Here is a 143640-nt window from a genome sequence, read left to right as displayed (position 1 = left end):
TGCAAAACTGATAATGTGTTACTCAAGAAAGGAGGGAGACTGAAAGCAAGAATCTACGGCCAGTTGGCTTAACATTTATCCCTGGGAAAATGCTCGAGTCCATGATTAAGGAAGAAATAGTAGGACATTCTGAAAAGCTAAACACAATCAAACAAAGCCAACGTGCTCAAAAAAAAAAGAATTGCAGATGCTCTACAGCTGGAGAAACTCAGCAGGTCCCACTGCATCTGTGGAGAAAGAAAACAGAGTTAACATTTTGAGAACAGTGACCCTCCTTCATAACCAGCAGAGTCATAAAAGGTCTAGAGTTCTTTGAAGATATATCATAAAGGAGATAAACAGGGACCCAGTAAATGTGGTGCATTTGGATTTCAGAAGGGATTTGATAAGGTGCCACATAAAAGATTATTGCACAAGAGTGGACCTCATGGTATTATGGGTAATGTATTAGCATACAATAAGAATTGTACACGGCGAGTACTCATGTGACTCAGCCAACATTGTCTATCGCATACGCAGCAGTCAAGGATGTCCTGAAGCATGGTACATTGGTGAGACCGAGCAGATGCTGTGACAATGCATGAATGGACACTGCACAACAATCACCAGACAGGAAATGTGCCCTCCCCATCAGAGAAGACTTCAGTGGTCCGGGACATTCGGCCTCGGACCTTCGGGTGACCATCCTTCAGGACAAGCAACAACGCAGAGTGGCTGAGCAGAAGCTGATAGCTAAGTTCGGTACCCATGGGTTTGGCCTCAACTGGGACCTTGGGTTCATCTTACACTACAGGTGACCCCACTGCACAATACACTCTCTCTCTCAAACACACGCACGCACACACACACTCCAACAAATGCAGACCCTCCCTCATACACAAGCTCTCTCTCATATACACACACATACACCCCCTGCACACACACCCTTTCACACATACCCCATCACACTCACACACACCCACTATCACGTGCACTCACACACTAACATGCACATTCAATCTGTTGCTCCTACATGCACACACATATAAGCTCATGGGGTGAATTTGTTTTTGCATTTTGCTCAAAAACTGCATGAATCCATGTAAAACTCTAATACTATCCATTCTGGCATAGAATTGGGACACAGACTTCACACCTATTACAGTCATAGAGTCATTGAGATGTGCAGCATGGAAACAGACCCTTCGGTCCAACCTGTCCATGCTGACCAGATATCCCAAACCAATCTAGTCCCACTTGCCAGCACCCGGCCCATATCCCTCCAAACCCTTCCTATTCATATACCCATCCAAATGCCTCTTAAACGTTGCAATTGAACCAGCCTCCACCACATCCTCTGGCAGCTCATTCCATACACGTACCACCCTCTGCGTGAAAAAGTTGCCCCTTAGGTCTCTTTTATATCTTTCCCCTCTCACCCTAAACTTATGCCCTCTAGTTCTGGACTCCCCCACCCCAGGGAAGTGACTTTGTCTATTTATCCTATCCATGCCCCTCATAATTTTGTAAACCTCTATAAGGTAATCCCTCAGCCACTGTCGTTCCAGGGAAAACAGCCCCAGCCTGTTCAGCCTCTCCCTGTAGCTCAGATCCTCCAACCCTGGCAACATCCTTGTAAATCTTTTCTGAATCCTTTCAAGTTTCACAACATCTTTCTGATAGGAAGGAGACCAGAATTGCACACAATATCCCAACAGTGGCCTAACCAATGTCCTGTACAGCTGCAACATGACCTCCCAACTCCCGTACTCAATACTCTGACCAATAAAGGAAAGCATACCAAACGCCGCCTTCACTATCCTATCTACCTGTGACTCCACTTTCAAGGAGCTATGAACCTGCACTCCAGGGTGTCTCTGTTCAGCAACACTCCCTAGGACCTTACCATTAAGTGTATAAGTCCTGCTAAGATTTGCTTTCCCAAAATGCAGCACCTCGCATTTATCTGAATTAAACCCTATCTGAGACGAACATAACCACCTTTGACATCAGGGAACATTTGGTGAAATGTGACAAAAAGGAGCACTAGCAATTTAAACTCAATGGGAATCAGGGAACACTCAACACTGGCTGAAGTCAAACCTAGTGTCGAGGAAGATTGTTGTGGTTGTTGAAGGCTAATCGTCTCAGCCTCAGTGAGTTACCTGGAGGAGTGCCTCAGGGCTGTGTCCTTGGGCCACCAATCTTTGTAAGACTTGGAAGATCAAGAGAAGTGGGCGCACGGAAGCATTATCACCTACATATTCCCTTCCAAGCTGCACAACATCATCCCCGATATTGCTGTTCCTTCACTGTCACTGTGTGAAACTCTGGGAACTCCCTTCCTTACAGCACTGCTAGTGTTCTTAGACCCCAAGGACAGCAGCAGTTGAAAAGGGCAGATCATCACTACCTTCTTTTGCACAATTGGGGGTGGGCAATAAATGCTGTCCTAGCCAATGGTGCTAACATCCCATGAATTAAATTTAAAAAACCACTAGTTCCCCTTTATTTACATTGCCTGTTACTTCCTCAAGGAACTCTATTAATTATTAGGCAAGATTTTCTTTACACAAAAACACACTGACGACACCGGAATGAACACTGAAAAAATGGTTGCAGAAAATGTGAACAGATTCGGTGTAACCCAGAACTTTGTGGGAAGCTCAAGAAGTGATTGCTGGGCCCCCTGCTGATATATTTGTATCATTGATAGCCATGAATGAGGTGCCAGAAGACTAGAGTTTGGTTAATGTGGTGCCATTATTTAGGAAAAGTGGTGAGGAAAAACCAGGGAACTATAAGTCGGTGAGCACTACGTCAGTGGTGGGTAAATTATTGGAGAGGATTTCTGAGAGATAGGATTCACATGCATTTGGAAAAGCAAAGACTGAATATGGGATAGTCTCAAGGCTTTGTGCGTGGGAAATCATGTCTCACTAACTTGGTTCAGTTTTTTGAAGAAATGGCAAAGAAGATTGATTAAGGCAGAATGGTGGACATTGTCTATATTGACTTCAGCAAGGCATTTGACAAGGTTCTACCTGGGTAGACTGGTTAGCAGGGTTAGATCATATGGAATCCAGGGGGAGCTAGCCAATTGGATACAAAATTGGCTCAATGGTAGGATACAGAGGGTGGTGGTAGAGGTGTGTTTTCTAGACTGGAGGCTGTGACCATCAGTGTACTGCAAGGATTGGTGATGGGTCCACTGAGTTTTACCATTTATATAAAGGATTTGGATGTGAATATAGTCGGTTATGATTTGTAAGTTTGCAGATAACAACAAAATTGGTGATGTTGTGGATAGTGAAGAGGTTATTTTTAAAATGTGACCTTGGTCAGATGGGCAAATGGACTGAGGTAATTAATGGTAGGGCCTTGGGTAGTGTGGTAGAACAGAAGAACCTATAACTCAAATCTTCCATACCCGGCAACGTCCTGGTAGAGTGTCACAAAGATCAAATCTAGGGCTCCAATTAATGTTAATCTATGTTAATGACCTGAGGGGTCGGGGGGGGCATGGTAACTCAGTGGTTAGCACTGATGCCTCACAGCACCAGGGACCCGGGTTCGATTCCTGCCTCAGGCGAGTTTGGTCTGGGTGGGTTACTCTTTGGAGGGTCGGTGTGGACTTGTTGGGCCGAAGGGCCTGTTTCCACACTGTAGGGAATCTAATCTTACTCAAACATACAAGATTCTGATGGACCTTGGCAGGGTAGATGTTGAGAAGATGCATCCTCCCTCACCCTTACTCCTTTCCCTCCTTCCATTCACGCCCTCTATCCACACTCATTCCCATTCCTCACTCACTCTATCCTCAGACCCACCATCCCTACTTCCTCCATCTTTATTCCCTCCATCCTCACTCTCTCTCTCCATTGTCACATCCTCCATCCTCAGTTTTTCCCTCACCTTACTCCATCCTCATTCCCTCACACAATCACTCTCATCCTTCTCTCCATCCTCACTTCCTCCCTCACACACCCATTCCCATCTCTCATGATCTCCGCTCTCACAACCTCCCTCTCATTTCCTCCATATTCTCTCTCTCTGCTCTTCATACTTTCCCTCATGCTTTCTCTAACCTTACTCCCTCCCTCATTCCCTCCTCTTCCTTATATCATCCCTCACACTCACTTCATCCTCACTCTCTTCCCAGTATCCCTCCCATTTCCTCCATTCCACTTCCTCCATCCCCACTCCCATTCCTCACTCCCTCTATCCTTATTCTTCCTCTTACATTTCCTCCTCCTTCACACTCCTTTCTCACTCCATCCATTCTCACTCCCTCACACTCACTCCCTCTTTCATCCCCACTCGTCTACCCTCCTCCATCTGTTCTGCGATCCATTCCTCTTTGGTCCCTCCTCCACCTCTTCCTCCTCCTTTTGTCTCTTCTCTGTCTAGCTCCTTCCCTCCTCTTCCCTGCCTTTATCCCCATCCATCCCTCCTTCAATGATCACCCCCTGCACCCTCACTCCCTCTAATCCATTCTCAGTCACTCCTTCCTCACTCACTCCATTCTAGATCCTTGCACCCTCTTGCCATCATCTTCCTTCATCACCACTCACTCCTTGTCCTCATTTCCTTGACCCCTCGGATGCTGCCTGACCTGCTGTGCTTTTCCAGCACCACACTTTTCAACTCTGGTCTCCAGCATCTGCAGTCCTCACTTTCTCCTCATTTCCTTGACCCCTCCATCTTGGCTTTCACCCCTCCTCTCCCTAGAGAACAGCACGTGGTGTAGGGGGCAACAGATGAGCGTGGATAAAGGGCTTGTTAAAAGTTTGGGCAAAGATTTGTAGCTCGGGTGCTCGTTGTTGTGGTTCTGTTCGCCGAGCTGGGAATTTGTCTTGCAAACGTTTCGTCCCCTGTCATCCACAGACTCTATCAACAAACACATCCACCTGGACCCAATATACCGGCCAGTACAGTGGACAGCTCGAACTGACAATCGGAAGCGGCAGAGACAGGCCACTATAAATGCCGGAGAAAACAGCACAGAAGCGCTTCACAGGAGGCTCCCAAGCACTGAGGATATCACCAAGACAGGGGACGAAACGTTTGTAAGACAAATTCCCAGCTCGGCGAACAGAACCACAACAAAGGCTTGTTAGCCTACAGGAAACAGAGAGGAGGTATAAATGGCGAGCTATAAGCAGAGTGCCACAGGGATTAGTGCTGGGTCCTGCATATTACAATCTATATTATGATGAATGGTATGTAATAATGTTTTAAGCTAGAGACCTGATGGGTGTCGGTTACTTCTAGAAAGTATTGCCTTTTTCTTAAAGAGAATGAAGGTCAGAGAGTCCTTCTGGAACAGTGATTAAATCAGAAGGCAGCTGAGTACAGATTCCTATGTTGTAATATTTACACTGATCACTTTACCACAGCTAGAGTAAACATTCGAGGCCATTCGCATTGTTTTCAGTTCATGGGGATCGAGAACTGAGAAACATTTTAGTCCAGCTCACTTGAAACAATAGTGTTAGCTGAACGCAATGTGTGTTGTCTCCACAGAATGGCCTTATTCAAACACCAGGACACCTCTGCTTGGTCGGGGTTTAGTCCTAGGACAGACTTCTGATTGGTTGTTCAGCCAAGGTCAGTTGCATATGTGTGTTCAGGAGGGCAAAGTTAAAAGTCACACAACACCAGATTACAGTCCAGCAGTTTTATTTGGAAGAACTAGCTTTCGGAGCGCTGCTCCTTCATCAGACGAAGGAGCAGTGCCCCAAAAACTGGTACTTCCAAATAAACCTATTGGACTATAACCTGGTGTTGTGTGACTTTTAACTTTGCCCACCCCAGTCCAACACTGGCTCCTACACATCACGTTCGGGAGGACTCACCATAGTAACAGTTTCTTGATTGGATCCTGGGTGAGTGGTTACAGGTTTGTGTTTGGACTGTAATCTGGTGTTGTGTGATTTTTAACTTTGCCCTCCTGAACACACATATGCAACTGACCTTGGCTGAACAACCAATCAGAAGTCTGTCCTAGGACTAAACCCCGACCGAGCAGAGGTGTCCTGGTGTTTGAATAAGGCCATTCTGTGGAGACAACACACATTGCGTTCAGCTAACACTATTGTTTCAAGTGAGCTGGACTAAAATGTGCCACCCTCTGCCACCCTCCTGCGAGTGGAGAAGGTAAAAGAAAATTCCAAGCTGATAGCTACTCACCCTTTCTCTCTGAAAATTCCCTTCCTGAAAGAGGAACTGGAGCACTACCTTCAGAGACACTGCAAAGGGACAATGGTGAATGAATGATTGAAATCACCATGACTACAACTTCATGTCATCCTCAAAGAGTCGGAAGGAATTGGAAGGGAACTGAAGGAACACACCTAATTGATGTCCACAGGTCCAGACTGGTGCCAGAACCGTGCATCAGAGATTTATTTTCACTTCCCAACCATAGTATTTGTGAGTGGTTTTATTTCTTTGTGTGTATTTTTGTAAGTGTATAGTTTTTTTTTAAAAGTGTTGGAGTTTAAGTTATAGAGTTATATTTTAGCAATTTATATCTGGTGTTGGTTAAAATTGCTTGCGAGGAACAATTAGTGATTTTCTTACAGAGTCATAGAGATGTACAGCATAGAAACAGACCCTTCGGTCCAACCTGCCCACGCCAACCAGATATCCCAACCCAATCTAGTCCCACCTGCCAGCACCTGGCCCATATTCCTCCAAACCCTTCCTATTCATATGCCCATCTAAATGCTTTTTACATGTTGCAATTGTACCAGCCTAATGATAAAAAGCTTGTATGCATGTTCTTCTGGATTAAACAGTCAGGTAGGATGGGGAAATTGGGGCTTTCCTCAGGTTTTCACATTTGTGACAACTCCAGGAAAACTGGGGTTTGATTTCCAGTGCCCTGCCCCAAGGAGGTGGGGACACAAGTCATTCAGAAGGCAAGTGGTACGTTAGCCTTTATCAGGAGATATTAGCCTTTATCTTGCTTCAATTGCACAGAACATTGGCAGAGACTGCATCTGGAGTATTGTGTACAGTCTTGGTCCCCTTGAATGGAGAGAAACCACAGAAAGCTGCAACACAGTGGGACCTTGGGGGAGTTGTACATGAATCACAGAAAGCTAGCAGACAGGGGCAGCAGGGAATCAGGAAGGGTCATGGAATGTAGGCCCTTATTTCACGGGGGTTGGAGTATGAATGAATGAGTGCAGTGAAATGTCCATCAGAGTAGGGAAGTCTGACTGCAACTGGAAAATAGAATATCCTTTTATTGTCACATGTACTCCAGTACAGAAGTACAGGAGCACAGTGAAACATTTTTACAATGGCTGCCTCTAATGGTACCGGGGTACAAATCTTGGATACTAAAGAGGAATAAATTGAAAAGTAGTTGCATTCCAATTCTACAAAATGAATTTAGAACTAAGACAGTTATAGTTAATGGACTGTGAGAGTAAGGTGTGAAGTTTTGCTCCACTTATTGAAGAAACTATATGATTTCACCAGAGGCGATTCAGCAAAGGATGAGGGATGGAGGGATTGTCTTATGAGCAAAGGTTAAACAGGTTGGGACTCTACTCCCTGGGGTTGAGGAGAATGAGAGGGGATCTCACTGAAACATATCCGATTCTCAAGGAGCTTGACAGGGTCAATGCTGAGAGGGTGTTTCTCCTCATGGGAGAGTCAAGGGCCAGAGGGCACTGCTTCCGAATAAAGAGACACCAACTGAAGACTGAGATGAGGAGGGAATTGCTTCTCTCAGAGAATTGAGAGTCTTCGGAACTCATTGCCACAGAGAGCTGTAGGGGGCAGAGTCATTGTGGACATTTCAGGCTGAGATCAAGAGTGTCTTGATAAGTTGGGGGAAGGGCAGGAAAATGGATGTGAGGAATGTAGGATCCTGTTGAATGGTGGAGCAGGCTTGAGGGGCTGAATGGCCTACTCCTGTTCCCAGTTCTCACAGTCATGCCTAAGGAAGGACATACTTACCACAGAGGGAACATGATGGAGGTTCACCGGACTATTTCCTGGGGTAATGAGACTGTCCCATGAGGAGATTTTGAGAAGGTTGGGCCTATATTCCCTGGAGTTCAGAAGGAGAGGCAACCTCACAGAACCTTACAGAATACTTTGAGGGGTGGACGGAGTAAATGCAGGAAGGATGTTTGACCTGGCTCTGTGGTCTACAACCAAGAGACACAGTCTCAGAATCAGGGCCAAGCCGGTATGGCACAGAGGTGAGGAAGAACCTCTTTGGTAAGAGGGTTCAGTTCTCTGCCTCTGAGAACTATGGAAGCTGATGGTATTAAATTCAAGGGAGACTGTGATAGATTTCTCATTACTAACAACATCAGGGAATGTTGGATTAGCATGGAAACCTGACATTGAAGCAGATGATACGATTGTAAAACCATACAGTAAAGGAACAGAATTAGACCATTCAGCCCATTGAGTCTGCTCCAGCATTCAATTGTAGCTAATATGTTTCCCAACTCCATTCTCCTGCCTCTTCCCTGTAACCCTTGATCCCTTTACTAATCAACAGCCTATCTATCTCTGTCTTAAATACAATGACTTGGCCTCCATAGCCCTCCATAGTCTGAAGAAATTCCTCCCCATTTCAGTTCTGAAGAGCTATCCCTTCACACTGAGGCTGTACCCTTCGGTCCTAGTCTCTCTTACTCGTAGAAACATCCCTACGTCCACTCGGTATCCAGGCCTCTCAGTATTTGGTAATTTCAATCAGATTCCTCCCCCCATCCTAAACTCCATCAAGGACAGACCCAGAGCCCTCAACCCCTCCTCATGTGACAAACCCTTCACCTCCCCCCCCCCCCCCCCCCCCCCCCCCCCCCCCCCCCCCCCCCGCCACCGGGATCATTCTGGTAAACTCCTCTGGACCCCCTCCAAGGCCAGCACATTAGAGATGGGGCCCAATCAGACCTGATCTGGAACAGGGTCGGAAGTCACACGACACCAGGTTAGGGTCCAACAGATGTATTTGAACTCTCAAGCTTTTGGAGCGCTGATGAAGGGGCAGCACTTAAAAAGCTTATGATTTCAAATAAACCAGTTGGACTGTAACCTGGTGTCGTGTGTCCACCCAAGTCCAACACCAGCAACTCCCATTTTGATCTGGAACAGCAGAGCAGGCTAGAGGGCCCAAAGGGTCTAGTCTTATTCTGAGGCATTAACTCCTGTAAACTAGTTGTGTAAACCACCATCGATACAAATACAACGTTATTGATAAATGCTAATTGCTTGAGTTACTTCCCATTTCATCGATAGTGAGTTAAGGAAAGTGTTATCAAGGAGCCTGGCCAAGGAATTCGGTTGCCATGGCGCTGACAGAACGGAAAGGGGGATTTCCAAACATGAGGATAGTTGAGGTGTGGTCAGACTGGGAGATGGCGTAAGGTCAGCAAGCCGAGGGACTGGGACGGTGGGAGTTAAACACATACAGCGTCGCACTGAACAAAGACTGACTGGAGTGTGGAACACCCGGAAGGTTCCAATTCTAGATTGTTCTATTGGCCAAAAAAAAAAGCACATTCTGGAACGGTGTATTTTCTTTTAGAAAGAGAATTTGGAAATCAGCCTCTCAGGAAACGGCACAAACTGACCAGGACAGGAAGGGAGAGAGCCTGATTGCAAACTCTCGAACCACACCGTCACCAGATACCTTCCTGAATGGCCGTATGATTACACTGGACCTGCCTGACCCACGAAGAAGCATCAAGGATGAACTGAGGCCTCTGGCCTTTCCTGATGGTCGTTGCTCCCTCCCAGCCTCCCAAGGCACACATGGTCAAGTCTGGGTCACTGGTTATGGATGAAGCCAAGGTGGATGAGGTGAGTGAGTGCAGGGAGAGGGGCTACCTGCTCACCAGGAAGATCGGCTCCGGTTCATTCTCCCGAGTGTATCTGGCAGTCCCAACTCAGGATAAGATCTGCTGCAATTTCCGATTGGCTGTTGGTCTCCACAACAAGAAAGAGAAGAGGGTAAGTATTTTTATATAGTTACAGTGATGTCCACCACAGAAACAGACCCTTCGGTCCAACTCGTCCATGCCACTGAGATATCCCAACCCAATCTAGGGCTATTTGCCAACACTTGGCCAATATCTTTAGAAATTCTTTTATTGGATGGAAGGTGGGGGAGAGCTGCCTTCTTGAACCGCTGTAGTCCATGTGATGTAGGTAGACCCACAATGCCCTAAGGGAGGGAATTCCAGGACTTTGACCCAGCGACAGTGAAGTAACGGCGATATATTTCCAAGTCAGGATGGTGAATGGCCTGGAAGGATGGGCAGAGGATGGTGTTCCCATGTCTCTGCTGGGCTTGTCCTTTGAGATGGAAGTGGTCATGGGGTTGGAAGCTGCTGTTGAAGGAGATGAATATTTGAGGTGGTTGTTGGCTGGTCTGAGAGAGAACACTCCCAGCGTTAGCCCAAACCTGACAATGTTAGTAAAGAGCATGTGGCAGTGTTATGGGGCCGAGTCATCACCAGCTGCTCCATCCAGTTTCAACCCTTCAAGATATTTTACTCTTTACTGAAACTCTTGCTAAGCCATTTCAGGAGGCATTTAAGAGACATTCCCATTGCTGCAGGGTTTGGAGTCCCTTGTAGGCCTGACCAGGTAAAGGTGCCGCACTGTCGGAGGGTCAGTGCTGAGGGAGTGCCGCACTGTCGGAGGGTCAGTGCTGAGAGGGTCAATGCTGAGGGAACACTGCACTGTCAGGGGTCAGAGCTGAGGGAGTGCCGCAATGTCGGACAGTCTGTGCTGAGGGAGAACTGCATTGAAAGAGGGTCAGTGCTGAGGGAGTGCCGCACTGTCGGAGGGTCACTGTTGAGGGAGTGCCGCACTTTCAGAGGATCAGTGCTGAGAGGGTCAGTGCTGAGGGAGTGCCACACTGTCAGAGGGTCAGTGCTGAGGGAGCACTGCACTGTTGGAGGGTCAGTGCTGAGGGGGCGCCGCATTGTCGGAGGGTCAGTGCTGAGGGAGTGCCTCACTGGCAGAGGGCCACTGAGGGAGTGCCTCACTGGCAGAGGGTCAGTGCTGAGGGAGCGCCGCACTGTCGGAGGGTCAGTCCTGAGGGAGCGCCGCACTGTAGGAGGGTCAGTGCTGAGGGAGCGCCGCACTGTCGGAGGGTCAGTGCTGAGGGAGCGCTGCACTGTCGAAGGGTCAGTGCTGAGGGAGTGCCGCACTGTCGGAGGGTCAGTGCTGAGGCAGTGCCGCACTGTCAGGGGATCAGTGATGAGGGAGTGCCGCACTGTCAGAGGGTCAGTGCGGAGGTAGTGCTACACTGTCAGAAGGTCAATGCTGAGGGAGTGTCGCACTGTTGGAGGGTCAGTGCTGAGGGAGCGCCGCACTGTCGGAGGGTCAGTGCTGAGAGAGTGCCGCAATTTCAGAGGGTCAATGCTGAGGAGCACCACACTGTTGGAAGGTCAGTGCTGAGGGAGTGCCTCACTGGCAGAGGGCCACTGAGGGAGTGCCGCACTGTCAGAGGGTCAGTGCTGAGGGAGCGCCACTGTCGGAGGGTCAGTGCTGAGGGAGCATCGCACTGTCAGAGAATCAGTGCTGGGGGACCACCGCAGTGTTGGAGGGTCAGTGCGGAGGAAGTGCTGCACTGTCGGAGGATCAGTACTGAGGGACTACCTCACTGTTGGAGGGTCAGTGCTGAGTGAGTGCCGTACTGTCGAAGGGTCAGTGATGAGGGAGTACTGCACTGTGGGAGGGTCAGTGCTGAGGGAGTGGCACAATGTCAGAGGGTCAGTGCTGAGGGAGCACCACAGTATTGGAGGGTCAGTGATGAGGGAGTACCGCACATATGAAGGGTCAGTGCTGAGGGAGTGCTGCACTGTCAGAGGGTTAGTGCTGAGGGAGCACCACACTATCGGAGGGTCAATGCTGAGGGAGTGCCGCACTGTCAGAGGGTTAGAGCTGAGGGAGTGCCACACTGTAGGAGGGTCAGTGCTGATTGAGTGCTGCACTGTCGAAGGGTCAGTGCTGAGGGAGCGCCGCACTGTCAGAAGGTCAGTGCTGAGGGAGTGCCGCACTGTCGGAGGGTCAGTGCTGAGGGAGCGTCACACGGTCAGAGGGTCAGTGCTGAGGGATCTCTGCACTGTCGGAGGATCAGCGCTGAGGGAGTACCACACTGTTGGAGGGTCAGCGCTTAGGGAGTGCCGCACTGTCGAGGGTCAATGCTGAGGGAGAACTGTACTGTCGGAGGATCAGTGCTGAGAGAGCACTGCATTGTCGGAGGGTCAGTGCTGAGGAAATGTTGCACTATCGGAGGGTCAGTGCTGAGGGAGTGCCGCCTGTCAGAGGGTCACTGCTGAGGGAGTGCCGCACTGTCAGAGGGTCACTGCTGAGGGAGTGCCGCACTGTCGGAGGGTCAGTGCTGAGGGAGTGCCGCCTGTCAGAGGGTCACTGCTGAGGGAGTGCCGCAATGTCAGAGGGTCACTGGTGAGGGAGTGCTGCACTGTCAGAGGATCATTGCTGAGGGAGTGCCACAATGTCAGAGGGTCAATGCTGAGGGAGTGCCGCACTGTCGGAGGATCAGTGCTGAGAGAGCACTGCATTGTCGGAGGGTCAGTGCTGAGGGAGTGCCGCACTGTCGGAGGATCAGTGCTGAGAGAGCACTGCATTGTCGGAGGGTCAGTGCTGAGGAAATGTTGCACTATCGGAGGGTCAGTGCTGAGGGAGTGCCGCCTGTCAGAGGGTCACTGCTGAGGGAGTGCCGCACTGTCAGAGGGTCACTGCTGAGGGAGTGCCGCACTGTCGGAGGGTCAGTGCTGAGGGAGTGCCGCCTGTCAGAGGGTCACTGCTGAGGGAGTGCCGCACTGTCAGAGGATCATTGCTGAGGGAGTGCCACAATGTCAGAGGGTCAGTGCTGAGGGAGCACCACAGTGTTGGAGGGTCAGTGATGAGGGAGTGCCACACATTTGAAGGGTCAGTGCTGAGGGAGCACCGCACTGTCAGAGGGTCAGTGCTGAGGGAGTGCCGCACTGTCAGAGGGTGAGTGCTGAGGGAGTGCCGCACTGTCGGAGGGTCAGTGCTGAGAGAGTGCCTCACTGTTGGAGGGTCAGTGCTGAGAGAGTGCCTCACTGTTGGAGGGTCAGTGCTGAGAGAGTGCCTCACTGTTGGAGAGTCAGTGCTGAGGGAGTGCTGCACTGTCAGAGGGTCAGTGCTGAGGCAGTGCCTCACTGTCGGAGGGTCAGTGCTGAGAGAGTGCCTCACTGTTGGAGAGTCAGTGCTGAGGGAGTGCTGCACTGTCAGAGGGTCACTGCTGAGGGAGTGCCACAATGTCAGAGGGTCAGTGCTGAGGGAGCACCACAGTGTTGGAGGGTCAGTGATGAGGGAGTGCCGCACTGTCAGAGGGTCAGTGATGAGGGAGCACCGCACCATCAGAGGGTCAGTGCTGAGAGAGTGCCTCACTGTCGGAGAGTCAGTGCTGAGTTAGCACTGCACTGTTGGAGGGCCAGTGCTGAGGGGGCGCAGCATTGTCGGAGGGTCAGTGCTGAGGGAGTGGGCACTGTCGGAGGGTCAGTGCTGAGGGAGTGCCGCACTGTCGGAGGGTCAGTGCTGAGGGAGTGCCGCACTGTCGGAGGGTCAGTGCTGAGGGAGTGCCACAATGTCAGAGGGTCAATGCTGAGGAGCACCACAGTGTTGGAGGGTCAGTGCTGTGTGAGTGCCGCACTGTTGAAGGGTCAGTGATGAGGGAGCACCGCAACGTCAGACGGTCAATGCTGAAGGAGTGCTGCACTGTCGGAGGATCAATGCTGAGGGAGCACCGCACTGTCAGAGGGTCAGTGCTGAGGGAGTGCTGCACTGTCGGAGGATCAGTGCTGAGGGAGCACCGCACTGTCAGAGGGTCAGTGCTGAGGGAGTGCTGCACTGTCGGACGGTCAGTGCTGAGGGAGTGCCACAATGTCAGAGGGTCAGTGCTGAGGGAGTGCCACAGTGTTGGAGGGTCAGTGCTGTGTGAGTGCCGCACTGTTGAAGGGTCAGTGATGAGGCAGCACCGCAACGTCAGAGGGTCAGTGCTGAGGGAGTGCTGCACTGTTGGACAGTCAGTGCTGAGGGAGTGCCACAATGTCAGAGGGTCAGTGCTGAGGGAGCACTGCACTGTCAGAGGGTCAGTGCTGAGGGAGTGCCACAATGTCAGAGGGTCAGTGCTGAGGGAGCACCACAGTGTTGGAGGGTCAGTGATGAGGGAGTGCCACACATTTGAGGGGTCAGTGCTGAGGGAGTGCCGCACTGTGAGAGGGTCAGTGCTGAGGGAGTGCCGCACTGTGAGAGGGTGAGTGCTGAGGGAGTGCCGCACTGTCAGAGGGTCAGTGCTGAGGGAGAACTGCACCGTCAGAGAGTCAGTGCTGTGGAGTGTCGCATTGTCAGAGGGTCAGTGCTGAGGGAGTGCTGCACTGTCGGAGGGTCAGTGCTGAGGGAGTGCCGCACTGTCGGAGGGTGAGTGCTGAGGGAGTGCCGCACTGTCAGAGGGTCAGTGCTGAGGGAGTGACGCACTGTCAGAGGGTCAGTGCTGAGGGAGTGCCGCACTGTCAGAGGGTCAGTGCTGAGGCAGTGCCGCACTGTCGGAGGGTCAGTGCTGAGGGAATGCCTCACTGTCGGAAGGTCAGTGCTGAGAGAGTGCCTCACTGTCGGAGTGTCAGTGCTGAGGGAGCACTGCACTGTCGGAGGGTCAGTGCTGAGGGAGTGCCGCACTGTCGGAGGGTCAGTGCTGAGGGAGTGCCGCACTGTCGGAGGGTGAGTGCTGAGGGAGTGCCGCACTGTCAGAGGGTCAGTGCTGAGGGAGTGATGCACTGTCAGAGGGTCAGTGCTGAGGGTGTGCCGCACTGTCAGAGGGTCAGTGCTGAGGCAGTGCCGCAATGTCGGAGGGTCAGTGCTGAGGGAGTGCCTCACTGTCGGAAGGTCAGTGCTGAGAGAGTGCCTCACTGTCGGAAGGTCAGTGCTGAGAGAGTGCCTCACTGTCGGAGTGTCAGTGCTGAGGGAGCACTGCACTTTCGGAGGGTCAGTGCTGAGGGAGTGCCACACTGTCAGAGGGTCAGTGCTGAGGGAGCGCCACTGTCGGAGGGTCAGTGCTGAGGGAGCATCGCACTGTCAGAGAATCAGTGCTGGGGGACCACCGCAGTGTTGGAGGGTCAGTGCGGAGGAAGTGCTGCACTGTCGGAGGATCAGTACTGAGGGACTACCTCACTGTTGGAGGGTCAGTGCTGAGTGAGTGCCGTACTGTCGAAGGGTCAGTGATGAGGGAGTACTGCACTGTGGGAGGGTCAGTGCTGAGGGAGTGGCACAATGTCAGAGGGTCAGTGCTGAGGGAGCACCACAGTATTGGAGGGTCAGTGATGAGGGAGTACCGCACATATGAAGGGTCAGTGCTGAGGGAGTGCTGCACTGTCAGAGGGTTAGTGCTGAGGGAGCACCACACTATCGGAGGGTCAATGCTGAGGGAGTGCCGCACTGTCAGAGGGTTAGAGCTGAGGGAGTGCCACACTGTAGGAGGGTCAGTGCTGATTGAGTGCTGCACTGTCGAAGGGTCAGTGCTGAGGGAGCGCCGCACTGTCAGAAGGTCAGTGCTGAGGGAGTGCCGCACTGTCGGAGGGTCAGTGCTGAGGGAGCGTCACACGGTCAGAGGGTCAGTGCTGAGGGATCTCTGCACTGTCGGAGGATCAGCGCTGAGGGAGTACCACACTGTTGGAGGGTCAGCGCTTAGGGAGTGCCGCACTGTCGAGGGTCAATGCTGAGGGAGAACTGTACTGTCGGAGGATCAGTGCTGAGAGAGCACTGCATTGTCGGAGGGTCAGTGCTGAGGAAATGTTGCACTATCGGAGGGTCAGTGCTGAGGGAGTGCCGCCTGTCAGAGGGTCACTGCTGAGGGAGTGCCGCACTGTCAGAGGGTCACTGCTGAGGGAGTGCCGCACTGTCGGAGGGTCAGTGCTGAGGGAGTGCCGCCTGTCAGAGGGTCACTGCTGAGGGAGTGCCGCAATGTCAGAGGGTCACTGGTGAGGGAGTGCTGCACTGTCAGAGGATCATTGCTGAGGGAGTGCCACAATGTCAGAGGGTCAATGCTGAGGGAGTGCCGCACTGTCGGAGGATCAGTGCTGAGAGAGCACTGCATTGTCGGAGGGTCAGTGCTGAGGGAGTGCCGCACTGTCGGAGGATCAGTGCTGAGAGAGCACTGCATTGTCGGAGGGTCAGTGCTGAGGAAATGTTGCACTATCGGAGGGTCAGTGCTGAGGGAGTGCCGCCTGTCAGAGGGTCACTGCTGAGGGAGTGCCGCACTGTCAGAGGGTCACTGCTGAGGGAGTGCCGCACTGTTGGAGAGTCAGTGCTGAGGGAGTGCCGCCTGTCAGAGGGTCACTGCTGAGGGAGTGCCGCACTGTCAGAGGGTCAGTGCTGAGGCAGTGCCTCACTGTCGGAGGGTCAGTGCTGAGAGAGTGCCTCACTGTTGGAGAGTCAGTGCTGAGGGAGTGCTGCACTGTCAGAGGGTCACTGCTGAGGGAGTGCTGCACTGTCAGAGGATCATTGCTGAGGGAGTGCCACAATGTCAGAGGGTCAGTGCTGAGGGAGCACCACAGTGTTGGAGGGTCAGTGATGAGGGAGTGCCGCACTGTCAGAGGGTCAGTGATGAGGGAGCACCGCACCATCAGAGGGTCAGTGCTGAGAGAGTGCCTCACTGTCGGAGAGTCAGTGCTGAGTTAGCACTGCACTGTTGGAGGGCCAGTGCTGAGGGGGCGCAGCATTGTCGGAGGGTCAGTGCTGAGGGAGTGGGCACTGTCGGAGGGTCAGTGCTGAGGGAGTGCCGCACTGTCGGAGGGTCAGTGCTGAGGGAGTGCCGCACTGTCGGAGGGTCAGTGCTGAGGGAGTGCCACAATGTCAGAGGGTCAATGCTGAGGAGCACCACAGTGTTGGAGGGTCAGTGCTGTGTGAGTGCCGCACTGTTGAAGGGTCAGTGATGAGGGAGCACCGCAACGTCAGACGGTCAATGCTGAAGGAGTGCTGCACTGTCGGAGGATCAATGCTGAGGGAGCACCGCACTGTCAGAGGGTCAGTGCTGAGGGAGTGCTGCACTGTCGGAGGATCAGTGCTGAGGGAGCACCGCACTGTCAGAGGGTCAGTGCTGAGGGAGTGCTGCACTGTCGGACGGTCAGTGCTGAGGGAGTGCCACAATGTCAGAGGGTCAGTGCTGAGGGAGTGCCACAGTGTTGGAGGGTCAGTGCTGTGTGAGTGCCGCACTGTTGAAGGGTCAGTGATGAGGCAGCACCGCAACGTCAGAGGGTCAGTGCTGAGGGAGTGCTGCACTGTTGGACAGTCAGTGCTGAGGGAGTGCCACAATGTCAGAGGGTCAGTGCTGAGGGAGCACTGCACTGTCAGAGGGTCAGTGCTGAGGGAGTGCCACAATGTCAGAGGGTCAGTGCTGAGGGAGCACCACAGTGTTGGAGGGTCAGTGATGAGGGAGTGCCACACATTTGAGGGGTCAGTGCTGAGGGAGTGCCGCACTGTGAGAGGGTCAGTGCTGAGGGAGTGCCGCACTGTGAGAGGGTGAGTGCTGAGGGAGTGCCGCACTGTCAGAGGGTCAGTGCTGAGGGAGAACTGCACCGTCAGAGAGTCAGTGCTGTGGAGTGTCGCATTGTCAGAGGGTCAGTGCTGAGGGAGTGCTGCACTGTCGGAGGGTCAGTGCTGAGGGAGTGCCGCACTGTCGGAGGGTGAGTGCTGAGGGAGTGCCGCACTGTCAGAGGGTCAGTGCTGAGGGAGTGACGCACTGTCAGAGGGTCAGTGCTGAGGGAGTGCCGCACTGTCAGAGGGTCAGTGCTGAGGCAGTGCCGCACTGTCGGAGGGTCAGTGCTGAGGGAATGCCTCACTGTCGGAAGGTCAGTGCTGAGAGAGTGCCTCACTGTCGGAGTGTCAGTGCTGAGGGAGCACTGCACTGTCGGAGGGTCAGTGCTGAGGGAGTGCCGCACTGTCGGAGGGTCAGTGCTGAGGGAGTGCCGCACTGTCGGAGGGTGAGTGCTGAGGGAGTGCCGCACTGTCAGAGGGTCAGTGCTGAGGGAGTGATGCACTGTCAGAGGGTCAGTGCTGAGGGTGTGCCGCACTGTCAGAGGGTCAGTGCTGAGGCAGTGCCGCAATGTCGGAGGGTCAGTGCTGAGGGAGTGCCTCACTGTCGGAAGGTCAGTGCTGAGAGAGTGCCTCACTGTCGGAAGGTCAGTGCTGAGAGAGTGCCTCACTGTCGGAGTGTCAGTGCTGAGGGAGCACTGCACTGTCGGAGGGTCAGTGCTGAGGGGAGTGCCACACTGGCAGAGGGTGAGTGCTGAGGGAGCGCCGCACTGTCGGAGGGTCAGTGCTGAGGGAGCATCGCACTGTCAGAGAATCAGTGCTGAAGGAGCACTACAGTGTTGGAGGGTCAGTGATGAGGGAGCACCGCAACGTCAGAGGGTCAGTGCTGAGGGAGTGCTGCACTGTCGGAGGGTCAGTGCTGAGGGAGTGGGCACTGTCGGAGGGTCAGTGCTGTGTGAGTGCCGCACTGTTGAAGGATCAGTGATGAGGGAGTGCCGCACCATCAGAGGGTGAGTGCTGAGGGAGTGCCGCACTGTCAGACGGTCAGTGCTGAGGGAGTGCCGCACCATCAGAGGGTGAGTGCTGAGGGAGTGCCGCACTGTCAGACGGTCAGTGCTGAGGGAGTGCTGCACCGTCGGAGGGTCAGTGCTGAGGGAGTGCCACACTGTCAGAGGGTCAGTGCTAAGGGAGTGCCGCACTGTCAGACGGTCAGAGCTGAGGGAGTGCTGCACTGTCAGAGGGTCAGTGCTGAGGGAGTACCACAATGTCAGAGGGTCAGTGCTGAGGGAGTACCACAATGTCAGAGGGTCAGTGCTGAGGGAGCACCACAGTGTTGGAGAGTCAGTACTGGGGGAGTGCCCCACTGTTGAAGGGTCAGTGATGAGGGAGCACCGCAACGTCAGAGGGTCAGTGCTGAGGGAGTGCCGCACTGTCAGAGGGTCACTGCTGAGGGAGCACCACAGTGTTGGAGGGTCAGTGATGAGGGAGTGCCACACATTTGAAGGGTCAGTGCTGAGGAAATGTTGCACTATCGGAGGGTCAGTTCTGAGGGAGTGCCGCACTGTCAGAGGGTCACTGCTGAGGGAGTGCCACAATGTCAGAGGGTCAGTGCTGAGGGAGCGCTGCAATGTCAGAAGGTCACTGCTGAGGGAGTGCCACAATGTCAGAGGGTCAGTGCTGAGGGAGCACCACAGTGTTGGAGGGTCAGTGCTGAGGGAGCACCGCACTGTCAGAGGGTCAGTGCTGAGGGAGTGCCACAATGTCAGAGGGTCAATGCTGAGGAGCACCACAGTGTTGGAGGGTCAGTGCTGTGTGAGTGCCACACTGTTGAAGGGTCAGTGATGAGGCAGCACCGCAACGTAAGAGGGTCAGTGCTGAGGGAGTGCCGCACTCTGAGAGGGTCAGTGCTGAGGGAGAACTGCACCGTCAGAGAGTCAGTGATGAGGGAGTTCCGCACTGTCAGAGGGTCAGTACTCAGGGACCACTGCACTGTCAGAGGGTCAGCGCCGAGAGTGTGCAGCACTGTCGGAGGGTCAGTGCTGAGGGAGCGCCGCACTGTCAGAGGGTCAGCGCTGAGGGAGTGCTGCACTGTCGGAGGGTCAGTGCTGAGGCAGTGCCGCACTGTTGGAGGGTCAGCGCTGAGGGAACGCTGCAATGTCGGAGGGTCAGTGCTGAGGGAGTGCCGCACTGTTGTAGAGTCAGTGCTGAGGGAGCGCTACTGTCGGAGGGTCAGTGCTGAGGGAGTGCCGCACTGTCAGAGGGTCAGTGCTGAGGGAGTGGGTGATGTGGGAGGGTCAGTGAAGAGGGAGTGCCGCATTGTCGGAGGGTCAGTGCTGAGGGAGTGGGTGATGTGGGAGGGTCAGTGAAGAGGGAGTGCCGCATTGTCGGAGGGTCAGTGCTGAGGGAGTGGGTGATGTGGGAGGGTCAGTGAAGAGGGAGTGCCGCATTGTCGGAGGGTCAGTGCTGAGAGAGTGGCGCAGTGCAGGGAGTCAACACCTCTAGAACGGGTGTTCTGATCATTCCCACATTGTTGTCTGTGAGATCGTTTTTATTCCTTCACGGGATTCAGGCATCACTGGCTCGGCAGTATTTATTGCTCATCACTACAATTCAGAGCCAACCACATTGCTGTGGGTCTGCAGTCATGTGCAGGCCAGACCAGGCAGTTTCCTTCCCTCAAGGGCATTTACCAAACAAGATGGGTTTTCCAAAAATCAACAATGGATTCAGGGTCAGTGTTGTACTCTCAATTTCAGATTTGTATTGAATTCAAATTCCACCATCTGCAGTGGCAGGGTTTGAACCTGGGTCTCTGGATTAATAGTTTGGTGATAATATCAGTATACCATTGTCTCCCCTGTAGTGTACGCATAGCCTGTGCTGTGCACTTGCTGAGCGGCTGCTTTCCTGTATTCGAACAGGCTAGAATTGATCTTCTCTGGATGTATGTCATTCTGGGCTTGACCTGGGAGCAGAACCAGACCATTTAACCCCTTGTGCCTTCTCAAGGCCGGTCTATTTACTTATTGAATTTCACATCCTTCAATAATCCAATAACCCTTGACTCCCCGCGTACCGAGAATCCATCCACTCAAACTACTGTGGACTGCTGGAAAACTGAAATAAAAACAGAAAATGCTGGAGAAACTCAGCAGGCCTGGCAATATCTGTGGCGAAAGAAACAGCGGTAACATTTCAGGTGCCAAGACTTATTCCATGTCTGTTGTAAACATAGCAGAAGAATGTTATTTAATTGGAGAGGGTGAAAAAAAGGATTTTCCAGCCTGTTGCTGGGACCGGAGGGTTTAGTTTATAAGGAGAGGCTGGATAGGCTGGGACTTTTTTCCCTTGGAGCACAGTAGACTGAGAGATTATAGAGGTTTATAAAATCATGAGGGAGATGGATTGGGTAAATAGACAAGGTCTTTTCCCTGGGGTGAGGGAGTCCAAAACAAGAGAGTATAGGTTTAAGGTGAGAGAGGAAAGATTCAAAAGGGATGGAAGGGGCAACTTTTTCACACAGAGGGTGGTGCGTGTTTGGAAGTGGTCGAGGCGAGTATAATGGCAGCATTTCAAAGATGTTTGGACAAGTGCCCAGATAGAGAAAGGTTTACAGGGATGTGAGCCTAGAGCAGGCAAACGGGACGAGTTTAGTTTGGGAAACTTGGTCAGCACAGACGGGTTGGGCCGAAGGGTCTCAATGACCCCCACCCCTACAGCCTGCTGCAGCACTGACTCCCAAAGTCACACAACCCAACGAGCAAAAAAATAAAAATCGCTCTTTGTCTTTTTCCCTGAAAGGGTGACCCCCTCGTTCTGGACTGACCCACCAGAGGGAACAATTTTCCCACGTCCACCTTGTCAAGTCCATTCTGGATTGTGTACTCTTCAATCGGGTCAAACTTCACTCTTCTACGTTCCCAGTGGGAACAAACCCAGGCTGTACAACACTCCCTCTTCAGGAAACTCCCCCCCACCCCACCTTCCAGGTTTCACTCTCCGATTCCCCTCCCATGTGTTAAAACCGCACACAGTGTTGAAGACACGGTCACACCAGTGTCCTGTCTCACTGAGGCACATGTCTGTCCAATTTCTCTTGTAGTAAAGGACAGGATGCCTTCAGAGTCCAAGAGTGTGGGGCTGGAAAAGCACAGCCGGTCAGGCAGCATCCGAGGAGCAGGAGAGTCGACGTTTTGGGCGTAACACTTCATCAGGACATCAGCCTTGGTGGAAGTTTGGAAAGATTTTAGACGGTGGAGGAAGCTTTAACCGTGTTCTGCCCTGTCTCTGCAGGTCGCCATTAAGGTCATCCCAATCCGTCAGCGGTCACAGCAGCAACAGCAGTCCCAACGGTGTCTGTCCCGGGAAATCAACGCTCTGCTGAGCACCTACAAACACCCGAACGTGGTATGAACACGAGGCGTTTCCTGTCTAAGGCTCAGGCCTGTATGAACCCGGCCGCAGGCCAGGCCCAGAGCTGGGGGGTGGGGTCTCGCGTGCCCTGTCTGCCCCTGCAACAGACCCTCCCACAGCCTGGCCAGCAGCGGTCCCAGGGGACGGGAAAGGTGACGTGGGCAATGCAGATTCTCCCTTGTCCTTTCTTTGGCACAGCCGGGGTCTCTGAGCTCGAGGTGGGAGGGGGTGACTCTGACTGTGAGGACCACCCTGGTCGAGCAGACATAGGGGGCTGGGTAAGGAACCTCCTCTCTCCCCGCGACTATCCCACCACCCCCACAGTGTTTAGGGGCTGTGTGAGGCCCCCCACAGTTAACCAGCTCACGGACAGTTAGTTCCTGTGTGACTGTTCCCCTCCCCCGAGCACAGATCCATGCTCTCAGTTTGTTGCATTGGGGAGGTCAGACATGGGGAAAATGAATAAAAGAGACAAACTCTCTCTCCCTTTTTCGTTTTGCCCCTCCTCCTCTCCTCTCTCTCTCCCTCTTCCATTTCTACCTCCCTATCTTTTCCACCATCTATCCCTCCTTCCCTCTCATCTTTCTGCCTCTTCCTCTTTCTCCATCTCTCTCTCATACCCACACACACCTCTCACTGTCCCCTTTTCCTCTCTCTCTGTCGTCCACACCCTCTTTCCTTTCCATCTCTCTGCCCTCCTCCTCCTCTCCCTCTCTCCCCGTTTCATCCCCTATTCCCCCTTCGTCTCCCAATTTCTCTTCCCTATCCCTATCTCTCTATGTCTCAGTCCCTCTCTCACTCTCTTTCTCTCCCCTTCCCCACTTCCCTGCCTCTCTCCCCACTGTGATCTCACACCAACCTCTCCCCCAACCATGGGCGGCACGGTGGCACAGTGGTTAGCACTGCTGCCTCACAGTGCCAAAGACCCGGGTTCAATTCCTGCCTCAGGCGACTATATGTCTGTGTGGAGTTTGCACGTTCTCCCCGTATCTGTGTGGGTTTCCTCCGGGTGCTCCGGTTTCCTCCCACAGTCCAAAGATGTGCAGGTCAGGTGAATTGGCCATGCTAAATTGCCCGTAGTGTTAGGTGCAGGGTAAATGTAGGGGAATGGGTCTGGGTGGGTGTGCTTCGGTGGGTTGGTGTGGACTTGTTGGGCCGAAGGGCCTGTTTCCACACTGTAAGTAATCTAATCTAATCTCCAAACACCTTGCCCCCGCCTCTCACTCCTTCCCCCACCTCCTATGCTCCACCTGATGCCCCCTTCCCCCATGCTCCCCCCACTCTAATTCTCACTCCACTCTCCCACACCATCCTCCTCCTGTTCCCTCACCTTAACTCCCCTCCCAATCCCCCGTCACCCTCTCTCCTTGTCCCTCCACCCCCCCCAGATCCAGCTGTATGAGACCTTCTGCTCTGTGAGCCGCCTCTACCTGGTGTTGGAGTTGGCCGTGAAGGGTGACCTGCTGGAGTATATTAACCGCCTGTCGGACCGGAGACTCGCTCTGGGACTACAGGAGGGGGAGGCCGCGCGCCTCTTCACCGAGCTGGTGGGAGCAGTCTCACACTGTCACAGCAAGAACATCGTGCACAGGTACCGGGGGGGGGGGTGGGGGGGAGAGGGCAGAATTACCACCCGGCTGAGAGTACCCCCATTACAACCCAGCCCATTACATCACCATGACACCCGACACCCAAACACCTCACCACATCACCACACACACTCTCCCATACTCCCCATACACATACACACCCACCACACACCCACACACACCAGCCCTACAGACTCACACACACATCGCCCCTACACACACCCCACCACACCCCCCACAGACCAACACACACAGACCCACACACACCCCCACATCCCCACACACCTCACCCACATTCCCACACCCCACCACACCCCACACACACACATCCCCACACTCATCCCACCAGACCCACACGGCCCCCTACACACACACTCCCCGCACATACATCGCCCCCACTTACACTCCCCCCACATCCACACACACATCATCTCTCCACCCACACACATCCCCCCACACACACCCACACATCCACACCCCCCACAGACCAACACACCCCCCACAGACCCACACCCCCCACATACACCCACCCACACACCCCACCACACATACCCCCTACACACCCACCCACATTTCCCCACCACACACACACACCCACCACACCCACACCCCCCCCAGACCCATACACACATCCCCCCCACATCGCCGCTACACTCACCCCACCACACCCCCCACAAACCCACACACCCCCCACACATCCACACACTCATCCTCCCTACACACACCCACCACAGACCCACACTTCCCACACACTCATCCCACCACACCCCCCCACAGACCCACACCCCCCCACAAATACACATTCCCCACACATCCACACTCATCCAAACACACATTGCCCCTACACACACCCCACCACACCCCCCACAAACCCACACACCCCCCACACATCCACACACTCATCCCCCCTACACACCCCCCCCCACAGACCCACACACACATCCCCCTACACACAGCCCACCACACCCACGCACTCACACCCCCCACACATACCCACACACACACCCACCCACACACCCTCCCACCCTCCCACAGCCCGTACCCACCCACACACAGGCCTCACACACCCCTCCCACACCCGCCACCTACACAACCCCCCACATACCCACACAGAGCCCTCACACACACTCAACCATACACCCCCCCACACACCCCCATCCACACACTGCCCCACACACCTATTCACATACCCCAACGCACACCCCCGCCTTCCTATCACAAACCTACCCAAAGTGTTTGATGGGGACACAGTGGAGGAGGCTTTCCTCTGTATCTTGTCTCCTCAGTTACTCACAGGATGAGGGTGACACTGGCTAGGCCAGCATTACCCATCCCTAATTACCCAGAGTCAGCCTCATTACTGTGGGTCTGGAGTCACATGGAGGCCAGACCCAGGTAAGGATGGCAGTTTCTTTCCCGAAAGGGCATTACTGAACCAGATGGGGTTTTCCATCAATCGACAATGGGTTCATCATTAGACTGTTAATTCCAGACTTTTATTGAATTCAAATTCTGCCATGGCGGGATTCAAACCCAAGGCCCCAGAACATTACCTGGGTTCGGTCCAGCATTAATAGCACTGTTACTTTCTCAGATATCTAACTCCGTGCTGTACTTTCGGCAGGAACGTTTAATGGGGACAGTGTAGAGGGGAGCTTTACTCTATACCTAACCCCGAGCTGTACCTGCCCCAGGAGAACATTCCTGTTAGACAGGATTCTGAGATGAAATCTCACTGCCAAAGTTGCAGTGATAGCGTTACTAAATTTGTTTATAAGCATGTATCATTGGGAAGACTTAGCTGTCTAATATATGCTGAAAACTCTTTCACAGAGATTTGAAATGTGAAAATATTTTACTTGACGAAAGAGGATCCCTGAAGTTGACAGGTGAGAGAAGGCGAATTGAAGATTAGATTTGATATTGATCATAAACTGTTTGACAATGATCCTGACTCCTGTAGGTACCTCGAACCTGTTAGCACCTCATATACTGTCGTCATATTAATCTAGCAGGGAACGATAGTTATAGCTCTACATTGCAACATATGGCTTAAGGTTGGCATTTTGCATAAGGGACAGTGGAATGTAATATTTGCTTGAAAAAGTTCCAATCGCAGGCAATGCTGGAAAAGCTCAGCAGGTCTGGCAGCATCTGCGGAGAGAAGTCAGAGTTAACATTTTGGTTAGCGAGTTTTGAGAAGATGAACACTACATTGGACAAACAGGCAGAAAACTAACCACCAGGTTACATGAACATCAACTACCCACATAACGACATGACCCTCTCTCACTAGTATCCTGACATAGAGATAAGGAAGGACACCACTTTGATTGGGACAACACATTCATCCTAGGAAAAGCCAAACAGAGACACACACGAGAATTCCTAGGAGCATGGCATTCCAACCAGAACTCTTATCAACAAACACATTGACCTTGACCCCACTTACCACCTGCTAAGAAAAAGAACAGGAAATGACATCACCTCAGGAAATGACATCACTAACCCAAAGAAACCCAAACATATAAATAGAAAGCAGGAAATATCAGCAGTGCTTCGTGCGGAGGCTCACTGAAGATGTTACCTATTATGGTGATGAAACGTCTGAAAATGAACCTTCCTCCAACAAACCTACATCCAGATGCACTAACGTTTTGAATTGGTCAGCTTTCCTCTGAGGAAGGGTCACTGAACCTGAAACGTTAACTCTGATTTCTCTCCACAGACGCTGCCAGACCTGCTGAGCTTTTCCAGCAATTTCTGATTTTTGTTTCGGATTTAGCAGCCCCTGCAGTTCTTTGGGTTTCCATTTCTACAAATATGGTTGAGATGCCCCAACTTTTCAACAGAATAAAGCAGCCCCATTAGCAACTCCCACACCTGTCCCAAACTCTCACAGGGGTTGTACACTTGTGAATCAAACAGTCAGATTTCTACACTCTCTGAAGCCATTAGGTCAAAGAAAATAAGAATTCGGAACAGAACAGGGCCCACAAAGCCAGCTTTAATCCCATTAGATCTTTGGCTGATTTGGTGGTGGTTTCACCTCCATTTTCTGGCCAACACACCATAACACTTGACTCCCCTTGTCGATTGAAAATCTATGGAACAGCCTTGAATCAATTTTAAGGAAGCTGTTTGAGGAAGTGAACTCCAGACACTAAAAAATCCACAAAAAAAGAAATTTCTTCATATCTCCATCATTTGTTTTATTTCTAAAAGCTGGTCTTTAGTTCTAGATTCGTCCAAGAGGGGAAACATACCTTTTATCCATTTACAAGACATGGGCTTCTCAGGCAAGCCAGCATTTATTGCCCGTCCCTAGTTGCCCCCTGAGAGGGTGGGGGTGAGCTGCCCTCCTGAACCGCTGCAGTCTATGTGCTGTGGGTTGACCCACAATGCTGACGGAATTCCAGGACTCTGACCTAGAGACAGTGATAGGATCGTTGATATATTTCCAAGTCAGGATGGTGACTGGCCTGGGGGGGGGGGGGGGATATTCCAGGGGGTGGTATTTCCATGTATCTGCTGCCCTTGTCCTTTTGGATGGAAATGGTTGTGGGCTTGGGAGGTGGTGTTGAAGGATCTTTGGTGAATTTCTGCTGCTACTGAGTGTCAGTGATGGACAAATGTATGTTTGTGGATGTGGTGCCATTCAAGAGGGCTGCTCTGTCCTGGACGGTGTCACACTTCTTGAGTGTTGTTGGAGCTACACCCATCCAGGCAAGTGGGGAGTATTCCGTCACACTCCTGACTTGTGCCTTGTAGATGGTGGACAGGCTTTGGGGAGTCAGGAGGTGAGTTACTGCAGGATTCCTCACTTCTGAGATGCTCTTATAGCCACTATATTTAGGTAAAAACAATGACTGCAGATGCTGGAAACCAGATTCTGGATTAGTGGTGCTGGAAGAGCACAGCAGTTCAGGCAGCATCCAAGTAGCTTCGAAATCGACGTTTCGGGCAAAAGCCCTTCATCAGGAATAAAGACAGTGAGCTGGCGTTTAGCCTCAGCGGTGTAAAGGTCGGTGCGCGCCAGCTCGCAGACACCTATCAGCGTTTCGAAAAGACCACTCCCTCCGTGACTCCCTCGTCAGGTCCACACCCCCCACCAACCCAACCTCCACTCCTGGCACCTTCCCCTGCAACTGCAAGAAATGCAAAACTTGCGCCCACACCTCCCCCCTCACTTCCCCCCTTAGGTCCCAAGGGATACTTCCATATCTGCCACAAATTCACCTGCACCTCCACACACATCACCTATTGCATCCGCTGCACCTGATGTAGCCTCCTCTATATTGGGGAGACAGGCCGCCTACTTGCGGAACGTTTCAGAGAACACCTCTGGGACACCCGGACCAACCAACCCAACCACCCCGTAGCCCAACACTTCAACTCCCCCTCCCACTCCACCAAGGACATGCAGGTCCTTGGACTCCTCCATCGCCAGACCATGGCAACACGACGGTTGGAGGAAGAGCGCCTCATCTTCCGCCTGGGAACCCTCCAACCACAAGGGATGAACTCAGATTTCTCCAGTTTCCTCATTTCCCCTCCCCCCCCCACCTTGTCTCAGTCAAATCCCTGAACTCAGCACCGCATTCCTAACCTGCAATCTTCTTCCTGACCTCTCCGCCCCCACCCCCACTCCGGCCTATCACCCTCACCTTGACCTCCCTCCACCTATCGCATTCCCAATGCCCCTCCCCCAAGTCCCTCCTCCCTACCTTTTATCTTAGCCTGCTTGGCACACCCTCCTCATTCCTGAAGAAGGGCTGATGCCCGAAACGTCGATTCTCCTGCTCCTTGGATGCTGCCTGACCTGCTGCACTTTTCCAGCAACACATTTTCAGCTGTGACTTCAATCACAAAACCATAAAATGTCAGGATTGAAGTAGACCATTCAGCTCTTCGGGCGTGTTCCGTCATTGAATGAGATCGTGATCTGATAATCCTTAATTCCACTTTCTTGCCTTTCCCCCATAATCCTTGACTCCCCTGAATGGTTGAAGATCTATCTCAGGCCTGAATATACTCAATGACCCAGCTTTGACAGTCCTGTGCGGTAAAGAATTCCACAGATTCACCACCCTCTCAGAGAAGACATTCCTCCTCATCTCTGCCTTCAATGTGCAATTATTCTATGCTGAGATGATGCCTCTGGTGCTCAACTCTCCCACAACCTTTCCACATCTCCCCTATCAAGGTCCTTATAAATCTTGTATGTTACTGTAAGATCTCCTCTCAGTACAAGTCCAACCTACTCAACCTGTCCTCATAAGACAGACCCTTCTCTGGGCTGGCTCCAATGTCAGTTTGTCTTGGTTTATCCTCTTATACCCATTGATTCCAGTTTTGCTCAGGCTCTTTGATGCCACATTCGGTCAAATGTAGTCTTGATGTCAAGGGCTGTCCCTCTCCCCTCCCCTCTGGAGCACAAGTCTTCAGTACTATTGCTGGAATGTTGTCAGGGTCCATAGCCTTTGTAGTATCCAGTGTCTCCTACCATTTCTTGATATCATATGGACTCAATGGGACTCACCACCTAAACATAGTGGCTATAAGAGCATCTCAGAAGTGAGGAATCCTGCAGTAACTCACCTCCTGACTCCCCAAAGCCTGTCCACCATCTACAAGGCACAAGTCAGGAGTGTGACGGAATACTCCCCACTTGCCTGGATGGGTGTAGCTCCAACAACACTCAAGAAGTGTGACACCGTCCAGGACAGAGTAGCCCTCTTGAATGGCACCACATCCACAAACATACATTTGTCCATCACTGACGCTAATTCACCAAAGATCCTTCAACACCACCTCCCAAGCCCACAACCATTTCCATCTAAAGGGAAAAGGGCAGCAGATACATGGAAATACCACCCCCTGGAATTTCCCCCCCAGGCCAGTCAAATATATCAACGATCCTATCACTGTCTCTAGGTCAGAGTCCTGGAATTCCGTCAGCACATGGACTGCAGCGGTTCAGGAGGGCAGCTCACCCCCACCTTCTCAGAGGGCAACTAGGGACGGGCAATAAATGCTGGCACACCCAGCACAAAGGGCTATGACGGTGGTTGAATTGAATTGAATTGTCCCGTGTACCAAGGCACAGTGAAAAGCTTTGTTTTGCTAGCAATACAGGCAGATCGCAGAGTTAAGTAGCATAGATAGTAAATAATAGGTAAACAGTGGCAAAAAAAATAGGTACAGGCAAATGTTAAGAGTTTGTGAGTCCATTCAGTATTCGAACAACAGTAGGGTAGAAGCTGTTACGAAACCAGCTGGTGTGTGTGTCAGGCTTCTGTATCTTCTCCCCGATGGTAGAGGTTGTAGAGAAATATTGCCAGGGTAGGATGGATCTTTGAGAATGCTGGCGGCCTTTCCTTGACAGCGGGCCTGGTAGGTGGACTCTATAGATGGGAGGTTGGCCTTTGTGAGTGTCCGGGCCAAGTTCACCACTCTCTGTAACTGTCTCCGATCTCGAATGGTACAGTTGCCATACGAGGTAGTGATACACCCAGACAGTTGTTGGAGGTCATTGATGCCAATATCCCATAAATAGAGTACACAACCGTTCACCTGTTTGAAGTGAACACCGTTTCTGTTGCTGTTCTGTTGCTCAGCCAATGATGTCAGCTAAAGGCAAAGTACAGTCGTTGGGCTAAATGGCTTGCTTCAGCTCCCACGTCACATGGTCTTGTTCAAACCTTTGAGATACCTTTCCCTTCCAGAGTAACCTGAGGTAGTCTGGTCACTCTTCAGAAACATAGAGTGACCACCTTAGGGGTTTAATGAGTCAGCACAATGTACAGGCGTATGATCTGCTCAGGGTATTAATCACAGGATTGCCTTGTTGCAGCACCAGGATTACACTCTAAACAAGTAGCTCAGGCCCATTTGCAAGTTTACTGATAGGGTAATCATACAGTATGGGAACTGTAGGAATCCCACTGTGTCCATTGCCCTGTGAAGGCAGGGTTCTGGTGGACAGTAAGGAAGAGCCCAGAGAATCATAGAGATGTACAGCACAGAAACAATCCCTTTGGTCCAACCCGTCCATGCTGACCAGATATCCCAACCCAATCTAGTTCCATTTGCCAGCACTTGGCCCATATCTCTCTAAACCCTTCCTATTCACATACTCATCCAGATGCCTTTTAAATGCTGTAATTGTACCAACCTCCATCACTTCTCTGGCAGCTCATTCCATACATGTACCATCCTCTGTGTGAAAAAATTGCCTCTTAGGTCCTTTTAATATTTTTCCCCTCTCACCCTAAACCTACGCCCTCTAGTTCTGGACTCCCCTAGTCCAGGGAAGAGACTTTGTCTATTTATCCTATCCATGTCCCTCATAATTTTGTAAACCTCTATAAGGTCACCCCTCAGCCTCTGACGCTCCAGGGAAAACAGCCCCAGCCTGTTCAGCCTCTCCCTATAGCTCAAATCCTCCAACCCTGGCAACATCCTTGTAAATCCCTTCTGAGCCTTTTCAAGTTTCACAACGTCCTTCCGATAGGATGGAATAGAATTGCACGTAATATTCCAACAGTCTTGTACAGCTGCAACATGACCTCTCAACTCCTGTACTCAATATTCTGACCAATAAAGGAAAGCATACCAAACGCCGCCTTCACTATCCTATCCACCTGCGACTCCATTTTCAAGGAACTATGAACCTGCACTGCAAGGTCTCTTTGATCAGCAACACTCCCTAGGACCTTACCATTAAATGTATGAGTCCAGCTCTGATTTGCTTTCCCAAAATGCAGTACCTCGCATTTATCTAAATTAAACTCCATCTGCCACTCTTCAACCCATCGGCCCATCTGATCAAGATTCCATTGTAATCTGAAGTAACCTTTTTCACTGTCCACTACACCTCCAATTTTGGTGTCATCTGCAAACTTACTAACTGTACCTCTTATGCTCGCATCCAAATCATTTGTATAAATGACGAAAAGTAGTGGACTCAGCAACGATCCTTATAGCACTCCACTGGTCACAGGCCTCCAGTCTGAAAAACAACCCTCCACCACCACCCTCTGTCTTCTATCTTTGAGCCAGTTCTGTATCCAAAAGGCTAGTTCTCCCTGTATTCCGTGAGATCTAAGCTTGCTAACCAGTCTCCCATGGGGAACCTTGTCAAACACCTTACTGAAGTCCATATAGAGAATGTCCACCGCTCTGCTCACATCAGTCCTCTTTGTTACTTCTTCAAAAGAGAGAGCTAGGACCCTGAGGAGAGGAATATGATTCGATTCCATTTGCCAACCAATCAGCACTCTCTTTTCATGCTGTAGAAAAAATGGTATTTTTATTCTTGCGAATTGTCCTGACGAATGCAACATGAAAAGCTTTGTTTGCTTTAGAGAGGAGGGATTTCAGGATTGTCTTAAAGAAGGAGGGAGATGTGGCTGGGATTAGTGAGGGAATTCCAGAGTGTGGAGCCCAGGGGCTGAAATGCACAGCCAACACTGATGGAGTGATTAAAATGGAGGAGTGATTAAAATGGAGGAGTGATTAAAATGGAGGATGCTCAAGAGGCCAGAATGCAGGAACACAGAGATCTCTCACAGTGTCAAATTTGGAACATTGCAGACAATTCTGGTCACCTCACCAGAGAAAGAATGTAATTAAAAGTTGCAAATGAGATTTACAAGGATGTTACTGAGACTGGAGGTGGGAACAAGTGGGACTTTTTTTGACCTGGAATGAAGGAGGCTGTGGGGTGACCTTATAGAAGTTTATAAAATAATGAAGGGCATGGATGAGGTAAATAGCAAGGGCTTTTTCCCAGGGTGATGGAATCCAAAGCTAGAGGGCATAGGTTTAGTGTGAGAAGATAGAAATTTAAAAGAGACTTGAAGAGCAACTTTTTCACACAGAGGGCGGCGCATGTATGGAATGAACTGCCAAAGGAAATGGTAGAGGCTGGTACAGTGACAGCATATAAAAGATGTTTGGATGTACATGGATATGAAAGGTTTAAAGGGATGTCGTGGCAATTGGGACTAGTTCTGTTCAGAAAGCTTGGTCAGCCTGGACTGGTTGGGCTGAAGGGTTTTTCTGTGCTGTGTGACTCCATGCTGCCAACAGAGATAAGGAAGGAATTTCACAGAATCACGGTGCAGTAGGCTATTTGGCCCATTGTGTTCATACCAGCCATCAAATGAGCAATGCATCTAATGCCATTCTCTTGTTTTCTCCTGCTGACCCTGCTGTTTCTTTTCTGAATGGTTCTGTTGAACTTTCATCACAAACACCAATGCATTTCGTCATTTTTAAGGGATGCCTGTTTACTTTTCTTTACACTGAATGACAAGACCATCTTAACACAGAAATAGCTCACTGACAGGTCCTTAATGGAGAATAAGTTGAAAACTGTTCCATTTGCAGACTGGGATTTCTTTTGGTCAGTAAGGACAGGGATGCAGGGAATGGGATGTGGGAAGTTTTGCTGGAAACATTTTGTGCTGCAGTTCCGTTTGGGTGAGAATGTAAGGTGTGTTAACAGGGCTAGCCTCAGTAAAGGCAATGTTTAGTCATAGAGATGTACAGCACAGAAACAGACCCTTCGGTCCAACCTGTCCATGCCGACCAGATGTCCCAACCCAATCTAGTCCCACCTGCCAGCACCTGGCCTGCATCCCTCTAAACCCTTCCTAATCATATACCCATCCAAATGCCTCTTAAATGTTGTACCAGCCTCCATTTCCTCTGGCAGCTTATTCCATATACGCACCTCCGGTCCCTTTTGTATCTTCCTCTCTCACCCTGAACCTATGCATTCTAGTTCTGGACTCCCCTAACCCAGGGAAAGGGACTCTACCAAGGGCTGCAGTGTTACAATGAAATCGCCAATCGAGAGTCATATTCAAGGTGATTCACAGCCCTGAATCCGGTCAGCATAAACCTGTTTTCCTCTGGGACTGTGTATGTGTTTTCCATTACTTGGATCCCTCTAACAGCTGATCCCATCTCCCCCATCCCTGGTTGTGCTTCTGTCCTTAACCATAGAACAGTTGTTGTTCCTCAGATTTTGGCTTGGCTACCAGATGCAGGAAGAACGGTTTGATGAGCACCTTCTGCGGCTCCATGCCGTACACAGCCCCGGAGATTCTCCAAGGCCAGAAATATAAGGGCGAACACGCTGACATCTGGAGCATGTAAGAGTGAGAAATAATCCCGACTTCACTCTTCCTTAATCCCGATCATCCCAGCATCCTCTCTCTGTTGGTTTGGTCTCATCTGTGGGAGGTGGGTGGGACACTTGTTGAACTGAGTGGCCATTTCAGAGGACATTGCTATTGGTCTGGAGTCACATGTTGACCAGACCAAGAAAGCACGGTGGATTTTCGTCTCTACAAGACATGAGGTGATCAGCTGAGGTTTTCCAGCAATAGAAACACTGATTGTGAAACTGAGTTTCGCTTTCAATTTCAGATTTATTAATTAAATTAAACTTCACTAACTGGTGACATCTGAACCTATCACATTATTGGCTCCCATAATGCTCTAGTCCTCCCACAATGCTCTAGCCTATGCCTCTGAATTATTTGCCCAGAGACTCCACCAGAGTCACCAATTACACAAAGTGTTGAGATGCTGGCTCAGATTGGTCTCCTTACCTGGGAATTCCCCTGCCTTATGGCTGAAAACTCTCCAGACCCACCCTTAAGTGTTTGTTGCGTTTTCTGGTTCTGTTTCTATATTTTTCTCTCTTTTATCCCCCTGCCCTCCCCAGGGGTGTCATTCTTTATGCTATGGTGACTGGAAAACTTCCATTTACTGAATTTCAGCCGAGTAAACTGCTAGAGGAGATTAAATGTGGCATCCTCTACAATGAACGCTTGTCAACAGGTAACAAACCCCCTGCTTAAATCTCTTGATTATTTCTAAATGGACTGGTTAGTCCCTAGTGGCGTTGTCCAAAGGAGATTACAGGTGAATGCTCCCTCTCCACTACCATAACTTTGGGCAGAAACACTGTTCACAGGCTCCAGGAAAATTTCCAGCCAAAACAGGGTTAGCGAGCCGGGAATATTTGAACCAGGTCAATTGACGTGATCGATTCCCCATTTGTAGATTCCCTCCTTGCTATCTCCGACATGAATAACTTTCCTTGGCATTTGAATGGGATTTGCCTATGTCAACTTGTCATGGTGTTATTATCACCTCCTAACAGTGGGGGCACTGCATTGCTTGTACTGGCAGGAAACTGTAATTTCAGAGTAACGTCTTAAAATGTATTCATTTATGGAATCCTGCTGTAGCTGGCTAGGTCAGCATTGATTGCCCCAGTGAAGGCAGTGGGATGATCTCAGTTGACCAGGGTAACTGGGGATCTTTAAAGTTTGGATTATAGTGGTGTCCTCTGAAACCCCCTCTTTGGCCACTCTACCACTCACAAAATGAAGGTAGAAGCCTCACAACATCAGGTTATAGTCCAACAGGTTTATTTGAAATCACAAGCTTTTAGAGCACCTCCGTTTGGTCAGGGGCTTGTGAAAGCTTGTGATTTCAAATAAACCTTTTGCACTGTAACCTGACATCGTGTTGCTTCAGACTTTGTCCAGAGTTGAAAAATGTGGTGCTGGAAAAACACAGCAGGCCAGGCAGCATCCGAGGAGCTGGAGAATCAACGTTTCGGGCATAAGCCCTTCTTCAGGAATCATCGACATTTCAGGCATAAGCCCTTTTTCAGGAATTCTTCAGACTTTGTCCACCCCAGTCCAACATCATCATATGAAGGGATCAAACTGGACACGGTGTCCTGGATACAGACCAAGTAATGATCTGGTCAACGTACTGTATTCCAATTTGTACTGGTTGTTTCTGTCAACACATCCTAGTTAGCTGCTTCATGTCACTGATTGAAAGGGAGTAATGTGCTGCCGAGTAATGTTAACACCACCAATCATGAGTTATTGTTCCTTAGTGTTTACAATGTGTTTCATTTTTGAATTGCCCATTGCAGCCTGCCAGGATCTGATCAGTAAGATGTTACAGTGGAAACCAGCAAACCGCCCCACGCTCAGTGAGGTCCTCACCCATCCATGGATGATATCTGCTGCATCTATCCTCTTCCAGAAGGTCCGGATCTTCATGGCAGGTTCCTCAGAGAAGAAGCAACATAAAGAAGCGACAGGCACAGGTTTGCATGTTTGCTCTCCACCCTTGATGTTGGAACTGCAATTGGCTGCCCTCTTGCGCTCCAATGAACAGCCGTAAGGGAGCGTGCTTTCCCATCCTCAGATTCGTGTGACACAGACCACATTCATCCAAACAGGGCAGTTTGGAGGTCAATGTGGCAGATGGCACTTCCTACAGTGCCACACCCACCCGGGGCTGGAGTGGCAGGCTTCATCATGGGTGTACACTGTGATAGATACCAAGATTACGACGGTGCTGATACAGTAAGAACCGAGAGGCTGCACTGCTGCGGACATCAGCTGGCTTAGTGCTAGAAAGTCACCTGCTCCAACTTTTCTCCTGGGAGGCAGCCCGGCCCAGTACAGAATGATTCCCACATCACCTTCCCTGGTATGGAAACGCTCGGCACGTCTCAGACTCCCTCCTGCCAAATTACAGCAAAGTTCACTGTGTGGGATCGACTGTTTTGTTAACATGTGGTACACAACACTTACGAGTATCAAGAACCACAGTGTTACCATGGCGCTCTGTGACAGAGGCCATTACATGTTTTTAGTCACGGGTTTGGGGATGTGGGCGAGGCCAGCATTTACTGCCCTGTCCCTAGTTGCCCCTTGAGAAGGTGGGGGTGAGCTGCCTTCTTGAACTGCTGCAGTCCATGTGCTGTGGGTTGACCCACAATGCCCTGAGGGAGGGAATTCCAGAATCCTAATCCAGTGACAGTGAAGGGAAGGAGATATATTTCCAAGTCAGGATAATGAGTGGCTTGGAGGGGAATTTGAAAGTGGTGGCATTCCCATGTATCTGACTTTCGGTTCAACCAGTCCATGCCAAACATTATCCCAAACTAAACTAGTCCCACCTACCTGCTCCTGGCCTGTATCCCTCCAAACCTTTCCTATTCATGCACTTATCCAAATGTCTTTTAAACATTGCAATTGTATCCACATCCACCACTTCCTCTGCAAGTTCATTCCACATGCGAGCCACTGTCTATGTAAAACATTTGCCTCTCATGCCTGTTAAATCTCTCTCCGCTTACCTGAAAAATGTGTCCCCTAGTCTTGAAAGCCCCCATGCCAGGGAGAATTAACTCTAACTATACCCCTCACCTTCCAGACGGAAGTGGTTGTGGGTTTGGAAGGTGCTGTCTGAGGATCTTTGGCGAATTTCTGCAGTGCATCTTGTAGATAGTACACACTGTTCTGCTGAGCGCCAGAGGTGGAGGGAGTGGATGTTTTAAGCTGACAGGTAGAAGGGTTCTAATTTGCTCGTGTTCTGAAAGGTATTTCTCTGTCTGCAGGAGGAGACAACCCTGTGAAGAGAAATCCAAAGGGGAGGAAAGTTCTCATCATCTGCAACTCGGGTGTGAACAAACTGAAGCTCAAAACGGAGGCAGCCAAGAGACAGGCCGATCCTGGCTGCAGCTCACCTCAGGGACGGCCAGACAAGCTCGCCGTCCCCCCGACCGCCAACGCCGACAGAACGGTCCGACTTTTCACCCACATGCCGAAACCGCCGGCTACCGCCAAACCCACGTGCAGTTTTAAGAGGCCCGTCTCTGCGTCACCGCAGAACTCGGAGCTGGCAAGGAAACTGCGAGGCCTACAGGACACGGGTCCCTGTGTGCGTCTCTCCAGGTCCAGCCAGCGCCTTACCTCAACGGCAGAGTCCCTGTCGCGACAGCTGAAAGGATGCTAGGCCGGGAGGGAACTTCCCTGGGCAGCACGCTCTTCCTCTTTTAGATTTAATTTGAATGGATCGACTGGCATTTACTGATTCTTGTATGGAAAGACGTTGATCAATAAATAGCAAAAAATGGCAGCCTGTCCGGTGCCAATTCGAGGGTTCATTTCCAGGTTTAGTGGTCCAAGAGCATGCATCAACCATCTCCAAGCTTAATACATCTCTGTCTCTAACCAGGAACAGATGTACATTATCCAACATGTCTGCAATGGTTGGAATGTGCAGTTATAGGCTGTGTGCACAGAAAACTGTGAATATTGGCAAGATTGCAAATTAATTATCAGTGTTTAAGCATAAACTGTAACCACAACCCCTTACAGGGGATCAGAAAGTTTAAATATAGAAAAGAACGTCAACCAGTTATTTTGATTTTCACAGGATGTGGGCATTGCTGGCAGGATTTTGCCCACCCCTGGTTGCCCCTGAGAAGGTGATGGTGAGCTGCCTTCTGGAAATGTTGCAGACCGCTTGGTGTGGATACACACACTTTAGGTGCTGTTAGGGACAGAGGTCCAGAATTGTGACTCAGCGACACTGAAGGGCCAGAAAAATATGTCAAAGGCAGGATGGTGGGTGGCCAGGAGGGGGACTGTGTCAGGGCCAATACTCGCATGTATCTGCTGCCCTCGTCCTTCTAGATTGCAGAGATCATGTGAAAAGCGTTATTGATGAACCCTCGGTGAATATTTGCAGTGGTCCTTGTAGATGGTCGACACTGCTGTGACTGAGTGCCAGTGGTGGGGGGGGGTGGGGGGGGGGGGGGGGGGGGGGGGGCGGGGGAGTGGGTGTGCTGCTAATTAGCAGGCCACCTTGCCCTGGATGGCGTCAAGCTTCTTGAGTGTTGTTGGAGCTGCACCCATCCAGGCAAGTGGGGTGTATTCCATCACACTGCTGACCATTGGCACTGTAGATAGTGGATAGGCTCTGGACAGTCAGAGTCAATGGATTCCTAGCCTCTGACCTGCTCTTGTAGCCACTGTTTATTTGGCTGGTCCTGTTCAGTTTCTAGTTCAGGATGTTGATTTTGGGGGGAATTCAGTGATGGTAATGTACAGGCAGAAGCTAATATCACTGGTTCAGTTATCTCTTGTTGGAGACTGTCATTTTAATGTTGAGTCATGAGGGCTGTATTAGATTAGAATACTTAGATTAGATTACTTAGTGTGGAAACAGGCCCTTCGGCCCAAAAAGTCCACACTGACCCTCCGAAGAGCAACCCACCCAGCCCCATTCCCCTACATTTACCCCTTTCACCTAACACTACGGGCAATTTAGCATGGCCAATTCACCTAACCTGCACATTTTTGGACTGTGGGAGGAAATCAGAGTACCCGGAGGAAACCCACGCAGACACGGGGAGAACGTGCAAACTCCACACAGTCGCCTGAGGCGGGAATTGAACCCGGGTCTCTGGCGCTGTGAGGCAGCAGTGCTAACCTCTGTGAAAACACATATACAAAACACAAAGTCAGCAGCAAGTATTTTTGAATCAGCTTTAGATATCAAATTGAAACCAGATCTTCCGTTTTATTTGGGGGTTTGGGGAGGGAGAGTTAATCACTGGAGCAGAGAACCAGTTTGTGCGGGTTTCACAGTCAGAAGGCATCCAGGCCTCTTCACGCATCAGAACCTTCATTCAAATGAAGGTGACAGCTGCCATCAGAGATTTACAGCACTTAAAAGTCTCTTCAGCCCATTGTGTCTGGCATCAAACGTTCACCCACTTTAGGCCCATTTTCCAGCACTAGGTTTATAGCCTTGTGTGCAATGGAATTTCAAGTGGTCACCTGAATACCTCCTAAGTGCCGTCAGGTTTCCTGTCTCTATCACTGTTTCAGGCAGTGAGTTCGAGATACCCACAACCCTCAGCGAGAAACATGTCCCTCAAATCCCCTGGAAACCTCCTGCACCTTCCCTTAAAACTGTATCCCCTGGTTATTCAGCCCGTACTAAATGGAAGAAGCTTCAGCTTATTTACCCCGTTGATGACGTCAGCGTTTTGTTCACTTCAACCAGGTTCACCCCCCAGCCTTGTCTGCTCTAAGGAAAACAATCCAAGTCTATTTAGTCTTTCTCCATAGTTGAATTATTCCAGTGCATGCAATATTCTGCTGAACCTCTTCTGCACCCTCTCTAGTGCAATCACATTCTCCCTCTAGTGTGGCGACCAGAACAGCACAGTGGGTGACTAATATTACATACAGCTCCATCATAACCTCCTTACTCTGAATCACCAGTGAAATGTTTCCTCGCTCCATAGCTGTTGAGGGATATATTTCAATTGAAAAGTTATTCCTTTGATAGGAACAGTACAAAATGCTTTTTGGCAGCATTTTCCAATTCATACTCTACTTGCCCAGCAGCGTGCAGCAGGATGGTGGGGGGTTGGAATATCTCTCCTGCACATATCAATGATCACTGGCTCTGACTCCCTGCCCCTGCTGATCCCATCCAAACAGAAACGAGATGGTTAGCTGTGTCACAGAATACAGGACTGCAGGGAAATTCACCCATCCCCTTGAATGTACAGCTAAACGGGTGAGTGAACTGAGATCTTAATCATAACTCAAGCGTTAGGAAGGTACGAGGATAGGGACCCCGGCCCCTAAGACCAAGATGAGGAGAATCAAATTTACCCAAAAGGCTGTGAATCTTGGAGGCCTATGTTAGTGAACAGGTCAGAGGCTGGGAATCCTGTGGCGAGTAACTCACCTCCTGACTCCCCAAAGCCTGTCCACCAGCTACAAGGCACAAGTCAGGAGTGTGATGGAATACTCCCCATTTGCCTGGATGGGTGCAGCCCCGATAACACTCAAGAAGCTTGACACCATCCAGGACAAAGCAGCCCGCTTGCTTGGCACTACATCCACAAACATCCACTCCCTCCCACCACTGACGCTCAGTAGTAGCAGTGTGTACTATCTATAAAACACACTGCAGCAATTCACCAAAGATCCTTCAAGATAATCTTCCAATGCACTACCACTTTGATCTAGAAGGACAAGGGAACACCATCCGTGCAAATTTCCATCCAAGCCACTCACCGTCCATACATGGAAATATATCACCATTCCTTCAGTGTCACTGGGTCAGAATCCTGGAATTCCTTCCCTCAGGCATTGTGGGTCAACCCCACAGTACATGGACTGAAGCTGTTCAAGAAGACAGCTCACCCCCCACCTTCTCCAGGGGCAACTAGGGATGGACAATAAATGCTGGCCCAGCCAGCAATGCCCACATTCTGTGAACTGAGATAGACTTAATTCTGGATACTAAGATAATCTGGCAAAGCAGAGTTGAGATTGATCAGCCCAAGATGGGCAGCACAGTGGCTCGACGGTTAGCACTGCTACCTCACAGCGCCAGGGGCCCGGGTTCGATTCCAGCCTCAGGCGACTGTGTAGAGGTTGCATAGTCTCCCTGTGTCAGTACAGGGTTTGGTGGATTGGCCATGCTAAATTGCCCATAGTGTGCAGGCTAGGTGGATTAGCCATGGGTCAGAGTAGCGGGGTGGATCTGGGTGGATATTCTTTGGAGGGTTGGTGTGGGCTGATTGGCCTATTTCCACACTGTAGGGATTCTATGTGTTGAATGTGAGGGTGGGTGGAAGGGTGGCTGCTGTATAACATACTCCGAGATTCTCTGTACTCCTGCACCTAGCTCAACAATATCCTGTAGTAAAGGAAGGTTTGGCCGACTGCTTTGGGAACGATTGCTGTGATGGCCAAAGGAATTTTTTTTTTTTTATTGATGGTTATCGACTGTGCAGGTTTGAACTTCAGTGAAAGCACAGAGACAGGCAGGCCATTAGACAGAAGAGAAACAAGCTCCCACTGCCAAGATGTTGTTCCCAACTTCAGCACTTGCTGCTTTTTGTGGCCAACTGGATCAGTTTGAATGGTCAGCATCAGGATGTGAGAAACACAGTGGATAATTCATGCATAGCAAGATCCCAGCAACATCAATGACCAAATCATGATCTCTTGTGGCGTTGATTGATGGGATATCTTTTAGACAGGACACTGATGAGAACTCCCCTGCTAAGGGGTCTCTCAGGTCAACCTGCAAAGGGGATAGATGGGGCCATATGGAGAAGGGGGTGGGACAGAGACTGGCAACGGATGGTGTTGCAGTTGGGCAGCACTCCAGATGACTCTCAGGATCCCAGAGATGTACTCCAGGGACTCTTGGCAGGGAGCAGGGCTAATGTGGTTGCAGAGAGAGGTGAGGATTTCAGCTACTTTATCCGAGGGGGCTTCAGATACCCCAGACACAACCAGATGGATTGTTCTCTGAACAAGTTCGGGAACGAGTCTCCAAATCCTCCTGCCTCCTCTCCTTTTCTCTTCAAAATCTCCATGCACACAGATACACACGTGTGGTCTCCCTGAATGAGGGACCAGCCATAGTTAGGAGGACCAGACATGGATCAGATGGGGCATTGCCCATAGGAGAGAGCTGGGTTGTGACTCTTTGCCAAATCACCACAGGCCGATGGTGGGGAGGTCGAAGAGGAGGGGGCTGCTCTGATTGCAGACTTTACCAGACGGGACCGGGTCTCTTGGCCAAACCGCTGTTGCTAACGGAGCCATCGCAAGGACAGAATCACACCGAGCTCCACGCCTGCAGCTCCTCTAACACTGCACAATCAGTCTAGGACATCACATCACCTTCCCAGTCCCTCTGGGCTATCCCCTCGTCCTCTGTGCCCGTGTTCTCTCCCGTCCTCGCTGCTCTTCAGTAACTCTTCCTTTTCCTTTGCAATTCGCTGCTGCTCTTCCTCATGCTGCAGCTTTAGCTTCCCTTCAATCTCCTCAGGAATCTCCACCTCCAGCAGATTCTCCATTCCAGGCTCAGGTTCATCTGAGATCAGCACCTGAGTAAAGGGAACAGCACCGCTGGGTATTAATCATCTGGGGCAATTCCAAATATTTGCCCTTTGATCATTTATTGCCCAATCTGAAATAGCTGTGAGATGGTGAGTGAGCTGCCCCCTTGAACTGCTACAGCCCACTGGGTGTCAGGACAGTGTTGTTACAGAGAGGGCTCCGAGACTGAGGCAGCCACCAGAAAGAAATGTCTATCTATTTCCACGTCAACATTTGCAGAGAGGGATTTGTGTTTCCTGGTGCATGAATTGCACTATGCAAGTAGTTATGAACTTGTTGCAAGGGGAATTCAATGCAAGGGTATACTTTAGTTATACAGGCAGGAGACTGGGAGAACACAGCAAGCCAGGCAGCATCAGGAGGTGGAGAACGCAATGTTTTGGCTGTAACCCTTCTTCAGGACTGGGGGTGGGTGTAAGGGGAGCCATGCCCCAAGTGACTCAGAGATTAGCACTGCTGCATCACAGCCCCAAGGACCTGTGTTCAATTCCAGCCTCGGGCGACTGTGTGTACAGTTTGCACATTCTCCCCGTGTCTGCGTGGGTTTCCTCCCAATGCAAAGATGTGCAGTCTAGGTGAATCAACCATGCTAAATTGACTGTCGTGTTCAGGGATGTGTAGGTTAGGTGCATTACTCAACATTAGGTGCAATGTAGAGTAATAGGGTTGGGGAACAGGCCTGGGTGGGTTACTCTCTGGAGGGTCAGTGTGGACTTGTTGGGCCCAAGGGCCTGTTTCCACACTGTAGGGATTCTACGGATTTCTAAAAACATTGACTTCTCCACCTCCTGATGCTGCCTGGCTTGTTGTGTTCTTCTAGCCTCCTGCTTATCTACCATGGATTCCAGCATCTGCAGTCTTTTTGTCTCTAATTTAGTTATAAAGTAATTTAGTTATAAAGGACATGACTGAGATCACATCTGAAATACTTAAGGAGGGATGTAACTGCATTCGAAGCAATTCAGTGAACGTTCACCAGACAGATACCTGGAATGAGAGCATTGTCTTGTCGGGAAATGTTAGACAGCCCAGGCGTGCATCCACTGGAGGTTAAAGGAGTCAGAGGGCGACTTGATTGAACATAATATCCTGAATTGACTTAACAGGGTAGATGTGGAGACACTGTTTCCTCTTGTGAGAGAATCAAGAACTAGGAGTTGCTTTTTAAAAGGTAAGGGGTTGCCTGGTCAGGTCCAAGCCCCCAAAACCCACTCTCCCGTCCTAGCACCTTCCCCTGCCACCGCAGGAATTGCAAAACCTGCATCCACACCTTCCCCCTCACCTCCATCCAAGGCCCTAAAGGAGCCTTCCACATCCATCAAAGTTTCACCTGCACATCCACACACGTTGTATTCGTTGCTCCCAATGTGGTCTCCTCTATATTGGGCAGAGCGCTTTAGGGAACATCTCCAGGACACCCGCACCAATCAACCCCACCGCCCTGTGGTCCAACATTTCAACTCCCCGTCCCACTCTGCCGAGAACATGCAGGTCCTGGGCATCCTCCATCGTCACTCCCTCACCACCCGACGCCTGGAGGAAGAATGTATCATCTTCCGCCTCGAGAGCTTTCAACCCCAGCGCTTCAATGTGGACTTCACCAGTTTCCTCATTTCCCTTCCCCCCCACCTTACCCCAGCTCCAACCTTCCAGCTCAGCACCATCCTCATGACCTGTCCCACCTGTCAATCTCCCTTCCCACCTATCCGCTCCACCCTCCTCTTCGACCTATCACCTTTACCCCCCACCTCCATCCACCTACTGCACTCTCAACCACCTTCCCCCCAGCCCCCTCCCCCTCCCATTTATCTCCCCACTCCCGAGGCTCCTAGCCTCATTCCTGATGAAGAGTTTTTGCCCAAAATGTCGATTTTCCTGCTCCTCGGTTGCTGCCTGACCTGCTGTGCTTTTCCAGCATCACTCTAATCTTGATTGCTGTCTGTCTAGTCTGGGGACTAGCTCTCCCAATTTCAGCACAAGTGCCAAGGCGTTATTAAGGATGATTTGGCAGGGTTCAAGAGACCTGACACTGCTGTTAGATTGGCTGCCTAGGCCGATGCAGTGTGGTCTGTCCAGTTTTCGGTTTGGCCTTTGCAGTGGGTCAATACAGCTGATGGTGTGCTGAACCACTTCAGAGGGCAGTAAAGAGTTAACCACATTGCTGTGGGTCAAATTACCCACATTTAGGCCAGACCAAATAACGGGGCAAACTTTTCCCCGTAAAGGGCCATGAGTGAACCAACTGACTTTTTATACCAACAGTTACAAGGCCATTGTAAGACTAATTTCTTGTCCGTGGGGGGATCTGGATTACTGGTCCAGTGATGTACTTCTCCAGCAACAGTCTCCCCAAAGAACACCTACCTCGGCTGCACCTTCCCACGGTATCTCCATACCCCCCGTAGTGCCCAAATATCTATTAACCTCAGTCTTGAACATGCTCAACCACTGAGAAGGCAGAATCTTCCAGGTCGTAGAGGTGTACAGCATAGAAACAAAACCCTTCAATCCAACCGTCTCTAGGTCAGAGAATTCCAAAGATCCATCACCTCGCGAGTGAAGAAATTCCTCATTTCCTTCGTGCCTCTTATTCCGAGGCTGTATTCCCTGGCTCTGGACCTGCTATAAAGGGAATCATCCTTCCTGCATCGACCCTATCACAGGGTCTGGAAGAAACCTTTTTATGTTCAAACGAGATCAGCTCTCATTCTTTGGGAGTACAAGCCCAGTCTCCTTGGTCTCTCTCTGCTGGCCTCCCTCTTTGGTAAATATCTCCTTCCTAAGGCAAAGGGGTCAAAACATCTTTATAGCATCCACCGTTTTGAACCGCTTTGGTATTTTCCATGTTTCTGAAGGCTGCAGCCGCCTTACGCCGAGTGAAGTCACACAAACAGGAATGAGCAAAGTGATCAGACTTACTCTGAGTGAGGCAGCTGAGTGTTTCCCAGAGCATCAAGAAAAACTCACACGCTCCTGTTCAAAATGAAGAGGAGACATGTACCAAGAGGCTCCTGAGTCCCAGGTGAGAGAGATACGTACAAAGCCTTGGGTGAAGCACCAAATGGCAAACTCTGGTTCCAGTCAACACCACCAGGTCAGGAGAGAGAGGGAGTGAGAAAGGGGAAAAGGGGAGGGAGGGAAGGGGGGGAATGGACTGAAGAATAGCAGGAATGGACGAGTGTCTGCATGGGCAGAAGGGAGTGGAAAGAGAAGTGTGGGGTGGGGGGGGGTGGGGGGGGACACAAACATTCTGTGAAGTGCTGTCAAAGACCTACCTCAATCAGCTTCTCACATGCAGCAGCAACATCGGGCTCAGTCTCCCACTTGTGGTACTCTCGCAGGATAATGTAGGTCTTCTTTTCCCTCACCACCTTACGCCCACTTCTTGTTGCCATCAGCTACAAGTGAAAGTGAGATTTAACCAGAGATACTGTTCCAAGACCACAGTTTTTATTGATCATGTGGAAGAATAAACTTGATCATTGAAATTGTACAGTCGAGGGGAGTCAATTATTACTCTTTATGAGCAAAGCATCAAACATACCCAGGACACTACAGTACAATACTGAGTAAAGCTTTCTCTACAAGTTTAAACTGGAAGTACAGCTCCCTGTACACTGCCCCCATCAAACACTCCCAAGACAGGTACAGCGTAGGGTTCAATACAGAGTGAAGGTTCCACAACAGTGTCCTCATCAAACACTCCCAGGGCAGAGACAGCACTGGGTAGATACAGAGTAAAGCTCCATCTACACTGTCTCCATCAAACACTCTCAGTACAGAGACAGCACACGGTTAGATACAAAGTAAAACTCCCTCTACACCGTTCCCCATCAAACACTCCCAGTACAGGTACAGCACGGGGTTAGATACAGAGTAAAGCTCTTTCTACACTGTGGTAAAAACAATGACTGCAGATGCTGGATACCAGATTCTGGATTAGTGGTGCTGGAAAAGCACAGCAGTTCAGGCAGCATCAGAGGAGCAGGAAAATCGACGTTTCGGGCAAAAGCCCTTCCCCATCAAACACTCCCAAGTACAGGGACAACACGCGGTTAGATACAGAGTAAAGTTCCCTCTACACCATCCCCATCAAACACTCCCAGGGTAGGGATGGCATGGGGTAGATGGAAACAAAAAAAACAGAAATTGCAAAAACCAGAAAACTCAGCAGCACCTGTGGAGAGAAAGCAGAGTGAACATTTTGGGTCCAGTGATCCTACAAGGGGATGTGATCCCTGTCATGTTTGTCTTGTCTATCTCCACACCCATATGAAACACCAAATCCCTGCCCTAAGCTTTGAAAACACTAAGAGACAGCACACTCAGGAGTCTCTGAATTGGTTACCACCTTAATGGTGATGGTGACAAAATTGAACGACATGGGTTCAAATCCCATCTTGGTAACTGGTGGGATTGGTTTTAATTCATTCACGGAGGGAGGGTTTGGCTGGCTGGGCCAGCATTTATTGTCCATCCCTAATTGTCCAGAGGGCAATTAAAGTCAGCCACATTGCTGTGGGTCTGGAGTCACATGCAGGCCAGACCAAGTTTGGATGGCAGTTCCCTTCCCTAAAGGACATGAGTGAACCAAATGGGGTTTTCTGAAGTAGACAATGGATTCATAGTCATTGTTTGACTCTTAATTCCAGATTTTTAAAATTAAATTCAAATTCCACATCTGCCATGGCAGGATTTGAACCCAGGTCCCCAGGACATTACCTGGGTCTCTGGATTAACAGTCCAGCAACGATACCACTAGGCCATGGTTTCCACTGATCACAACATTTGAATTCAATTCATTAATCTGGAATATAAAGATAATCCCAGCAACAGATGACCACAAAACAATCCTCGAATGCTGCTTTTAAAATCTCTCCCATCTGCTATTCTGAAGTATTTCTTAACCTACTGTTCAGAGATACGAGGAGAAAGTGAAGACTGCAAATGCTGGAGATCAGAGTCAAAAGCACAGCCGGTCAGGCAGCATCTGAAGAGCAGGAACTCGTCATCAGGAATTTGGGGAATGGGGCTGAGAGATAAATGGGGGGGGGGGGGGGGGGTGGGGAAGGCAGCTGGGAATATGATAGGTAAAGATTAGGGCTGATGGTGATAGGTCAGAGTGGAGGGTGGAGTGGATAGGTAGGAAGGAAGATGGACAGGTAGGGCCGTTCAAGAGGGTGGTGCCAAGTTGCAGGGATGGATTTGGGATAAGGTGGGGGGAGGGGACTTGAGAACACTGGTGAAGTCAACATTGATCCTGTGAAGTTGAAGGGTCCCAATGCGGAAGATGAGGCGTTCTTCCTCCAGTCATCAGGTGGCTAGGATTTGGCGGTGGAGGAGGCCCAGGACTTGCGTGTCCTTGGTGGAGTGGGAGAGGGAGTTAAAGTGTTTGGCCGCAGGGCAGTGGGGTTGTTTGGTGTCTGTGTCCCAGAGATGTTCTCTGAAACGTTCTGCAAGTTGGAGTCCTGGCTCCCCAATGTAGAGGAGACCACGTCGAGAGGTATGGACACAGTAGATGAGGTCAGAGATACTGTTACACACCTCTGGAGCAGGTAGGACTTGTTGGACCTCCTGGATCAGAGGCAGGGCCACTGCCACTGCACCACAACCGCCCTCTGCTGCCACCCTTACCCTGAAGGAGTTTCCACAGCAATGTGATTGACTCAATAACAGATGGGAAACCAAATGCCCACATCCCATGGAAAGAACCATGTTTTTTCGACATTCACTTGTGTGTGAAACATTTGGGAACGTCCTGAGAGCGTTATGACCATGACATGCACACAGGCCTTTCCTTCAGTACCAGGAGGACGTGAGGCCTGCAGATGCTGGAGATCAGAGTCCAGAGTGTGGCGCTGGAAAAACACAGCAGGTCAGGCAGTATCAGAGGAGCAGGAGAATCGACGTTTCGGGCATAAGACCTTCATCAGGAAGAGGTGTGTGAGCCAGGGGCGGGGGGTGGCTGAACCTGAAACGTTGATTCTCTGCTCCTCGGATGCTGCTTTCCTTCGGTACCCCCTGCCCAGTGGGTACCTACCAGGTTGATGGCCTCCAGCAGCATTTTACGGATGTCTGGGTCCTTCTCACGTCGCTTGTCCTCGGGGAGATACTGGAGATCTACAGGAAGGCCTGCATCAGAAGACAAGAGACAGACACTAAGTATTCAGCAGCAAGATGTGAGCTATCATTGACCAACTAACGATGCAATCCACTCCGGAAAACACTTCAAATGATGTTAGTTAACCACAGTCACCATGTCTCCCCTCTCACAATCCCGCATGTACAGCCTCACCTCTCAATATGACCCCACCCCATACTCAACCACCATGTATCTAAAACAGAGATAGCCTGCCTTCCCCGATCAGCCTCCACACACAGAAACTCTCCATACTCCATCATTTAAACCTTTACACTGCTCCGCGCAAACCCCCTCCACCCCAGGGCTGGAGGAGTACAAAATCTCTCAGAGCTCTGTGGCACAAGTGGCAGTGTCCCTAACCCTGAGCCTGATTGCTGGGTTCAGGTCCTGAGCTGTGTAATAACAGGATAATGGGAAAACATCTGGAGCATCACAGAGAAGAAATGTCCATGTGCCCCAGTGATGTGTCAGACTTACCTGAATCTAGGAGGAAAATAAAATCTGTCCAACTTGGGAATGCTCTTTGGACAGCTCCAGGGAACCTCTGCTCCCCACAGAATGGAGATTCCAAAATCTACAGTGCTGAAGCCACAGATCCCTGTGCCTTTCCCACATTCCCTGTCCATCCTTACCCACTGATCCCTGTGCCTTTCCCACATTCCCTGTCCATCCTTACCCCCTGATCCCTGTGCCTTTCCCACACTCCCTGACCATCCTTACCCCCTGATCCCTGTGCCGTTCCCACATTCCTTGTCCTTCCTTTCCCACATTTCCTGATCCTTCTCACCTTCCATTTCATCCTCGCTCAGTTCCTCAGGGCCAGCCAATGGCAGCAGCAGGTAAGGGAGGATGTCAACTTCATTGCTCAGCAACCATTGATGATGTGCTGTGGAGATGAGATGAAGACAGACAGGTCGAGTGAGAGCAGCCAGAATGGGCCCAATGGACTCCCTCGGCACTATAACAATCCTGTGACTCTTCCCCAGTGACAGCAATATAGCTTCTTACAGGACACCAAACATCTAGGTCCCACCACCACCAGGAAATTCAGATCAGCGCCCACCCACCATCACCCCACCTACAATGGGAGGAGGCAAATCTCTCAAACATGGAAGACAGCATTGTCAACATCACAGGACTCCCTCCATGCTGCACACTCACTGACCTGCACCTCCTGCACAGAGCTCAGGTTTGGAAGAATGTCAGATCAGAAAGAGGCAACTGAGCCAGCTCAGTCACAGCTCTGGTTGAAGTATGCAGTCTCCACAACTCTCTTTTAACAGCGAACGGACTGGTGCAGAGCCAACAACCTGTCTCTGAAGGTGGACAAAACAAAAGAGATGGTTGTCGACTTCAGGAGGGCATGAGTGACCACTCTCCGCTGGACATCAACAGCTCCCCCGTGGAGATTGTGAAGAGCACCCCAAATTTCTTGGCATACACCTGGCAGAGAATCTCACCTGGTCCCTCAACACCAGCTCCCTAACCAAGAAAGCCCAGCAGTGTCTCTACTTTCTGCACAGGCCGAGGAAAGACCCCCCCCCCCCCCCCCCCCCCCCCACCCCATTCTACTGGGGGTTCATTGAGAGTACCCTGAGCTGCTGCATCAGGAATTCCTGGTTCGGGAATTGCACCGTCTTGGATCGTCAGACCCTACAGCGGATAGTGAGGACAGCTGAGAGGATCATCGGGGTCTCTCTCTCCCCCCCATTATAGACATTTACACCACATGCTGCTTCCGAAAGGCTAACAGCATTGTGGAAGACCCCCCCACTCAAACTCTTCTCCCTCCTGCCATCTGGCAGAAGACACTGGAGCATTCGGTCTCTCACGGCCAGACTGTGCAACAGTTTCTTCCCCCAAGCCATCAGGCTCCTTAACTCTGTATGATCAGACTCTCTTCCATCTGAAATTCTTTGTACGACTTCGAATTGCTGCTAGAACAATGTCCATTAATTATCATTGTTTTATTACACTGTAATGTGCGTGCTTTGCACTTCTTATTCACTTTCTGTCGCCCTTTGTATGGTCGATGATTTGGAGGAGCCGGTGTTGGACTGGGGTGGACAGAGATAAAAATCACACAACACCAGGTTATAGTCTGACAGGTTTATTTGGAAGCACTAGCTTTCGGAGCACAACCCCTTTGTCATGTGATCCTTCAACCACCTGATTAAGGAGTGGCGCTCTGAAAGCTAGTGCTTCCAAATAAACCTGTCGGGCTATAACCTGCTGTTGTGTGATTTTTAATTTTGTATGATTGTGTAGTTTGGTGCTGTCCATTTAGCATCTTGGTCCTGGAGGAACGCTGTCTCGTTTTTTTACTGTATCAGTTGTATATGGTCGAAATGACAAATAAAAGTTACTCTAATCTACTCTTCTCCCTGCCCTACACACGTCCCCCCAGATCCAGTCAGCTCCAATCAGTGGGTGAGCCACTCACAGTGATCGAAGCAGCAATTGCGGAGTGTGCCCACGACCCCTCCTCGGCGAACACTCGAGGCCTCGTACTGGGTGTAAGGGAGAAGTCGCTGAACAACACACCTGTAGGACAGGGAACAAATCACACAGATTGACTATCATCAATAACAGCTCACTCCACACTTGTCTTCATTGCTCAAGCCACTGAGTGTAGAAGTTGGGACGTCATGTTACAGTTGTACAGGACATTAATGACGCCACTTCTGGACTACTGTGTCCACTTCTGGGCACTTTAAATTATAGAGGATGCCAAAACATTTTACCAGGATGTTGCCCGAAATAGAGGGCTTAAGTTATATGGAGAGGTTAGATAAGTGGGACTTTTTTCACTGGAACATAAGAGACTGAGGGGTGACTTTATAGAGGTCTGTAAAATCATGATGGGCATAGATAAGGTGAATAGCAAAGGTCTTTTCCCTCGGGTTGGTGAGTTCAAAACTAGCGGGCATAATTTTAAGGTGAGCGGAGAAAGATTTAAAGGAGACCTGAGGGGCGATGTTTTCCCACAGAACGGGGTTCACACATGGAATGAACTGCCAGAGGAAATAGTAGATGCAGGTACAGTCACAACATTTGAAAGACACTTGGCAGGTATATGAATAGGAAAAGTTTAGAGGGATATGGCTGAAATACAAGCAAATGGGACTAGTTCAGTTTGGGAAATTTTGTCGGCGTGGACGAGTTGGACCGAAGGGTCTGTTTCTGTGCTGTATGACTCTTCAAGTCCATGCGTTTGACAAAAGGAGAGCCAGCAGATGTGATCTATTTGGATTTCCAGAAGGCCACTGACAAGGTTACAGGAGGCTGCGAAATAAGATCAGAGCCCATGGTGTTAGGGACAAGGTACTGGCATGGATCGATGATTGTCTGCCTGGTAGAAGGCAGAGAGTGGGGACAAAGGGGTCTTTTTCAGGATGGCAGCCAGTGACAAGATGAGTAAGACAGGGGTCAGAGTTGGGACCATAATCATAAACATTATTCATTAACAATCGGATGAAGGAACAGAGGGCAATGTTGTGAAGTTTACAGACGACACAAAGATACCTGGAGGGACAGGTAAGGTTGAGGAGGTGGGAAGCTGCAGAAGGATTTGGACATGCGAGCAGAGTAGAAAAGATAGTGTATAATATTGGAAAAGGTGAGGGTGGTAGGAACAACAGCTGTAGACTATTTTCTAAAGAGAGAAAGACTCTGGAAATCTGAAACACAAACGGACTTGAGTATCCTAGGTCATAATTCACTTAAGGTTAACCTGCAGTTTAATTGGTAGTTAGGAAGGTAAATACAATATTAACATTCATTTCAAGAGGGCTGGAATACAAGAGCAAAAATATACTGCTGAGGCTGTACAAAGCTCTGGTCAGACTGCATTTGGAATATTGTGAGCAGCTATTCCTTCAGCCTGAGGGTGGGGAATCTGTGGAACTCATTGCCACAGAGGGCTGTGTATTTAAGACATAGATAGATTCTTGATGAGGGAATCAAGGTGACAGGGAGAAGGCAGGAGAATGGGGTTGAGAAACCTGCCAGTCATGATCAAATGGTGGACGACATCTGATGGACCTAGTGGCCTAACCCTGTTCTTATGTTAAAGAGTGTGCATCCGAGGAGCAGGAGAATCGACGTTTCAGGCATAAACCCTTTATCAAGAATGAAGAGCTTCCTGATGAATAGCTTATGCTCAAAACATCAAATCAAACACTCCACAGATGCTGCCGGACCGGCTGTGCTTTTCCAGCATCCCACTCTTCGACTCTGATCTCCAGCATCTGCAGTCCTCACTTTCTCCTGAGACAGAGTTTGAACTTTGAACCCTGCAGTACATCAGGAAACCACTGCAGTAAATCTCCTCTGCACCCTCTCAGAGGCTTGACCTCCTCAAGCATGGAGCCCAGACGTGGGATATACAGCACTCCAGTTGAGAACTCAGAGTCATAGAGATGTACACTCGGAAACAGACCCTTCGGTCCAATCCGTCCATGCCGACCACAAATCCCAACCCAATCTAGTCCCACCTGCCAGCGCCCGGCCCATATCCCTCCAAACCTTTCCTATTCATATACCCACCCAAATGCCTTTTAAATGTTTATCCTATCCGTGCCCCTCATAATTTTGCAAATCTCTATAAGATCACCCCTCAGCCTCTGACACTCCAGGGAAAACAGCCCCATCCTGTTCAGCCTCTCCCTACAGCTCAAATCCTCCAACCCTGGTAACATCCTTGTAAAGCTTTTATGAACCCTTTCAAGTTTCACGACATCTTTCCGATAGGAAGGAGACCAGAATTGCACGCAATATTCCAACAGTGGCCTAACCAATGTCCTGTACCGTGCAATATGACCTCCCAACTCCTGTACTCAATACTCTGACCAATAAAGGAAAGCATACCAAACGCCTTCTTCACTCTCCTATCTACCTGCGACTCCACTTTCAAGGAGCTATGAACCTGCACTCCAAGGTCTCTTTGTTCAGCAACACTCACTAGGACCTTACCATTAAGTGTATAAGTCCTGCTAAGATTTGCTTTCCCAAAATGCAGCACCTCGCATTTATCTGAATTAAACTCCATCTGCCACTTCTCAGCCCATTTGCCCATCTGGTCCAGATCCTGTTGTAATCTGAGGTAACCCTCTTTGCTGTCCACTACACCTCCAATTTTGGTGTCATCTACAAACTTACTAACTGTACCTCTTATACTCGCATCCAAATCATTTATGTAAATGACAAAAAGTAGAGTACCCACCACTGATCCTTGTGACACTCCACTGGTCACAGGCCTCCAGTCTGAAAAACAACCCTCCACCACCACCCTCTGTCTTCTACCTTTGAGCCGGTTCTGTATCCAAATGGCTCGTTCTCCCTGCATTCCATGAGATCTAACCTTGCTAATCAGTCTCCCATGGGGAACCTTGTTCAACGCCTTATTGAAGTCCATATACATTACATCTACTGCTCTGCCCTCATTAATCCTCTTTGTTACTTCTTCAAAAAACACGATCCAAGTTTTTTTAGATTACTTACAGTGTGGAAACAGGCCATTCGGCCCAACAAGTCCACACCGACCTGCCGAAGTGCAACCCACCCAGACCCATTCCCCTAAATTTACCCCTTCACCTAACACTACGGGCAATTTAGCATGGCCAATTCATCTAACCTGCACGTTTTTGGACTGTGGGAGGAAACCGGAGCACCTGGAGGAAACCCACGCAGACATGGGGAGAATGTGCAAACTCCACACAGTAAGTTGTCTGAGGCGGGAATTGAACCCGGGTCTCTGGTGCTGTGAGGCAGCAGTGCTAACCACTGTGCCTCCCACAAAATCCCACAATGACCGAGATCATCATCTAGGTCCAGGAATGTTGATAGAGAGAAACCCAGGAGACTGGGGAGAAAACATCCTTGATTAGATTAGATTCCAGAGTGTGGAAACAGGCCCTTCAGCCCAACCAGTCTACACTGACCCTCTGAAGAGTAACCCACCCAGACCCATTTACCTCTCACTAATGCAGCTAACACTATGGGCAAATTAGCATGGCCAATTCACTTAACCTGCACATCTTTGGACTGTGGGAGGAAACCGGAGAGAACTCCACACAGACGGTCGCCCGAGGCTGGAATCGAACCTGGGACCCTGGTGCTGTGAGGCAGCAGTGTTAACCACTGAGCCATCGTGCCGCCCCATCCTATGATATGAGACATGATTTCCCACGCACAAAGCCATGTTGATTATCCCTAATCAGTCCTTGTCTTTCCAAATACATGTACATCCTGTCCCTCAGGATTCCCTCCAACAACTTGCCCGCTACCAAAGTCAGGCTCACTGGTCTATAGTTCCCTGGCTTGTCCTTACCACCCCTCTTAAACAGTGGCACTACGTTAGCCAACCTACAGTCTTCCAGCACTTCACCTGTGACTATCGATGATACAAATATCTCAGCAAGTGGTCCAGCAATCACTTCCCTAGCTTCCCACAGAGTTCTCAGGTACACCTGATCAGGTCCTGGGGATTTATCCACTTTTATGCGTTTCAAGACATCTAGCAGTTCCTTCACTGTGACAGGGAAATTTTCAAAATGTCACCATCAATTTCCCCATATTCTATATCTTTCATGTCCTTTTCTACAGTAAACACTGATGCAAAATACTCATTTAGTATCTCCCCCATCTCCTGCACCTCCACACAAAGGCCTCCTTGCTGATCTCTGAGGGGCCCTATTCTCTCCCTAGTTACCCTTTTGTCCTTAATATATTTGTAAAAACCCTTTGGATTCTCCTTAACTCTATTTGCCAAAGCTATCTCATGTCCCCTTTTTGCCCTCCTGATTTCCCTCTTAGGTATACCCCTACTGCCTTTATACTCTTCTCAGGATTGACTTGATTTATTCTGTCAATATCTGACATATGCTTCCTTCTTTTTCTTAACCAAACTCTCAATTCCTTTAATCATCCAGCATTTCCTCCACCTACTGAACAATGTTTTAAAAGAACTAGCATTATTTATTGCTTTTTCTACATTATGCCTCCAAGAATCCTATTTGCATTCTTAACAGTCTTATCAACTTGTCCTGTCAGCGTCAGATTTACTTATGATCGAGAGTGTGGTGCTAGAACAGCACAACAGGTCAGGCAGCATCCGATGAGCAGGAAAAATTGACGTTTCAGGCAAAAGCCCTTCATCAGCCTTCCTGATGAAGGGCTTTTGCCTGAATTGTCGGTTTTCCTGCTCCTCGGATGCTGCCTGACCTGCTGTGCTTTTCCAGCACCACACTCTCGACTCTAATCTCCAGCATCTGTAGTCCTCACTTCCGCCTATCAGATTTACTTATGTGAGCCCCAGTCTCCTGGGCCCTGTTTACAATGATACTGTTTTGTTCACAAATGTTATTAGTCAGAACTAATTTGCAGTTATAAAGAATGAGCCAGACCTGTCTTTATCCAGTATGAACTGCCTGGCTTCTGGCAATTGGGTTAAGTTGGACAGCAATGGCCCCAGGTAGTTGAGTTCCACATTTTCGTTGTAACTGTCTGTGCAGAAGATGTCCACAATTTTCGCCAAGCCGGGGCCCTCATTCTGAATGGCATGGAACACATCAGCACAAGTGCGCTTCTCCCGGGTGAGGTTGGACAAGATGGAGCAGATCTGGTCAGAGAAGTCATACCCAGGGTCGAAGAGGTTGGGCAGGAGCGTGGAAACGAGGCGGACATCCTGGATTAGGGTTTGGTGTATCGTCTTATCAGCGGACAGGTTGACCAGGGCAAAGTAGCAGTCCTTTGCCACAGCCCGAGAGGGGTCCTTGGTGAGCATCAGCAAAGCCTGCAGGATGCCCACGCTTCGTCCTAGTAAGCTGCGGCCGTCGTTACTCCCAGTCAATCCCAGCACACACTCAGTGGCCTGGCCTTTAACATCCAGCCGGGTGTCAAGTGTCAGAAAGCCCAGCAGCTCCTGCATTTGTTCTTCATTCAGCATGGCGACTGTGTCCAACCACTCAGACCCTGGCAGAGAAACACATAGAACAATAAATCAGACATTGAAAAGGCCAGAGGGCTGAACAGCGAGAGAGCATTTCTAAAGCAACCTCAGGTCGTCCTTTTAACAGACAATGACGAGCTTTTCGAAATGCAGTGATTTGAAGTACCACAGTCAATTTACAAAATCCCACAATGACCGAGATCATCATCTAGGTCCAGGAATGTTGATAGAGGGCAACCCAGGACACTGGGGAGAACACATCCTTGATTAGATTAGATTCCCTACAGTGTTGAAACAGGCCCTTCGGCCCAACCAGTCCACACTGACCCTCTGAAGAGTAACCCACCCAGACCCATTTCCCTCTGACTAATGCACCTAACACTATGGGCAATTTAGCATGGCCAATTCACCTAGCCTGCACATCTTTGGACTGTGAGAGGAAACGCATGCAGACATGGGGGGGGGGGGGATGTGCAAACTCCATACAGACAGTCACCCGAGGCTGGAATTGAACTTGGGGCCCTGGTACTAACCACTGAGCCACCGTGCCACCCCATCCTGCTGTGAAAGAGGGGCCCTGGCTCCTTCACATCTACATTCCACCCCCCTTTTCCCTCTCCCTAGCTCACATCCCCATCTGATTCTCATATTACCTCTGAACCCCCCCCCACAAACCCTCATCTCACTCCATCTCCCCCATTGACCCCACCATCCCCTCCCCCACCTTGTACCCTCATTATCTCCTCCTCCATTGCCCTTTAACCGCGTTCCCCCACTATCGTTTACCCCCTACCACCAGTATCTCCGCACTTCCCCCTTTCACCTCTCACCCCCAAACCCCACCATCCCCTCCCCCACTCCCCCCATTACCCCGTAAGGCCACGCTGTCCCCTCCCCCTCCCCCTCACACAGGAACGCACCTCCGAGCACCAACAGGAAGTCACGCCCCACTCCTGGCGATTGACGGTGCCACTGGCCAATGGGAAACCAAGAGGCCGCCGGTCTGCGCATGCTCGAGACTGAGCCCTGCACTGCCCGGATGTCATCGTAGAGGCTTATGGGAGTTGTAGTTCAGACCGTTGAGGGAATGCCGCACTGTCGGAGGGTCAGTGCTGAGGGAGTGCCGCACTGTCGGAGGGTCAGTGCTGAGGGAGTGGGCACTGTCGGAGGGTCAGTGCTGAGGGAGTGCCGCACTGTCGGAGGGTCAGTGCTGAGGGAGTGCCGCACTGTCGGAGGGTCAGTGCTGAGGGAGTGGGCACTGTCTGAGGGTCAATGCTGAGGGAGTGGGCACTGTCTGAGGGTCAGTGCTGAGGGAGTGGGCACTGTCTGAGGGTCAGTGCTGAGGGAGTGCCGCACTGTCTGAGGGTCAGTGCTGAGGGAGTGCCGCACTGTCGGAGGGTCAGTGCTGAGGGAGTGGGCACTGTCTGAGGGTCAGTGCTGAGGGAGTGCCGCACTGTCGGAGGGTCAGTGCTGAGGGAGTGCCGCACTGTCGGAGGGTCAGTGCTGCGGGAGCGCCGCACTGTCGGAGGGTCAGTGCTGAGGGAGCGCCGCACTGTCGGAGGGTCAGTGCTGAGGGAGTGGGCACTGTTGGAGGGTCAGTGCTGAGGGAGTGCCGCACTGTCGGAGGGTCAGTGCTGAGGGAGTGCCGCACTGTCGGAGGGTCAGTGCTGAGCACTGTCTGAGGGTCAATGCTGAGGGAGTGGGCACTGTCTGAGGGTCAGTGCTGAGGGAGTGGGCACTGTCTGAGGGTCAGTGCTGAGGGAGTGCCGCACTGTCTGAGGGTCAGTGCTGAGGGAGTGCCGCACTGTCGGAGGGTCAGTGCTGAGGGAGTGGGCACTGTCTGAGGGTCAGTGCTGAGGGAGTGCCGCACTGTCGGAGGGTCAGTGCTGAGGGAGTGCCGCACTGTCGGAGGGTCAGTGCTGCGGGAGCGCCGCACTGTCGGAGGGTCAGTGCTGAGGGAGCGCCGCACTGTCGGAGGGTCAGTGCTGAGGGAGCGCCGCACTGTCGGAGGGTCAGTGTTGAGGGAGTGCAGCACCGTTGGAGTGCTGTACTGCCAATGATGCCAGCCTTTTTAATAATGTGGAGGAGAAAGTGAGGACTGCAGATGCTGGTGATCAGAGTCGAGGGTCTGATGCTCTGCTTTTCCAGTTTTGACTGTTTAATAAGATGTTACATTAAGTGCCTCTTTACCTTTTGTCATATATGAAAGGAACTTTATTTAAAGCAAGCAAGTTGCAACTACTTTTGCGCACAATAAGGAAGCTTGGTGTGAGGTTGGAGTCCTAATGTGTAACCGGAAAGTGTGGCTGGGTGTTGGGCCTCCCCACTGTGGGAATTGAGGCTGTGGCAGACAGACAGGCAGACTACCTGAAGCTGTCCTGAAATGGAGAAGATCCCCTTCACATCAGGGAGACATTCCTCACTGGTTCACTCCACAGTAAAGTAGCTCTAAGTTACATTTTTCTATTAATGCCAATAGATTTGATGGCAGTGAATAAAGGATTCCTGTTCTCTAAGCTTTGTGGGAATTATTTCTGTGCTTGAATCTTCAGTTAAACTTAGGCCAATATTAAAGTTCTGGCCATTGCTTGTCCTTATCCATGGGAGCTGCCTGTGTGCCAATTGGCTGCTGTGACCCCTCTGTGACTGTACAACCTACAAAATAACTTTGATGGCTGTAAAGCTGATTTATTTTGTTTCTAAAAGGTGCGATGCAAATGCAAATCTGTTTCTTCAGTCATTGTCTGAACTTGTATATGCATAATCACCGTGGCAAAATATTAACATTTCAAACTGTGATCCCTCTCTGTCCTGTGAAAGCCCAACCTATATGTACCCTCTGGTCTAGGAGTGAAGCTTGAGTTTTCAGCAGTATACTATTTAAACTGAGTGCATAACTTTGAGGTACAGAGGGATCTGGGTGTCCTGGTACATGAATCACAGAAAGTTAGTCTGTAAGTACAAGTCATTAGAAAGACTAATGTAGCATTGCTGTTTATTGCAAGGGGAATGGAATAAGAATGTAAGGATGTTTTATTACAGCTGTACAGAGCGCCACTGAGACCACATAGGTTATAATCAGGTTTGATCTCGATATCTGAGATCAGTTTTGGTCACCTTTTGGAATATTGTGTGCAATTCTGGTTTCCCTTCTATAGGAATTATGTTGTTCAACTTGAGAGGGTGCACAAAATGTTGCTGGGCCTGTATGGTTTGAATTATAAGAAGAGCTGAATAGCCCTGGGGGTTTTTTTTTCCCCTGGAACATCAAAGGCTGAGGAGTGACCTTATAAATGTTTATAAAATCATGAGGGGCATGGATATGGATCTTTTTCACAGGGTAGGGGAGTCCAAAACTAGAGAGAATAAGTTTAAGGTGAGAGGGGAAAGATTTAAGAAGGACCTGAGGGCGAACGTTTTCATGCTGTATGGGATATGTATATGGAATGAGCTGCCAGAGGAAGTGGTGGAGGTTGGTACAATTACAATATTTAAAAGGCATCTGGATGGGTATATGAATAGGAAGGGTTTGGAGGGATATGAGTCAAGTGCTGGCAAATGGGACTGGATTAATTTAGGCTACCTAGTTATAGACAATAGACAATAGGTGCAGGAGTAGGCCATTCTGCCCTTTGAGCCAGCACCAGTATTCATTATGATCATGGCTGATCATCCTCAATCAGTATCCTGTTCCTGCCTTATCCCCATAACCCTTGATTCCCCTATCCTTAAGAGCTCTATCCAACTCTTTCTTAAATGAATCCAGAGACTGGGCCTCTACTGCCCTCTGGGGCAGAGTATTCCATACAGCCACCACTCTCTGAGTGAAGAAGTTTCTCCTCAACTCTGTTCTAAGTGGCCTACCCCTTATTTTTAAACTGTGTCCTCTGGTTCGGGACTCCCCCATCAGCGGAAACTTACTTCCTGCCTCCAGAGTGTCCAATCCTTTAATAATCTTATATGTCTCAATCAGATCCCCTCTCATCCTTCTAAACGCAAGGGTATACAAGCCCAGTCGCTCCAATCTTTCAGCGTAAGATAGTTCCCCCCCATTCCGGGGATTGACCTCGTGAACCTATGCTGCACTCCCTCAATAGCCAGAATGTCTTTCCTCAAATTTGGAGACCAAAACTGCGCACAATATTCCAGGTGCGGTCTCACCAGGGCTCTGTACAGCTGCAGAAGGACCTCATTGTTTCTATACTCAATAGTTGGCATGGACGAGTTGGACTGAGGGGTTTGTTTCCGTACTGTCTAACTATGTGCCTCATAATTTAAGAAAAGATATAGTTGTTTTAGAAGCAGTTCAATCAGAAGATGTAGGAGTGACAGTATCCCATTCAGCACATCAAATCAGCTCTACCATTTAATGAAATCATTGTTAAAGATCACACAACACCAGATTATAGTCCAACAGCTTTATTTGGAAGCACAAGCTTTCAGATCGTAGCTCCTTCATCAGGTAGCTAGCTAACTGACGAAGGAGCAGAGCTGTGAAAGCTAGTGTTTCCAAATAAACCTGTTGGTCTATAACCTGGTGTTGTGTGATTTTTAACTCTGGCACCTCCACAAAACGAGATCATGGCGAGGGCTTGTGGAAAGAAATGCTGCACTTAAAACCATGTCACTGAAATGTATCGTGTGGCATTTACCCGCCTGTCAAAAAGTGTGGCGCTGGAAAAGCACAGCAGGTCAGGCAGCATCCGAGGAGCAGGAGTTCCTGATGAATGGCTTACGCCTGAAATGTCAACTGTCCTGCTCCTTGGATAGTGCCTGACCTGAAAAGACTGGTGTACGTACTGAAGCTGGGGTGGGGAAGAGGGAGGAGGGAACAATAATTGGAGATGGAGCCCAAAGCGAGAGAGAGAACAACAGTAGGACAGACAAAGGAATGGCTAAATGATGAAGGGCTTATGCCCAGAACGCTGACTGTCCTGCTCTTCAGATGCTACCTGACCTGCTGTGCTTTACCAACACCACACTTTTTGACACTGATCTCCAGCATCTGCACGCCTCACTTTCTCCAAAGGAATGGATAAAGGTCAGCCTGGGAGAATCAATAGCTGCTGATGCGGACTGTTAGTGGCTGACGGTGGTTTGTGAGCAGTCCGTTTGATAACAAGATCTGGTGTGTGGGGTTAATGTAAGGACAGGGGAGAAGGTGCTCAGTCCCTAAAAGTATCGAATTCGATATGGAGTCCGGAGACTGCAGGGACCCCAAGTAGAAAATAAGATGCAGCTCTTCCAGCTGGTGCTCCGCTGGATCATCCACATAAACACAGTGGCTACAAGAGCAGATCAGAGATTCGAATCCTGCAGTGAGCAACTTATCTCCTGACTCCCCAATGCTTGTCCACCATCTACAAGGCGCAACACTCAAGAAGCTTGACACCACCCAGGACAAAGCAGCCGCTTGATTGGCACCACATCCACAAACATCCACTCCCCCCATCAATAGCACTCAGTAGCTGCAGTGTGTACTATCTACAAGGTGCACTGCAGAAATTCAAAGATGCTTCAATAGCACCTTCCAAACCCACAATCACTTTATGATCTTATGTGTAGCTGTGCCATTATGGGTAACAGAGTTGAAACCTGACATACATGATGGCAAGTGTGCTAACTCTACATAAACGCCAGATCAACTTACAGTGAAAGGAGGAAGTAAAACTAGAGTGTGACTAGGCAAATATCTGATGCTAAAGGTAATTTAACCACTGTGGTTGCAAAAAGGAATAAATTAAGACTGATAAGAGGAACCATGGACACAGATGTCATCTATTTACATGACTCTTAGACAAATGAACTCAGAGGTATGAGTAGGCGAAAGTGAGGACTGCAGATGCTGGAGATCAGAGTCAAGATTAGTGTGGGGCTGGAAAAGCACAGTAGGTCAGGCAGCATCCGAGGAGCAGGAAAATCGATGTTTCAGGCAAAAACCCTAATCAGGAATGAGGTCGTATTTTTGATTAAGAGCTTTTGCCCAAAACAGATTAGACTTTAAATTAAGGGGGGGTAGATATAGGACTGATGTTAGGGGTAGGTTCTTCACTCAGCGAGTCGTAAGTTCATGGAATGCCCTGCCGGTAGCAGTAGTGGACTCTCCCTCTTTATGGGTATTTAAGAGGGCATTGGGTAGGTATATGGAGGATAGTGGGTTAGTGTAGGTTAGGTGGGCTTTGATCGGCGCAACATCGAGGGCCGAAGGGCCTGTACTGCGCTGTATTCTTCTATGTTCTAGATTAGATTCCCTACAGTGTGGAAATAGGTTCTTCGGCCCAACCAGTCCACACCGACCCTCCAAAGAGTAAACCCACCCAGACCCATTTCCCCTCTGACTAATGCATCTAACACTATGGGCAATTTAGCATGGCCAATTCACCTGACCTGTACATCTTTGGACTGTGGGGGGAAACCCATACAGACACAGGGAGAATGTGCAAACTCCACACACAGTCGCCCTTGGCTGGAATCGAGCCTGGGACCCAGGTGCTGTGAGGTAGCAATGCTAACCACTGAGCGACTGTGCCGCCCACCTTAATTTTCCTGCTCCTCAGATGCTGGCTGACCTGCTGTGCTTTTCCAGCACCACTCTAATCTCGACTCAGAGCTATGATGTCTTGTGCAAGGGGATGTCACTGAAGAATCTGAAAGACTGGGAGAACACAAAAAAAGACACATCAAAGACGTCGACAATGACAGCTCGAGACCGGTTATGGCAAAGAGGAGACCCTGAGTGTGGAATTCAGAGAAGACTATGTCTTGTCAGAGTGAATCTGGCCAGTTCACTGTACGTGAGTATTTTGTAGATTCTAGTCAAACAGTTAGACCATTGTGTCCTTACTGAGATGCAAAGAGTTACTAATGAAGAGGAAATTGTATTAGATTCTATTTTGGCTCTCTGTCCTCTATCTGTCATGGAATTTGAGATCCTAGTAGAAAAGGGTTCATCCACCTCCATTGTGAAGGACAAGGGCAGCAGATACAGGGGAACTCCACCCCCTGCAAGGTCCTCTCCAGAACACTCACCATCCTGACTTGGAAATCTATCACTGTTCCCTCACTGTCGTTGGGTCAAAATCTCGGAATTCCCTCCCTCAGGGCATTGAGGGTCAACCTACATCACATGGACTGCAGCAGTTCAAGAAGGCAGCTCACCCCCACCTTCTCAAGGGGGCAACTAGGCACAGGCAATAAATGCTGGCACAGCCAGCGATGCCCACCTCCCAGGATTGAATAAACCAAAAGAACATTTTCACTCAATGGATGGCAGGTTGATGGAGTTCACTGTCTACTTTGGTGTTTGGGGCTGAAACCCTCAACCTGTTTAAAATAAACCTGGATCCAAACCTGCAATGTTATGGAGCAGCCAAAAGTTGGACTGGACCGGGTGACCAGTTTATTCACCAGCACAGACTTGATGGGCTGAATGGCTCTCTCTGTTTCATCTCTTGATTGTAGTCATGATTGACCCGTCAGCTCTGTTCCGCTCGCCAAGTCCTGATGAAAGGATATTGACTCAAATTGTTGCACGGCTTCTTCCCAATCCCTGAATGACTCTTGTATTGGCAAGTCATTGGGTGAATATAGGCAGAATAAATAGATTGGCAGAACGGAGATTTACAACGGTGAGAGAGAAAAACATCTGATTCTCTAACAATGTTTTCAATTTCAAGTGGGAATCTTGCGAGTGAGCAGCAATGCAACATTTAAGAGGCATTTGGATGGGTATATGAATAGGAAGGGTTTGGAGGGATATGGGCCAAGTGCTGGCAGGTGGGACTAGATTGGGTTGGGATATCTGGTTGGCATGGATGGGTTGGACCAAAGAGTCTGTTTCCATGCTGTACATCTCTATGACTCTATGACTTTAAGAGGCCTATTTGCAACCATTTGCATATCCCGCCTCATTGATAAGCAACTTTCTGTTCTCCCATCCACTGGATCAAAATGACACTTCCCAACATGAATGTCAGAGCAACTCCAGCTCACTGCCTGCTCCTTCCGGCCTCCAGCTTGAACCATAGTTCCCTAGATCTCAGGGAATGTTCCACAGGCAGCGAACCCGTATGACCCCCTTCCATGGACATTGGCACTGCCCCAGTGGTACACCTCTGACTTCCTCAAAATATGATTCTGCACTCACTGCTACACTTTGGAGTGTACTGATGTCTCATTGGAATGCCAGTACCAGGGATAGGCATTGGATTGGACCTGGGTGCATCATGTTTGCTTTGGTAGTGCTCACTCACTTTGCACATAGCACTACTGCCTGGCCTTGACTTGACAATTTTCACTTTTCTCTCCCTCAGCTAGAGTGTAAAGGCTACTTCTGTCTTGCCCTGATGTTTAACACAGAAGCAAAGCCAGCCAGCTTGTCATGGTCATCGGCAGCCATCAGTCAAAGTGAATGTGTTGCTGTACGTTAATTTCCCACCTGCACCACGTGCCAGCAGCTTCTCCAGCAAACACACTGCATGTACAGCAAGCAAGCAGCCATGTCTCAGTCCACAGGAAGTAGGCCTCTGTCAAATCCAGGGCGATAGCCTTTAATCAGGGCATCCCTGCACGGTGAGTCTGGGACGGTATTCACGTTGAGTCTAGAGGCTTGCAGACAGTCAGTTGGCTGCTTGGGGCAATCAGGGTCAAGGAGTTTGTATCACTTCAGTCTGGGAGTGGGCCGTGGCCAGGCCAACCATTCTTGGGATTTGTAGTAAGTCAGCCTGGGAGCTGCACACTAGTCATAGAGTCATAGAGGTGTGCTGCACAGAAACAGACCTTTTGGTCCAACTCATCCATTCCGATCAGATATCCGAAATTAACCTAGTCCCATTTGCCAGCACGGGCCATATCCCTCTAAACCCTTCCTATTCATATACCCATCCAGATGCCTTTTAAATGCACTAAATGTACCAGCCTCCACCACTTCCTCTGGCAGCTCTTTCCACACAAGCACCACCCTCTGTGTGGAAAAGTTGTCCCTAGGGTCTCTTTTAAATCTTTCCCCCCTCACCTTATGCCCTCTAGTTCTGGACTCTCCCACACCTCCCCCCCTCAACTCCAGGGAAAAGACCTTGCCTATTTACCCTCTACATGCCCCTCATGATTTTATAAAACTCTCCCCTCAGCTTCCGCTCCAGAGAAAACCACTTAGAGGTCTGGTCAGTTGTCAGATTAGACAGATTTTGGAAATACTTTTCCTGACAGCTTTCTCTGGAGACCTTCTCGCAGAGCGCTTTAGGGAACATCTCTGGGACACCCACACCAACCAACCACACCGCCCCATGGCCGAACATTTCAACTTCCCCTCCCACTCTGCCGACAACATGCAGGTCCTGGGCCGCCTCCACCGCCGCTCCCTCACCACCAGACGCCTGGAGGAAGAACGCCTCATCTTCCACCTCGGAACACTTCAACCCCAGCATCAATGTGGACTTCAACAGTTTCTTCTTCCCCTCCCCCCACCTTAACCCAGTTCCAACATTCCAGCTCACCTCTGCCCTCATGACCTGTCCTACCTGCCAATCTACCTTCCCACCTATCCACTCCACCCCCCTTTCTGACCTATCACCTTTATCCCCACCTCCATCCACCTATTGTAGCATGGGTGGCATGGTGGCACAGTGGTTAGCGCTGCTGCCTCACAGCGCCAGAGACCTGGGTTCAATTCCCGCCTCAGGTGACTGACTGTGTGGAGTTTGCATGTTCTCCCCATGTCTGCATGGGTTTCCTCCGGGTGCTCTGGTTTCCTCCCACAGTCCAAAGATGTGCAGGTCAGGTGAATTGGCCATGCCAAATTGCCCGTAGTGGTAGGTTAGGGGTATGGGTGGGTTGTGCTTTGGCGGGTCGGTGTGGACTTGTTGGGCCGAAGGGCCTGTTTCTACACTGTAAGTAATCTAATCTAATCTGTACTCTTGGCTACATTCTCCCCAGCCCCAACCCCACCTTCCCATTTATCTCTCCACCCTGGAGGCTCCCTACCTTCATTCCTGATGAAGGGCCTCTGCCCAAAACATTGGTTTTCCTGCTCCTCGGATGCTGCCTGACCTGCTGTGCTTTTCCAGCACCACTCTAATCTAGACTCTGATCTCCAGCATCTGCAATCCTCACTTTTGCCTAATTAATCCCATAATGCCTGTAATACACAAACAAGGTATTGTGGCCAGGAAAGAATTTAAACTAGTTGCCAAGAATAGCAATTACCTTCCAAGGTCCTACTATCTCCATGTGATGCAGGAGCTGCTCAGATCACACCTAATACACTGTGTAGCTCCAATGATGGCTAGGCTGTGTACCATCAATCTTGTAAATCTAGCTACAATAATATTCGCTCACACAGCTGATGATGAAAAGTGAACATATATCTACAACTGTGAAAACACATTTCCAGTGAAGTTTCACCCATGCCCCCGTTATGGATTATGTTTGGTGTAAGTTACTTTGGGACAATGTCCCTTTAAGAGGTGAGTCATCAGGCAGTGCTCACTGACTTGTTCTGAGCTTTACAGAGTCTACGGCTTCGGAATAAAACCTCCCGCTTTGAGGGTTGCAACAAAAGAGTTTTTCTGTTCTTTAGTTCTTACAGGAGCTTAGCAACCACCCAGTACAGAACATGATTTGGAGACGCTGGTGTTGGACTGGGGTGCACCAGTCACACAACACCAGGTTATAGACCAACAGGTTCAGCAGTCCAGGACATTCAACCTCGGACCTTTGGGTGACCGTTCTCCAAGGCGGACTTCGGGGCAGGCAGGAACGAAAAGTGGCTGAGCAGAGGCTGATAGCCAAGTTCAGTACCCACGGGGATGGCCTCAACTGGGACCTTGGGTCCACGTTACACTACATTGCACTATACACACACAGAGACGGACACACACACACAGACTCTCCCTCGTACACTAACTCACACACCCTCTCACAGACTTAAACCCCTCTACACACACACACACACACAAGTTTGTGGGGTGAATTTGTACTTGTCGACTTACATTTTACTTTGCTCAAAAACTACATGAATCCACGTAAGATCCTGTAAATCTGTTTTTCGGATTAGAATCATTCTAACCATTGTGGCACAGACAGCCTCACAGGGAGTAAACATCTTCAATACCTTATCTGGGCCGACATGATACCAATTGTTAAAGTGCACTTGAGAATGTAACCTTTTTAAAAAAAGTTTTTCATTTACATATGAAAGAACTGCCACCTCACAGTGGCAGGGACCCAGGCTTAATTACACCTTTAGGTGACTGTCCATGTGGAGTTTGCACATTACCCTTGCATCTACATAGAACATAGAACATTACAGCAGTACAGGCCCTTCGGCCCTCGATGTGGCGCCACCCTGTCGTACTAATCCCACTTACACTATTCCATGTACATTCATATGCCTGTTCAATGATGACTTAAATGCACTTAAACTTGGCGAATCTACTACTGTTGCAGGCAAAGCATTCCATACCCTTACTACTCTCTGAGTAAAGAAACTGCCTCTGACATCTGTCTTATACCTATCTCCCCTCACTTTAAAGTTGTGTCCCCTCGTGTTTGCCGTTCCCATACTTGGAAAAAGGCTCTCCCTGTCCACCCTATCTAACCCTCTGATTATCTTATATGTCTCTATTAAGTCACCTCTCAACCTTCTTCTCTCTAATGAGAACAGCCTCAAGGCCCTCAGCCTTTCCTTGTAAGACCTTCCCTCCACACCCTCGTAAATCTCCTCTGCACCCTTTCCAAAGCTTCCACATCCTTCTTATAATGCGGTGACCAGAACTGTACACAATACTCCAAGTGTGGCCGTACCAGAGTTTTGTACAGCTGCAGCATAACCTCATGGTTCCAGAACTCAATCCGTCTATTAATAAAGGCCAAAACACTGTATGCCTTCTTAACAACCCTGTCAATCTGGGTGGCAACTTTCAGGGATCTGTGTACATGGACACCGAGATCTCTCTGCTCATCTGCACTCCCAAGAGTCTTACCATTAGCCCAGTACTTTGCATTCCGATTACTCCGTCCAAAGTGTATCACTCACACTTGTCCACATTAAACTCCATTTGCCACCTCTCAGTCCAGCTCTGCAGCTTATCTATGTCTCTCTGCAACCTACTACATCCTTTATCACTATCCACAACTCCACCGACCTTAGTGTCATCCGCAAATTTACTAACCCACCCTTCTAAGCCCTCATCCAGGTCATTTATAAAAATGACAAATAGCAGTGGACCCAACACCGACCCTTGCGGTACGCTGATAGTAACTGGACATCAAGATGAACATGTTCCATCAACTATAACCCTCGGTTTTCTTTCAGCAAGCCAATTACTGATCCAAACTGCTATGTCTCCCACAATCCCATTCCTCCGCATTTTGTGATCAATGCCAAAGGCTCGGCAATCTCTTCCCTTGCTTCCCAGAGGATCCTAGGATAGATCCCATCTGGCCCAGGGACTTGTCTATTTTCACACACTGCAGTATTTCTAATACCTCTTCCTTGTGAACCTCAATCTCTTCGAGTCTGGATGCAAGTATCTCTGTATCTTCCTTGCCAACATTTTCATTTTGTATAGTGAACACTGTCAAAAAATATTTATTTAGTGTATCTCCTCTGACTCCACACACAATTTCCCACTATTGGCCCTAATTTAACTCTCGTCATTCTTTTATTCCTGACATACCTATGGAGAGCCTTAGGGTTAACCCTGATCCTATCCGCCAACAACTTCCCATGTCTCCTCCTGGCTCTTCTGAGCTCTCCTTTTAGGTCTTTCTTGACTTCCTTGTAACCCTCAAGCACCCTAACTGAGTTTTCACATTTTGTCCTAACATAAGCCTTCTTCTTCTTCTTCTTCTTGACCAGAGATTCCACTTCCTTAGTAAACCACGGCTCACGCATTCTACATCTTCCTCCCTGCCTGACAGGTACATACTTATCTAGGACACACAGGAACTTTTCCTTGAATAAGCTCCACATTTCTAATGTGCTCATCCCCTGCAGTTTCCTTCCCCATTCTACGCTTCCTAAATCTTTCCTAATTGCATCGTAATTTCCCTACCCCCAGCTATAACTCTTGCTCGGTGGAGTACACCTATCCCTTTCCATCACTAAAGTAAACCTGACAGAATTGTGCTCGCTTGTCTCCAAAGTGCTGACCTACTTCCAAATCTTACACCTGGCCAGGCTCGTTACCCAGTACTAAATCTAAAGTGGCTTTGCCCCTTGTAGGCCTGTCTACACACTGTGTCAGGAAGCCCTCCTGCACACACTGGACAAAAACTGACCCATCTATAGTACTCGTACTGTAGTGATCCCAGTCAATATTTGGATAGTTGAAGCCCCCCACGACAACTACCCTGCCTCTCTTACTCCTATCGAGAATCATCTTTGCTATCCTTTCCTCTACATCTCTGGGACTATTCGGAGGCCTATAGAAAACTCCCAGCATGGTGACTTCTCCTTTCCTGTTTCTAACCTCAGCCCATACTACCTCAGGTAACGAGTCCCCAAACATCCTTTCTACAACAGTAATATTGTCCCTGATCAACAATGCCACACCTCCCCCTCTTTGACCATCTTCTCTGTTCTTACTGAAACATCTGAATCCCAGAACCTGCAACAGCCATTCCTGTCCCTGCTCTATCCATGTCTCCATAATGGCCACAACATCGAAGTCCCAGGTACCAACCCATGCTGCCAGTTCACCCACTTTATTTCGGATGCTCGTGTTGAAGTACACACACTTCATACCAGGTTCTCGCTTGCCAGTGTCAGATACCCGATTTGGGAACTCCCTACTCTCATCCTCTTCTGTACCTGTCCTACAATTTTGGTTCCCATCCCCCTGCTGTATTAGTTTAAATCCACCTTAATAGCTTTAGCGAATTTCCCCCCCAGGATATTGATACCCCTCTGGTTTGGATGAAGACCATCCTGCTTGTAGAGGTCCCACCTACCCCAGAAAGAGCTCCAATTATCCAAAAGCCCGAAACCCTCCCTCCTACACCATCCCTGTAGCCATGTGTTCAACTCCTCTCTCTCCCTATTCCTTGCCTCACTAGCACGTGGCACGGGCAGCAAACCTGAGACAACAACTCTGTTTGTCCCAGCTCTAAGCTTCCATCCTAGCTCCCTGAATTTCTGCCTCAAGTCCCCATCTCTCTTCCTACCTATGTCGTTGGTGCCAACGTGGACCATGACTTGGGGCTGCTCCCCCTCCCCCTTAAGGATCTCAAAAACACGATCAGAGACATCACGGACCCTGGCACCCGGGGGGGCAACACACCAACCGTGAGTGTCTCTCGTCCCCACAGAACCTCCTATCTGTCCCTCTAACTATTGAGTCCCCAATGACTACTGCTCTGCTCCTCTTCCCCCTTCCCTTCTGAGCAGCAGGTGTCCCACTGCTTTCCCCAGGTAAGTCATTCCCCCAACAGTATCCAAACCAGTATATTTATTGTTGAGGGGAATGGCCACAGGGGATCCCTGCACTGCCTGCTGGTTCGCTTTCTGTCCCCGAACTGTCACCCATCTGTCTTCTTCTTTTATTGGGGGAGTGACTACCTCTCTGTAAGTCCTGTCAATAACTCCCTCTGCCTCCCGAATGATCCGAAGTTCATCCAACTCCAGCTCCAGTTCCCTGACGCTGTGACTGTGTGGATTTCCTCCCACAGTCCAAAGACATGTGCACATTAGGTGGATCAGCCATGCTAGATTATCCATTGTGTCCAGGGGAGTGCAGGCAAGGTGGGCTAGCTATGGGAAATGCAGGGTTACAGGGATGGGGGTGGGTCTAGGTGGATCGCTTTACAGATCTCACAGTGGGAGTCTTGGATGACGAGAACAGAGGACCTTCTTGTCAAAAGGAAGAAGGCAGCTTACATAAGGTGGAGGAAGCAAGGATCTAGCACAGCTTTAAAGGATTACAGGCTTGCTCGAAAGGAGCTCAGAAATGGACTGTGGAGAGGCCAGGAGGGGGGCATGAGAAAGGTTTGGCAGGAAGGATTAGGGAGAATCCAAGGACATTTTACTCATATGTAAGGAATAAGAGAATGAGCAAGGAGAAGGTAGGGCCGATCAGGGATAGCGAAGGGAACTTGTGCGTGGAGTCTGAGCAGATAGAGGAAGCCCGAAGTGAGTTTTTTCTTCAGTTTTCACGAAGGAAAGGGACCTTGTTGTGAATGAGAACTTTGAGGAGCTGGGATACAGGCTTGAACAGATTAAGATTGATGAAGCTAATGAGCTGGTATTTTTGGCAAACATTAAGATTGAAAAGTCCCTAGGGGCCAGACCAGATTTATCCCAGGCTGCTCCAGGAAGCGAGAAAGGAGGTTGCTAAGCTGCTGGCGAAGATCTTTCCTTCCTCACTCTCCACGAGAGTCGTACCGGAGGATTAGAAGGAGGTGAATGTTGTTCTTGTTTTCAAGGAAATAGGGAAATCCCTGGCAATTACAGACCAGTCAGTCTTACCTCTGTGGTCAGCAGGGTTTTGAAAGAATTCTGAGGGATAGGATTTATGACCATTTGGAAAAGCATAGTGTGATTAAAGGCAGTCAGCATGGCTTTGTGTGGCAAAAGTGAAGACTGCAGATGCTGGAAATCAGAGTCAAGATTAGAGTGGTGCTGGAACAGCATGGCAGGTCAGACAGCATCCGAGGAGCAGGAAAATCAACATTTTGGGCAAGAGGCCTTCATCAGGAATGGAGCAGGGAGTCTCTGTGGTGGAGAGATAAATGGGAGGGGGGTAGGGCTGGGCAGAAGGTAGCATAGAGTACAATAAGTGGATGGGGGTGGGGATGAAGGTGATAGATCAGAGAGGAGGATGGAGTGTATAGGTGGGAAGGGAGATAGGCAGGTGGGACAGGTCATGAGGACAGTGCTGAGCTGGAAGGTTGGAACTGAGGTAAGGTGGGGGGAGGGGAAATGAGGAAACTGGTGAAGTCCACATTGATGCCCTGGGGTTGAAGTGTTCTGAGGCGGAAGATGAGGCGTTCTTCCTCCAGGCGTCAGGTGGTGAGGGAGTGGCGGTGGAGGAGGCCCAGGACCTCCATGACCTTGGCAGAGTGGGAGGGGAAGTTGAAATGTTGGGCCACTGGGTGGTGTGGTTGGTTGGTGCGGGTGTCCTGGAGATGTTCCCTATAGTGCTGTGCGAGAAGACGTCTGGTCTCCCCAATGTAGAGGAGACCGCATCAGGAGCAACGGATACAATAACTGACATTGGTGGATGTGAAGGTGGGGCAGGTCATGCCTAAATAATCTTATTGAGTTCTTTGAGGAGGTGACTAGACAGATCGATGAAGGTCCAGCAGTGGATGTGGTGTATATGGTCTTCAGCAAGGCATTTGATAAGGTTCCTCATGGTAGGCTCATTCATAAAGTCAGGAAGTATGGGATACAGGGAGATTTAGCTATCTGGATTCAGAATTGGCTGGCTGACAGAAGGCAGAGAGTGGTTGTAAATGGAAAGTATTCTGCCTGGAGGTCAGTGTTGAGTGGGTTCCCCGCAGGGCTCTGTTCTTGGGCCTCTGCTCTTCGTAGTTTTTATAAATGACTTGGATGAGGAGGTTGAGGCCGCAGATGACACAAAGGTTGGAGGTGTCATTCATAGTATCAAAAGCTATTGCAGACCGCAGCGCAACATAGACAGGATGCAGAGCTGGGCTGAGAAATCGCAGATAGGATTCAACCTGGATAAATGCGAAGTGATGCATTTTGGAAGGTCGAACTTGAATTCAAAGTTTGTGAGAAGATTTGTAGCTCGGGTGCTCGTTGTTGTGGTTCTGTTCGCCGAGCTGGGAATTTGTGTTGCAGACGTTTCGTCCCCTGTCTAGGTGACATCCTCGGTGCTTGGGAGCCTCCTGTGAAGTGTTTCTGTGATCTTTCCTCCGGCATTTGTAGTGGTTTGAATCTGCCGCTTCCGGTTGTCAGTTCCAGCTGTCCGCTGCAGTGGCTGGTATATTGGGTCCAGGTCGATGTGCTTATTGATTGAATCAGTTTATGAGTGATCCACAGTTTCAATCAATAAGCACATCGACCTGGATCCAATATACCGACCACTGCAGCGGACAGCTGGAACTGACAACCGGAAGCGGCAGATTCAAACCACTGCAAATGCCGGAGGAAAGATCACAGAAACACTTCACAGGAGGCTCCCAAATACTGAGGATGTCACCTAGACAGGGGACGAAACATTTGCAACACAAATTCCTAGCTCAGTGAACAGTTGAACCTGAATGCTGAATATAGGATTAAGGACAAGATTCTCAGCAGTGTGGAGGAACAGAGGATCTTAGTGTTCAAGTACATAGATCTCTCAAGTTGATAGGGTTGTTAAGAAAGCGTATGGTGCTTTGGCTTTCATTAACGGGGGGGATCGTGTTTAAGAACTGTGAGGTTTTGCTACAGCTCTACAAAACCCTGGTGAGACCCTTGGACTATTGCGTCTAGTTCTGGTCGCCCTACTAAAGGAAAAATACAGAGGCTTTGGAGAGGGTGCAAGGAAGGTTTACCAGGATGCTGCCTGGACTGGAGGACTTGCTTTATGAAGAAAGGTTGAATAAGCTCGGACTTTTCTCTCTGGAGAGAAGGAGGAAGAGAGGAGACCTGATCGAGGTATACAAGGTAATGAGAGGAATAAATAGAGTTAATAGCCAGAGACTTTTCCCCAGGACAGGATTGACTGGTACGAGGAGTCATAGTTTGAAGGTATTAGGAGAAAGGTCAAAGATAGGTTCTTTATGCAGAGAGTTGTGAATGCATGGAATGCGTTGCTAGCGGTGATGGTGGAAACAGAGTCTTTAGGGACATTTAAGTGACTGCTGGACATGCACATGGACAGCAGTGAATTGAGGGGTGCGTAGGTTAGGTTATTTTATTTTACATTAGGATTAATCCTCGGCACAACATCGTGGGCCAAAGGGCCTGTTCTGTTCTGTTCTGTACTTTTCTATGTTCTATGATTCATGCACAAAGACACCCAGATCCCTCTGCACTGACACACTTTAAATCTGCTTCCCATTAAATACTAAGTTTCTCTTGTATAATTCCAGCCAAAATAGACAACCTCGCACTTATCCAGATTAAACTCCATCTGCCAGATTCCGGCCCATTCTCCTGGCCTATCAATATCCATCTGTAAGCTCTATCTTCTCATCACATCCTGCTTTCCCACCTAGTTTAGTATCATCCATGCACTTTGCTCCGTTACACTCTGTGCCTTTCTTGCAGATTATTTAAAGACATTGTAAATAGTTGGGGTCTGAGAACTGAACCCTACGGCACCTCACTAGTTACAGCTCACTGTCCAGAGAAGGACCCATTTATCCCGATCCTGTGTTTTAGTCAGTCAGCCAATCCTCTATTCAAGCTAATACTCTACCCTTAACCCCCACTCCCCAGGGCGAATCTTCTGGATCAGCCTTTTATGCAGCACCTTGTCAAATGTCTTCTGGAAGCTGAGATATACTACATCCACTGGATCCCCATTATCCACCTTGCTGGTTACATCCTCAAAGAACTCCAGGTTTGTCAAGCACAACCTACCCTTCATGAAACAGTGCTGACATTAGCGAATTTCCAAGCATTCAGTTATGATTGACTCCAGCAACTTCCTCACTATGGAGGTCAAACTAACTGGCCTATAGTTTCCCACTGTTTGCCTATTTGCTTTTTTGAATAAGGATATCACATTGGCCTGTTTCTGATCCACTGGTACCTTTCCAGAATCCTGGGAATTTTGGAATATCATAACTATTGCATCCACTCTCTCTGCTGCCACCTACTTTAGTTCCCTCGGGTGCAGACCATCTGCCTTTAATCCCGTCAGTTTACTGAATACCTCCTCCCTACTTATACTAATTTCACCAAGTTCTTCTGTAGTAACGGTAGTTATGGAGTCATAGAGTCATAGCATGGAAACAGACCCTTCGGTCCAATTACTCCATAACAACCATGTTCCCAAACAAAACTGGTCCCACTTGCCTGCACTTGGCCCATATCCCTCCAAACCTTTCTTATTCATATACTTATCCAAGTGCCCTTTAAATGTTCTAACTGTGTCTGCATCTATCACTTTCTGTAGCAGTTCATTCCAGAGACTAACCACTCTCTTTGTGAAAAAGTTGCCCCTCATGTTCTTATTATTCTCTCATTTTAAAAATATGCCCCCTAGTTTTGAACACGCCCAACCTAGCGAAGAGATTCCTGCTATTCACCGTATCCAAGCTCCTCGTGAGTTTGTAAACCTCTGTAACGTCACCCCTCAACCTCCTACACTCCAGTAAAAAAAAAAGTTCCAGCCTATCCGGCTTATTTTTACAACCCCTACCCTCCATTCTGGGCAACGTCCTGGTAAATCTTTTCTGAACCGTTTCCAGTTTAACAATATCCTTCCTAAGATAGGACAGCTAGAACTGCACACAGTACCTCAGTTTTTGGGAAGAAATTACTATTCAGTGTGTAAACAGAGACAAAGTATTAGCTCAGTGCCTCTGTCATTTCTGAGTTTGATGTGGAGATGCCTGTGTTAGGGCAGCGCTCTGAAAGCTAGTGCTTCCAAATAAACCTGTTGGACTATAACCTAGTGTGTGATTTTTGACTGTTTCTGAGTTTCCCATTATTACCGCACCATGTTTGTCCACTAGAGGGTTAACATTTACTTTCAACATTCCTTTTCTTTTTATATTCTTACAGAAGCTTTTGTAATCAGTGTTTCTATTTTCTGCTAGTTTCCTTTCATAGTTCATCTTAGCTTTCAATTTTGTTTTCAGTATATTCAAGTGTTGCAGGAGATGTTGGCACACTGTTTAGTTGAATGAAATCACATGATCAAGGAGGAAATATTGACAAGAAAGTAGGAAACTGAGACTGTTAAAGGGAGGAAAGCAGAATGGAATGGATCCAGAAATAATCCTAATTCCTGACTGGTTCAGGGATACGCCCGACATCCAGCAGACTCTGAGGTTGCTAATCTGGCTGTTCGTGGCAGCTGCCAACCCACTCATGGGAGCAGACAGATTGTCGATGTCTGACCCAACAGGCTATAAACAGCAGTGCTGGACACCTCCAAAGCTCAAGTCAGTTAGGTAAAAAACAATGACTGCAGATGCTGGAAACCAGATTCTGGAGTAGATTGGTGCTGGAAAAGCACAGCAGTTCCTACCGGCCTATCTTTTTTCCACCTATCCACTCCACCCTCCTCTCTGACCTTTATCCCCACCCCCACTCACCCATTGTACTCTATGCTACTTTCTCCCCACCCCCACCCTCCTCTCATTTATCTCTCCACCCTGCAGGCTCTCTGCTTCTATTCCTGATGAAGGGCTTTTGCCCGAAACGTCAATTTTCCTGCTCCTCGGATACTGCCTGAACTGCTGTGCTTTTCCAGCACCACTCTACTCGAGTCAGTTAGTCCAGTCCTCCCACACACCTGCCTGCTACGTTAGTATGAAATTGTCAGTAGCCGATACATAGAACATTGCAGCGCAGTACAGGCCCTTCGGCCCTCAATGTTGTGCTGACCTGTGAAACCGATCTGAAGCCCATCTAACCAAACTATTCCATTATCATCCATATGTTTATCCAGTGACCATATAAATGCCCTTAAAGTAGGCGATTCTACTACAGTTGCAGGCAGGGCATTCCACGCCCCCACTACTCTCTGAGTAAAGAAACTGCCTCTGATGTCTGTCCTATATCTGTCACCCCTCAATTTAAAGCTCTGTCCCCTCGTGCTAGCCATCACCATCCAAGGAAAAAGGCTCTCACTATCCACCTTATCTCCTGCCTGGGGCAAAGCAGGTGCCTGGTCTCCTGCTGTCCTCCAAATGCCCATAGACTGTGGCATTGCTTCTACAATGGAGATGTGGCAGTGACGTGCTGAATAGAGTGGCCCTGACTCTAATCCCACAAATGATCCTGCTGAGCGGGGGGTAGAGGGGGGGTTCTGTATCTGAGCAGGTAGAGAGAGCTTTACTGATGGGTCTTCTTAAACATCTGTGGCTTCTTCCTCCCTCAGGTGACATGTGGGTCTTGTGATGGTGGATTTCTGTAGATTTCACTGGTGCCTGGAAATAGTGTCACAAACAAGGGGTGGAATATCAGGGAGACCATTAAGCAATAATTCTTACTGGGTTGCTGGGACAACCAGAGCCAAGATCCTCCCCTTGAAGGGGGTGAGCAGCCAAATGTCCGACAACACTCCCTCCCCCCCAAACCATCGTGGTACATTCACCCCTATGGTGGGCTGTTTTCTCCCAGATTGAGGTGAATGAGTGAGATGAAAGTGAAGAGAAATGGTTGTTAATGCTGGTGCAGTTGGAGGAGAGGTGCAGAATCCTGGGTATGTGGTGTTAATGGTCTGGGTGGGTTGGGGAATGGTGAGAGCGAGTGAGGGAAGATGTTGCATGCAGTAGTCAGCACTAGCCTTGGTGTGTGTTGGAGGAGTTTAAAACCTCACATCCACAGATGATAAGCATTCATGAGGGTGAACAGAAAGTTCAAGAAGTGAGAAGAGCAGCAGAGATGGCTGATGAATACACCTTGGTGCCTAAGGCAAAGCTTAGCTTCTGGCAAGAATTTCATCCTGTAGGGGATAGAAATTGGGAGAATGGGAGATCCTACAAAATTAGAGCACACTGGTAATAGATCACCACAGGTGAAAAAGGAAGCCCAAGAGAGTGAAAAGGAGGTGAAAGGCCTCAGGTGTTTCCACTGTGGTAAGATGGGACACGAAAAGTCACAGCGCTGGTCATCGAACAAAGGCATTGTGGGAAAAGATGTAAAGGAGGCTAAGCCAGTGGCCTTAGTGAAAGTAGTAAAGGAAACCCCAAGAAAAGTGAAGGAGCTTGAGGAGAGTGCACAACCTAGGCAGGGGCTGGGTATTGGCTGATCTCTATAAAGACTTCGCCTCTGTGGGTAAAGTTTATTCAGGAAGAACAGGGGGAGAAAGGAAAGAAGTTATAATTTTGAGAGACGCAGGATCTGATCAGTCTCTAATAGTAAGAGATGAATGGTATTTGCACTTTTTCTGACATGTTACCCAAGAGAGTGGTAATTTGCGGAATAGATGGACAGAAATTTAGTGTTCAACTCCAACCAAGATGAGGTTGGAGTGCCGACTCAAGGCTGGGGAAGTAACAGTGGGAGTGATTGACAGAGTGTCAGTTCCAGGAATACAATTTGTTCTTGGGAACTATTTGACAGGATCCATGGTGGGAGTGACACCCGTTGTTGTGGAGAAGACAGAGGAAGACCAGGGAACTGAGGAGTTAAAAGAAAAATACCCTGGAATTTTTCCAGACTGTGTAGTAACAAGATCTCACTATCATAAGTCACAGCACAAAGCAAAAACTAAAGAGAAAAATGAAAGAGTTGAGGTTCAATTAGTGGGTACCCTGTTTGATGTAATGGTGCAGGAAAAATCTGAACAGGCAGAAGTGTTCAGTTATGAAAGGCTAATGGACTTACAGCAAAAGATATAGATGCATATTCAGAAAAGGAATCAGAATGTATTTTTGAGGGTTATTTTCTTAACGATAGAATCCTAAGACCTCAGGATGCAGGTACATAATTCCTTGAAGTGGTGTCACAGGTAGATAGGGTGGTGATAAAGCGCTTGCGTTTATTGGTCAGAGCACTGAGTACAGAGGTTTGGATGTCATGTTACATTGTGAGGCCACATGAGAGTACTGGGTACAATTCTGGTCACCATGCTATAGGATGGATGTTATTAAATTGGAAAGGGTGCAAAGAAGATTTCTGAGGATGTTACCAAGACTGGAAGGTTTGTGTTTTAAGGAGAGGCTGGATAGGGTGCGACATTTTCTCCCAGCGCATAAGAAGCTGCGGGGCTGACCTTATAGGGGTTTATAAAATCATGAAGGGCATGGATAGGGTGAATAGACAAGGTCCTTTCCCCAGGGTAGGGGAGTCCAAAACTAGAGGGCATAGGTTTAAGGTGAGAGGGGAAAGATTTAGGGCGGCACGGTGGCACAGTGGTTAGCACTGCTGCCTCACAGCGCCAGAGACCTGGGTTCAATTCCTGCCTCAGGCGACTGACTGTGTGGAGTTTGCATGTTCTCCCCGTGTCTGCGTGGGTTTCCTCCGGGTGCTCCGGTTTCCTCCCACAGTCTAAAGATGTGCAGGTCAGGTGAATTGGCCATGCTAAATTGCCCGTAGTGTTAGGTAAGGGGTAGATGTAGGGGTATGGGTGGGTTACGCTTCGGCGGGTCGGTGTGGACTTGTTGGGTCGAAGGGCCTGTTTCCACACTGTAAGTAATCTAATCTAATCTAATCTAAAAGGTACATAAGGAGCAAAGTTTTCACACAGAGGGTGGTATGTATATGGACTGAGTTGCCAGCAGAGGTGGTGGAGGCTGGTTCCAACATTTAAAAGCCATTTGGACATGTACATGGATAGGAAAGGTTTAGAGAGATATGGACCAAATGCAGGCAAATGGGGTTAGTTCAGTTTAAGAAACCTGGTCGGCATGGACAAGTTGGGCTGAAGGGCCTGTTTCTGTGCTGTAAGACTCCATGTGTAAACTGACATACAGATAAGAAAATTAGGGAAGTAAACATGTGGCTAAAGGAGTGGTGTGGGAAAGAGGGGTTCTATTTCATGGAGCATTGGCATCGGTATTGGAACAGGAGGGATCTGTACCATTGGGACGGTCTCCATCTGAACCGATCTGAAACCAATGTTCTCGTGAAAAGGATGGTCTCTCAGACTTTAACCTAGTGAAGTGAGGGGAGGTGAAGGGGAAAACGACAGGAAGTATAATGGTAAATAGAAAAAAAAGCAGCAGGTTAACGTGTGCACAAAAGTTTAACTACATCGAATACTATGAAAGATGTTAAAAGGAAGGAAAACTGAGGAGATATTATTAATGAGGAGGTATAAAATGAGGTATAAAAACTAGCAGATAAGACTTTATCTGAATGCTTGTAGCTAACCTTCTGAATAAGCCTATCAAGGGGAATCTTATCGAATGCCTTACTAAAATCCATGGACTCTACATCCACTGCTCTATGTTCATCAATGTGTTTTCTCACATCAAATAACTCAATACAGTTTGTGAGGAATTACCTGTCCCTCACAAAGCCATGCTGATTCTCTCTAATCAAACTATGGTTTTCCAAATAATCAGAAATCCTGTGTCTCAGAATTATCTCCAGTACTTTACCCACCACAGACGTGAGACTGACTGGTCTGTAATTCCTAGGATTATCCCTATTCCCTTTCTTGAACAAGGGAATAACATTTGCTACCGTCCAATCATCTGGTACTGCTCCAATGGAGAGTGAGGACGCAAAGATCATCGCCAAAGGTTTAGCAATCTCTTCCCTCACATTTAAATGGTCATTGGGTAGACATATGGATGGTAATGGAATAGTGCAGGTTAGATGAGCTTCAGATTGATTTCACAGGACAGCGCAACATCGAGGGCCGAAGGGCCTGTACTGCGCTGTAATGTTCTATGTTCTATGACCTCCCCTACTTCCTCTGACTCCAGATGCAAGTTCCCTCTACTATCCCTGATTGGCCCTAATCTCACTCTGATCATCCTCTTGCTCCTCACATAAGTGTAGAATGCCTTGGGGTTTTCCTTAATCTACCCCATAAAGCTTTTTCATGCCCCCTTCTATCTTTCCTAAGACCATTCTTAAGTACCTTCCTGGCTACCTTGTAACCCTCTAGAGCCCTGTGTGATTCTTACCTCATCAACCTTAAGTAAGCTTCCTTCCTCCACTTGACTAGATGTTCCACATCCCTTGTCATCCAAGGTTCCTTCACCCTACCATCCCTTCCTTGCCTCAGTGGGGCAAACCCGTCCAGCTCTCGTAGTAGGGCTCCCTAAACAAACTCCACATTTCTATTGTGCATTTCCATGAGAACATCTGATCCCAATTTAGCCGTCCCAGTTCCAGCCTAATAGCATTGTAATTCCCCCTCCCCCATACCGTCGCTCCTATCCCTCTCCATGACTGTAGTAAAGCTCAGGGAGTTGCGATCACTATCACTGAAATGCTCTCTCACCGAGAGATCTGACACCTGACCTGGTTCGTTGCCAAGCACCAAATCCAATATGGCCTCCTCCCTAGTCAGCCTATCTACATACTGAGTCAGGAATCCTTCCTGGACACACCTGACAATAACTGCTCAATCCAAACTATTTGGACAAAGGAGGTTCCAACCAATATTAGGGAAGTTAAACTCACCCATGACAACAAAGCTGTTACTTCCGCACCTTTCCAAAATCTGCCTCACAATCTGCTCCTCTGTGTCTCTGTTGCTATTGGGGAGGCCTGTAGAAAATGCCCAATAAAGTGCCTGTTCCTTTCCTGTCTCTGACTTCCACCCAGACTGACTCTGTAGAGAAACCCTCCTCACCGATCTCCCTTTCTGCAGCTGTGATTACTATCCCTGATTAGCAATGCCATTCCCCCACCTCTTTTACCCCCCCTTGCCCCCCCCCCCTTTTCCTTTTGAAACATCTAAACTCTAGAACATCCAACATCCATTCCTGCCCCTGTGATACCCAAGTCTATGTAGCGGCCAAAACATCATAGTTCGAAATACTGATCCATGCTCTGAGTTCGTCACCTTTATTTCTGATACTCCTTGCATTAAAATAGACACATTTCAACCCATCACACTGACTACACGTTTGCCCTATCAAGTGCCTATCCCACCTCACAGACTCCCTGCATGCTGTACCTGACTGTTCACTATTACCTACTCCACCATCTCATCCGTAGCTCCGGTTCCAAACTCCCTGTCAATCTAATTTCAACCCTTCCGAAGAGCTCTAGAAAATCTCCTGTCCAAGTTATTTGTGCCTCTCCAGTTCAGATGCAACCCATCCTTCTTGTACAGGTCCCACCTTCCCCAGAAGGTATCCCAATGATCCACATAGCTGAGACCCTCCCTCATACACCAGCCCTGCAGCCACATGGTCATCTGCACTCGCTCTCTATTCCTAGCCTCGCTAGCCCATGGCATTAGTAAAGATTACTCCTCCTGCCTTTCCAACCTAACTCCCTATACTCTCTTCTCAGGTCCTCTTCCCCTTCCCTTCCTATGTGATTGGTACCGATGTGTACCAGGACTTCTAGCTGCTCTCCCTCACCCTTAAGAATCGTGTAGACTCGATCCAAGTCATCCCTGACCCTGGCGCCCGGGAGGCAACATACCATCTGGGAGTCTCGCTCGTGACCACAAAATCTCCTGTCTATCCCTGTCACCATTCAATCTCTTGTCAATGTTGCTCTCCTATTCTCCCCCCTTCCCTTCTGAACCACAGCCAGGCTCAGTGCCAGATACGAAGGCCACTCTGGCTTTCACCTGCTAGGTCATCCTCTGGAACAGTATCCCAAACGGTATACTTATTATTGAGTGGAATGGCCACAGGAGATTCCTGTACTGACAGCCTATTCCCTTTCCCTCTCCTGACGGTCACCCAGCTACCTTTACCCTGTAACTTAGGTGTAAATACCTCACTATAACCCCTCTCTATCACTCCCTCAGCCTCTTGAATGATCCAATAGTTCATCCAGCTCCAGCTCCCTGACGCGGTCTGTGGGGAGCTGGAGTCGGGTGTAGTTCTTGTCGGGAAAGTCAGGAGGGACACCAGTGGTGACCCTTTCTCCCAAATCCTCTGCAAGAAGGGCATGCAACTGCCCTCGCCTTCACCTTCTCTGCTCTAAATTACCAACAGAGAATGAATAAATGAAAAGACAGCTTTACCTTACCAAAGAGGTAGATGAGAGTAAACCAGGTTAAAAATCACACAACACCAGGTTATAGTCCAACAGGTTTAATTGGAAGCACACTAGCCTTCGGAGCTTCTGAAAGCTAGTGCTTCCAATTAAACCTGTTGGACTATAACCTGGTGTTGTGTGATTTTTAACTCTGTACACCCCAGTCCAACACCGGCATCTCCAAATCGAGAGTAAACCAGCTGATGTGGTGTGTATGGATTTCAGCAAGGCATTTGATAAGGTTCCCCACAGTATGCTATTGTACAAAATGCGGAGGAATGGAATTGTGGGAGATATAACAGTTGGATCAGCAATTGGCTTGCTGAAAGTCGACAGGATGGTGGTTGATGGGAAATGTTCATCCTGGAGTCCAGTTACCAGTGGTGTACCGCAAGGGTCGGTGTTGGGTCCACTGCTGTTCGTCATTTTTATAAACAACCTGGATGTGGGTGTAGAAGGGTGGGTTAGTAAACTTGCAGACGACATTAAGGTCAGTGGAGTTGTGGATAGTGACGAAGGATGTTGTAGGTTACAGAGAGACATAGGCAAGCTGTAGAGCTGGGCTGAGAGGTGGCAAATGGAGTTTAATGCATAAAAGTGTAGATGAGCAGAGAGATCTCGGTGTCCAGGTACACGATCCCTGAAAGTTGCCACCCAGGTTGACAGGGTTGTTAAGAAAGCATACAGTGTTTGCTTACTGGGATCGAGTTCCAGAACCATGAGGTTATGCTGCAGCTGTACAAAACCCTGGTGCGGCCGCACTTGGAGTATTGAGTACAGTTCTGGTCATTGCATTATAAGAAGGATGTGGAAGCTTTGGAAAGGGTGCAGAGGAGATCTACTAGGATGTTGCCTGGTATGGAGGGAAGGTCTTACGAGGAAAGGCTGAGGGACTTGAGGCTGTTTTCGTTAGAGAGAAGAAGGTTGAGAGGTGACTTAATAGCGACATACAAGATAATCAGAGGGTTAGATTGGGTGGACAGGGAGAGCCTTTTTCCAAGTATGGTGATGGCGAGCACGAGGGGGCATAGCTTTAAATTGAGGGGTGATAGATATAGGACAGATGTCAGAGGTAGTTTCTTTACTCAAAGAGTAGTAAGGGTATGGAATGCTTTGCCTGAACGGTAGTAGCTTTGCCAACTTTAAGTACATTTAAGTCATCATTGGACAAGTATATGGATGTACATGGAATAGTGCAGGTTAGATGGGCTTCAGATTGGTATGACAGGCCGGCGCAACATCGAGGGCCGAAGGGCCTGTAAGCGCTGTAATGTTCTATGTTCTAAACATCAACACAGGGTTTTTTGTTTTGGGTTGGAGGAGGAGGACAGGTGAGAGATGCTACACATGTAGTGTCTCGGGCTTAGCCACTGCCCAAATATGTTAGTTCACATGCCCAGCAATCACCGTGTCCACATCTACTCCTGTTGAGCCTGCGCTCCGACCATTCACGAGGTAAGTCCTTAAGGGGGACATTTCTCTTCCCAGCAGCCTCTTGGTCCTTGCTCTCACCACTCCCACTGCTGCTGCAAATGGAGACCGCTGATTCACGATGAGGCGGGAATAATTAATTATCTCATCATTAGGAATTGTCTTGGAAGGAGCAATCACAGTATGGTTGAATATAGAATACAGTTGGAAAGCTTGAAGATAAAATCCAATGTCAGGCTCTTGTGCTTAAAGGAGACGACAATAGGATGTGAGGGAGGAATTGGATAAACTAGACTGGAAGCAAAGACTTTATGGTGGGATAGTTGATGAACAGTGGAGGACTTTCAAAGCAATATTTCAAAATGCTCAGCAAAAATATATACCAGTGAAAAGGAAGGACTATAAGAAAAGGGGTAATCTGCCATGGGTGTCGAAGGAAATAGGGGAGGTTATTAAATTGAAAGACAAGGCACACAAAGTGGCAAAGACCAGCTGGAAACTAGAAGATTGGGAAAACTTTAAGGGTCAACAGAGAGCCACAAAAAAAGCTATAAGGAAAAGTTAAATAGATTGAGAGTAAAAGCAAAGTACTGCAGATGCCGGAATCTGAAACCAAAAGAGAAAATGCTGGAAATTCTCAGCACGTCTGGCAGCATCTGTAAGGCGAGAAAAGAGCTGATGTTTCGAGTCTAACTGACCCTTTGTCAAAGATTGAGAGTAAACTAGCTCACAATATAAAGACAGATAGGGAAAGTTTCTCCAAATATATAAAATGAAAAAGAGTGGCTAAGATAAAGATTGGTCCTTTAGAGGATGAAAAGGGGGAATTAATAATGGGAAATGAGGAAAGAGCTAAGGTGTTGAACAGGTATTTTGTTGGTCTTCACAGTGGAGGACACAAATAACACGCCAGTGATTGATGACCAGGGGACTGAGGTAGGTGAGGACTTAAAAAGGATCATTATCACAGAAGAGGTAGTGTTGGGCAAGCTAATGGAGCTAAGGATAGACAAGTCTCCTGGCCCAGATGGAATGCAGGTAAAAACAATAACTGCAGATGCTGGAAACCAGATTCTGGATTAGTGGTGCTGGAAGAGCACAGCGGTTCAGGCAGCATCCGAGGAGCAGTAAAATCGACGTTTCGGGCAAAAGCCCTTCATCAGGAATACAGGCCTGATGGAATGCATCCCAGGGCACTAAAAGAGATGGCAGGAGAAATAGCAAGTGCACTTGTGGTAATTTTCCAAACTTTGCTGGATTCTGGGGCAGTTCCAGCAGATTGGAAATGAAAAAACGTGACACCACTGTTTAAAAAAGGAGGTAGACAGAAGTGGGGAATTATAGGCCAGTTAGCTTAATTTCTGTAGTGGGGACAATCCTTGAATCTAACATCAAGGAAGAAATAGCAAAACATCGAGATAGAAATTCTCCCGTTGGGCAAATGCATCTTGGGTTCATGAAAGTCAGGCCATATTTAACTAGTTTGCTGGAATTCTACAAAAACAATACGAACACAGTGGACAATGGGGACCCAGTAGATGTGTGTCTGCATTTTCAAAAGGAATTTACTGAGGTACCCCACAAAAGGCTGCTGCAGAAGATAAAACTGCATGGCGTTATGGGTAATGTATTAGCATGGATAGTGGATTAGAGTCATAGAGTCATTGAGATGTACAGCATGGAAACAGACCCTTCGGTCCAACCCGTCCATGCCGACCAGATATCCCAACCCAATCTAGTCCCACCTACCAGCACCTGGCCCATATCCCTCCAAACCCTTCCTATTCATATACCCATCCAAATGCCTCTTAAATGTTGCAACTGTACCAGCCTCCACCACTTCCTCTGGCAGCTCATTCCATACCCATACCACTCTCTGTGTGAAAACGTTGCCCCTTAGGTCTCTTGTATATCTTTCCCCTCTCACCCTAAACCTATACCCTCTAGTTCTGGACTCCCCGACGCCAGGGAAAAGATTTTGTCTATTTCCCCTATTCATGCTCCTCATAATTTTGTAAAAGTTCAGCCTCTGACGCTCCAGGGAAAACAGCCCCAGCCTGTTCAACCTCTCACTGTATCTCAAACCCTCCAACCCTGGCAACATCCTTGTAAGTCTTTTCTGAACCCTTTCAAGTTTCACAACATCTTTCCGATAGGAAGGAGACCTTAATTGCATGCAATATTCCAACAGTGGCCTAACCAATGTCCTGTTCAGCCGCATCATGACCTCTCAACTCCTGTACTCAATACTCTGACCAATAAAGGAAAGCATACCAAACGCATTCTTCACTATCCTATCTACCTGCCACTCCACTTTCAAGGAGCTATGAACCTGCACTCCAAGATCTCTTTGTTCAGCAACACACCCTAGATCCTTACCATTAAGTGTATAAGTCCTGCTAAGATTTGCTTTCCCAAAATGCAGCACCTCGCATTTATCTGAATTAAACTCCATCTGCCACTTCTCAGCCCATTTGCCCATCTGGTCCAGATCCTGTTGTAATCTGAGGTAACCCTCTTTGCTGTCCACTACACCTCTAATTTTGGTGTCATCCGCAAACTTACTAAGTGTACCTCTCATGCTCGCATCCAAATCATTTATGTAAATGACAAAAAGTAGTGGACCCAGCACTGATCCTTGTGGCACTCCACTGGTCACAGGCCTCCAGTCTGAAAAACAATCCTCCACCACCACCCTCTGTCTCCCACCTTTGAGCCAGTTCTGTATCCAAATGGCTAGTTCTCCCTGTATTCCATGAGATCTAACCTTGCTAATCAGTCTCCCATGGGGAACCTTGTCGAACACCTTACTGAAGTCCATATAGATCACATCTACTGCTCTGTCCCCATCAATATTCTTTGTTATTTCTTCAAAAAACCACATCAAGTTTGTGAGACATGATTCCCATGCACAAAGCCATGTTGACTATCCCTAATCAGTCCTTGCCTTTCCAAATACATGTACATCCTGTTCCTCAGGATTCCCTCCAACAACTTGCCCACCACGGAGGTCACGCTCACCGGTCTATAGTTCCCTGGCTTGTCCTCACCACCCTTCTTAAACAGTGGCACCACGTTTGCCAACCTCCAGTCTTCTGGCACCTCACCTGAGACTATCGATGATACAAATATCTCAGCAAGAGGCCCAGCAATCACTTCTCTAGCTTCCCACAGAGTTCTCAGGTACACCTGATCAGGTCCTGGGGATTTATCCACCTTTAGCCATTTCAAGACATCCAGCACTTCCTCCTCTGTAATCTGGATATTTTGCAAGATGTCACCATCTATTTCCCTACAGTCTATATCTTCCATATCCTTTTCCACAGTAAATACCGATGCAAAATATTCATTTAGTATCTCCCCCCATTTTCTGTGGCTCCACACAAAGGCTGCCTTGCTGATCTTTGAGGAGCCCTATTCTCGCCCTGGTGGCCCTTTTGTCCTCATATATTTGTAAAAACCCTTTGGATTCTCCTTAACTCTATTAGCCAAAGCTATCTCATGTCCCCTTTTTGCCCTCCTGATTTCCCTCTTAAGTATACTCCTACTGCCTTTATACTCTTCTAAGGATTCACTCGATCTATCCTGTCTATACCTGGATTGGTTAACTAACTGAAAACAAAGTTTAGGAGTATGTAGTAATTCAGAAAGAATTGTTGTATAGGTTGAGAACACTTTTCTAAGTGCGCTAAACAGACAATTTGGCCAGAAACAATACTAATTTTTGGTTTTGTTTTAAACTGCGTATATTCGAACTTTTAGAATATAAATGTAATTTCTGTTTAGTGCTGAAATGAAATTTTACATTGAACAGTTTTATTCTATCATTTTATTGGAAATACATGATTTGGATTATTGCTGAGAATTTTATGTTTCAGGCCACCGTTGTATAGATTTGTTCCGTAGTGGACCCCATTGTGGGTGGCACAGTGGCACAATGGTTACCACTGCTGCCTCATAGGGCCAGGGAGCTGGGTTCAATTCCAGCCTCGGGCAATTGCCTGTGTGGAGCTCGCACATGCTCCCTGTGCCTGTGCGGGGTTTCCCCCGGGTGCTGTGATTTCCATCCACAGTCCAAAGACGTGCAGGTTAGTGTGGATTGGCCATGCTCAAGTTGCCCTTAGCATCACAGAGATGTGTGGATTAGTCATGGGAAATGCAGGGATAGAGTAGGGGTATGAGTTTGGGTGGGATGCTCCTCAGAGAGTTGGTGTGGGTTTGTTAGGCCGTATGCTTGGTTTCCACACTGTAGGGATTTGAGGCTCTCTGTTGGCCATTGAAATGTACTGTTTTGCTTGCTGTAAGCAGAACTTGTCACGTCTGATCGTTGCTCAGCTTCCCAAAACGACTCGTGTCCTGGGCCACACCAAACTTTAGGGGGCCGAGGAGCCTTCTCTTTTGACAAAGGTTGAAATGGAAGCTTGGCTGCAGCTGAGTGGTTTTCACAGAGCAGCCCAGTCAGGTAGACAACAGTCCACACAGCGTTTGAAGGAGAAAAGTTAATCTTAATTCTCCTGAATGCTGAAATGATCACCTTTATATAAAACAAAATCCTGTTAGCTTTTATATTCTTGCTTATTTAAAGGCATCATAAATTGTTGAAAATCAATGTTTATTAAAATGCCTTGATTTTACTCAACTTTTGTACTAATTTGACTGATGGGCAAGTTGACGATTAACACTCTGACACAACAGATTAAGTGTTAGAAAGAAGATATTCCAAGGAATGGTAATCACAGGCAGATCGCCACTTTTGCTCTAATTTTTTTTTTAGATTAGATTACTTACAGCGTGGAAACAGGCCCTTCGGCCCAACAAGTCCACACCGCCCCGCCGAAGCGTAACCCAACCATACCCCTACATCTACATCTACATCTACATCTACCCCTTACCTAACACTACGGGCAATTTAGCATGGCCAATTCACCTGACCTGCACATCTTTGGACTGTGGGAGGAAACCGGAGCACCCGGAGGAAACCCACGCAGACACGGGGAGAATGTGCAAACTCCACACAGTCAGTCGCCTGAGGCGGGAATTGAACCCGGGTCTCCGGCGCTGCGAGGCAGCAGTGCTAACCACTGTGCCACCGTGCTAATTTTGCTCTAAAAAAAATCCACCACATTTCTAGCTGTTGATTCCAATGCAATGTCCTACAGAAATGCTGAGAATAGTTGAAATGAACACAGTTCACCTGGATTGCAGGACAACTGGGGAAAGTCAAACCACACCCCGTTATGTTGTGGGATTTAAATATCAAGAAACATCGCTGGACACTTTGATAGCTGCTGGGGAATGGTAAGTGTGGGGTTAGGGCATAAGTCGATTGAGAGGATAGGGTGCCAGTAGGTGGGCATAGGTGGGCCTCGCAGTGGGTTCCAGGGAGTCCAGGCTGGTGACAGGGTAAGAAATTGTGTTGTTTGGTAGGGTCTGGCTGGTGAATGTAGTTGCCTCAAAGGTATACTGCGAAGTGGGGAAGGCCAGTTTAATTACCCAGGAGTGAGATGCAGTTTTTAAATTTCTAACTCTTAAATTGTAGCTCCTAATTGTACTGAAGCCCCCACCAACCCCCACCGCTGCCCCCCACCTCCGAATTCTCTGTTTTGAGTCTATTTTTCAGAGGAATCCAAGCAAGGGGGAACTGCCACTGAAATCTTCAAAGTTAAAAATCACACAACACCAGATTATAGCCCAACAGGTTTATTTGGAAGCACTAGCTTTTGGAGCACTCCTCCTTCATCAGCTGGTTGTAGGAGTAGTGCACCGAAAGCTAGTGCTTCCAAATAAACGTGTTGGACTATAACCTGGTGTTGTGTGATTTTTAACTTTGTCCACCCCAGTCCAACACCAGCATCTCCAAATCATGACTGAAATCTTCAGCCTTCCAGTCCATTCCCACAGAGTTTGCTGTATCTGGGATTCCACTGGATGATGCAAAAAGGACTGGTTAGATATTCCAATATCCAATGCCTAGGTGTCAGTAGAGAAAAAATACCACTCATGGCTGTATGTAAATTACATTATTTATATTTATGAAGGGCAAAACTACTTTTATTTGCCAAGCGATTCAGGTAGCCCACAGTATCAAACGTATTAAAAACTGAATGTGTTGTTTCAAAAAAACTTGCTAATCTTTCCTGTATTCTACTCTTTTAACATGACTCAGGGAGTTATTCACTTGTGCAGCAAGGATGAACATTATACCAGTCAGAAGCTGATATTTTCTGGCTAATCTTTACTCTTTCTTGTACTTTGTATGGTTTGCTAGCACAATTTGAAGGGAGGGAACCCGACAAATCAGAGAATTAGACTTGGAGACAGTAAGGACTGCAGATGCTGGAAGTCAGAGTCAATGGATGGGTTAGGTTCATTGAGAGTACGCTGAGCTGCTGCATCACTCCCTGGTTCAGGAATTGCGCTGTCTCGCATCGTAAGACGCTACAGCGGATAGTGAGGACAGCTGAGAGGATCATCGGGGTCTCTCTCCCCTCTATTACAGACATTTACACCACATGCTGCATCCGAAAGGCTAAGAGCATTGTGGAAGAGCCCCCACCCCTCACTCAAACTCTTCTCCCTCCTGCCATCTGGCAGAAGATACCAAAGCATTCGGTCTCTCACGGCCAGACTGTGCAACAGTTTCTTCCCCCAAGCCATCAGGCTCCTTAACTCTGTACGATCAGACTCTCTTCCATCTGAAATTCTTTGTACGACTTCGAATTGCTGCTAGAACAATGTTTTATTCATTATCATTCTTTTGTTACACTGTAATTTGTACACCAATGTGCCTATTGCCTTGACATATCAGGAATGACTGGGCCATCTTGTGTGTTTTTCACTTCTTACGCAGTCCAGTTGTGTGGTTTTGTGCTGTCCATGTAGCACCTTGGTCCTGGAGGAATACTGTCGCATTTTCACTCTATCAGTTGTTTATGCTAGAAATGACAAATAAAGCTACTTAGCGAGTTTTGAGAAGGTTTGAGAAACTACTCTTGACTCGTGGATGTGGAGCTGGGGAATACAGCGGGTCGGGCAGTGTCCAGGGTTTGGAAGGTCAATGTTTCAGGCTGAATTTTTCATTAGATTTCCTACAGTGTGGAAACAGGCCCTTCGGCCCAAGATGTCCACACCGACCTTCCAAAGAGTAACCTCAGACCCATTTCCCTCTGAGTAATGCACCTAACTGTAGGGGCAATTTAACATGGCCAATTCACTTGGCCTGCTACATCTTTGGACTATGGGAGGAAGGGCTGATGCCCGAAACGTCGATTCTCCTGTTCCTTGGATGCTGCCTGACCTGCTGCGCTTTTCCAGCAACACATTTTCAGCTCTGATCTCCAGCATCTGCAGTCCTCACTTTCTCCACTATGGGAGGAAACCAGAGCACCAAGAGGAAACCCATGCAGACACGGGGAGAATGTGCAAACTGCACACAGACAGTCGCCTGAGGCTGGAATCAAACCTTGGACCCTGTTCTGTGAGGCAGCAGCGCTAACCACTGAGCCACCGTACCGCCCATGATGTAGGGTTCCAGGCTGAAGTGTTGAGTTTCCTACTTCTCAGATGCTCCCTAACCTGTTTTGCTTTTCCAGTTCCACATCTATTGACAGAATTAATCTTGACAGGGAAGTAGTTATTTCTAGTAATTATTTGGGTATGACTGAGCTCTTCAGTAGCAGAATACTGAAGAGTCTTGTGTTGCTGGCAATGCCATGATGAACTGATGATTGGTCTCTCCCTATTGCAGCCTTTCATTTGGACTTTGAAGATGCCATTAATCCAACTGTGCAATCCTATTTAATATTCTTTTCTTAATCAACACCACCAAAATCTATACCTTTTGTTAATGCTCTTATTGCCTGCTTACCAATAGGATTTAGTGCAGAAAGGCTGTAGTTTTCACAATTTTTTCTGAAGCATTTTTAATGACATTATTATAAAGGCAAGTGTTCATATTTTTAGTATTGGAGATGTAATACCTCGAGTCAATGAAGTTTTAATCACATTTATCAGCATTTTCTGGCAGAGTCATTTGGCACCAAGAAATAAAAGTGCCAAATTGACCAAGGCAATCTGAGTTGTTGCAAGGTGGAAGTTTTTGTTAAAGCATTGCATTTGGTGTGATTTTTTGCAGCAGAAATTACAGCCTAATTGGGGTGGCATGGTGGCTCAGTGGTTAGCACTGCTGCTTCACAGCACCAGGGTCCCAGGTTTGATTCCAGCCTCAGGTGACTGTCTGTGTGGGATTTGTACATTCTCCCTGTGTCTGTGTGGGTTTCCTCCAGATGCTCCGGTTTCCTCCCACAGTCCAAAGATGTGCAGGTTAGGTGAATTGGCCATGCTAAATTGCCCGTAGTGGTAGGTGAAGGGGTAAATGTAGGGAAATGGGTCTGGGTGGGTTGCTCTTCGGAGGGTCAGTGTGGACTTGTTGGGCCGAAGGGCCTGTTTCCGTACTGTGGGGAATCTAATCTAAATTGCCCATAGTGTTAGGTGCATTGGGAAGTGGGTCTGGTTGGTTACTCTTTGGAGGGTCAGTGTGAACTTGTTGGGCCGAAGGGCCTGTTTCCGCACTGTAGGGAATCTAATCTAATCTAAATTGCCTATAGTGTTAGGTGCATTAGTCAGAGGGAAATTAGTCTGGGTGGGTTACTCTTCGGAGGATCGGTGTGGAATTGTTGGGCCAAAGGGTCTGTTTCCACACTGCAGGGAATTTAATCTAAAATCATTTCGTGTGAGCCCATGCATTGTCATTGGACTGTGCATATGACTAGTTATAACCAGAATCTTAAGCTATACATCAAAGTTAATGACTTGTGCTTTTTTGTGCTGGTTCAGTATTCTGATTCCTGTTTTAAAACTCAGCAGCAAGTGAACCTTATAAGTAGCAAGCATACTCATGCCTTAAAATCTTTTCCAACTCCACCTGTATTTTACCATCATTCATTGAATAAATATTTCTTTAGTGTCGTATTTAATTACACTGCTCACTGTTCTGCCTACTAGGTATTTTATTTAACTAATTAGGTAATGGGCAACGTTTTTAGAGCTGGATTCAGGTTTTTGTAGCACAACATGGTTGAAAAGTTTGTGGATGACACCAAATTTGGTGGTATAGGAGACAGTGAAGAATACAAAGGGATCTTGGTCAAATGGGTCACTGAGGTAAACAATGGCAGGTGGAGTTCAATCTGGATAAATGTGAGGTATTACACTTGGGTACAACAAACAAGGGTAGGGCTTATACAATTAATGGCAGGGTCTTGGGTAGCGTTGTAGTTCAGAGGGACCTAGAGGTGCAGATACATAAGTTTGCATCACATATACACAGGGTAGTTAAAAAGGCATTTAGCACACTTGCCTTCAATGCTCAGTCCTTTGAGTATAGACGTTGGGACGTCATGTTGAGGTTGTACAGGACATTGGTGAGGCCTCTTCTGGAATACTGTGTCCAGTTCTGGTCGCCCAGTTATAGGAAGGCTTTTATCAAGCTGGAGAGGGTTCGGAAGAGATTTACCTTGATGTTGCTGGGTATGAAAGATAAAGAAAGGTTGGGTAGGCTGGAACCTTTTTACCCTGGAGCATAGGAGGTTGAGAGGTGATCCGATAGAAGTTTATAAAATAATGAGGGATATAGATAGAGTTAATAGTAGTTGTTGTTTCCCTAGTAGGGAGGATTTGAAGACTGGGGGGGGGGGGTGGGGGGGCACATCTTAAAGTGATAGGAGAGAGATTTAAAAAGGACAGCAGGCAATTTTTTTTCCACAGTGGGTGATTCACGTGTGGAATGAACTTCCTGAGAAAGTGACGGATGCAGTTACAATTACAATGTTTAAAAGACATTTGGATGGGTACATGAATAGGAAAGGTTTGGATGGATATGAGCCAGGAGCAGGCAGGTGGAACTGGTTTAGTTTGAGATAATCGGCATGCACTGGTTGAACCGAAGGGTCTGTTTCTGTGCTGTATGACTCTGAGCGGTAGAGCAAACTGTGCAAAGGACTCTGAGAGATAAAGATAGTTTAAATGGTGGTCGCAGGTCTGGCAGTTGGAGTACAGTGTTTTAGATTACATTACAGTGTGGAAACAGGCCCTTCAGCCCAACAAGTCCACACCAACCCGCCAAAGCGTAACCCACCCATACCCCTTACCTAACACTATGGGCAATTTAGCATGGCCAATTCACCTGACCTGCACATCTTTGGACTGTGGGAGGAAACCCACACAGACACGGGGAGAACGTGCAAACTCCACACAGTCAGTCGCCTGTGGCAGGAATTGAACCTGGGTCTCTGGCGGTGTGAGGCAGCAGTGCTAACCACTGTGCCACTGTGCCACCCAGTGTTGACAAGTATGAAGTTATCCATTTTGGTAGGAATAACAGAAAAAAGGACTATTACTTGAATGGTAAAAAGGTGTAGCATGCTGCTATGCAGAGGGATCTGGGTGTCCTTGTGCACGAATCACAGAGGGTTGGTCTGCAGGTACAACAAGTAATTCGGAAGGCAAATGGAATTTTGTCCTTCATTGCTAAAGGGATTGGGTTTAAAAGCAGGGTGGTTATGTTGCAGCTGTGCGGGGTGCTGGTGAGACCACACCTAGAGTATTGCATGCAGTTTTGGTCTCCTTACTTGAGAAAGGATGGACTGGCACTGGAGGGGGTGAAGAGGAGGTTCACGAGGTTGATTCTGGAGTTGAGGGGGTTGGTTTATGAGGAGTGTCGGACTTTGGCTCAATCTACCAACTTTCTTCTATGTGTGAGCCCAGTCCTGCGTGTTCTTTAAATGAAGCAATAGGAGAAGATATTCGGTCTCACACTTTTAGTTTATTTTAGCAGTAAGTGGATAAAGCATACAGAGCTCTGGGTCTAGACCTTTCTGTCCCTGACAAACTATATAGTGTGTCAGTTCAGAAAGTACCACACCTTTCAGTCCCTGACCCCGGCTTTTTATATAATAAAAAACGTCATGCAGTCACTGAGGTGGGATTATCTTCTGATTGGCTGTTGATCTGACTCCATTCTCCGTCTCCTTGCGTTCCCGGATGTCCGACCCCACGTGACCTTGTCTTGCCCGCGAAACGGAGCACCACGTGACCTCCTTCTGCGCACGCGCATAACGGAGCATCCCCAAAGGCTTCCGAATGCCGAGTATATTTACACTCGCAGCCAGCCATATATTTATAAGTAAGCCATATATTTACAGGAGGGATTATATTTATTGGAATTCAGAAGAATGAGGGAGAATCTTAAAGGAGCATATGAAATTATGAAGGGAATAGATTAATTAGAAGTAGAGGGAGGTTTTCACTGTCAGCTGAAACTAGGACAAGAGGGCATAGCCTCAAAGTTAGGGGGAACAGATTTCGGACTGAATTGAGAAGGAACTTCTTCACCCAGAGGATTGTGAATCTACGGGATTCCCTGCCCAATGAAGGAGTTGAGGTTTCTCAGTAAGTGCTTTCAAGGCTAAGATAGATAATTTTTTGAACAGTAAAGGAATTAAGAGTTATAGTGAGAGGGCAGGTGAGTAGAGCTGAGGCCATAGAATGATCTTATTGAATGGCGGAACAGGCTTGCAAGGTCAGATTAGCATACTCCTGCTCCTAATTCTTATTTTCAATGCTTATTGGGATTATTCCTGCTAATGGGGATCTTTCCTTCCTAGTCAATAACTGGGACTATTCCAGCATCCATTCAGTTTCTGTTTCCCATTCTGTTGTCAATGTTACAGTCTTGATCATGTGATTTTTAGTAAACAGTGTTGCATCATTTCCTGCATCACATTCTGCTCACACTGGGTCATAGTGCCCGTCAGCTCTCTGTTTGCCAGACTCAGTTCAGCCCTATGCTAACTCGACCTTTTTGCAGCAGCATTCAGGCTGATGAAAGAAGTGAAACTATCACTGTATTCTAACAGATGAAAGGCTTAACAGACAATCAATTTTTCAATGTATAATTTCAGTTACACCACACTGTAAATTTTTGCTATAAATTCTGTGTGTTAGGATTGAGCCCTCCACTACCACCTGATGAAGGAGCGTCGCTCCGAAAGCTAGGGTGCTTCCAATTAAACCTGTTGGACTATAACCTGGTGTTGTGTGATTTTTAACTTTGTACACCCCAGTCCAACACTGACATCTCCAAATCATATTTCATTAGAGTTGTGTAAATATATAATCAGAGAGCATAGGAGGTTTATGGTACCTATGCCAGCTCTTTATATGTAGTCTCCAATTAATGCTGCTTCCCAAGTGTACCCCTTCAAATGTCACCCTTTCCAGAAGCAAATGACTGCAAATGCAGGACTCTGTACTGAAAACAAAAAATGCTGGAAATCACAGCGGCTCAGATAACATCCCTGAAGAGAGAGCAAGCTAATGTTTCGAATCTGGATGACTCTTCATCAGTGCTGAAATGTTAGCTAGCTCTCTCTCCATGGATGCTGCCATTTCCAACACTGCGGTTTCCAACATTTTTTGTTCTTCCTTTCCAGTATCTCTCCAAATTCCTTTGGACAATCGTTATTGGATATTTCCAGGGCTTAAAAATTGCAGTGCTGGGGAAGCATTGAATAGGTTAGGGCTGCTTTCCTTAGAATGGAATAGGCCAAGGGCTGACTTATTTGAAGTTAATGAAAATGGGAAGTTTCCCTTGGTTCATTCCCAAGGTTTAAGGTGACTGGGAGAAGGATTAGAGGGGACAGGAGGAAAGTCATTTTTCCAGAGGCTGGCGCGTGTCTGGAAATTGCTGCCCAGTTTTGGTGGCTGGGGCAGAAACCTTCAACTCTTTGAAAAAGAGCCAGGATCCACACCTGAAGCCCAGTAACCTGCTAGTCTGCAGCCGTGATGGGCTGAGCGGCCTCTTCATGTGCTGTATGTCATCCTTCCTGTGCTTATAGATGTGTTTCTCTCTGTGTTTTCAGATGACCACAAGTTGCAATGGAAACAAAATAACCTCCCAGTCCGATTATTTTGCGAATTGTCTCAAAAGCCTGCATGTGCTGTTTTAAATTACTTACAGTGTGGAAACAGGCCCTTCGGCCCAACAAGTCCACATTGACCCACCCCCCTATACCTAACATTATGGGCAATTTAGCATGGCCAATTCACCTAACGTGCACATTTTTGGATTGTGGGAGGAAACCCATGCAGACACGGGGAGAGCGTACAAACTCCACACAGACAGTTGCCTGAGGCAGGAATTGAACCTAGGTCTCTGGCGTTGCGAGGCAGCAGGGCTAACCACCGAGCCACCGTGCTGCCCACGTTCTTTAAACTATATATCACATTTTGATTTAGATTAGTTTAGATTACTTACAGTGTGGAAACAGGCCCTCCTGGCCCTGGTGTAGAAATTTGTTGCCAACCACACAGGGGAAGCACTGAGATGAAACGGTGGCTGCAGAGAGAGAGAGAGAGAGAGAGAGGGCAGTAAAGAATCCAATAATCCAGTGAAAAATGCAAACGTTTGCCCTGTTGGGTGCATCTCAGCAATTATTAAGTTCTCCACCTCAGCTGAGTGACAAGCGAACAGGAAGGCTTTAGGACCCAACACACCAGGAAGCAGGGAGTATTTAAACTAACGCTGAAGCAGCCCAGAGTTTCTGTTGTTACAGCACACCAGCAGGTAAGCAGCTTTATAAAGGCCAACACTCTGTGGCTTCCTCTTACACTGTCTGTCGTTTCTGCTGTCTGAGGTTCTCCCTCTTGCAATAAATAGATTTCAAAAGGGCCTGGTCTGCTTGTGGTATGGTTTGAGATTGTGCACTTTATAATTTTGAGATGTGCAAAAATCTGAGGGGCATTGGCAGGGAAGGAATCTCTTTCCTCTTTCAGCACAGGGGTCAGTAACCCCAGGGGGCCATAAATTTAGAGTAAGGGGCAGGATGTTTAGAGAGGATTTGAGGAAAAAATGCTTCTCCCCACAGGGTTGTGGATGTCTGAAAGTCACTACCTCAAAGGATGCTAGAGACAGGAATCCTGACGGCATTCAGGAGGTATTCAGATGATTGCTTGAAATGCCATTGTGAAAAAGGTTACAGGCCGAGTGCTAGAAAATGGGATGAGAGTAGAGAAGTGCTTGATAATCAGTGCGGACGTGATGGGCTGAAGGACCTCTTTCTGTGCCGTAAATCTCTATGAACTTGGCACTACAGAAATGCAGGTTTTCTGAATCCTCACTCTGTTGGTTTTGCTCTTTTCTCCAATTCTGAGTTTGGCCCCCTCTCTCTATCTCTCCGTGACTTGTCAGCTACGTGTTTTGGGACGTGCTGGGTTTGTACTTTCGGTGACAACACTGATACTCACTCTGGGAGTGGTCAGAGTTCAGAAACAGATTGGTGGTGACCAGGAGTGCACTGCCTGAAGGGAGGGCAGCAGTTTCAGTGGAAGCTTTTGGAGTGAAGGAAATGGGAGCAGGAGGAGGCCATTCGGCCTTCGAAACTGCTGCCACTACTCCGTAGGATGATGGCTGGCCATCCAGCTCAAAACCCCTGTTTTCCCCCCCTTCACCCCATAACCCTTGGTTCCTTTCGCCCTAAGAACTATATCTAACTCCTTCTTAAAAACATTCATTGTTTGACTTCGCAAACACCTCCTGCAGCTGAGAATTCCACACGCTCCGGGTGAAGAAATCTGTCCTCCGGGAAAGGGGGAACAAAAGTGACAGTGAAAGACTAGGGCAGTGGCGTTAATTGGTGTCGTGGTTTTGCAAAGTTGGGTAGAGGACTTGTAGATTGGGAGGCAGGAAGTTAGAACTTAGTGTTTGTAAAATGCTTGGGGGGGGGCGGTGGGAGGTGGTGTCAGACAGGGGAAGTGATGGTTAAGCATTGCGTGGTACCTTTTAAAAGATCATGTACTTTTTATGTGCTTGGAGATTTAAAATGGATGTCTCTGAGCAGCATTTTGACAGTTAGCAGGTGCACAGAGAGCACCTGAACTGAGACATTTGTATCGGAAGGCCGTACAGTTGGCAGGCCAGGCAGCTGTTTTTCCCAGGACAACAGGCCTTTTGAATTTAGCCGATCCGTTTGAACCAGTTACTATGGGATCACGCTCAGTAATGACTGAGAGACAGTTTAAAGTGGCAATGGACTCCAAAGTACAGTTTTACAATGGCTTCTTTCTACGCAGTTCTTAGATATATTTGAGGTGGCATGGTGGCTCAGTGGTTAGCACTGCTGCCTCACAGCGCCAGAAACCAAGGTTCGATTCCAGCCTTGGGCGACGGTCTGTGTGGAGTTTGCACGTTCTCCCCGTGTCTGCGTGGGTTTCCTCCCACAGTCCAAAGATGTGCAGGTCAGGGTGGATTGGCTATGCTAAATTACCCGTAGTGTTAGGTGTGTTAGCCAGACTGAAGTGGGTCTGGGTGGGTTACTCTTCGGAGGGTTGGTGTGGACTTGTTGGGCTGAAGGGCCTGTTTCCAAACTGTAGGGAATCTAATCTAAAACTTTAGCACGATGGTGTTGGAACATAAGAACCAGGAGCAGGAGTAGGCCGTCTGGCCCTTTGAGCCTGCTCTGCTATTCAATAAGATCATGACTGATCTTTTCATGAACTCAGCTCCACTTACCCGCCCTCTCACTACAGTCGTTATTTCCTTTACTGTTCAAGAAAAATCTAACTTAGCTTTAAAATCATTTACTGAAGTAGCGTCAACTACTTCCCAGGGCAGGGAATTCCAAAGGTTCGCAACCCTCTGGGTGAAGAAATCTGTTCTCAATACAGTCTGAAATCTGCTCCCTCTACTCTTGAGGCTATGCCCTCTTGTCCTAGTTTCACTCACCAATGGAAACATCCTCTCTACATCTACCTTATCGATTCCCTTCATAATTTTATGTTTCTATAAGATCCTCCCTCACTCTTCTTCATTCTAATGAATATAATTTATATAGTTGTATGCATTGTACACGTTTGTAGTTGTTGCAGCTATACAAGGCATTGGTGAGACCGTGCCTGGAGTATACTGGGTAAGTAGGCGATGGTTTGAGCACTTGTTAATTGCTGCCTGCTACTCCTGATAAGCTCATAAGAGATAAGAATTAGGCCATTCGGCCCATTGAGTTTGTTCCACCATCTGATCTGCTCCTCACCCCCATTTTCCTGCCTTCTGCCCATAACCCTGCAACCCATTACCAATTAAAAATCTGTCGAACATCTCCTTAAATTTACTCACTGTCCCAGCACCCACTGCCCTTTGGCGTAGCGAATTCCACAGATTCACAACCATTTGGGAGAAGTAGTTTCTCCTCAACTGTGTTAAATGTGCTCCCCCTTCTCCTAAGGCTATGACCTCTCGTCCTAGAATGCCCCACAAGAGGAAGCATCCACTCCATGTCTATTTTATCCATACCTTTTATCATCTTGAATAACTCAATCTGATCTCCCCTCATTCTTCTAAATTCCAGAGAGTAAAGGCCGAAACTATTCATCCAACAAACCCCTCAGCTCTGGGATCAATCTAATGAATGTCCTCTGAACTGACTCCAATGCCACTACATCGTTCCTCAAATAAGGGGACCAAATCTGTGTACAATACTCCAGGTGCAGTCTCATCTATGCTTTGTATAGTTGCAACAATACTTGCTTACATTTATATTCTATTCCTTGAGCTATAAGAAGGAATAGAATATTCCTTCCCATTCACTTACCTAATTATCTGCTGTACCTGCATGCTAGCTTTCTGTGACTCATGAACGAGGACACCCCCGAAGTCTCTCCCCATTTAGATGATAGGTTGCCTTCCTATATTTCCAAGCAAAACGCATAACTTCACATTATCCACATTAAATCCCATCTGTCACATTTTGGCCCACTCTTCTAACCTAACTACATCTATTTGTAACGTTATTTCCTCATTGCAATTTACTGTCCCTTCTATTTTTGTGACATTTGCAAATTTAATGACTTGGATACAGGGATAGAGGGCTGTATCGCTAAATTTAGAAACATAGATTGTAAATAGCTGGAGTCTAAGGACCGAACCCTGTAGCACCCCACTAGTTGCATCTTGCCATCCAGGAAAAAAACCATTGATTCCAACTCTGGTTCTGTCCATCAGTCAGTCACCTATCCAAGCTAAAATTAACCTTAATCCCATATGATCCAACCTTTGGAAATAACCTTTCTTGCGGCATCTTATCAAACTGCCTTCCGGAAGACCAGGCATATTACATCTACAGGATCCCCATTATCCGTTTGCTTGTTACATCTTCGAAGAACTCTAGCATGTTAGTCAAACATAATTTGCCTTTCATGAAACCATTCTGACTCTTATGGATAGCTTTTTGACTTTCCAAATGTACTGATACTGCTTCCTTGATAACTGATTCTAACACTTTCCGAACAACAGATGTTAAACTAACTGGTCTCTAATTGCCCACATTTTGCCTGCTTCTTCCCTTTTTGAATAAGGGCATCACATTAGCATTTTTCCAATCCACTGGAACCTTTTGCGGGTCCATGGAATTTTAGAATATTGTAACCACTATCTCCATCGCCACTTACTTTAATACCCTAGGATGTAGGCCATCAGACCAGAGGGAATTGTCTGCCCTCAGTCCCAACAGTTTGCTGAGTACCTTTTTTCCCTGTCAATGTTGATTGTTCTAAGTCCTGCCCTTTGTATTGCCTCTGGCTTGCCCGTTCCAGTAGGTAGTGGAGGACTCAATCCTAACACGCATCCTGATTAAGGACCGTCGCTCCGAAAGCTGGTACTTCCAATTAAACCTGTTGGATTATAACCTGGTGTTGTGTGATTTTTAACTTTGTACACCCCAGTCCAATACTGGCATCTCCAAATCTGTGAACTGGATAGTTGTCATGGTCACCTTGCTGACTCTAGCTTTCAATTCCACTTTTTATTGGTTGAATTTAAACTCCACCAGCTGCCATGGTAAAGAGCTGAGAATTGTGCAACTGGTGCAAAGAAACATCACAGTCCTAGGGTTTTTACAACGTACAAAGAGGTTTCCTTCAGTCCATCACACTTGTGCTGGTCATCAAACCATCTATTCCAATCACATTTTCCAGCACTATGCTGTGACATTGTAAGTAGCATCTAAACACTTCTTAAATATCTTCAGGATTCCTCCATTTAACACCCTCTCAGGCAGCGAGTTCCAGATTCCCACATCCTTTGAGTGAAAAATATTTTCCTCATATCCCCTCAACCTCCTGCTCCTTTCCTTAAAACTGGGCCCAGAGTCAGTCTTCGTTACCAGGCGAGCTGCTCCCTATCTCTGTAACCCCCTCCAGCCCATACACCCCCTTCCTATCTCTGTAACCTCCTACACCCCCTCCCTATCTCTGTAACCCCCCTACACCCCCTCCCTATCTCTGTAACCCCTTCCAGCCCCTACACCCCCTCCCTATCTCTGTAACCCCTTCCAGCCCCTACACCCCCTCCCTATCTCTGTAACCCCCTTCCAGCCCCTACACCCCCTCCCTATCTCTGTAACCCCCCTACACCCCCTCCCTATCTCTGTAACCCTCCTCCAGCCCCTACACCCCCTCCCTATCTCTGTAACCCCCTTCCAGCCCCTACACCCCCTCCCTATCTCTGTAACTCCCTCCAGCCCCTACACCCCCTCCCTATCTCCCTAAGCTCCTCCATCCCTCCAATACATCAGGACTCCTCCTTCTTGCCTCTGAGCATTCCTGGTTGTTAATTGCTCCGTCATTGAAGGCAGATCTGAAACTAGAATTCCTTCCCGACTCCTTGCAGCCTCTATTTCCTGCTTTAGGATGCTGTTTCGAATCTAACGAAGTAATGATTCATTACTATAGCATTCAAAAACAAAACTCGCAACAATTTCCTTGGGCAATGTACCAAACAAGTTTGATTTTTAAAATATTTTAATATCTAACTAATTGAATGACATTTCTTCCTGTGTGGTCCATCTTTCCTCTGACTCTATCCTGAAGTCTTCTCATGGAAACAGGCGTGACCCGTGTGTTATAATAGAAGCAGGAACATTAGAATAATAAAGATCATCTCGTTTGTTATTTTGTGATTTGTTGCAGTGATGCTAGCCTGAGAGTTTGATCAACTCAAAAATATTCCAGACAGCCAGCGATTCCAGATTTTGGATTTCTGGATTTTGGATTTTCAGAGGGGAGCAGCTTCTGCTGTGTGACTCAATGTCACGTTTCGTTCGATGACACGTGTGTTAAGCACCTCTTGATGTTTAACTTTGTGAAAGGTGAGATGTAGAAGCTAGCTTCTGTCGTAAACCCCAGGTTCTATGTTAAAAAGTCTTCCTGCCTGAAAGGGGGGGCGGGCCTATTTGACTGCTCGATGGGGTGTCTGTTCCATTAGATAAAAACAATAACTGCAGATGCTGAAAACCAAATACTGGATTAGTGGTGCTGGAAGAGCACAGCAGTTCAGGCAGCATCCAAGGAGCAGCAAAATCAACGTTTCGGGCAAAAGCCCTTCATCAGGATGAAGGGCTTTTGCCCGAAACGTCGATTTCGCTGCTCCTTGGATGCTGCCTGAACTGCTGTGCTCTTCCAGCACCACTAATCCAGTGTCTGTTCCATTACCTGGTCTGGCCTACATGTGACTCCAGACCCACAGCAATGTGGTTGACTCTTAACTGCTCTCTGGGCAATTAGGGATGGGTAATAAATGTGGGCTGAGCCAGTGATTAATAAATTTTAAAAAAAAGATTTTGGGGATGGTTTTGCAGTAATTGTCATGGCTTTTAATGATTTTAAAACATGTGCGTTTATTAGTGGCAGAAGGTAAAAATATGGGGGGGCACTCATTTAAGACAAAGATGAGGACAATTTTGTTTCTTCAGTCAGATAAAGGAGCACCAGTTTAAGACAGATTTTTAGTTAGATTCCCTACAGTGTGGAAGCAGGTCTTTTGGCCCAACCAGTCCACGGAAGAATAATCCACCCAGCCACAATTCCCTCTGACTAATGCACCTAACATTAGATTAGATTAGATCACTTACAGTGTGGAAACAGGCCCTTCGGCCCAACAAGTCCACACCGCCCCGCCGAAGCGCAACCTACCCATACATGTACCCCTTACCTAACACTATGGGCAATTTAGCATGGCCAATTCACCTAACCTGCACATCTTTGGACTGTGGGAGGAAACCGGAGCACCCGGAGGAAACCCACGCAGACACGGGGAGAACGTGCAAACTCCACACAGTCAGTCGACTGAGGCGGGAATTGAACCTGGGTCTCTGGCGCTGTGAGGCAGCAGTGCTAACCACTGTGCCACCGTAAATAGTGAGTAACCCACCCACACCCATTCCTCTTGCCTATATTTACTTCTGACTAATGCACCTAACACTACGGGCATTTTAGCATGGTCTATTCACCTGACTTGCACATCTTTGGACTGTGGGAGGAAAACGGAGCACCCGGAGGAAACCCACGCAGACACGGGGAGAATGCACAAACTCCACACAGACCCAAGGCTGGAATTGAACCTGGGTTCCTGGCGCTGTGAGGGAAGCAGTGCTAACCACTGAGCTGTCCTAACACTATGGGTAATTTAGCATGGCCAGTTTGCCTGACCTGCACAGCTTTGACTGTGGGGGTAAACTGGAGCAAACCCACACAGACAGTCACTCCAGGCTGGAATTGAACCTGGGACCCATGAGGCAGCAGTGCTAACCACTGAGCCACCATGTCACCCCAAAGGAGATAAAGAGGAATCTCTTCTGTCAGAGGGCTGAGTGTTTGAAGCTCATGGAGAGCTGTAGGGGCAGAGTGCTTGTCTACATTTAAGACTGAGGTAGATTCTTGATCAGTCCTGTGAAGTTATGAGGGAGGTGAACGTGAGGGATATTGGATCAGCTCTGATCCTATTGAACATTGGAATAGGAATAAGCCATTCAGTCCCTTGAGTGTGTACCACAGTTCAATCAGATCAGGGCTGAACTGTGGCTGAACTCAATAAATCTGCCTACGGTCCCGATCCCTTACTACCTTTAACAAATATTTCTCTCTCAGATTTAACATCAACGATTGATCTGGCATCAACTGCTACTTGCGGAAGAGAGCTCCTCAGGACATTCATTCTACATACAAACCACTCTCTTTAAAAGAAAATTGCCCCTCTTTTTTTTTAAAAATCTTTCGCCTCTCACCTTAAAAACATGCCCCCTAGTGGGTCAAAGTGCTTCCTTACATCACTCCTGAACAGTCTCGCCCTCATTCTCAGACTATGTCCCCTGTTCTAGAAACCAGTGGAAATACCCTGTCTTTTCTTGTTAATATCCCGAAGATTTCAATCCGATCACTCCCTAACCTTCAAAATGCTGACGTTTACCAGCCTAATTGGTATAATCACTTGCCTCAGAATGTGACCCCTGAAGTCCAAGTGTCATTCTCGCAAGCCTACAATGTATTCCCTTCTATGCCAATCTCCTTTCTCAAGTGTGGAGCCCATATCACTGTAAGATACAGGAGCAGTATTGGGACATTCGGCCATTTGCTCTGCTATTCAATCAGAACTGATAAGTTTTGCAACCCAATTCCCCTGCCTTTTCCCTGTAACCCTTGATCCCCTTCCTAATCAAGAACCTATCTATTCTAGTTGAGAGGAATGGGATTTGTTGGAGAGGTCTCAACATCGCAATGGGCCAAATGGCCTCCTGTTTGATTCACCGATTCCGATGGTGGCAAATGGAGCTCTCCCACCGAATGGCAAATCAGAATTGGGGATTGGATGGAGATCTGCTGGAGATCTGTCCGGGATCGGCGTTTGGGAATCTTCACCTTCTGACATGGAATATCCCACAAAAGAAAACAGACAGGAAATCTGTCTACTAGAAGGGGGAAACAAACAAAAATGGAAATTGTTGGAGAAACTTAGTAGGTCTGGCATCATCTGTGGAGGGAGAGAGAGAAAAACAGAGTTAATGTTTCACGTCCGGTGACCCTTCTGCAGAACTGATAGCAGCTGGGGAAAGGTAGAGTTGATGCTGATAATGGGAGTGGGTGGGGGTGGAAAGGAGTGAGTGGGTAGATAGAGAGGACTCCTAATTAGAATATAAACACCCCCTTCCATGGCCTTTGTGCACTGCCTATCCCAGATCCTGACATGAAATGTTTTGCTTTCAATCAACTCTTCTTCAATTCCTCAGTCTCCATGGTCATCTTTCTAACTTCTTGTCTTCACTGACTTACTACAAACAATCCCTTTGTTTGCCTCACTTTTCTATTCTTCTTTTTTTCTTCTTCTGTTACCCCCACACTACCGTCTAGAACCCATGGTATGTGTGTGTGAGTGTGAGAGATAGAGACACAGTGAAAGACAAGGTGCACGAATCTTTATTCAATTTCCACCACCAGGAAGAAAGGAAATACCCAAGTGGCCAGTGACAAGCACTGCCCTTCACATCAAAGAGCAACGCTGTGTGATCAAAACAGTGAAGGGGAGGGTAGGGACTAAATCAAAATAGAGTTGGACGGGGATACACTCCACTCCCTGCGGCGCCCACCTCTCCCTGAACGACTCCAGGGTGTTGGTGGACACCGCGTGCTCCTTCTCCAAGGACACCCGGGCTCTAACGTAACCCCGGAAGAGGGGCAGGCAGTCGGCCCTAACGACCCCCTCCACGGCCCGCTGCCTGGACCTGTTGATGGCCAGTTTGGCCAGGCCCAGGAGCAGAGCCACGAGGAGGTCCTCGGACCTGCCCTCCCTCCTCCGTACCGGGTGCCCGAAGATCAGTAGCGTGGGACTGAAGTGCAGCCAAAAGCAGAGGAGAAGGTTTTTGAGGAAATCAAGAAGGGGGTGCAAACACCCACACCCAATATATACATGGTCCACGGACTCCACAGCGCCACAGAACAAGCGGTTGGGCTGGGAGTCCATGAACCACTGCAATCTGCGGTTGCAGGGGACCGCTGCGTGCAGCACCCTCCACCCCAGATCCCCGAGAGAAAGGGGGAGGACCCCCGCGTAGAGAGCCCTCCACTGGGGACCCCCACCGCCCGGTGGCAAATGGGCACGCCAAGGCGTGAGCTTTATTATTCTATTTCTCCCTGGGCTCCCTCTCCACTTATCCTCAACCCTCCCCCTCCCTCTGCCCCCTGCCTTCTCACCATCTTTTCCGAGCGGCTATTAGTTCTGAAGAACTGAACTCGAAACGTTAACTCTGTGTTTTGCTCTCTCCACAGATGGAGCCAGACCTGCTGAGTTTCTCCAGCAATCTCTGTTTGTGTTTGTTTTGGATCTCCAGTGTTCATAGTCCTTCCTGCAGAAGAGGGACTGATTTATAATAGAGAAGCCCAACTGAAAATGTACAACGGGGCTAAAGTATGATCTGTTTGTCCCCACTGTGCAGGAAAGCCTTCGGCAGTTCCCAACATGGAGAGGAAACGACGGAGAGCCGATGTCTGTCACAATGGCTTTGGGCAGCCACCGAGTAAAATGGCTCGGGAATCTCCGAGAGGGAACCCAGCTCCGCTCCGAGGTGGATGCCCCAGGGATGGTGCGCTGGATTACCGCTCGTTCTTCAGTGACCTGGCGGACAGCGAGCGGCAGATGACTGTGGTCTCCTTCCTCCTGAGGCACGGGGAGACACTGGCGGAGATGCTGGACGGGATAGAGCTGGGAGACCAGGAGGTCCGGTTGGTGGTGAGGGCCCTGACAATGGCTGCGGAGATGGCCAGCAGCCGGGAGGAAACCCGCTCCGTCCTGCATCCCGCTGTCGGCTCTGCGTTCCTGCTGAAGAGCTTGCTCCAGTCCATCGCTTGGCTGGATGGCTGTGGTGGGGAGGAGGTGGACCACCTGCTCGGTTTCCTCCGGCACCTCAGCCTGACCTTTCCCGAGAGTATCCAGAGTCGGATCTCGGTGCCGGCCGACCTGCTCCGTTCCCGGCTGCGGCGCCTCCAGGGCCCGGGCTCCGAGCTCTCCTGGCCCAGGAAGAAGCAGCTGCAGGACCTGGAGCACTTGGTCAACGAGGCCTTCCCAGGAGGGGACGCCGAGGGGCAAGGCATCTACAGCCGGCAGGAACCGCCCAGAGATTTCCGTCAGCTGTCCGTCTTCCCCAGCTCCCAAGATGTGGCGGGTGCTGGGGTGCCCACTCCACTATCTCCCAACAAAGTGGAGGGGCCCTACCTGAGCGCCAAGGCCTACCTGGACACTCAGTTCCGCCTCCTGCAGGAAGACTTTGTCAAGCCATTGAGGGAAGACCTGGCGGCCTACCTGGCACCGAGAAACCGGTTCCTGCAGCCCTCCCCCGGCCTCCGGGTCTACAGCAACGTCCAGGTCCTGCACCCAGTCTGCCTGTGGGAAGGAGTCACGTACAAGGCCCGCTTCGAGCAGCCCCGTCATGCGGGCCGGCCAGCTCCCAAGCGGCTGCAGAAGGGCTCCCTGGTTTGCCTGCTGGCCCCTGATTGCCGGGAGATCTTCTTCGCTTCGGTCGCCAAGTCCGACGCCAAGTGCCTGGGCCAGGGGCTGCTCTACCTCAGGTTCTCCATCAGCCACGCTGAGTTGGCCAAAGTGGTCTACGGGCACCGCTTCACCATGGTGGAGTCGCGGGCGTTCTTCGAAGCTTACCGCCACGTGCTGCTCACGCTGCAGGCCATCGATGGCAACCAGCTACCTTTCCAGAGGTACATCGTCAAGTGTAAACCCTCGGTCCACCCACCCGCCTACCTCCGGCAACGCGGCCTCACCCTCGATCTGCTGCCCCTGCTCAGAAACCTCAAGGCTGGGCTCAACGCTGAGGTAAGGTTTGTCTGATAAAAGGTAAGGCCATAGAAACAGGGGCATGAGAGCAGCAAGAGGGCCCTCAGACCTGAGAACCCTGCTCTATCACACGATAAGATCATGGCTGATCTCTGACTTCAATTCCATTTTCCTGCTCCATCATCCCTCCCCTCTGCCCCCCCATTTCTCTCTCTTTCTCTCTTTCTCTCTTTCTTTCTCTATTTCTCTCTTTCTCTCTTTCTTTCTTTCTCTCTTTCTTTCTTTCTCTCTCTCTCTCTCTCTTTTTCTTTTCTTTTTCTTTCTTTTTCTTTCTTTTTTTCTCTCTCTCCCCATTCCCCCTCACACACCCCCTCCTCTCTCTCACCCCATTCCCCCATCCCCCCCACCTCTCACCACCCCCCCCTCATTCCTTCCTCCCTCTCCCTGTCTCTCCCTCCTCCTCTCTCCCTCCCCCCTCCGTCTCTCTCTCTCCCTGTCCCTCTTCACCCCCCCCTCCCCACTCCCATGGTGCTCATCAAATCAGCAGTCCATCATCAAAGCCCCACTTGGTGCACGCACGTCCTTCAGGGAAGCAGCTTTTGTGACCCCATAACACAAGGCTGATGAACCAATGCTGGCTTTGCCAGTGATGCCCACAGCTCATGAGTGAATTGGCTTCAAAAACAGAGTTCCCACCCCTGTCTTTACAAAATTATTGGATTGAATAGGAGAACGTTGAGTGGCTGAGTGCTTTACCAGGTCCTCTTTTTCCCCCAGATTGGCAAACTGTAACTAGACTTGATAAAGTGTGGTGCTGGAAAAGCACAGCAGGTCAGGCAGCATCCGAGGAGCAGGATAATCGACATTTCGGGCAAAAGCCCTTCATCAGGAATGTACCTAGGGGAATGCCACAAATATTAGTATTGGGGCTTTGAATATTTGCAAAACGTGTCAATGCCGTGGTTTCAGGGGTAAAATATCCTGTAGTTAATTCTGGCAATGACACCAGGTAAGTGGGACAGAATGTTATTGAGGGAGAGAATCTGCAAGGCGATATAGGTAGGTCAGCTGAGTGGGCCCAAGAGCGTTTGAGTATTTTATCCTGTGTTTTTCTAAAACCTAGGTTTGCCACTGGAAATCCATGAGCTACCGTAACTTGTCATTACAATCCTCCGGTCTACCTGGTGGAGAACTGTCTCCATTCCTCTGTGTTCGGTATCTGAGGTAGTCTCCATTTGCTTTTGAAATGGTCGTTGGATAAACATATGGATGATAATGGGATAGTGTAGATTCGATGGGCTTCAGGTTGGTTTCACAGAGCAGCACAACATCAAGGGCCGAAGGGCCTGGACTGTGCTGTATTGTTCTATTTTCTCTGCTTTTTGTGAGAATTCATCCAACTCCTTCTTGCAGTGAGATTGTGAGGAAACATTGAACAAGCTGAGCCTGAGTCCGTTGGGGTTTGGAGGAAGGAGAGGTGATCTTATTGAAACATACATAAGACCATAAGATGTTGAATTAGGCCATTCAGCCCATTGGGTTTGCTCCAACATTTGACCATGGCTGATATGCTTCTCAAAGGAGAAAGTGAGGACTGCAGATACTGGAGATCCGAGCTGAAAATGTGTTGCTGGAAAAGCGCAGCAGGTCAGGCAGCATCCAAGGAGCAGGAGAATCGACGTTTTGGGCATGAGCCCTTCTTCAGGAATGAGGAGGGTGTGCCAAGCAGGCTAAGATAAAAGGTAGGGAGGAGGGACTTGGGGGAGGGGCGCTGGGAATGCGATAGGTGGAAGGAGGTCAAGGTGAGGGTGATAGGCCGAGGTGGGGGTGGGGGCGGAGAGGTCAGGAAGAAGATTGCAGGTTAGGAAGGTGGTGCTGAGTTTGAGGGTTGGGACTGAGACAAGGTGAGGGGGAGGGGAAATGAGGAAACTAGAGAAATCTGTGTTCATCCCTTGTGGTTGGAGGGTTCCTAGGCGGAAGATGAGGCGCTCTTCCTCCAGCCGTGGTGTTGCTATGGTCTGGCGATGGAGGAGTCCAAGGACCTGCATGTCCTTGGCGGAGTGAGAGGGGGAGTTGAAGTGTTGAACCACAGGGTGGTTTAGATTAGATTAGATTAGATTACTTACAGTGTGGAAACAGGCCCTTCGGCCCAACAAGTCCACACCGCCCCGCCGAAGCGCAACCCACCCATACCCCTACATCTACATCTACCCCTTACCTAACACTACGGGCAATTTAGCATGGCCAATTCACCTGACCTGCACATCTTTGGAGTGTGGGAGGAAACCGGAGCACCCGGAGGAAACCCACGCAGACACGGGGAGAATGTGCAAACTCCACACAGTCAGTCGCCTGAGGCGGGAAGGGTTGGTTGGTCCGGGTGTCCCAGAGGTGTTCTCTGAAACGTTCCGCAAGTAGGTGGATATACTTCTCAACCCAAATCTCCTGCTTTCCCCCTTCACCTTTGACCACTTTACTAACTAAAAGCCTGTCTCTCTCTGTCTTTAAAGGTGACATCCTGAAGAGACCCTATAAGGTGGATGCTGGGAGGATGGCTCCCCCTGTGGGTGAGACTGGAACTGGGGGGGGGGGGGTCATAGTTTTGAAAAATAAGTCTCCGTCTTCATATGAAGATGAGGAGAAACGTTCCTCAGGGTTGATGGGTCTTTGGAATTCTCTGCCAGGATATGGTGTTGGGAAGCTATGCCATTGAACTTATTCAAGGCTGAGGCAGAGGTTTTTGACAGACAGGTTATGAGGGCAGACAGGAATGCTTTTATTGAGTCACTGGACAAGGGCATTCGCTGGCTAAGCCAGCATTTGTTGCTCACCTGGCACTTTGCAGTGGGCCTGGAGTCACATGGAGGCCAGACCAGGTAAAGATGCAAATTTCCTTCCCTAAAGGACATTAGTGAACCAGATGGGTTTTCCTGACCGTTGTCAATGGATTCAAAGTTATCGTTACTCTTATTTCCAGATTTGTATTGGATTCAAATTCCACCATCTGTAATGCCAGGCTTTGAAACCGGGCCCCAGAACATTATCTTGGTCTCCTGGTTAACAGTCCAGCGATAATATCATTAGGCCATTGCCTCTGCTGTTGTGACCATTGACAGATCAACCATTATTTTATTAAATGACAAACCATTTTGAGGGGCCTAATCTTGCTCTTATCGCCAATGTTCCTGTGTGCATGCGTATGTGCATGTCATGTGTATGTGTGAGAGATTGAGACTGTTGTGATTTATTTATTGCAATTCCTTGTTCTTTTATCTTCCACTTTGACTCCCCTCTGTTCCTGCCTTGAATTCAAGATGGAGAGTGAAGTGGAAGGGGAGACCTCTCCATTGATGGAGCCAGTATTGGAACTAGGCCGTACTGCAGAGGGATACCCCAGTCTGAGAGTGGAACAGGAGCTGGAGACCGAGGATTCCATTGATCTGTCTGAGGAGACTGGTAGCCCAGAGGATCCCGCAATGGAGGACGCCGAACAGGAGCTGAGCCCACTGGAGGAGAGAGACAGAAAGATGGAGGAGGAGGAGGACCACCATCCAATGGCAGAGGGAAGCTCTGGTCCTGCTGAACAGTTTATCAGCATCAGATGCCAGGAGCTCCAGACAGTGGAGGAGAGGCCTGGCCCAGTGCTGGAGAAAGTCCCCTTCACAGGAAGGGACAGCAGCTCAGCACTGGAGCAACACAGTGGCACCCCAACCAGGCGAGGTGGGAGCCCGACCAGGCCTGGCAATACCCCAACCAGGCGAGGTGGGAGCCCGACCAGGCCTGGCAATACCCCAACCAGGCGAGGTGACAACTTCACAAAGAAGCACACCTACGAAGTCGATCCATTCCAGCAAGATTTCCGGTCTCTGCGATGGCTGAAGCATTTTGACAGGTCTCAGCTGAAGGCTCTTCAGAAGGCCCTGAAGCGGGAGTTTGCACTGATCCAGGGTCCTCCTGGGACAGGTAGGTGGCCAGGGATTTCTGTCTGTGCTGAGAGAATGTCTTAAGGGAACTACAAAGTTAAAAATCACTCAAGACCAGGTTATAGTCCAACAGGTTTAATTGGAAGCACACTAGCTTTCAGAGTGACGCTCCTTCATCAGGTGATTGTCCTGATAAGGGAACTAGACACTGTCAATAATCCACAGGAGCTCAGGCAGGGCCTTGTAGTTTTATAATGTTAGCCCAGGGTGATGCAACAGTCTCCGTAACTGGAGACAGAGATCAGGCCATATCAGAGGATCTGTTGGCCAGGAAGAATTGGGGAGGATCGATTGGCTGAGGAGATCGTGGACGATCCATTGGCCTGGGAGGACCAGTTGGCCATGGAGTATTTATAGGCTAGCATTGGGTTTCAGTTTTCTGAGGGAGTGAACGTTGTGTCAGTTTACCGGTAGAAGTCAGGATGGGATGAGCAGATCTCCCATCATTCCACAGATGTATGTTGCAATATTGCGGCCAATTTGTAGGCAGAGAGTTCCCTCGCTCAATACCTAACAGGGTGACCTATTTTTAATGTTGCCTGAAGGATACTTGGGAAAAGCAGCTTAGATTATACTGGTTAATTGATAATGCAGAGGCCTGGATTAATGAGTTCAAATCTTACCATAAGAGCCTGGGAATTAAAATTCAGTAAATCAAATAAACCAGGAATAATGAACAAGCAGCCACTGGATTGCCCCAGAAATCCATGCTGAGAAAGTCTCTGCCATCATTACCAGGTCTGGTCTCTGTGTGACTCTAGACCGACAGTAATTAACTGCCCTCTGAAAGGGCTAAGCAAGTTCCTCCGTTAATGAGGGAAACTGGGAAGAACTTAACAATGATTGACAGTGGCTGCAATTTTGTCAACTTTTAATTCCAGAATTTTGTTTTATTGTTTCGCCATCTGCCTTGGTGGGATTTGAACCCGTGTGCCCAGAATATTAGCAGGGGGTTTTAAGTTATTAGCCTAGTGACCATGCTATATTTCCACTTGTCCAGGGCAGCTCAGAATGGGCTCCCCGGTTGATCTGGGAGCTGGCTTTGGGGAGAGACTACCAGGACAGTACCTAACGTCTGGATAGCTCTTGGTCAGTCTAGACTCAAACTGAAACGTACCTTGGAATGAGAGGCTATTGAGTCAGTCACTGGGGCCATGCGTTTGAGTCTGTGTCCCTGTGAATTTTTGTCAGTTTGTGTGGTGTGTGTGTGTGTGAGTATGTCTGAGTCTGTGTTTGTCTGTGACTCTGTCTTTGAATCTATGTCTGAGTTTTGTGTTTGTGTGTGTGAGAGAGACAGAGAGAGACAGTGTGACTATCTGTCTGTAACCTGCGTGTGTGTGAGAGACTGTGTAACTCTCTCTCTGCCTGTGTGTGTGTATATATCTGTAACCTGTGGTGTGTCTGTGTAACTCTCTCTCTGCCTGTGTGTGTGTATATATCTGTAACCTGCGTGTGTGTATGCTGCTGCTAACACAGGGAAGACCTTCCTGGGGTTAAAGCTGGTGGAGTTGCTGCTGCATAATCGGAAGCTCTGGCAGAAGACAGTGGGGAGCCCAAGCCCTATTCTGATTGTCTGCAGCACCAAGCACGTATTGGAACAGTTCGTGGAAGGTGAGGTGATTGTTTACAAGGCAATGGTATCCCATCGTTTCTAAAATGAAAACAGTGTTGGGGGACATGAAAGTGAGGGTGGTGTTGTGGGGAAGGAAATCTGATGTTTTTATCCAATATACGTGACTCCAATCCCACTCCCTTCCAGTTAGCTCCTAACTGTGTTGTGTATTAGCCCAGTGAGCTGCATTGTTCTCTCAAACTACACCGATCACTGAGAGCAGCCCCTTCTGTGACCATTTTGAGGCTAGCTAGAATCCAAAGACCTTCCACGGCAGAATGAGGCCATTCAATCCATCTTGCCCGTGCTGGCTCGGTTGGCAGGACAGCCGCTTTGCGCTGGCAGAGTGATGCCAGCAGCAGGGGTTCAATTCCCACTCTAGCTGAGGTTAACATGAAGGAGACTCGACCTCAATCGTCTCCCCTCACCTGAGGCATGGTCACCCTCAGGTTAAAGCAGAGACCACCAGATGTTCTGCTTCAAGCCCTATGGTCTGGTCAGACCTTGGTGATGGGGCCAAACCCTGCTCAGTAAGCTGCCCCATCTTTCTCTTTCGCTAGCGGGATGATGGCTTAGCGGTTACATACTTTCACATGTTCTAGTCTCCATCTGTATCTGTGCAACTCCTGCATGACAAACTAATTGGACAAGAGCAATTAAGGGTGATGAATAAATGCTGTCCCTTGTCCCGTGACTGAATAAAAGACATGTACTCCAATTTAAAAGAATTTTGGAGGGGATCCCATTGAAACCTATTATGGTCTAACAGAACTGGACAGGGTAAACACAGGGACGATGTTCCTGACGAACAGGAAGGCCAGAACCAGAGGTCACACTGTTAAGGATATGGATTAGGCCATTTAGGACTCCTATATGGAAAAGTGGGGAACCTGTGGAATTCTCTGCCACAGAAAGCGATTGATGTTTTCAAGATGGAGTTAGATATGATTCTTAGGGCTAAAAGGATCAAAGGGTATGGGAAGAAAGTGGGAACAGGGGACTGATTTGGATCATCTGTGACCACGTTGAAAGGTGGAGCAGGCTAATGGGGCTGCTGTTGCTCCTCGCTTTATGTTTAAAGGTAATACTCTCTTCCACCCTCCTCCAACAAGCAGGATACAAAAGTTTGGAAACACGTACCAACAGATTCAAGAACAGTTTCTTCCCCACTGTTGGACTTTTGAACGGGTCTCTCGTATATTTGAGCAGATCTTACTGTGCGCCTTTTCTGTAGCTGCAACATTATATTCTGCATTCTGTTCTATTACCCTGATGTACTTCTGTAAGGTATGATTTGCCTGGTTAGCACACAAAACAATATTCTTCACTGTATCTCGATACATGTGACAATAACAAATCAAATCAAGTCAGTAGTTTAGATTAGATTACTTCCAGTGTGGAAATAGGCCCTTTGGCCCAACAAGTCCACACCGACCCACCGAAGCATAACCCACCCATTCCTGTACATTTACCCCTTTACCTAACACTATGGGCAATTTAGCATGGCCAATTCACCTGACCTGCACATCTTTGGACTGTGGGAGGAAACCCACATAGACACGGGGAGAATGTGCAAACTTCACACAGTCAGTCGCCTGAGGCGGGAATCGAACCCGGGTCTCTGGCGCTGTGAGGCAGTAGTGTTAACCACTGTGCCACCGTGCCACCCACTGTGGTTAGTAACTGAGAGACACTGATGTTTGCAGGGATGCTGGAGTTTAAATCCACAGGGATTGTGCGCATCGGAGGACTCTGCAAAAACAAGAAGCTTCAAATGTTTTCCCTGGAAGCCATTCGCAAGACCACACTACAAAAGATCCTGACTCCAACACAAAGGCGCAGATTCAAAGAGGTATATTTCATGAGTTCCACATTCAACCTCTAATACAGGTAGACAACCCTTTATCCGAAATCCAAAAAGCTCCAGTCCGAAGGGTTTTTGTGAAGTTTTTTCTCCATTGTTTGGCGTGTTAACCCAAGTCCACACTCTCTCGATGCGTGTCACTCAGATGCGACGTATGGGGGCATAGCCTAGCACTGGCAGGCCTTCATTTTGTTTCAGGGCCCCGTTACTCACAGTAAGTCTGTTCCTTGGAAAGGTTTTTAAAAAAAATTTCACCATCAAACTGCCGCTTATTCTGAAACTCGAAAAATTCTGAATTCCGAAAACCAGCTGGTCCCGAACGTTTCGGATAAAAGATTGTGCACCTGTAACCTGAATATTCGTGTTCACAAAACACATAGAGCAGAAAGACTCATTGATATGATCGTAGCAGATCATATTGTCACGTTTCTTACAAATCGTTCTGCAGTTTTAAACCTCTATTCTAAGCCTGTAAAAATGACTAACAATGTTCTTAGACTTCCAAATGGACCTCACAAATTTCAAATCTAATGCTGATCTTGTTTTTTCTGCACCTCCTTTGCGGCCATAACTTTATATTCCTCACACTGTTTAATCACCCTATGTCCTTTGTGTGGTATGATCTGCCTGTACTACATACAAAACACAACTTTCCACTGTACCCAGATACATGTGATAATAATAAACTGAATAAAATATAACAAGTCTGATCTCTCACATGACTTTTCTGCTACCCATGTTTCAAATGACATCAAGCTAATTTCATCTATCTCCCCTCCATCTCTAGACTGACAAGTTCTTGAATTTTAAAATTCTCAGTTTTAACTATAACTCATTCTCTAGTATTCTCCCTTTCATATCTCTCCTCCAGTCCCCAAACCCTCCAGGATCTCTGTGTCCCTCCTCATTCAAGCTGCTTGAGCATCCCAGAGTGTAATTGTGTCACTGTATCCTGGGTGGGAAAGGAAGCAGCAACATGGAGAGGAGATGCATTGGTTATAATCTTCCTTTAGCTTCTGAAGGTTCCGAGTGGATAGGGTAATTGCAAATGTAACACTTCACTCAAAGAAACCAAAGGGACCAAGAGCAGGAAATGAGAGGCCAGTTAGCCTAGCGTCTGTCATGGGAAAATTATTGGAATCCACGATTAAGGAAGCTACAGCAGGAAACTTTGAAAGTCATAAGTGTCAGGCAGAGCCAACATGGTTTTGTAAAAGGGAAATTGTGTTTAATTAATTCATTAGATTTTCTTTGCATAGAATCAAAGGATCCCTTCAGTGTGGAAACAGGCCATTCAGCCCATCAAGTCCACAGTGACGTTCTGAAGAACATCACACTCAGACCCACCTTATCCCTGTAACCTTGCATGGGGCAATTTTTCTCAGATGCTGCCTGACTTGCTGTGCTTCTGCAGCACCATTCTAATCCTCAGCCTTCATTTTCACCTGAGCAATTTCCCATGGCCAATCCACCTAACCTGCACATCCTTGGACTGTGGGAGGAAACCCAGCTAGACACGGGGAGAATGTGCAAACTCCAAACAGACAATCGCCCGAGGCTGGAATCGAACCTGGGTCCCTGGTGCTGTGAGGCAGCAGTGCTAACCACAGTCACTGTGCCACCCATCCCACTTTGAGGAAATAATGTGCAAAGTTGGATGAAGGGGACCCTGTAGATGTGAAGTACTTGGATTTCCAAAAGCTTTTGGATAAAGAGTCCTATGGGCATGGTATATTGACTCTTCCAGGAAGAATTCCAAGAAAAGTCAGCAGCTGGAAGCTTAAGATGGAGTCCTGGTCTGAAATGAACAAAATGCTAGCACTAGGAAAGCAGTTTGTACCCAACAGAACCCACACCCTTCCAGCTGCTAGGTGTGTCTGCTTCTCACTCAAACCTAGTGACAGGTCATTGACCGGATGACACTGAAGCTAAAATGAAGATGACTGTGATCGAGTCCTGATGCAGATACGCTACTGGTTTGATTTGTGTGTCTCCCCATTAATACACATTGTTTTCTATCTGTGGAAGAAATGGGAGGTTTTGGGCAAGTTATTGGGATAGTTGTTGGCGGGATAACATGGATAACCGTGTTATGAATACACTTTCTGCGTAAAAACAAATCCTGGAGTGACTCTGGAAGCCATGAGGCTGGTTCAGGGACAAGGCAGTGATCTACTCAGTCACAACACCTTCTGCACGTTCTCAAAGAGTGCAGGCCAATCCCAGGAAGTCAACCCACATTTGGCTCCAATTAGAGTCATAGAGGTCTACAGCATGGAAACAGGCCCTTCGGCCCAGCGTGTGCATGCTGCCCAGTTTTCACAATTAAACCAGTCCAGTTTGTCTGTGTTTGGTCCATATCCCTCCATACCTCCCCATCCATCTACCTGTCTAAACGTTTCTTAAATGACAAAATTGTACTCTTCTCCTCTATTACCTCTGGCAGTCTGTTCCAGACACTCGCCACCCTCTGTGAAACAAGTTGTCCCTCTCGATACTTCCATATCTCTGCCCACTCACTTTAAACCTATGCCCTCTTGTTTTAGTCGCCCCAACCCTGGGGAAAAGCTGTCGGCTATCTATCGTATCTATGCCTCTCATGATTTAAATAGACCTCTTTAAGGCCATCCCTCAGTCTTCCTCGCTCCAGGGAAAAAAGTCCCAGCCTATTGAGCCTCTCCTTGCAGCTCAAACATTTCAGCCCAGGTAACACCCACAGTATTGTCAATGTCTGCCAGCTGAGGCAAGATGTGGGTAATGGAAGGATGTCACAAGGGAATTTGGTAGGATTGGGAGATTTGGTCCCAGATTGGAGAACAAAACATTTAGTGAGGGTTTCAAGTGTTTATTATGGTTTTGGCCACGACACTTACATACCAGAGTAAGGATATTGGGGGAATCAAACTCCACTTCAGAATCCTTGGGACATAATCTAGGGCTGACCCAACTGTGCAGTGCCACGCCATTTGGATGAGATATTGATCTGAGGTTCCTCTCCTTTTTCAAATTGGATGTAGTGCTGTCATGTGATCAGTCTGAACTATTTTTTAGATTAGATTCCCTAAATTGTGGCACAACAAGTCCACACCAACCCTCCGAAGAGCAACCCACCCAGACTCATTCCCCTACACTCACCCCTGACTAATGCACTGAACACTATGGGCAATTTAGCATGGCCAACTCACCTAACCTGCACATCTTTGGACTGTGGGAGGAAACCCACACAGACACGGGGGGGAGTATGTGCAAACTCCACACAGAGAGTCGCCCAAGGCCTGGAATTGAACCTGGGTCCCTGGTGCTGTGAGGCAGCAGTGCTAACCACTGAACCACCGTGCCACCTCAAACTTGTTTGGTGTAAATCTCCCAGCAGTCTCTCTCTTGTGTGAGTGGGCAGGGGGCCAGTCTGCTCGTGACCCAGAGCAATCAGTGTCATGTGACACTGTGTGAAATTTACTGCTGTGATCGTTTCAGCTCAGAGAGAAAATTGAATCCATCAAGGAAGACATCTTCTACTGCTCCAAGGTTCTGGAATTGCTGCCACTGGGAATTCTGCACGAGAAAGAGCTGGAACCAGAAATAAGGAGAGACCTGGAAGAGGTTGGATTGACATTAGTAATTGCACCTCACTCCGTGGTTAGCAGGCCATTAGTTAGAGGCAATTGTAGAGCTGGATGCAGAGAGTCGGGGACAGGGGGTGGGGGGTATATTACAGTTTTCCTGTGAAGAGAAGGGATATCTTGGGAATAGTTGGCGGTATCTGGGAGAAGAGAGCATCCGTTGGTTACAGTGAGGTTAAGGGATGTAAGGAATTGGTGAGGAGGGTATTTGGAGGGTAGAGGGGTATCTGCTAATTGCAATGAGGGGAGGGGATATATCTGGGGTTAATGAAGTGGGTATCTGAGGTGATAGTGATGGAGGAGGGTATTAGAGATTACAGCAAGGTGGAAGGGGTGTCTGGGATCAGTGAGAGGAGGGTGTGTCTGGGGTCAGTGAGAGGAGGGGGTGTCTGGGGTTAGGGGGGAAAGGATGCCTGGGGTTGGTGGGGAAGGGTGTGTGTCTGGGGTTATTGGGGGAGGGAGTGGTACCTGAGGATGTGGGAAAGGGAACTGTCCATATTAATAGTGAATGATGTAAGGTTTTTGCAACTTCATTGTTGTGCATCTCTCTCAGGCCCCACTAGCGGAGTTGTTCATCTTGAAGTGGTTGAATATTCCCCCTTGCCTCTGGTCAAAGAATGGGACTGAAAGGAGGATATATCACAGGGGGCTAGAGACAGAACCCATCAGATATTTCTGCCCCTGTCCGAAAGCGACATCCCCTTCAACTGGCAAGTTGTAAATCCGTGTCCGTGTCTGTCTCCGTATCTGTGGGTGTCTGTCTCCGTGGGTCTCCGTGTCCCTATCCGCGGGTTTCCATGGATGTCCGTGCCTGTGTCCATATCCATCCAAGCATTTGGCCAACCCTGGCTAGACCGATGTCTGATTGCAGTGCATCTTGTCGATAGTACACACTGCATACTGAACGTTGGTGGTGGGAGGGAGTGGATGTTTGTGGATGTGGTGCCAATCAAGCGGATTGCTTTGATCTGGATGGTGCTGAGCTTCTTGGGTGTTATTGGGGCTGCATCCACCCAGGGGCAAGTGGGGAGTATTCCATCACACTCCTGACTTGTGCCTTGTAGATGGTGGACAGGCTTTGGGGAGTCAGGAGGTGAGTTACTCACCGCAGGATTCCCAGCCTCTGACCTGCTCTTGTAGTCTGTGTCTAGGTGGGGAGTTCAGTTGTGTTTGTGGTCAATGGTAATCCCCAGGACGTTGATAGTGGGGTTTCAATGATGATGCCGTGTTTCCCTTATATCTTTACTCTGTCTTGCTCTTCAGAGTTTAACTCCAGGAACAGATTACATAAGGAGGACGATGAGGAGATGGAATGGGATCTGGATGGGAGTGACCCCCCTGACCCACCGTGTAGCGCTGACCAGTGGGCAGGAGAGAAGTTTGCATACATTCCCGATGTTGACGTAAGGTATTCGAGTTTCAGTTACATAGTAAGTACAATAGACAATGGACAGGCTCCAAACCGATCCTGCAACAGTAGTAGACTTGCCAACTTTAAGGACATTTGAATGGTCATTGCATAAACATATGGATGATCTGGAGGAGCCAGTGTTGAACTGGGGTGGACAAAGTTAAATCACACAACACCAGGTTATAGTCCAACAGGTTTATTTGGAAGCACTCGCTTTCAGATAAAGGAACCGTGTAGGTTAGATGGGCTTCAGATTGGTTCCACAGGTCGGCGCAACATCGAGGGCCGAAGGGCCTGTACTGTGCTGTAATGTTCTATGTTCTAACTCCGTACAGGGTGTCCATGAGGCACTGTGGGCAGTCTCTATAATCTCATGTAAAAACCGAAAGAACTGTGAATGCTGGAAATCAGACACAAAAGCAGAAGTTGCTGGAAAAGCTCAGCAGGTCTGGCAGCCTCAGTGGAGAGACTTCCAAGTTAATGAGGAAGGGTCACCGAACCTGAAACATTAACTCTGCGTTCTCTCCACAGACCCTGCCAGACCTGCTGAGGTTTTCCAGCAACTTCTGCTTTTGTGTCGATAACCTCGTGGCCCAGCAAATTTTCCACTTTACCATCAGCATCTCATCACCTCCAGTTCAGTGTTGTCGATATTTAACGAGTGAAGAGCAAGCGCTGTAAAACACTTACGTACACCATAAAACAAATGGACTTCGTAGGCCATTCGGTCCATCAGCTTTGCTCTGCCAATCAGTGTGATCATGGCTCATCTGAGAATCCTGAACTCCACATTTCTATCTTTTTCCCAGAACCCTTGATTCCCTTTTATTGGTTAACAATCTCAGCCTTGAATACGTTTAACACCTTCGCCTCGACAGTCCTCTGCAGTAAAGACTTCCACAGATTCAGTACTTTCTGAGATGAACAAATTCTTCCTCATCTCTGTCTTAAGTGTGCAAACCCTTATTCTGCAATGATTCTGTCTGCTCCCTGACTCTCCCACTTTCCCCCATCTACCCTGTCATGTCCGTTATGAATGTTACGTTTCATTAAGGTCTCTCTGTTCCTGGGGTCAGCCTGGTGAAACCGCTCTACATTGCCTCCAATATTTCTACTTCGATGTGGGGACCAGAATGGCTCACTATATCCTAGGAGTGCACTTAGCACCAATACCTGCCTGTTTTTATAAAGGCATAGAGTTATGCAGCAGGGAAGCAGACCCTTCGGTCCAACTCATCCATGCTGACTCATCCATACCTTAAACTGATCTAGTCCCAGTTGCCAGCACCCGGCCCATATCCCTCCAAACCCTTCCTATTCATATATCCATTCAGATGCCTTTTAAATGTTGTTATTGTACCAGCCTCCACCACTTCCTCTGGCAACTTGTTTCCTACATGTGAAAAAATTGCCCCTTTGGTCTCTTTTATATTTTTCCCCTCTCACCCTAAACCTCTAGTTCTGGACTTTTCCATCCCAAGGAAAAGACTTTGTCTATTTACCCTATCCACGCCCCTCATGATTTTATAGACCTCTATAAGGTCACCCCTCAGCCTCCGACGCTCCAGGGAAAACAGCCCCAGCCTATTTAGCCCCTCCCTAAAGCTGAAACCCTCCAGTCCTGTAAACATCCTCTTAAATCGTTTCTGAACCTTTTCAGGTTTCACAAAATCTTTTCTATTGCTTTTATATGCTATTTCTTTTGAAATACAAGCTAAAATTCCATTGGCCTTTGCTTTTACCCAATGAAGTTGGATGCTATTATTTTATGATTCATGCATAAGGACTTCCAAATCCCTCTGTTTTCATCACCCTCCATCTTTAGCTTTCTCCACCTAAATAATATTCAGCTCCTCTATTCTTCCTGCCAAACATTTCCCCACGTTATACTCCATGTGCTAAGACTTTGCTCATTTGTCTGTATCCCTCTGTAGATGTTTTGTGCCACCTTCCAACTTGCCTCCCACCTATTTTTGTATCATCTGCAAACTTGGTGATAGTATATTTAACTTCCTAATTAATATGTTGTAAATAATTATGGCTCTAGAACTCTTTGGGGAGTCAGTGTGAAGTTGGGCCGAAGGGCCTATTTCCACACTGTAGGGAATCGATCTAAATCTATCTATCTAAATTAACATAATCCTTGTGATTCCCCCCCCACTGGTTCCAGTTTACCATCCTGAAAATGTCCTCCTTATCCAAACTCTTTGTCTTCTGTTAGTTAGCCCAGCCTTTATCCATGCTAATAGAACATAGGAGCAGGACTAGGCCATTCAGCCCATCGAGCCTGCTCCACCATTCACTCTGATCTGTTTTAACTGCCAAAGTGGATAGCCTCCCTTGAATTCTCGTTGTACTGCATCTGCCATCCTCCCTCCAACACATGGCTCTTATCTTATTAAGTCGCCCAGTGTGTGCTCCTTTATGCAACACCTTATGGATTCTAAATATATTACATCTGCTCTATCTATCCTGTTTGTTACCTCTTCAAAGAACTGCAGTAAATGTGTCGGACATGATTTCCCCTTCATGAGACTGTGTTGACTCTCTTCGTCGTGTTATGTATCTCTAAATGCTCTGCTATTCAATCCTTCTACAATAAACTCTTAATATTTTCCCAATGACAGATGTTAAGCTAACTCGTCTATAGTTATTTGAATACCTAATAAAACTACAGAGAAATCTGTGTGGGTTGGAGACTGTCTGAGAGGCCTATTGAACGTGGGTTGACTGAGGGTCAATGGAGTTGGTGACCGAATATAAACAGGCCCTTCAGCCCAACAAGTCCACATCGACCCTCACACACCCTGTTCTAGTCGTCACCAGTCACATCAGGCCTTGATTGACCCACATACCCACACAGGCCCTGCCTAACAGCTTTGGGCCTCGACCAGCCCTGAACAAGAGCTAACAGCTCCTCTTGGCCATCGGTGGCATGGTAGCTCAGTGGTTAGCACTGCTACCTTGCAACGCCAGGGACCTGCGCTGCTGGTCAAATCCCAAGGGAACTGGATGGGCCTGAGGAGGTTGTTCAGAGCCAGTGGCGGTCACTGGAGGCCTGTGTTGGTGTGCTCAAGGCCTAAACGACCCGACGAAATTTGGGGGGAGTTAGGCCGAAAGCCCAGGTGGGGTGTCAATCGAAGGCTGTGCTAGTTGGGGGACCATGCCTAGAAATGGCTAAACTGCTCCTCACTCTTTTGTTATTGTAGTGATCCAGATGCAAGAGCAATTCAGAAAAATTTGGGATATCAAAGCATCATGGAGGAGGAGGAAGTTTGGAACATCAAGGATGTCTGGGAGCTAGACCTTAATGATCGGTGGCGTTTATACAGGTAACTAGTGAGGCATGGCTCTGCTGCCTGGGAACATTACAGTGTGATTAAACAATAGAGAGAAACAAGACATCCATTTACATCACTCATTTCATAACCTCGACGTGTCTCCACAGTCTTTGCAGCCAATGAAGCCCTTCCTGTTGCTATGTAGGAAATGTTTAACCCTGAGACCCCAGGTGAGCTTTCCCAATCCAGTCCCCGAAACCATTAAACTCTGTGCTCAGGAGGGAAAAACTGGCTCCCCTTCTTATTCACCCACCTCTGCAGTTGGTCATGATGAGGTGAATTTATGAAGGATTCCCTCCCTTTCTCCCTGACCCTAACTAACTTCTGCTTCAACAGGAACTGATTTATTCATTTGTGGGCTGTGGGCAGTGGCTGGACCCAGCATTTATTGCTCGTCCCTAGTTGCCCCTTGAGAGGGTGGGGGTGAGCTGCCTTCTTGATCCGCTGCAGTCCATGTGCTGTGGGTTGACCGACAATACACTTAGGGAGGGGAATTCCAGGATATTGACCCAACGACAGTGAAGGAATGGCGATATATTTCCAAGTCAGGATGGTGACTGGTTTGGAGGGGAACTTGCGAGGGATGGAGGTGTTCCCAAGTACCTGCTGCCCTAGTCCTTGCCCAACTGGTTGTGGGTTTGGAAGGTACTGTCTGAGGGTCTTTGACGAATTTCTGCAGTGCATTTTGTAGATGGTTACACACTGCTGCTGCTGGCATGGGTGGTGGAGGGAGTGGATGTGGTGCCAATCAAAGTGGCTGCTTTGTCCTGGATGGTGTTAAGCTTCTTGTGTTGTTGGAGCTACACCCATCCAGGCAAGTGGGGAGTATTCCATCACACTCCTGACTTGTGCCTCCTGGATGATGGACAGACTTCAATAGGAATCCATTTAACCTGGCTTCCTTTAATTAATGAGTGACTTTATTAATAATTAGGTGTGAGGAAAATATGTAAGGCAACACACATGCAATGATTAGGTATATAAAGGAATTCCAAAAGCATAAAAGTTTTAGGAACAAGGTAGGTGGATCAGTTTCTGAATTGTTTGTGGTGAGCAGATAGTTGAACATTGCAGTGGAGGTTACCATGAGTTTGATTAGATTACTTACAGTGTGGAAACAGGCCCTTCGGCCCAACAAGTCCACACCACTCCGCTGAAGCGTAACCCACCCATACCCCTACATCTACCCCTTACCTAACACTACAGGCAATTTAGCATGGCCAATTCACCTGACCTGCACATCTTTGGACTGTGGGAGGAAACCGGAGCACCCGGAGGAAACCCACACAGACACAGAGAGAACATGCAAACTCCACACAGTCAGTCGCCTGAGGCGGGAATTGAACCTGGGTCTCTGGCGCTGTGAGGCAGCAGTGCTAACCACTGTGCCACCGTGCTGCCTGTGAAGGTCAATAAATTGCTTCACAATCCTTAGTCTTGCAGGCTGGTTGAGAGTCTGTTTCTCTAGTTCCTTTTTGACTGTGATTGAATTCTGGTGTTCGGAATGTGAGAGTCCTTCTGTTAAGCTATTTGTCTTTTATCTAGCTGCTACCTGACTTCTAGTACACAGAGTGAGGAGTCTCCTTTACCTGCAATACAGAGGTGATGAGGGGATAGTTCTTTGTGACCTTCAGAACACGCTAACGCTTGAATTCTGGTTGGTGTGTGTGAGAATATTCAGTCCCACTAGTGTCGGACTGTCTTTTTAAACCCCGTCCTTTTGTACTCTTCAAACAGAAGAACACAAAATGCATCTGTGGTTTGGGACATCGTCTACACAGGGTGTCTCACTGTTGAGCAGAACCTGTCAGCCCTTTATTGTCGTTGGGATCATGAAAGATCTCAGAGCAGAATGCTTGAAGTTTCTTCAGATGGTACATTCCATCAAGTCCACGCCCATACTGTGTAGGCTAGCCACAGAATTGACACCAGCAGTCCCCTCTGTAACAGTCTGCTTTTTAAAAGCATAGTTTTGGAATTCAGGACTACACATGGCTATAGTATTTCTAGGTTTGGACCCTTCATTGTAACAGAAGACTCTCCAACTGAGAAGGGTTCAGGAAGATTTCTCAAAAGAGCAGCTCACTTGTGTTGGTTGATGGGCTAAGGATGAGAGAGATCCTGCTTGGTGTTCTGTCTTCCTTGCCAGGCAGCGCCATGGGAATGTGCCAATCCATTGAGAGGAGAAGTTGATTGGTTGCGCATCTTCACATGCCCAGCCATATATACACCAGCTGCACTCCCTGTGATCCTACCATTGGCCATCTGATCTGCCTGTCAGGTGACCAAGACTGCCCCATCAAGCTAATTCATTTGCTGATTGGACAATTCTTAACAGTCAGGCAAACATCAAATGCGCAGCTCCGATGTTTTGACAAGTATTGAACACAAAGGTTCAAAGGAAACTTTTCTAGCAGCCAGCATTTTAGTTTGCCTGTCTCGCTTTCTCTGCCTGACCTTTCTCCTGCGTTTGGGCTCACTCATGAACTGGAGCTATTCCATGAATTCCTGCAGAAATTTACCAAAGATCCTCAGACAGCACCTTCCAAACCCACAACCACTTCCCTCTAGAAGGACAGGGCAGCAGATACACGGGAATACCACCCCCTGCAAGTTCCCCTCCAAGCCACTCCCCACCTTGACTTGGAAATATATCACGGCTCCTTCAGTGTCGCTGGGTCAAAATCCTGGAACGTCCTCCCTAAGGTATTGTGGGTCAACCTACAGCGCATGGTCTGCAGTGATTCAAGAAGGCAGTTCATCCCCACCTTCTCAAGGGGCAACTAGGGATAGTCAATAAATGCTGGGTCCAGCTAGAAACACCCACATTCCACAAATGAGTAAATAAAGTCTTCAGGACAACCCAACAATTTCTGACAGGGCCTCATTTAAATATTGATCCTGAAAGATGCCATTACTTGATAGTGCAGCATTTGGGTAAGGGGACAGTGTAGAGGGAGCTTTATTCTGTCTCTAATCCCATGCTGTCCCTGTCCAGGGAGTTTTTGATGGTGGACAGTGTAGAGGGAGCTTTACTCTGTAGCTTAACCCCATTCTGTGCCTGTCCTGGGAATGCCTATCTTGGAAAGCGGGCCGTACCAGACCTTCAGTTGGGGAATGTCACTGAACAGGTGATTGAAGTTTCAGTGGGGGAGCATCTTAGGAACAGTGATCATAATTCCTTAAGTTTTAAGAAGGTTAAGGATAAGGCTAAGACTAGTCCTTGGGTGAAAGTACTAAATTAGGGGAAGGCTAATTCCAACAATATTAGGCCAGAACTGGAGAAATTAGATTTGAGGTCGGCTGTTTGAGGGTAAATCCCCATCTGACACGTGAGAGTTTTTTCGAGGCCAGTTGATCAGAGTTCAGGACCAGCATGCTCCTGTTGGAGTTGGAAGAGAAAGAAAGTATTAGGAATCCTAGTGATATTGAAATTTAGTCACAATAAAAGGAATTATTTGTAAGGTTTAGGAAACTGAAATCAGGCAAGGTCCTTGAGGAGTGTAAAGGAAGCAGCAAAGATTTTAAACAAGGAATTAGTTGGGCAAACAGGAGCCGTGAAATGTCCTTGGCAAGTAGGAGTGAGGAGAATCCCAAGGCATTTTATTGGTATTATCAGCAAAAGGCAGCGAGGGAAAGGGTAGGTCCACACTAGGACAAAGGAGGGAATTTGGGTGGAGCCAGACGGAGTAAGTGAGGTCTTTAATGAGTACTTCACATTGGTATTCACCAAGGAGAGGGAGATGGTAAGGTTAGGGAGCGGTATGCTGATATTCCTGGGGCATGCCAACATTAGGAAGGAGAAGTATTCAGTGTCTTTAAAAGCATTAAGGTAGTTAAGTCTGAGGGGCTGATGGGATCTATCCCAGGGTACTGAGGGTGACAAGGGAGGAGATTGCTGAGGCCTTGACAGAGATTTTTGTATCCTCTTTAGCTACAGGCAAGGCCCCAGAAAACTGGAAAATAACCAATGTTGTCCCTTTGTTTGAAGGGCATCAGGGATAATCCAGGAAATTAGAGGCTGGTGAACCATACGTCTGAGGTAGGGAGATTATTGGAGACGATTCTCAGGGGGCAGGATTTACTCGCATTTGGAATAGAATGGACTTATTATGGACAGTCAGCATGACTTTGGACAGGGGAGGGGTTGTTTCACAAATTTCATGGGGTTTTTTTGATGAATGTGACTGAGGGTAGGGCAGTGGGTGTTGTCCACATGGACTTTACTAAAGCATTTGACAAGGTCCCTCATGGTAGGTTGGTCCAGGGGATTAAGTCACATGGGATCCTCAGTGAGTCGGTAAGTTGGAAACAAAATTAGGTTGGTCATAGAAGACAGAGAGTAGTGGTGAAAGGGTATCTGTCTGATTGGAAATCGGAGATCAGTACATTTGCGGATAACACAAAAATTGGAGGCGTCGTGGTAGTGAGACAGGTTGTCGGAGGATACAGTAGGAAATAGATCAATGTGATACAAGTGTGAGGTGATGCATTTTGGGAGGTCACAGGCAAAAGGTAAGTATCTGGTAAATGGCAGGATCCTGAGGAGCATTGACACAGAGGGGTCTAGGGGTGCAAGGCCATAGCTCCCTGAAAGTGGTAACACAACAGGATAAAGTGGGAAAGACAGCGTAGGGTATGTTCCATCAGTCAGGGCATTGAGGATAAAGGTTGGCAAATTATGCTGCAGCTGTATCAAACTTTAGTCGGGCCACATTTGGAGGGTTGTGCACGATTCTTGAGGTCACACTATTGGAAGGACGTGGAGGCTTTGGAGAGGGAGCAAAAGGAAGTTTACCAGGACTGGAGTGTATTAGCTGTAAGGAGAGGTTGGACAAAGCTGGATTGTTTTCTCTAGAGTGTCAGAGGCTGAGGGGTGACCTGATAGAAGTGTTTAAAATTATGAGAGGCATTGATAGGGTGGATATTGGGAGTTTTTTTTTCCCAGGGTGGTAATGTCAGAATCTAGGGGGCATAGGTTTAAGGTCAGAGGGGGAATGTTTAAAGGAGATGTGCGAGACGTGTTTTATACCGAGAGTGTTCGGTGCCTGGAATGTGGCAGGGACGATGGTAGAAACAGATTTAATTGCAACAATTAAGAGGCATTGAGACAGAGACATGACCAGGCAGGACATCGAGGGATATGGACCATGTGCTGGCAGATGGGATTAGTTTGAGAATGGGATCATAGTTGACACCGACATGGTGTGCCAGAGGGCCTGTTCCTGTGCTGTACTGCTCTACGTTGTGTAACCCCTGTCCTGGGATTGTTTGGTACATTTTTGTCCCATACCAACAGCAGTGAGCAATATGATACTCCTGTCAGTGAAAGATGATAATGAAAGAGTCTGGGTTGAGCGTGGAGCTGTGTTTTTGTAGGAAATGGAGAATGGCCTACCAGGAGAAGCTCCAAGCCTCCATCAATAAACACGTCAACTTGTACGAAGAGAACACACAGGAACTGTCTGACCTGATGGTGGAGGAGGATGCAATGCTGCTGAAAACTGCTGATGTGATTTTCATGACAACCACAGGTACCGATTTAACATTGAGTTACGTTTTGGGAAAGATCAACATCCAAGAGATGGGTCCGGATCATCTGTGGTCCAGTGACAAGAAATGATTGTGCTTCCATCAAACTGTTCCACACTGTCAGGAGGTCTCAAACCGTGTTAAACAGTGGTTCAGCAGCCAATCTGCACACAACATGCTCCCACCATCAGATAACAAACTTGGTTTGTTTTGGTGATGGTCACACATGCCAATTAGGAACTTATGATATTTCACCCTCATATGAGGGGGCAAAGACAGCTTGTTTGTATTCTAAAACAGCATCTCTGACAGTGCGGCGCTCCCTCAGCGCCGACCCTCCGACAGTGCGGCGCTCCCTCTGTGCTGAGCCTCCGACAGTGCGGTGCTCCCTCAGCACTGACCCTCCGACAGTGCGGCATTCCCTCTGTGCTGACCCTCCGACAGTGCGGCACACCCTCAGCGCTGACCCTCCGACAGTGCGGCGCTCCCTCAGCACTGACCCTCCGACAGTGCGGAACTCCCTCAGCGCTGACCCTCCGACAGTGCGGCGCTCCCTCAGCGCTAAGCCTCCGACAGTGCGGCATTCCCTCTGTGCTGACCCTCCGACAGTGCGGTGCTTCCTCAGCACTGACCTACCGACAGAGCGGTGCTCCCTCAGTGCTGATCCTCCAGCAGTGCCCATTTCCTCAACACTGACCATCCGACAGTGCGGCATTCCCTCTGTGATGACCCTCCGACAGTGTGGCGCTCCCTCAGCATTGATCCTCTGACAGTGAAGCACTCCCTCAGCACTGACCCTCAGTGCAACACTCCCTCAGCACTGAGCTTCAGACAGTGCGGCGCTCCCTCAGCGCTGACCCTCCGACTGTGCAGCATTCCCTCTGTGCTGAACCTCCGACAGTGCGGTGCTCCCTCTGGGCTGACCCTTTGACCATGCCCATTCCCTCAACACTGATCCTCCGACAGTGCGGCATTCCTTCTGTGCTGACCCTCTGACAGTGTGCCGCTCCCTCAGCACTGACCTTCCGACAGTGAGGCGCTTCCTCAGCACTGACACTCCTACAGTGCGGCGCTCCCTCAGTGCTGATCCTGACAGTGTGATGCTCCCTCAGCACTGACCCTTTGACAGTGCAGCACACCCTCAGCACTGACCCTCCGACAGTGCGGCACTCTCTCAGCACTGACCCTCCGACAGTGTGGCACTCCCTCAGCGCTGACCCTCTGACAGTGCGGCGCGCTCTCAGTGTTTGAATCATTCTGGGACTGAAAGGCTGGGGGAATGTTAAGTAGAGTCAATTGTATCATTCAGTTAACATGGGCTCCTACCAACATGCCAGTGAGGCCCTCTGAACAACATTGGCTTTGAGCTAAGCAACCCCTCTAGTTGCTTGAAATTTTCATCCTTACTTTCAAATCCCTGTGTAGTGTTGCCGCTCCTGATCTCCGTGATCTCCACCAGTCCAAACAACCTCTCGATATATCTGTGCTGTTCTAACTCCCGTCTCTCTTGAGCATCCTCATTTTAATTGTTTCTCCATCTGTGGCTGTGCCTTCAGTTGTGTGGGCCCCAAATTCTGAAACTCTTGCCCTAAACCACGCTTTACCTCACTGTCCTCCTTTTAAGATGCTTCTTGGATCAAGGTTTTGGTCACCTCTCCTTATAACCCTTTATCTTATTGTTGCATTTTATTTTGTGATGCTCCTGTGACACATCTAGAACATAGAACATTACAGCGCAGTACAGGCCCTTCGGCCCTCGATGTTGCGCTGGCCTGTCATACCAATCTGAAGCCCATCCCACCTACACTTTTCCATGTAAGTCCATGTGCTTGTCCAATGACGACTTAAAGTTGGCGAATCTATTACCGTTGCAGGCAAAGCATTCTATACCCTTACTAATCTCTGAGTGAAGAAACTACCTCTGACATCTGTCCTATATCTATCACCCGTCAAATTAAATCTATGTCCCCTCGTGTTAGCCATCACCATCCAAGGAAAAAGGCTCTCCCTGTCCACCCTATCTAACCCTCTGATTATCTTGTGTGTCTCAATTAAGTCACCTCTCAATCTTCTTCCCTCTAACGAGAACAGCCTCCAGTCCCTCAGCCTTTCCATGTAAGATCTTCCCTCCATACCAGGCAACATCCTAGTAAATCTCCTCTGCATCCTTTCCAAAGCTTCCACATCCTCTTTATAATGTGGTGACCAGACCTGTACACAATACTCCAAGTACAAATCTACATCTAAATGGGATGTGGGCATTGCTGAGTGGCCAATGTTTACTCCCATCCCTAGTTGCCCTTGCAGTGTGGTGGTGAGCTGCCTTCCTGAACCATTGCAGTCCGTGTGGTATCAGGACCCCCACTCGGTGCTGGTTAGGGAGGGACCCAGCAGCACTATGTTACCGAACAGCCGATTTGGGAATGTATCACTGTTCCCTCGAGAAAATGTGGCAAAAACTTGGGCCGGTGGTTTGGGGGAGAGAAGCGAAAGTTAACGTTTTGAGTCCAGAATGACTTTTCTTTGGAACTACTCTGTGGGAGCTTGATGATGCCAGGTCATTGTGGATGGCCAATTTACAGGTAATCGCAATGAGTTGTAATATATTAAAGGTGCTACACCAATGAAGGTTGTTGTTCCCTCCTGGCCTGTGCGGGTGCCCAGGGCCTTACGTTGCGTTTTGCCCTGATTTGCAGGAGCTGCCAAGTACCGGGCCCTGCTGCAGAAGGTTGAACCCCGGATTGTCCTGGTTGAAGGCGCGGCTGAGGTGTTGGAGGCTCATGTGGTGACCGCACTGACTCCATCTTGTCAACACCTCATCATGATCGGTGATTACAAACAGGTAAAGGCCATTGTCCTGTCTCATTGGAATCCAGTGAGTTTTGCTTGCACCCTCATTGGGATCTCGTGTTTGCTGTCTTGCTGGGATCAAAACGCATTTTTCTCAATGGGATCCAGTGACATATTCCTGACACTGTCATTGGGATGTAGTGGGAAATTCCTTATGCTCTTGTTGGGATCCAGTGGGGACATTCCTCACACTCTCTCGCTGGGATCCTTCCTCTGTCCGAGAGAAGGGAGGTCACAATTTACATCAGTGTTCCGTGGGAAGCTGGGAAAAGGGTCATGTTGTGGAAGCTCTTCATTGTGTACTCCTCAGGACTCTGTGCAAGAAATACCAACATAAAGGGGAAACAACACTGAGACTGTATGAAAGGACGTGCTGATTCTGATCGGTAGTGACGTTTCCATGGAGTGAGCACAAGTTAATGATGATTGATTAGTTAACTGCCAAGCTGTGTTTAAATTTAAACCAGGCAGATCAACTCTGATGTCTCAAGACATTGCTCTGAGAAATTATCCAGCGAATTACTGTCTTCTGTTATCTCCTATGACACTATATTCACGGAAAGCAAATTCCTGAATGAACCATTGTCCATGGGAAAGGCTGTGGGTGCAAGTGGACGAACTCTCTGTCACAGATATCAGTAGATTCTTGTGAATAAAGTGATGTTGAAGGATCCAGGGAGAAGGGAAGTAAATGGGATTAAGATCAGCCATGTTCCCACTAGCAGTTTCATAGGCCAGCTTATTCCTCATTGTCTTGTATTTCCCACCATCATTGTAAAATGAAAAGATATTTGGAGTTTATTGTCAGATGAACTTTATTTAAAGAACATGTGGCTTTGTCATGCTGCAAGGGCCATGTGACAATGCATCACTTCCTTTGACATATATTAGGCTTCTTTGGTATCTCACACAGTCAGACGTAACCCTTTGTGTAACATTACACAGGGATATGTGCATGGTGCAGAAGGAGGCCATTCAGCCCATTATCACTGTGCCAGCTCTCAGAAGGGGCAACCATCCTGGTAAACCTCTTTTGCACCCTCTCCAAAACCTTCACATCTTCCTGTAGTTGGGGGAGCAGAACTGCATACAATACTCCAAATGTGGCCTATTAAAAGTTTTATACAGCTGCAACACGACTTGCCAACCTTTATATCCACTGCCCCGACCGATGAAGGCAAATGTGCCATACAGCTTATTTACCACCTTTATCCACTGGTGTTTCAATTTTCAGGGAGCTATGGACTTGCATCCTAAGATCCCTCTGTATATCAATACTCCTGCAATTTACTGTATATTGGCCTTCATAGTGAGAGGATTTGAGTACAGGAACAAGGATGTCTTGCTGCAATGATCCAGGGTATTGGTGAGGCCACTCTGTGCAGTTTTGCTGTCCTCTAAGGGAGGATGCTCTTGCTGTAGAGGGAGTCTGGTGAAAGTTTGCCAGGTTGACTCCTGCAATGGCAGGGCTGACATATGAGGGGAGGTAGAGTCGGTTGGAGTTTAGAGGAATGGGGTGGGGGGGATTCCCATAGAAACCTATAAAATTCTAACAGGGTACGACAGGTTAGGCGCAGGAAGGGATGTTCCGGATGATGGAATCCATAATCAGAGGTCATTCCTTATGGATAAGGGGTAAACCAATTAGAACTGAGCTGAGGAGAAATGTCTGCACCCGGACAGCCTGTGGAATTCTCTGGCACAGGAAGTGGTTGAGGCCAGAATGTTCAGGGAGGAGGTAGATATCGCTCTTGTGGCTAAGGGGATCGTGGGATATGGTGGACGGGAGGGCAGGAGTCAGATCTGGAGCTGCGTGGTCATTTTGAATTGTGGAGCAGGCTTGAGGGGCTGAGTGGCCTCCTCCTGCTCCTACCTTTTATATTCCAGTGGGTTCCAGAGGGGCCATCCATACTCCAAGGGGTTCCCTCAGACGACGCCTGCTGCTTGTGCACATTGCTGAACGCTGACCAGGACAGGAAATGACATCTTTCCTTTTTAACTGTTTCAGCCTCCCTCAGGGCATTGTGGGTCTGCCCAAAGGACATGGCTGCAGCAGCTCTGCACCGCTCACCCCCACCTACTCAAGGGGCAACTGGGGATGGGCAATAAATGCTGGGCCCAGCCAGTCACCCCCATGTCCCAGGAGTGAATGAATATAAAACACTTGTGGTGTAGCTGGCTAGATCAGAGGGTATTGCCTGTCCCTAGTTGCCCTTGAGAAGATAGGAGTGAGCTGTCTCTGTGACCTGCTGCAGTAACTATAGCAATTTCCATGCAGTTAAGTGGGACAGGAATGAGAAGGGGAGATGGTGCTGTAGTGTCAATGTTTCTGGGACGAGTAATCCACAGACTAATGCTCTGAAAGTGGCTAGATTCAAAGAATGAATGAGTGCAGTTTATAACTCTGGAATTGAAAGCTAGTCTTGGTATTGGTGACCGTGAAATGATCGTTGGCTGTTGAATCTCTCTGATGAGCAGAGGCCCCTTTGCACAGGTCTCCCTCCACATCACACTCTCCCCTGTTATTCTATCTCTTACAGCTCAGGCCGAAGTTAACAGATCACACTGTGGCCTCTCAGTACCATCTGGACGTGTCACTGTTTGAGCGAATGATCAAAAACAAGATTCCGTACGTGAGGCTGAGTCAGCAGGTACGAGGGCAAGTCCTCCCGGATTGTCAGGAGCTGAGCTCTGCTCGCATGTCATAGAGTCATAGAGTCAAAGAGATGTACAGCACGGGATCAGACCCTTCGGTCCAACCTGGCCATGCCGACTAGATATCCCAACCCAATCTATCCCACCTGCCAGCACCTGGCCCATATCCCTCCAAACCCTTCCTATTCATATACCCATCCAGATGCCTCTTAAATGTTGCAATTGTACCAGCCTCCACCACTTCCCCTGGCAGCTCATTCCATACACGTACCACCCTCTGTGTGAAAAAGTTGCCCCTTAGGTCTCTTTTATATCTTTCCCCTCTCACCCTAAACCTATGCCCTCTAGCTCTGGACTCCCCACCCCAGGGAAAAGACTTTGTCTATCTATCCTATCCATGATTCTCATAATTTTGTAAACCTCTATAAGGTCACCCCTCAGCCTCCGACGCTCCAGGGAAGACAGCACCAGCCTGTTCAGCCTCTCCCTGTAGCTCAGATGCTCCAACTCTGGCAACATTCTTGTAAATCTTTTCTGAACCCTTTCAAGTTTCACAACATCTTTCTGATAGGAAGGAGACCAGAATTGCACACAATATTCCAACAGTGGCCTAACCAATGTCCTGTACAGCCGCAACATGACCTCCCAACTCCTGTACTCAATACTCTGACCAATAAAGGAAAGCATACCAAACGCCTTCTTCACTATCCTATCTATCCTAGGACCTTACAATTATGTGTATAAGTCCTGCTAAGATTTGCTTTCCCGAAATGCATTTATCTGTATTAAACTCCATTTGCCACTTCTCAGCCCATTTGCCCATCTGAGCAAGATCCTGTTGTAATCTGAGGTAACCCTCTTCGCTGTCCACTACACCTCCAATATTGGTGTCATCTACAAACTTACTAACTGTACCTTCTATGCTCGCATCCGAATCATTTATGTAAATGACAAAAATTAGAGGACCCAGCACCGATCCTTGTGGCACTCCACTGGTCACAGGCCTCCAGTCTGTAAAACAACCCTCCACCACCACCCTCTGTCTTCTACCTTTGAGCCCGTTCTGTATCTAAATGGCTAGCTCTCCCTGTATTCCATGAGATCTAACCTTGCTGATCAATCTCCCATGGGGAACCTTGTCAAACGCCTTACTGAAGTCCATATAGATCACATCTACTGCTCTGCCCTCATCAATCTTCTTTGTCACTTCTTTAAAAAATTCAATCAAGTTTGTGAGCAATTATGGAAACATGGCTCAGGGATGGGCAGGACTGACAGCTTAATGTTCCAGGATACAAATGCTACAGGAAGGGCACCCACATTGACACATCTGCATTCGCTCATACAAACATACAATGCTCATGTGCGCGTCTCACACACACACACACACACACACACACACACACACAAATATATGTCCCATCACCAGCTGAGATGGTAGTGTTGATTGAGAAACCTCCGCATTGTTCTCTTATGAGCTGTGCTAATCCATGGTGGCTCAGTGGTTAGCACTGCTGCCTCACAGCACCAGGGACCACCCTTGGTGACTGTGCAAACTCCACACAGAGACGTTCTGCCTGTCCCTGGGAGGGTTTCCTCTGACAGTCCAAAGACATGCAGGTTTGGCGGATTGGCTGCGTGGTGTCCAGAGATCTGTAGCTGAGGTGGATTAGCCATGGGAAATGCTGGGATGGGGTGGTGGGTCTGGGTGGGATGCTCTGATTGTTGGGGTGGGCTGAATGGCCTGCTTCCACATTGAAGGGAGTCAATGATTCTTTTCCAATTGCTTCCAGCATCGAATGAGACCCGAAATCTCCCAGTTACTGGTCCCAACTTTCTACCCCAAACTCGAGGACCACAGCTCGGTGTCAGTCTATGAAGATATCAAGGTGAGAATCCCAGTGAGACCTGGCCACTGTGACACAAAGCACTGAGACCATTTGGCCCACCATGCTTCAGCCAGCCCCTTACAGAGCTATGCAAGTAATCACCCTGCATGGAGTTCCTTTCCCATTGCCCTGTCTATGAGGATAAGGGCAGCAGCTGAAGGGGAGCACTACTGCCCACACCAGTCTCTCCATTGTTCGGCTCAGGCCAGTTGGATTGCAGGTTGACCAATGGGAAAGACATGTCCATCACTGAATATGATAGCCGCCACAGTTGAATAGCTTGCCTTTTCAGCCCAGGAGAAGGGATGGGGGATTAGGGGTTAGGTTTGGGTGGGGAAGGTTTCCTTTACTTGCTCCTGGCTGTTTGTTATCCAACCTGATTGCCCTGGAACTGAGCATCTTGTTGGACCCATTTCAGAGGGTGGCACTGCTGTGGGTCTGGAGTCACATGTAGGCCTCTCCAGGTAAGGCTTTCCTTTCCTAAAGGACATTAGGGGACCAACGGGTTTTTACAACAATCGATCATTAACTGCATTTGAGTACCCGCAGCTGCCATGTTGAAATTTGAACCCGTGTCTCTTGAGCAGAAATGGACTCCAGTGGTTCAAGAAGGCAGCTCCCCATCACCTCCTCAAGGGGCAACTGGAGACCGGCAATAAATGCTGGGCCCAGCCAGTGCTGCCCATATTCCATCAATGAACATTGGAAAAGGCACTAGCCTGAGCCTGTGGTTCACCAGATGTTACCATGACTTACTCCATTAGTTTCAGAATGAGACTTGGGTCCTGACTCTGTGTGTGTGTGTCTCTCCTGATTTTCTCCCCAGGGCCTGATGACAAATATCTTCTTCATTGAGCACCAGGTGGACGAGGACAAGAGCACCCAGGCCGGAGGCTACAGCAATGAACACGAGGCGCAGTTCCTGGTGGGGCTGTGCCATTACCTGCTGCAGCAGGGGTACAGGGCGGAGCAGCTAACGATCCTGACCCCTTACACTGCCCAGATGTGGAGGATCCGCAATCTGGTCCGGGACCGTGACATGGCCTCCGTCTCTGTCAAGGCCATCGATGACTTCCAGGGTGGAGAGAGTGACATTGTCCTCCTGTCGCTGGTGCGCAGTAACTGGGAGGAGGGTCCTGATCTCCCGGGGAACAAGAACCACCTGTGCGTGGCCCTCTCCAGAGCCAGGATGGGCTTCTACTGCACGGGCCACTTCCAGAGGCTGCAGCAGGGCCCTGAGAGAAAGCTCTGGGAATCGCTCCTGCGGCCGCTGAAGGACAAGGGCCTGACGGGGAAAGGTCTGCCTGCTCCCTGCCCCAACCACCCAGACCGACGCGTCATCGTGGAGACCCCGGAGGGTTTCTGGCGCTTCCCTGGCTGGACGTGCAGCGGTCCCTGCGGTGCCCGCCTGGACTGTGGCCATTACTGCCGCCAGCGGTGCCACTCTCACCGGCCGGGCCAGCGGGGGAGCCGCTGTAAGGAGCTCTGCGGCCGAGTGCTCTGCCAGAGCGGGCACCGCTGCCCCAAGCGCTGCTGGGAGCAGTGCGGGCCCTGCCAGGAGACGGTGGAGAAGGTGGTGCCAGGGTGTGGGCACACGCAGCGGGTAGAGTGCGGGGTCCCTGCAGCGCCCTGCCAGCAGCCCTGCGCCAGGCTCTTAGAGTGCGGGCACCAATGCCAGCAGCGCTGCAGCGAGGACTGCAGCAAGCAGCTGTGCCCGGCAAAGTGCACAGAGACCCTGCAGTGTGGGCACCCCTGCACGGGCACCTGCGCCGAATGCCTGCAGGGCAGGCTGCACCGAGGCTGCAGGAGGAAGTGTGGCCGGCTGCTCCTCTGCGGGCACCTGTGCAAGGCCCCCTGCGCCGAGAGCTGCCCGCCCTGCCCCCTGCCGTGTGATAACCGGTGCTGGCACAGTGTGTGCCCGGGGAGGTGCGGAGAGATCTGCGAGCCCTGCCAGCAGCCTTGCCCCTGGAGGTGCCCCCACCACCAGTGCAGCCGGCGCTGCTCCGAGGAGTGCGACCGCCCCCGGTGCGGCCTGCCTTGCGAGCGCCCGCTCCCCTGCGGGCACCCCTGCGTGGGCCTGTGCGGGGAGCCCTGCCCCTCCCTGTGCCGCACCTGCCACCGGGAGCAGCTGGGGGGCGGGCCCGGTGCCCGCTTCGTGCTGCTGGAGGACTGTGGCCACATCCTGGAGGTGGGCGCCCTGGACCGCCTGATGGACGAGGGCCCGAGGCCCCTCCGCCTCGAGGCCTGCCCCAAGTGCGGGACCCCCATTCGCTGGAACGGACGCTACGCCGACGCCATCAAGAGGAGGTGGCGCGGCATCAACCGGGTGAAGAGCATCGTACTCGGCGCTGCGGAGGAGGTGGAGGAGATGAAGAAGCATCTGAGGGATGCCATCATCGCGGCCTCCATTAACCAGCAGTACAAGGAGCAGAGGTACAGCATTCGCAAGAAGGTGGAGGCTTCACAGTCACTGCCGGGGCTGCAGGCCCTGGGCAGAGCTCTCTGCATCTTCCAGTTCCTGGACACTGTCCGGAAGCAGGTGAGAGCGTGCCCCCAGCACGAGCAGCTCCACTTGGACATCATGCTGACCAGAGTGGACTGCTGGCTCGATACCAAGGTGGCACCCTTCACCTGGCAGCAGCTGAACGAATGTAGAAACGAGATCGCCAGGATCTCCTGCCTGGCCGAGCTGAAGAGGCTGCAGCATCACTGGGAGGCTGAGGGAGGCGCCAAGGGGAGGGCACAGGCACTGGCGGAGACCGTTGCCCCCCTCCTCGAGGACCTGACCGGGAAACTGACGGAGGCGACCGAGCAGCGCGTGAGAGGGGCCGTGGAGGAGCTGACGCAGAGCTTCCACTGTCCGGGGGAGCCGTGGTTCTCCGGGCCTGAGAGGCTCACGGCAATCGAGGACGTGGTGAAGCAAGACTGGTATCAGTGCCCAAAAGGCCACCTGTACGCCGTGGAAGAGTGTGGGCAGTCAGGGGACCGCGAGGAGTGTCTGGAGTGTGTGCTGGTGATGGACAGAGAGTGAACCCCTCGAAGACAGCAATGACCCCCCCACCCCCCGCCCCCCCCAATTGCTGAAGGGGGCTGGCAATGCCAGTGCTTACCCTCCGTGGGGTCAGAGTCGGGGCAGTAGTCCAGGCCGACATACCCCAGTGCAGTACTGAGGGAATGCTGCCCTGTTGGAGGTGCCACCTTTTCGTCGGAGACATAATTCCATCAGCACTTTCAGCTAAATACTAAAGATTCCACATCTACCACTTTGGCGAAGATCTGTAATGTTCTTAAATACATCTCAACAACTATTCATCTCTTCACTAACCTGGCTGCATCATCTCATTTATTTTGAGTTATTTTTGAGTTGTGGGCATCGTCAGCACCCATCCTTAGTTACCCACCAGAAGGGTGGGTCACCTTTCTCCAGTTGCTGTCGTTCATGCGGTTTATAGAACATAGAACAATGGAGCACAGAACAGGCCCTTCGGCCCACGATGTTGTGCCGAACATTTGTCCTAGCTTAAGCACCTATCCATGTACCTATCCAATTGCCGCCTAAAGGTCAACAATGATTCTGACTCTGCCCCTCCCACAGGCAGCGCATTCCATGCCCCCACCACTCTCTGGGTAAAGAACCTACCCCTGACATCCCCCCTATACCTTCCACCCTTCACCTTAAATTTATGTTACAAGTAGAGACACAGTGCTCATTTTCCCAACTCCCTGTCCGACATCAGTGTGAAAGAAGCTGGCTGTTCGCACGAGGAATATTGGAAGTTACAGCTCAGTGGAGAATACAGGACAGACTCTACCTTCAACTGGCCTTTAATAAACAGAACTAGATCTCCACAACATTTCCTGTTATCGTCTTTGATTTTGTTGTTGCTTGTGACCTCCAGTGACAAGTGAGGATGTGGGTGGGGATTCTACCCATTGCTTTACATAGGAGCATGTCCCAGAACACCATCTCCTGGTTATTCAATCTTAGATCCTGGTACAGAAGGAGACCAGGCAGCCTGCTGGAAGACTATACTCCCTTTCGAAAAGGTCTGTCCCTGAAGTTGCCTGTTCACCAAGCCTTTTAACATTTCTCAGAATCACAGATTTGATTCAGCACAGAAGGAGATCTCTCTCGTTCTCTCTCTCTCTCTCATTCTCTCTCTCTCGTTCTCTCTCTCTCTCTCGTTCTCTCTCTCTCTCTCGTTCTCTCTCTCTCGTTCTCTCTCTCTCGTTCTCTCTCTCTCTCATTCTCTCTCTCTCTGAATGAACATTTCACCTCCCGTCATTCTGCTGCCTTCCCCCTGTGCTCTAAATAGCTCCCTAACAAATCTCCAGGGCCAACAATCCCGAGTTCTCCAGCCGATCTGCAGCAGAATCTTATCATCCCTAGAACCACCTTCTAATCACGTTCTTGTCCTTTCCCCTGGTGCCCCAGAATTGCATGTTATACTCCAGCTGAGGTCTGATAAGTATTTTCTTTAGATTACTGACAGTGTGGAAACAGGCCCTTCGGCCTAACAAGTTCACACCGACCCTCTGACGAGCAACCTACCCAGAACCATTTCCCTCCGACTAATGCACCTAACACTACGGGCAATTTAGCATGGCCAATTCACCCGACCTGCACATCTTTGGATTGTGGGAGGAAGCCGGAGCACCTGGAGGAAACCCATGCAAACATGACACAAAGGTTGGAGGTGTCGTTGACAGTATAGAGGGCTGTTGTAGGCTGCAGCGGGACATTGACAGGATGCAGAGATGGGCTGAGAGGTGGCAGATGGAGTTCAACCTGGATAAATGCAAGGTGATGCATTTTGGAAGGTCGAATTTGAAAGCTGAGTACAGGATTAAGGATAGGATTATTGGCAGTGTGGAGGAACAGAGGGATCTTGATGTGCAGGTACAAAGATCCCTTAAAATGGCCACCCAAGGGGACAGGGTTGTTAAGAAAGCATATGGTGTTTTGGCTTTCATTAACAGGGGGATTGAGTTTAAGAGTCGTGAGATCTTGTTGCAGCTCTATAAAACTTTGGTTAGACCGCACTTGGAATACTGCATCCAATTCTGGTCGTCCTATTATAGGAAAGATGTGGATGCTTTGGAGAGGGTTCAGAGGAGGTTTACCAGGATGCTGCCTGGACTGGAGGGCTTATCTTATGAAGAGAGGTTGACTGAGCTTGGACTTTTTTCTTTGGAGAAAAGGAGGAGGAGAGGGGACCTAATTGAGGTATACAAGATAATGAGAGGCATAGATAGAGTCGATAGCCAGAGACTATTTCCCAGGGCAGAAATGACTAACACGAGGGGTCATAGTTTTAAGCTGGTTGGAGGAAAGCATAGAGGGGATGTCAGATGCGGGTTCTTTACACAGAGAGTTGTGAGAGCATGGAATGCGTTGCCAGCAGCAGTTGCGGAAGCAAGGTCATTGAGGACATTTAAGAGACTGCTGGACATGCATATGGTCACAGAGATTCGAGGGTGCATACATGAGGATCAGTGGTCAGCACAACAACGTGGGCTGAAGGACCTGTTCTGTGCTCTACTGTTCTATGTTCTAACACTGAGAGAATGTGCAAACTCCACACAGGCAGTTGCCCAAGGCA

At 48.7% G+C, this 143640-nt stretch overlaps 3 protein-coding genes across 5 annotated transcripts; 2 read left to right on the top strand and 1 right to left on the bottom strand.

The window, feature by feature from the left end:
* The first annotated feature begins 9771 nt into the window (after positions 1-9771).
* On the top strand, positions 9772-34809 carry LOC140480294 (testis-specific serine/threonine-protein kinase 5-like). The gene is made up of 6 exons (XM_072574998.1): positions 9772-9969; positions 21838-21951; positions 23346-23548; positions 25380-25435; positions 33583-33712; positions 34291-34809. The coding sequence occupies exons 1-6, from the start codon at positions 9772-9774 to the stop codon at positions 34424-34426; spliced, it is 837 nt and encodes a 278-aa protein (XP_072431099.1). The 3' UTR covers positions 34427-34809.
* A 4117-nt stretch (positions 34810-38926) lies between these two features.
* On the bottom strand, positions 38927-57387 carry hgh1 (HGH1 homolog (S. cerevisiae)). Of its 3 annotated transcripts, none has more exons than XM_072576460.1 (7): positions 57348-57387; positions 55883-56450; positions 50920-51020; positions 49264-49362; positions 48375-48466; positions 45610-45732; positions 38927-42321 (listed from the first exon to the last, which is right to left on the bottom strand). In XM_072576460.1, exons 2-7 carry the CDS (start codon positions 56422-56424, stop codon positions 42112-42114), a joined length of 1167 nt encoding a protein of 388 aa, XP_072432561.1. In that variant the 5' UTR covers positions 56425-56450; positions 57348-57387; the 3' UTR covers positions 38927-42111. The 3 variants fall into 3 exon arrangements, with proteins under 3 accessions (XP_072432561.1, XP_072432562.1, XP_072432564.1); XM_072576461.1 differs by having other exon boundaries at positions 57298-57352; XM_072576463.1 differs by lacking the exon at positions 57348-57387 and adding an exon at positions 56594-57017.
* A 40738-nt stretch (positions 57388-98125) lies between these two features.
* LOC140480892 (NFX1-type zinc finger-containing protein 1-like) lies at positions 98126-141889 on the top strand. Its single transcript, XM_072576456.1, has 15 exons — positions 98126-98240; positions 103637-103815; positions 107932-109319; positions 112595-113243; positions 114740-114874; positions 116582-116727; positions 120214-120339; positions 120913-121069; positions 121623-121767; positions 124980-125102; positions 130491-130645; positions 133340-133485; positions 136034-136144; positions 137942-138037; positions 138864-141889. The coding sequence occupies exons 2-15, from the start codon at positions 103797-103799 to the stop codon at positions 141066-141068; spliced, it is 5601 nt and encodes a 1866-aa protein (XP_072432557.1). The 5' UTR covers positions 98126-98240; positions 103637-103796; the 3' UTR covers positions 141069-141889.
* Positions 141890-143640: the final 1751 nt, after the last annotated feature.

Source organism: Chiloscyllium punctatum, chromosome 8 (genome assembly GCF_047496795.1).
Source record: "Chiloscyllium punctatum isolate Juve2018m chromosome 8, sChiPun1.3, whole genome shotgun sequence".
NCBI lineage: Eukaryota > Metazoa > Chordata > Chondrichthyes > Orectolobiformes > Hemiscylliidae > Chiloscyllium > Chiloscyllium punctatum.
This window is presented reverse-complemented; position numbering and strand designations above follow the sequence as displayed.

Excerpts from the sequence above, each read along its gene's own strand:
- LOC140480294 (XM_072574998.1), top strand. The coding sequence starts at position 9,772 with ATGGTCAAGTCTGGGTCACTGGTTATGGATGAAGCCAAGGTGGATGAG. Across the intron at positions 25,436-33,582 it reads AGGATCCCTGAAGTTGACAG|ATTTTGGCTTGGCTACCAGA; the intron begins GTGAGAGAAGGC and ends GTTGTTCCTCAG. Across the intron at positions 33,713-34,290 it reads CACGCTGACATCTGGAGCAT|GGGTGTCATTCTTTATGCTA; the intron begins GTAAGAGTGAGA and ends TGCCCTCCCCAG.
- hgh1 (XM_072576460.1), bottom strand. The coding sequence starts at position 56,424 with ATGCTGAATGAAGAACAAATGCAGGAGCTGCTGGGCTTTCTGACACTT. Across the intron at positions 49,363-50,919 it reads CAATTGCTGCTTCGATCACT|CACATCATCAATGGTTGCTG; the intron begins GTGAGTGGCTCA and ends TCATCTCCACAG. Across the intron at positions 45,733-48,374 it reads TGCTGGAGGCCATCAACCTG|CTGATGGCAACAAGAAGTGG; the intron begins GTAGGTACCCAC and ends TTTCACTTGTAG.
- LOC140480892 (XM_072576456.1), top strand. Across the intron at positions 114,875-116,581 it reads ATTGGAACAGTTCGTGGAAG|GGATGCTGGAGTTTAAATCC; the intron begins GTGAGGTGATTG and ends TGATGTTTGCAG. Across the intron at positions 121,768-124,979 it reads ATTCCCGATGTTGACGTAAG|TGATCCAGATGCAAGAGCAA; the intron begins GTATTCGAGTTT and ends TTGTTATTGTAG.